The sequence below is a fragment of the Hibiscus syriacus genome, unplaced genomic scaffold (genome assembly GCF_006381635.1).
Source record: "Hibiscus syriacus cultivar Baekdansim isolate YM2019G1 unplaced genomic scaffold, ASM638163v2 tig00116962_pilon, whole genome shotgun sequence".
In the NCBI taxonomy this organism is placed as follows: domain Eukaryota; kingdom Viridiplantae; phylum Streptophyta; class Magnoliopsida; order Malvales; family Malvaceae; genus Hibiscus; species Hibiscus syriacus.
Window position 1 is genome coordinate 6,131,393 of NW_024063488.1, and position 118,999 is coordinate 6,250,391.

The 118,999-nt window shown below is 34.5% G+C and overlaps 15 protein-coding genes, 2 long non-coding RNA genes, 1 other non-coding gene and 1 pseudogene across 20 annotated transcripts in view; 6 read left to right on the plus strand and 13 right to left on the minus strand.

Annotated features, from left to right (window-relative positions):
- The window catches only part of LOC120190543 (transcriptional corepressor LEUNIG_HOMOLOG-like), a 4,532-nt gene extending 3,913 nt beyond the window's left edge, over positions 1 to 619 (minus strand). The window contains exons 1-3 of the mRNA XM_039193609.1: positions 448 to 619; positions 184 to 229; positions 1 to 98 (exon numbers count right to left, since the gene is read on the minus strand). The exon at positions 1 to 98 is cut by the window's left edge and continues 8 nt beyond it. Coding sequence (XP_039049540.1) covers positions 1 to 98; positions 184 to 229; positions 448 to 611 — 308 coding nt within the window. The 5' untranslated portion in view covers positions 612 to 619. The remainder of the gene's footprint in view (positions 99 to 183; positions 230 to 447) is intronic.
- A 119-nt stretch (positions 620 to 738) lies between these two features.
- Positions 739 to 1,641, minus strand: LOC120190182. Its single transcript, XR_005522599.1, has 3 exons — positions 1,523 to 1,641; positions 1,249 to 1,346; positions 739 to 827 (listed from the first exon to the last, which is right to left on the minus strand). It is a non-coding gene; the product is annotated as an uncharacterized LOC120190182 (long non-coding RNA).
- A 9,344-nt stretch (positions 1,642 to 10,985) lies between these two features.
- Positions 10,986 to 12,032, minus strand: LOC120190775 (VQ motif-containing protein 4-like). The gene has a single exon (XM_039193831.1). It carries the CDS (start codon positions 11,949 to 11,951, stop codon positions 11,199 to 11,201), a length of 753 nt encoding a protein of 250 aa, XP_039049762.1. The 5' UTR covers positions 11,952 to 12,032; the 3' UTR covers positions 10,986 to 11,198.
- Positions 12,033 to 25,175: 13,143 nt separating this feature from the next.
- LOC120190399 (non-classical arabinogalactan protein 31-like) lies at positions 25,176 to 26,887 on the minus strand. The gene is made up of 2 exons (XM_039193482.1): positions 26,162 to 26,887; positions 25,176 to 25,651 (listed from the first exon to the last, which is right to left on the minus strand). The coding sequence occupies exons 1-2, from the start codon at positions 26,832 to 26,834 to the stop codon at positions 25,356 to 25,358; spliced, it is 969 nt and encodes a 322-aa protein (XP_039049413.1). The 5' UTR covers positions 26,835 to 26,887; the 3' UTR covers positions 25,176 to 25,355.
- A 3,632-nt stretch (positions 26,888 to 30,519) lies between these two features.
- On the minus strand, positions 30,520 to 42,738 carry LOC120190544 (eukaryotic translation initiation factor 3 subunit D-like). Its single transcript, XM_039193610.1, has 2 exons — positions 41,719 to 42,738; positions 30,520 to 30,581 (listed from the first exon to the last, which is right to left on the minus strand). The coding sequence occupies exons 1-2, from the start codon at positions 42,635 to 42,637 to the stop codon at positions 30,520 to 30,522; spliced, it is 981 nt and encodes a 326-aa protein (XP_039049541.1). The 5' UTR covers positions 42,638 to 42,738.
- Positions 42,739 to 46,356: 3,618 nt separating this feature from the next.
- On the minus strand, positions 46,357 to 47,497 carry LOC120190668 (transcription factor bHLH162-like). Its single transcript, XM_039193722.1, has 3 exons — positions 47,174 to 47,497; positions 46,759 to 47,094; positions 46,357 to 46,677 (listed from the first exon to the last, which is right to left on the minus strand). Exons 1-3 carry the CDS (start codon positions 47,297 to 47,299, stop codon positions 46,588 to 46,590), a joined length of 552 nt encoding a protein of 183 aa, XP_039049653.1. The 5' UTR covers positions 47,300 to 47,497; the 3' UTR covers positions 46,357 to 46,587.
- A 3,732-nt stretch (positions 47,498 to 51,229) lies between these two features.
- Positions 51,230 to 53,878, minus strand: LOC120190667 (serine/threonine/tyrosine-protein kinase HT1-like). Its single transcript, XM_039193721.1, has 3 exons — positions 52,822 to 53,878; positions 52,228 to 52,683; positions 51,230 to 51,672 (listed from the first exon to the last, which is right to left on the minus strand). The coding sequence occupies exons 1-3, from the start codon at positions 53,572 to 53,574 to the stop codon at positions 51,385 to 51,387; spliced, it is 1,497 nt and encodes a 498-aa protein (XP_039049652.1). The 5' UTR covers positions 53,575 to 53,878; the 3' UTR covers positions 51,230 to 51,384.
- Positions 53,879 to 53,996: 118 nt separating this feature from the next.
- On the minus strand, positions 53,997 to 54,638 carry LOC120190671. The gene is made up of 2 exons (XR_005522633.1): positions 54,387 to 54,638; positions 53,997 to 54,041 (listed from the first exon to the last, which is right to left on the minus strand). It is a non-coding gene; the product is annotated as an uncharacterized LOC120190671 (long non-coding RNA).
- A 9,468-nt stretch (positions 54,639 to 64,106) lies between these two features.
- Positions 64,107 to 67,658, plus strand: LOC120190666. Its single transcript, XM_039193720.1, has 9 exons — positions 64,107 to 64,618; positions 65,028 to 65,291; positions 65,415 to 65,628; positions 65,825 to 65,934; positions 66,023 to 66,222; positions 66,400 to 66,503; positions 66,701 to 66,888; positions 66,974 to 67,173; positions 67,275 to 67,658. The coding sequence occupies exons 1-9, from the start codon at positions 64,375 to 64,377 to the stop codon at positions 67,428 to 67,430; spliced, it is 1,680 nt and encodes a 559-aa protein (XP_039049651.1). The 5' UTR covers positions 64,107 to 64,374; the 3' UTR covers positions 67,431 to 67,658.
- Positions 67,659 to 68,014: 356 nt separating this feature from the next.
- On the plus strand, positions 68,015 to 68,773 carry LOC120190670. Its single transcript, XM_039193723.1, has one exon. It carries the CDS (start codon positions 68,165 to 68,167, stop codon positions 68,612 to 68,614), a length of 450 nt encoding a protein of 149 aa, XP_039049654.1. The 5' UTR covers positions 68,015 to 68,164; the 3' UTR covers positions 68,615 to 68,773.
- Positions 68,774 to 70,892: 2,119 nt separating this feature from the next.
- Positions 70,893 to 76,895, minus strand: LOC120190665 (annotated as a pseudogene).
- Positions 74,045 to 74,127, minus strand: LOC120190804. Its single transcript, XR_005522648.1, has one exon. It is a non-coding gene; the product is annotated as a small nucleolar RNA J33 (small nucleolar RNA).
- A 1,470-nt stretch (positions 76,896 to 78,365) lies between the features above and the next one.
- LOC120190196 (CASP-like protein 1C1) lies at positions 78,366 to 78,990 on the minus strand. Its single transcript, XM_039193308.1, has 2 exons — positions 78,821 to 78,990; positions 78,366 to 78,728 (listed from the first exon to the last, which is right to left on the minus strand). Exons 1-2 carry the CDS (start codon positions 78,973 to 78,975, stop codon positions 78,392 to 78,394), a joined length of 492 nt encoding a protein of 163 aa, XP_039049239.1. The 5' UTR covers positions 78,976 to 78,990; the 3' UTR covers positions 78,366 to 78,391.
- An 885-nt stretch (positions 78,991 to 79,875) lies between these two features.
- Positions 79,876 to 81,235, plus strand: LOC120190363 (protein LOL2-like). Its single transcript, XM_039193449.1, has 4 exons — positions 79,876 to 79,997; positions 80,394 to 80,501; positions 80,779 to 80,888; positions 81,041 to 81,235. Exons 1-4 carry the CDS (start codon positions 79,892 to 79,894, stop codon positions 81,143 to 81,145), a joined length of 429 nt encoding a protein of 142 aa, XP_039049380.1. The 5' UTR covers positions 79,876 to 79,891; the 3' UTR covers positions 81,146 to 81,235.
- A 6,355-nt stretch (positions 81,236 to 87,590) lies between these two features.
- Positions 87,591 to 89,013, plus strand: LOC120190219 (dof zinc finger protein 4-like). The gene has a single exon (XM_039193328.1). The coding sequence runs from the start codon at positions 87,807 to 87,809 to the stop codon at positions 88,734 to 88,736; it is 930 nt and encodes a 309-aa protein (XP_039049259.1). The 5' UTR covers positions 87,591 to 87,806; the 3' UTR covers positions 88,737 to 89,013.
- A 705-nt stretch (positions 89,014 to 89,718) lies between these two features.
- On the minus strand, positions 89,719 to 91,438 carry LOC120190220. The gene is made up of 3 exons (XM_039193329.1): positions 91,255 to 91,438; positions 90,204 to 90,403; positions 89,719 to 90,092 (listed from the first exon to the last, which is right to left on the minus strand). Exons 1-3 carry the CDS (start codon positions 91,342 to 91,344, stop codon positions 89,840 to 89,842), a joined length of 543 nt encoding a protein of 180 aa, XP_039049260.1. The 5' UTR covers positions 91,345 to 91,438; the 3' UTR covers positions 89,719 to 89,839.
- A 925-nt stretch (positions 91,439 to 92,363) lies between these two features.
- LOC120190218 (COP1-interacting protein 7-like) lies at positions 92,364 to 96,981 on the minus strand. 3 transcript variants are annotated; one of them, XM_039193326.1, is made up of 9 exons: positions 96,663 to 96,981; positions 96,408 to 96,584; positions 96,070 to 96,197; positions 95,880 to 95,920; positions 95,701 to 95,753; positions 95,443 to 95,595; positions 94,977 to 95,248; positions 92,933 to 94,632; positions 92,364 to 92,835 (listed from the first exon to the last, which is right to left on the minus strand). In XM_039193326.1, the coding sequence occupies exons 1-9, from the start codon at positions 96,719 to 96,721 to the stop codon at positions 92,617 to 92,619; spliced, it is 2,802 nt and encodes a 933-aa protein (XP_039049257.1). In that variant the 5' UTR covers positions 96,722 to 96,981; the 3' UTR covers positions 92,364 to 92,616. The 3 variants fall into 3 exon arrangements, with proteins under 3 accessions (XP_039049257.1, XP_039049258.1, XP_039049255.1); XM_039193327.1 differs by having other exon boundaries at positions 92,366 to 92,835; positions 92,933 to 94,653; positions 95,701 to 95,729; positions 96,663 to 96,979; XM_039193324.1 differs by having other exon boundaries at positions 92,366 to 92,835; positions 92,933 to 94,653; positions 96,663 to 96,979.
- A 6,073-nt stretch (positions 96,982 to 103,054) lies between these two features.
- Positions 103,055 to 103,735, plus strand: LOC120190546 (TIR-only protein-like). The gene is made up of 2 exons (XM_039193611.1): positions 103,055 to 103,545; positions 103,633 to 103,735. Exons 1-2 carry the CDS (start codon positions 103,055 to 103,057, stop codon positions 103,733 to 103,735), a joined length of 594 nt encoding a protein of 197 aa, XP_039049542.1.
- Positions 103,736 to 112,181: 8,446 nt separating this feature from the next.
- On the plus strand, positions 112,182 to 114,226 carry LOC120190381 (NAC transcription factor 25-like). The gene is made up of 4 exons (XM_039193469.1): positions 112,182 to 112,226; positions 113,010 to 113,200; positions 113,276 to 113,586; positions 113,660 to 114,226. Exons 2-4 carry the CDS (start codon positions 113,017 to 113,019, stop codon positions 114,194 to 114,196), a joined length of 1,032 nt encoding a protein of 343 aa, XP_039049400.1. The 5' UTR covers positions 112,182 to 112,226; positions 113,010 to 113,016; the 3' UTR covers positions 114,197 to 114,226.
- Positions 114,227 to 118,999: the final 4,773 nt, after the last annotated feature.

The following is a 118,999-nucleotide window of genomic DNA, read 5'->3' on the forward strand; positions in this document are numbered from 1 at the left end:
TGAGGCCTGGTTACTGGAAGTTTGCCTTTTTCTGCCCCATAAGAGATGACTGAATTAATAGGAAAGGTTCTCCCCAAGTTACTGCCTTGAATTTGTTCCTGTAAATTGAAAAAGTTTCTAACATTTAGAAAAATTAATAACAACCAGCTGGTTTTATTAACAAGTAAATAGTTGAGATTCTACCCTCTTAACTTGATGCTGAGTGAGATTTATCTGTCGTTGCAGAAGGCTGATACATGAAAAAAATGTGAAAGATCTTAAAATATGTATCAAAAGGTTGAAACACTTTATTAATTAAAACGCTGAGCATTCCACGATAAAAATCTCAGTTTACATAATATATTTTGTGTTGGCAGAAAGGAAATAAAGAAGACAAAGAAACTACAACCTGTTTGTCAATTATAAATTTATAGAAGCCTTCATTTCAGTAAAACACATATATATTACCTTGAACTGGCTGCAAATGAGTTCGGGAGGCTCAGTTGATTAGTTTCAAGTAATAGATTACTGGAATCAGAGTATCTGGAAATATGAACCTGTCGAGCCATTCGCCGATTTATCATCAATTGCGGCGAAAACATTGGATCAAGATTCTGTGATTGATCTTCCATTTTTTCAGCCTGAGATAGGGACAATAAGAACGTAAGTTTATGAGGTTTGCAACAACAAAAAAAGCTACCGCACAACATGATCCCAAATTCCACAAACAGTCACCATAATAGGGGTTTCCGCCTCGGAGTGCCCTTGAAGCTTTGTTTGCCTAGTGAAATATATGTCATAAAATAGCGACCACCATTCTTGAAGGAGTCCTTCGGGAGAATCAATCACTGAAAAATAACCCTTCTCTCCAATCAACAAATTACACCATATACATTAAATAATCTCAAAAACATTTAAAACATAAGAGAAGAGGAAACTCCTGATATATTCACGCATTAATGCTAAAATTCATAACAAACCTTACATAAAGATGAAAAAAAAAACACCCCTTTAAAATAATTAGACCAACTGATGATTAATCTTTGTTCTTGCAGAAAGATAACATAAACATAAATGAGCTACGCATGGGTGTGAGTTTAGTCGTATAAGCTTTAAGATATTTCATATGAAATTAAAATGTATACGCCAAGTATTTCAACATCGAGAATTATCTACTGAAAACCATAGAATCAGCCATTAAGAAATAGATTTGTAAGTTAAAGTGAAGGAAATTAAAGAAAATAAGAATGAAAAAGAGAGAGGACATACCAACAGAACGGTGAGGAATACCGGTCTCCTGTCTAAAGAGTTCAGCCGTCTCGTGCATATTCTTCTTCACCAAGTAATCGTGCAAGTAAAGATCCAGCCTATGTCCCCCAAATCCAACAAACACAACTTCAACGAGTGAATGATATAATTGAAATACAATGATCAGAACCATAAAACAAAAAGGCAAGAAGAAAAATCGCGAAGCAAAAAGAAAAACCACGAATGTCAAGAACACCCTTGAGCGAAAACAGGTACAAGAAAAAGAACAACTCACATTTTTTCAGCATCCCAATTATCCTTACCTACCATGATTACTTTCAGAAAGAAAACAAAATTCTTCACTGTCACTATAAAAACCAAGCCAATAATTGATAAAAGAAAAAAAGAAAATCAAAACATGAATGGGCATTACTCTGCGAGTACAGAAATAAAGAAAAGATGAAAACAAGGGTACCCAAATGAGAAATCGGAAGGGGTTGAGAAAATCAAAGAGCAGAAAAAGAAATAAAGAAACGTATGGGAAGGAGAGAGAGGAAGATGGATATTGGATACCCAGAGGTAAGCTAACTAAGCAGCGAGTGACAGTGCCATGCAAAAAGCAAAGGAGAACTAAAATTGAATTAATTAAATTGGCCGCTAACAAACAAATTTGGCTTTTTCTGAAGAATCTGAGAAAGTCCCCCCCTTTTTTGCTCTTATAGTTTTTCTATGTGTAAACTTAGGAGGCCATGCGAGGAACCTCAAGGAAATCGTGTGGTGGACCCCTAAACCCTATTAGTGAAATGGGATAAGACACTCATGCATTAAGTAAAATCAAGATTTTGAAATAAATTCAATAAAAATTATTTTTATTTTTATACTATTTAATTCTAATTAAGTATTGAAAAATAGTTTTTAACTTTATTTTTTTCTACTTTTATCAAATGGAAAAAGTATAGAAATTTTATTTTTAAAAAATGAAAAAAAGCGTATATTTTTCTTATGTAATAAAGAGGATTAAATGGAAGTTTGATTTTTTATTTCTTTAATTTTTAGGTTTTTTTATTAAAAATTGAATATATGGTAAAAGTAGTCTTCTTGGTGGAGAAGAAAGGTTTTGGGGGAAATTATTGTCTAAAGACTATGAATCATTTTAATTAGGTAATAATTCAAAACAAACTATTGGCGATTACTAATAATAACTTTTATTGCCTTTCCTATTTTGCTTTATCGAAAATCTTTATCTATTTTTCATATGAATCTCATAATCATTGTTTAAATTTAATCTTTATTTGTTTTTCTATGAATAATTTATTTTTAAAATTTAATTATTATAATTTTTTTGGATAAATCAATCAATTTTAATATCCAAAAGAGCAAGAAACTGCTTCAAAATTACAGTCTGTTCATACAAAAATACCAATACTTACAAGCTATATACATCAAAAAACAAAACATCAATAATCTATACCCTATTGATTACAAAGTGTACTATTGACATAGTCATTTCTATTAATTTCCCTACCCCTTAGTTGAATAGCAACATAATCTTTAATAGCAAGGAGTAAGTCATTAACATTTCTTGAGCGTCCTAGGTAAATTCTTTTGTTCATCTCCTCCCAAATAGTGTAAGTAAAAGTATTCCAAGCTAGCTTCATGATAGTAGTTAGCAATGATTTTTCTTTCCATGAAGCAAAAGCCCACGAAATGTGAGTACCCCACGAACAAGATCCTCTGCAAATGCCATTTAGATTCAAAAAAGAGCTCCATATCAAATTTGCCAAAGTACAGTGGAGAAACAAGTGATCTCTAGTTTCCATCGAATCATTACAAAGCACACAACTACCATCAATATTGAACCCCATTCGAATCAACCTATCTTTGGTTTGTAATCTGTCAAGGAAAGCCATCCAAGTAATAATATTGTACTTAGGAACATGAAGAGGAAATCATATCAGCTTATGCCAAGTAACCTTGTCCTTTTGTTTCGAATTAGGTGCCATATGTCTTTGATTGATTGTGCTTCAGAAGCAAAAACAAAGGCAGCTTGAGGCCTCATACTTAGCAGTTTTTGAAAGCTCCAGCTTGTATTGATCCCAACCTCCATGATCCAAAAATTAGAATTTTTGATAACATAAGTTTTAATCCATGTAATCCATAACGAACCATCACCCGCAAGGATTTTCCTAATCAAATGCAAAATACAAGATTTATTTCAAGACTTTATGTCTTTAAGACCAAGACACCCTTCAGATTTCGAGAGGCAAAGCTTATCCCAACTAACTCTTGCACTAGTAGCAGCTTTATCAGAATATTTCCATAAAAGCCTTGAACATAATTGCTCGATTCGATTAAGCACATATTGAGGAAAGATTAACTGCATACACCAGAAATTAGTAATACTCTGCAGAACAGTTTTAATTAGCTCAAGTCTACCAGCATAGCTCAAATGTCTTCTAGACCATTTGTGAAGACGGTCTCTAATATTATCAATAAGTGTTACACAGTTTTTTTCCAAAAGTTTCCTAGAAACTAGTGGAACACCCAAGTATCTAACAGGTAAACAACCATGGTTAAAACCTGTAATCTGCTTGATTTCTTCAATTTTCCTATGGGGAATTCCAGCAGTGAAGAATTCACATTTTTGTGCATTAAGCTTAAGGCCAGAGATTTCGTAGAAGTGATCAAGAACACTAATTACCCCCACAACAGATTCAACATTCCCTCGACAAAAAATAAGCAAGTAATCTGCAAAGGTAAGATGAGTTAACCCAATTTTTTACATCTTGGGTGGAAGCCAAAAATACCTCTAATAGCAGCCTTGTTAAGAATACTAGAAATGACATTCATAGAAAGTACAAAAAGAAGTGGAGAGATAGGGTCGCCTTGCCTTAATCCTCTAGCACATTTGAAGAGCCCAACTAGACTTCCATTAGATGATATAGAGTAACGAGCAGTAGTGAAACAAGCTTCAACCCACTTAATGAAAGTGACAGGAAGACCAATAGCAATGAGAGTAGCAAAGATAAAATCCCAATGCAAAGAATCGAAAGCTTTATGGAGATCAATTTTCAGTGAACATCTTGAGGATATTGTCTTCCTTTCATACCCTTTGACAAGCTCCTGTGCAAGAAGAGTGTTGTCTACTATGTTCTTTCCTTTAACAAAAGCAGTTTGGTTAAAAGAAATAATTTCAGGAAACAGAGATGGCAATCGTTTGACCAACATTTTAGAAACAGCTTTATAGACCACCGAACAACAAGAAATGGGCCTAAAATCCTTCACCTTGCTTGGATTTGGAATTTTAGGCACCAAAGTAATACAAGTGGCATTAAAAGCAGTAGGCTGTATATAAGATTTTCTAAAGAAGTGAGTAATAGTTGCCGCCATATCATCTCCAATAATAGGCCATACTTTCTTGAAAAAATATGGAGTGTAGACATCATGACCTGGAGCTTTATCGTTGCCTTGAGAAAAGATAGCATCTTTAATCTCATCTCTTGTGACCTCCTTGACAAGATCATTTGAGATTTCCAAAGGCAAAGAGTATTGGAGCAGTTCTTTTAAAGTGTTCGGATCGCATGCTTTTACCTTAGAATTTTTAGTCCCAATCAGGTTTGTAAAGAACCGTAACACTTCTGCAGCCATATCCTTATAAGATTATGATCTTTTCCCTTGGTTATCACTAAGCACTCGAATAGTGTCCCTCTCGGTTTTAGTAGCAACTACATAGTGGAAAATTTAGTACATTTATCGCCATGATTAAGCCATTGAATCTTCATTTTCTATCTTAAAAACATGTTCTCGACTTCTTCAAGGAGATGAAGCTCATTTTGCAATTGGAGTTCTTTTTGGAAAGAATCTGCAAAATTTAATGATCTGATATGTTGTTCCTCAAGCTCCAGTTTCTTTTGCTTAACATGAGCAGAGATGTTGCTATAATGATTTTGGTTTAGGGCTTTCAAACAGGTTTTAAGGCGTTTAAGTTTGAAGAAAAACTGCTACATAGGATTGCCCTGGGAAGAAGATTGCCAGGATTGACTTACTACGTTTATGAATTCAGAGTGATGGATCCAAAAGTTAAAAAATTTGAAAGGCTTAGGATGATCAACATGAACCTCTTTAGATAGCCAAGCAATTGCTAACAGTGGTCAGAAATTCCAGGAGCAAGGAATTCCACATGGGATTTAGGAAAAGTACTAAACCACAGAGGATTAACTAAGACCATATCAAGATTTTTTGCTAGATATGATTCTTGTTGTTTGTTGCTCCAGGTGAAGGTAGGGTCATAATAAGGGTGATCAAGAAATTCCAAGTCAAACATAGCATCTTGGAACTCCTTCATGTCTGAGGTAAGAAAATGACCCAACATGGCAGAATTAGAGCTTTCATTCGAATTGAGTATAACATTAAAATCTCCTCCCAGAATCCAAGGAAGGTTGACATGCTGACTGCTCACTTCATGAAGATGCTGTCAAAGTTGTCTTCTCAAATCACCATCATTATTGCCATATATAGCAGTGATGATCACAAGAATACTAAGATATTGACCTTTAATAGTGATACACTGATCATACATATGGATAACAGAGAAATCAATGCGTTTCTTCCAGAGGATCCAAATCCTTCTATTCTCAGCAAAGTTGTAGTTATTACAAACATTCCAGTTCTCAAACTTTGTATCAAGAATGAAAGAAACATTACTAGTTTTAACTATAATTTCCAAGAGGCAAAAAACATCAACATTTGTAAGAGTAGCTCTCTTAAGAACACCACTTTGTTTAAGAGGACTATTGAGTCCTCTTATATTCCAAAACCCCACAATCATTGAGAAGGAGAGGAAGTAACATCCACTTTAACTCCCACTTCAACATATTTTACTTTCTCTAAATGATCATTCTTTTTTGCTTTTAGTTCATTCACAAGATTAGCAACAGCTTTAGAAGCTGCTCTTTTCTTAGGTTGAACATCATTAGGAACAGAAGGTGAATCTTCGACTGTTGATAGGATTTCGAACTTGTTTCTTGATCCATCAAGTACATATTTCGAAATGTCTCTTGTAGGCCTTCCTCTTTCCCGTTTTAATAAAAGAGGTTCGGGGTTATTAACCTCCACTAAAGAAATAGTAGGGTCGGGGACTAATGTAGTTTCTTTATCAGCATAATCCATTTGATCAGTGGGAGTATTATTGTTATCAGAGTTAGTACCAACTTCATTTGAGTTCAGCTCCTCACTAGTGTTGTTAGCATAAGGCAAATTTTCTTGTAACATCTCAATTCCTCCTACTGAAGGTTCTATTGTATTTGTGTTGAAAACATTTTGATGTTTCGATATAACAAATTAAGTTTAAATGAATTTTAAGATTTTACAAATGATTTTCTAAGAATATTTGGTTAATTAATCGAATATCAAATTATTACTCCAAGTCTTTCAAGACCAATTTCAAACCTTACTAAATGTGTAAAATTGTGTTTTATACTTAAACTATTTTTGAAACAATTTTCACAAAGTATTTTGAACCAAAATCAAGCCTAAAATCAATTTTTCAAAGTGATGCACCGATGTTCCAATCCATGCATCGATGTACCATGAATTAAATTGAACATCGAATGCATTTTATGCATCGATGCACATACCATGCATCGATACACTCAGTGCATTTGATGCATCGATGCACTAGCCATGTATCGATGCACTCTGGCTATTTTGAAACATCGAATGCATTTTATGCATCGATGCACTCTTAGTGCACCGATGCACTAAGGTTCTAACGGTCAAAATATTTGAATTTTACACTGATGCACCGATGCACCGTGGGTATGCATTGATGCACTAACACTCCCAACTGCTTTAATTAATTGTTTTCACACTTAAACGGCTCTATTGACTCCACTAAGCATTCCCAACATTCAGAATCATTTGAAGGTGTATTTAAACAAGCTTAGAAGCCATTGATCAAAAATAAGAAACAACAAGCAACTAGAATCAAGAGAGAATCAAAGAGAAAGCATCAAACTCATTGTTTGAGCAATTCAAGCCTATTTTTCATTCAATATTCATTTTGCTTTCAAAAACACTTCTTGTACTCAATTGTATTCATTTTTTAGTGTTCTTTTCTTTGTTCTATAATTGTGAAAACACATTTACCTTGTGAGGTTTTTCCTTGTAAGTTTGCGAATTTGTAATCTTCTCTTTGAGAAAGAGTGTTCTCAAGAATTGGGGTATAATCTTGAGGGAGTTGTAAGGTTATCTCTTTGGTCTCAAAAGAAAGAACAAATTAGTGAATTTGTTGGAAAATCCTTAGTGTGGATAGCTAAGGAAGTGGACGTAGACTTTGGTTGAGAAAGTCGAACCACTCTAAATCGCTGTGCAATTATTTTCAATTTTCTGCAAAAACTTCCACCAATTTTTAAATTGCCAATTCACCCCCCTCTTGGCCGATTTCATCGATCGATTAACTCAATAATTTGTACTTTGTGGAGTTTCTTTCCTTTTCCATACTTGTGTAGTAGGTTGGGCATAATGTTTATGATCTTTACAGCTCTTCTCAGTATGCCCAAACACTTTACAGATCCTACAACTTGGTAGTAACCAAGGGATTTCAACAAATACTGAAGTAACAGACCCATCATTTAAGACAACCTCTACATACTCAGGTATTTTATCATTTGGCCCAATTTCTATGCAGATTTTTGCAAATTATAACCCTGTTTTGGCTGCTGTAACAGAGTCCATGGAGAGGGGAACTCCAATGACACTTGCAATATGACTAAGACTAGCTCGAGAGTAGAGTTCTAAAAGCACATTGAATAGGTGAACCCAAACTGGATTTTTGTTAGGTCAAAATTAAGCTTTTTCAGATTAGGTTCCCAACTCCTAAGAATTAAAGGTTTGTTGAAGATATGCCAAGGTCCATGTTCTAACACCCAATCTCTAGCAACATTCGAATTAAAAGAAAAGATGAAAAGGTTGTTACATGCTTTACTGATCTGAACCCGACTACCATTCAAAGCTTTTTTCCACATGGATTCGATAATTCTTTGCATTGAGGCGTAATTCGGAGGTGGCCCGAGGAATTGCCACACTAAGGAAAGCTTCCACTCCGCAATCCCATCTTTAAAAACCTCAGGCGGAGGTTGAATCACCGGAGACCCATCGCGAATCTTCGAAGGATAAAATTATAGGTCGTGCCCTTTTGAAATTTCAAATAGCTTTCTCCAATCCATATACCTTTTCTTTCTTGTCGTAGTCGTAGAAAGAAAATTACCTGTCAACATATTCCTCCTATTTTATGTAATTTTTAAAGTAATAGACACCTCTGAAGTTTGAAATGTATGGTTCTCTTTCTATTCTTAGATCAAATAACAATAACGAAAATGTAGAAGAAAAGAATGGATGAAAGGATTAAAAAACAAAGAATGTAAAGATGGAGGATACATAAGATATGAGAATCCCTTTCTAATGTTATGTCTTAGATAAACACATGACTAGCTTGAAATAATTAATTTTCTAAGGATCATGCACTCAGTAACCTAGACAATGAAGAATCATGCACTCAGTAACCTAGACAATGAAGAAGAATATAAAATACTCATAGTCACACAATTGAACACATGATCTTCAAATCAAGAGCATGATAAACGTCTTGTATTAATCACATATAAAGATTTTTACCCGTGTTGTCTTTACTAAAATGAATATACTTGAGTTTTAGAATGAAGTTATGCTTCATTTCGGTGTTACTATCTCCCTATTTTTTATTAAAAAATATATGAGTAAATATTAAATTAGACCTTCTAATTTTAGTTTATTTTATTTTTTTCCCTTCACATTTTCTTTGATTAATTATACTTTTTCTCCCTTGAACTATTATCTTGACTCCATCCTTGCTTAAGTCCATTAGTTTCTATTGAAACGTTTCAAAATGTGTTGAAAATATAATTAACAATCGATCGATTTCTAAAAAAATATCTCAACTCATAAATGCTCAGATCTCATTTAGAAATCTCTTGTAAGTATGCTAATGATTGAAAAAAAAAATTATTCAAAACGACTTATTTTACCTCAAAGATTTTATCAGTTAAAACGATTTATAAACTAAACAAATAAAACTGTTTTGTGCCGGCTTATTAAGCCTAAGCGTGATTGAAACATCCGAAATAACAGAAATTCAGCGTAATACATTTCTGCAGGTTATGTGAAGTCATACGTATCCTTATCATCTTTAGTGTGTGCTAATTTGGGCCATGATTTCGTCAGTATTGTCTTTCAGGTTTCAAACTTCATTTTTGTAACAAATGTTGAATACATCTTCAACATTCTAATTCTGGACATCTGCTTTGCCACAAACAAATTTGATGACGCTTCAATTTGAACACTAAAATCTATCTTTAATAATACAAGGGAAACTGATTCACTGTGGAATTAATGAATCAAGTGATAACCTGGGGGAAAGGGCTGAGCTTGATCTGATATAATATAACTACGAAAAATGTGTAGGAACAGTGCACATGGAAGATTCAAAATTAGATGACCCACCAACCGCCCCACTGTATGAATAATACTTGTTCAAAGTTGAAACCAATACCAGAGTCACGTAAAACAAACAACCCTAAGACAAAAACAGGTGACTCCCACACCATGTTTTCTGCTTTTTCTTCTGGACTCTTTTTATTTTATTTATCCTTTTAGTCAACAAAGGTAGGGACTTGAAACAATGTTTGAGTGCAAGATTCAAAGAAAGAGGAACTTCCTTTGTATGATTGCTTTTAAAACAATTCAGAGTTTTCTTGTAAATATTAAAAGTACCCTATGACTCAGACAACTCAAAGGAAAATTAAAATGGGGTCATTGCCCTTTCCCTTTCCCTTTCCCTCTCCCTCCACACCTTATCCATGTGGGTCCTTTTGAGTTCATTGTCTTGATAAAATGCCCTTGTGTGGCTGAAATTGGTACCAAATTGGTCAACAAGCCCAATAGATTTATTACCTTTTTTTTCTTTTTGAAAATGTTATACCCCACCACCCACATACATCAACTGACACCCCTTTATGACAAAAAATCACAAGTCCACTATAAGTTGTAACTTTTAAAATTCATTAAAAGTTTTCATGAAATGGCAAAGATCGAATGGAACAGGTTTTATATCCCAACAATTACACATTTTTCCCGTATGACTCATTATAGTGGATCTGCACAAGGTCAGTAGAGCCTAGAAAACAAATATATATTAAAAGACAACAGTATTTAGAAGTAGAAAGTTATAATTAAAGAATAAAAAAAGCACATAGAAATGACTGCCTCTCAAAAGGAAAAGCAAGAAAGAGTCAAGATTCCTTGCCCATTTATATACTCCTTTTAATGCCAGCTAGCCTCAAAGCTGCTTTCGCCATTTGATTTGATTCAAACAAAACTCTTTTTTTTTTCAATTTCAACACTCGCTCTCTCTCGATGATGGCATCTCTATTCTCTGTTATGCACTTGTTACGATGTTTATTAATGTCTTTACAAGCAAAAGGAGCTGATTTTGGATCCAAGACTCGATCACTTTTTTAACTTTTGCATTTATTGATAGGTAAAGAAATTGACAAGAGCTGCTTGAGAAAACCTTTAAAAAAAATCACTGATTCACCCTTTCAGTTGAGTTCACAGTCATCCACCACATACATTAACCACTGAAGTCTCGAATTTTCATTTATGTTTGTTTTCTTTCACTCAAAAGTCTTAAAATTTCCAAGCTTCCAACCACAATAAAAATCAAGTCAAACAAAGCATGCAGTTTTACAATTGAAGCAAAGATTTTTATCTTCATTCCTTTGAAAATATCCGACAACCAACATTACAAATCCTGTCTCGTTTCTTTCCCCTTCCTTTCCAATTCCTAATCTTAAGTGCCCCAACAATATGTAAAACTCTTACAATAATATCAAAAAAAAAGAAGCGAAAACTAAAAGAGGTGGATTTATTTTTGTTTAAGAAGAAGTAGAAGAACCTGAAACTCGAGGTGAAGTAACTGGAAAAAGTGGGAGAAGCCTAAGCTCAGATTCCCGCGGCGTAGATGCCGGTGATGGATGCAAATAAAAACCCTTCTCTTTAATTGCCTTCTCTTCAGCTTCCTTATCTAGTTTCGCATTATTATTGGCACAATTCGGGTAATTTCCAGCTCCAGATCGGTCAAACGGGTCGGATATCAAAGGAGTAACCGGGCTAAGAGCCAAAGAAGGGAAGTCAAGAATGCTAGGAGAGATTATTTCGGGTTTCCGAGGCGAAAACCCGGAATTGTTGGAGTTGAAAGCCGGGTTCAACGGGTTGATTTTGAGGTTCTTGAGAGAGCTCCTTCGTTCGTAAAGCCTAAACCCAGAATTCTGCTTGTTTTTTGGAATGGATTTGATGGGTGGGATATGTGTTTTCGGGTTCGGTTCGGACAGAGGGGAAGGAGTTGGTTTGGTGGAAGAAGCTAGCTTGGCCGCCTCGGAAGATCCGGTGAGCATCTGGACGACTTGCTTGAAAGATGAAGTGTCGGCTTGGACGAAGGTTGTCGGATAGGGGTTAGCGGGTTCAGGTCTGGTGATGGGTCTGGGGTGTTGAGACGGCGGAGTTGGCGGTGGTGGACCGGTGTTGTTGTTGCTGCTGCTGCTTGTGCTGCTAGTGCTGCTGTTGGGGCTGAGGCTTTTGGGAGATGGAAGGAAACTGTGATTGGAGCTCAGCCTCGGAGAGGTTTCCATTTAGATATTTTGTGGGGGTTGGGCGTTTAATCTTAGGAAGGAAAGAGATGAAAGAAAAAATGGAAATTGAGAAGGAAAGAGGTTAAGAACAGACTGAGGGATTGGATGAGAACAGGAAGAGTTTTTGGTACTTTGATCCTAGTTTGGTATGAAATGTTTTGGTGGGGACTTTTGGGTCTTTTTCCTTCCATCTATTACCCGTTCCCTCCATTTATGGTTCTGCTGCTTACGCGCTCCCGTCATTAATATCAACAAACTTATTACCCATGACTAACACTCTCACATGTATGAGTCTTTTATTTTTTATACTTTGGCTTAGTTTGTTTTATTAAAAATATTTTTTTTTTAAAAACGTTTATGTTTAGAATATATTATTTAATTTTTTATTTTATTAATTGATAAATTATTTTAAAAATTATTTATTAGAAATATTAAATATAATAAATAATATTATTTATCATAAAACTTAATATTATTATTTTTAAATATTAAAATAACTTATTTATAATTAAAATACTATTTTTATAATTTTATTAATAAAAAATAATAATATTGGTATATTTTATTAAAATAAAAATATTATAAATTATATTAATTATTTATCAAAGTAATAGTGTTATATTATATTTTAAAAATTTTAATTAGTGTATTTTAAATATCTTTATTAAAATAGTATTATATTAATATTAAATATATAAATAATATTACTCATTATTAATAATTTAATATTATTATTTCTATGAAATTAATAAATAATATAACTTTTATTAATAATTTATTATATATTATTAAAATAAAAATATAATATCTTATATTATATTATTATAATATAAATGATTATTTTATTATAATATTAAAAATATAATAATATATTATTAGAAATATTAATAAATATATTTTAAATATTTTAATAATTAATATTTTGATTAAAATGATAGTAAAATATTTAATTAATATTAAATTCATAAAATAAAATTATTATTTTGAGTATTTATTTTTTGAAGTGAAAAGTTCGGAAAATGACTTACGGAAAATCAGACCTTAAGTCATTTTCTAGAAAACGCATAGGAAATTATGTTGACCAGGAAAATGTTTAACGTTGACCAATCAGTTTTCCTCCAACCAAACACTGGAAAATGAGAAAAATATTTTCCTGAAAACGTTTTACGTGAAACAAACAGACCCTTATATTGCCAAACATATCATTAACAATCATTTTTATCACTGATTTTAAAATTTAAAATATATTTAATATATTTTCGAAACTAATCTATTTCTCACATTTTTATTACTAATATCATCATCGGTTTCTTTACACATTTACCTATGTTTCCCTGTTTTACATTATATTGCCAATAATGTTTTCAAAAATGAAAATGGATTTGATTCGTTTATTTGAATTCGCAGCAATTAAGTGACCGTAATATCGTTTAAAATTAAAAATAAAAACAGCTTTGACCAATATTTGTATTTGCCCAATCATCATATTGAGTCGTCCATCATAATAATTAGTGGTATCTGAAAACACGCTCAAAAAGCGAGAGTGCGGAATCAAAATAGAGTTAAAGGCAGGTGGTAACATGATATTGGTGGTGTTGGAATTTCAGACGAAAGGGCTGGGACCAGAAGAGAGTTTCAATCAAAGTTTTATGAGGGCTTGACTTAAAGTGTCCCTTTGTCTGAACACGTATGTTTTTTTTATAATCTATTCCTTTTAGGGTACTGATTGTTCCGACTGTATTTCGGTTGTATTCGAAATTATGTTTCGATTTAGATTAAATGAATTTAAGTCGTCATCGATCATTTAAAATGAATTTAGGTGGATCGAACACCATCTTATCTGATTTGTGTTGTACCAGAAACGTGTCGGGTCCGAGAGTCGGTTACGGTCAAGGAAGAATTAGCAATTTTGAACCGCCCTTTCGGTACCAATTAATTTATCGATTGCCTTTAATTGTGAAAATTAAAAAATTTCAATTGCAATTTAAAAAATCGATTTGAATTGCTTACCTTTGATTTGATTGAAATTCTTCTAAAAAAATGTCAAAGTGTTACAAAAAAAATAAATAAATATTAAATAAAGCCAAGGAAAAAATAATACTAATAATAAATAAATAAATAGATAAATAAATAAATAATTAAATAAAATAATAAATCAGTGGAGAAAAAGAAAATAGAAAAAAATATCAAAAGGAAAAAGAATTAAAGAAAAGAAAAAAATGAGAAAGTAAAAATAAGAAAAAAAATAAAAAGATAAGCCAAAATAAAAATAAATAAAAATTGAAGAAAAGAGAAAAAAATAAAATATAACAATAATAAAATGAATTAAATAGATAAATAAAATAATAATAATAATAATAATAATGAGAAAAAAATTTAAAAATATAAAAAGGGTTAAAAATAAGAAAATAAATAATAATAAACAAATAAATCAATCAATAGGGATCAAAATGTGAAAATAATAAATTCAAGTCCCGAATTAAAATAATGGAAAATAAATTTAAATGGCAAAAATAAAACACCAGAAGACTTAAAGGGACCGATTGTGGTATTTAACTGCTATTAAATTACTCATAAACCCCCTCTCCGAAACAACGTTATATGGAGAGGGTTATTTAAACCCCAAAACTCAGCCTTCTAAGGCCATTCACTCTCATTTTCCAATATTTGCTTCTCTCTCTAGGAGAGAGAAGCTCTGACTTCTCTCTAGAGTGTCTCCACCGGGGAGACGTCGACCAACGACCGGCAACCGTCAACCGTAGATCTAGGAATTACCTTTCAGAAATAACCCGAAAAATCGATGAACGTTGGTGTTCCCAACGCTTTACACGGCGGTGAGGATCTTTTTACTCTTTCTCTGATGGCTTGGTTATATGTTGTCACGGGTTTGTTTGTGATTTGTTGTGGTTCGGTGTTACTATTTTTTTGTTGTGGTTCGTGTGGTGTTCTGGCCTTGGGTTGTGGCTCGATCTTTGGTTGTGTTTTTGTTTTCTTCGTGGGTTCTCTGTTGGTATCTTGGTTTGATGATGTTTGGTTGATTTTTGTGGCTCTCTCCATTAATCGTCCTCGTTTTCTAGCAATGTTCGATGGTTCTTCGTGTCTCTACTGTTGATCTGTGGTAGGGTATTTGTAACACCCCGACCCGTACCCGATCCGAATACGAGTCCGAGATGTCACATTGCATTTTTAAAACATTTTTCCTTACAAAATAACAAAATATTTGAACTTATTTTAAGAAAGTACTATAATAAATTATTGAATTATGTTTATAATAAAAATTTTAGGCAAAAACGTATTTGTGTACATTAAAATACGCATGAACAACAATCTGCTACATTGCTGTGAATAGTAACTTCTACAGTAACCTGCTACAGTACCGATTACACAAATTTTCTAGAATGCAAATAAGGAATCGGTACCCTGCTACAATACTACTACAGTACTTCCGTAAAACGTACATAAAACTCGTAAAAATTTAAACATTCATTACTATACATTTACATTTACATAAATATGTTCAAAATATTAGAAAAAGTCGATCAGAGCGTTAGTACTAACAACTTATTATATTTCTTACATACCAACATATTATCCACAATCAAAATACATACTTTAGTAATTACTTCTGATCTGATCTTCTAACAGTGTTGTTGTTTTTGCCACTTCTATTTCTGCTAATCTTGGTTATTCGTACCTACGTGTAAATCGCTTACACGCTAAGTCATAGACTTAGTGAGGCACAATAATAATAACAATGATGCTATAATAAAATAAAACGTAACGAAAACATCTATGCAATCAATGTAAGCTACATAACAATGTACCTTACCAATAATCTTCTCAATTTAATCATCATAAATTCATATAATAAATTTCGTAAGTTCAATAGATTCAATAGACCATTATACAATACTAAGAACCCGAGGTATGTGAGTACTGTGAGGTTGTGCACTATGCTGTCACCACAGCTCATATAAATTTGCACCGAAGTGCCACGTAGAATTTGCCCCGAAGGACCGCGTAGAGATGCACCGAAGTGTCACGTAGAATTGCATCGTAGTGCCATATAATATGTCCCTAAGGACCACATAGAAATTCCTTAAGAATCATATACATATACCAAGGATCAAGTACATGTCTCAAAAGACATCATACATGCTCTAAAGAATACATATACGTCCCGAAGGGCCACGTAGAATTTTTGTCCTGAAAGACCGCGTAGACCCTCTACTCTTGGCATGCCAACTATACCTATAGTTCTCATCTACATAACATGGGCTTTTACATTTCACGTAGTTTATATCGCATAGACATGTAACTTCTTACCTTTATCACATAGCGCATATCATCTTTTCATGTAATCATATAACTCCATGTTGCATAATTGTTTTCACATTTTCTTGTAATACATAAATCAGGTAAAACAATGCATATAACACACATAACATATGATCATAGTAATGTACACTTAGAAGTCATATTATTATTCATGTATCAAGATATAAAATCTAGACTTATCACAAGTCTAGACCTGAATGTATTTCTATAATCATGATATGCATATACACTCACCTAAATCTCTTTGCCTTTCCCTCGATCGATCTTACTCGTCCCTTGTTCCGGAACTCGTTTAGGCTCGATATCTACATGAACATAATTTTCGAGACAATTATCAAAATCCTAAACCTTGAAATTAACCCCTAACAGCTTAAACAAATTTAATGAACTAAATCTCAACTCTTCCTTTAGGGGGAATCGGTTCCCTCTGTAAAATCTGTAAATTTTACTGTTCAAGCTCGAAAATCATCAACCTTTCACTAAATTTTCTCATACAAAGTTCATTTCATACTACCAAACTTAACTACAACCATTTTAACTAACTTCTATCATTTCAACACTTTATTATTATTTTCAATATTTCATTCAAATTCTTAAAACCAATAATCATACCCAAATTCCAAACATGTTATTAATCAATTTTAACACTCTATATTCCTTAATTAACCTCTTGACAAGTCAAAAATCTTATTCAAACTTCAAAAAACTCATCCATATCAAAATTTCATCTAAAAACCCATTTTTCAAATCTATCTCTAAAACATTTATCTTGTTGTTTTAATGTCATATAAGCTTTCATTTAGCTTATATAACATCCAAACTTCAATTTTCAAGCTAAAAATCAATGAAACGACCAAAGTTCGAATTCTTACCTTGAGCTTGGGTTTCACGTTGAAGAAGAAGAAGATGAAAAGAAAAGGGGGATGAGTAATCTGGAACTTATCTCTTCAATTCATTCACATGGGTATTATAATACCCACAATTTATTATTTTATTATTTTATTTGCTCAATGACCCTTTTACCCTCTTACTTCTTCTTCACTTATTAATCAATCCTACACCAACATCTTTCAATTAATTCCTTCACTTTTCAATTTATTTAGTTTGGTCATTGAATTAAAAATCTTACACTTAAATCACTGACCCGATATTGAGGATGTTACAAATCTCCCTCCCTTAAGAAAATTAGTCCTCGAATTTTCATTGCACGAACAAATGAGGATACTGATATCGTATATCTTCTTCACGCTCCCACGTTGCTTCCTCTATTTTGTGATTTCTCCATAGAACTTTGACCAAAGGAATAGTCTTATTCCTTAGTTGTTTCACTTCGTGAGCTAATATTTGAATAGGTTCTTCCTCATAAGTCAAGTCAGGTCGAACCTCAATCTTTTCTGGTGTCACGATATGAGAGGGATCAGATCTATATCTTCGAAGCATTGAAACGTGAAAGACGTCATGTATCTTTTCCATCTCAGGGGGTAAAGCTAGCTGATATACCACAGGTCCTACTCTCTTTACAATCTCATAAGGCCCAATAAATCTAAGACTCAATTTTCCTTTCTGACCGAATCGTAATACTTTCTTCCAAGGAGAAACTTTTAAGAAAATTTTTTCTCTAACTTCAAATTCAATTTCTTTTCTTTTGAGATCAGAATAGGACTTTTGTCAATCAAATGCTACTTTGAGATTATGTTGAATTTCTCGAACTTTCTCTTCCATATCTTGAATCAAATTCGGACCAAGAACACTTCGATCTTTGAGTTCATACCAGTTTAATGGCGTACGACATCTTCTTCCATATAAAGCCTCATAGGGTGCCATCTTGATACTGGATTGGTAACTATTGTTGTAAGCAAATTCGGCAAGTGGCAAATATCTTTCCCACGATCCCTTGAATTCAATTACACACCATGAAAGCAGCTGGTGCATTCGTAACTCCAAATGGCATCACGATAAACTCATAGTGACCATATCTCGTTCTAAATGTCGTCTTTGGAATATCCTTGTCTTGAATCTTTAATTGATGATAACCAGAACGTAAATCAATTTTCAAGAACACTGAAGCTCCCTTTAACTGATCAAATAAATCATCAATTCGGGGAAGGGGATACTTATTCTTGATGGTCACTTTATTGAGTTGCCTATAATCAATGCAAAGACGCATTGAACAATCTTTCTTTTTGACAAACAAAACCGGAGCTCCCCATGGTGAGACACTTGGTCTAATAAATCTCTTTTCTAGCAACTCTTGCAATTGCTTCTTTAATTCCTGCAATTCTTTCGGAGCCATACGATAAGGTGCCATTGCAATAGGAGTTGTTCTCGGCATAACTTCAATTTGAAACTCTACCTCTCTATCTGGAGGTAATCCTGGTAACTCAGCAAGGAACACATCAGGAAATTCTTCGACTATCGGAACCTCATCTAACCCTTCCTCTTTAACTCTTGTATTTACTACATTTGCAAGAAAACCTTGACATCCTTGTAGCATCAACTTCTTTGCTGCCATTACCGATATTACATTTGTTAAAGGATTAATTCTTTCACTAATCACATTTACTTATATCCCTTCTGGACTCTTCAGGTTTACCTTTTTTAATCTACAATCAACATTTCCATAATAACGAAACAACCAATCCATTCCCAGAATCACTTCGAATTCCTCAAAAGGTAGTTCCATCAGATTAGTAGAAAATTCAATTCCCTGAATCTTTAGAGGACACCCCTTACAAACCTTGTTTACCCGAGCACTATGCCCTAAAGGTTTAGTTACTATCACCTCATTACTCGTAGCCTCTAATGGAATTCTCAATTTATTTACTAATTTACTGGTAATATAAGAATAATTGGAACCCGGATCAATCAACACCAATACTAATTTATCATACAGCTAGAAACTACCTGCTATAATATCGGGATCATCACGGTCGTCACTTGATTTTAAAAAGTATAGTCGTGCAGTGGAGCGAATTTCAGGTTGTGTAGAGGATTCAGATTGATTCCTTCCTCTACCTTTTCCTCGTCCTCTTTATGAGGCAGAAACATTTCTTTCAGGTGGTGTAGACTCACCAACCATTAATAGGCAATCCCAAATGAAATGTCTGGCTTCACCGCATCGAAAACAGACTCCAGAAGCCATTCGACATATTCCAAAATGATTTTTCACACAATGCTGACACTGTCTTGCTTGACCTAGAGTGGATCTCCCAATACCAGATCCTACTGATTGTGTCTGTCGAGCTCTCATCTGACTTGCTCCTCTAGCAGAAGATGCAATTGCTTCTGATCTAGCTTGAGGTCGGAATCTTGAATCTCTTCCTCTTTTTGGTAGTGATGTGCTTGAAAAAATACCTATCCTCTTAGATGTTTGAACTTTTGGGTCCCCAAATCTCTCATTTTGAGCTCTTTCAAGAGCTTTAGCACGATTAATCACCTCTTGGAATGAGGACAAGTTCAATACTATCAGCATCTCTTTCAATCTAGGGTGCAAGCCCTCCACAAACCATTCACAAGTATCTTTTTCTGTAGCCATAAGCTCTGAAGAAAACCGACTCAGCTTATTAAATTCACATTCATATTCGTATATGGAGCGATTCATTTGCTTCAAATTCATAAACTCCTGCTTCATTTGTCTGATGAATTGATCTCCAATATACTTGTGTTTAAATTCCTCCAAGAACAGAGACCACGTCAACTGGTCACTTGACATTCTCATGGTGACGTTCATCCACCATATCCTCGCTTGACCCCTTAGTAATGACACAACTCCATCCAGCTTCTCTACTTCAGAACAGTGAAGACCATCTAACATGATTTTCAAATCATTCAGCCAAAGATCCGCTGCAATCGGACCTTCCTCGGCTTCTCCCTTAAATTCGGGAGCTCCTAATCCTCTCAACTCCTTTGCTACATTTACTCTGGGAGTTGATGGAATAGGAGGTTGGAAACGCGTCAATATTGCATCTAATGTTCAAAAGAACACATCTTGATCAGCTACAAGCACTCCAGAAGGTGTTTGTTCTTCACTATGCCTGGCCAGGGCAGGTGAATTACTGCTTTCAGCGGGTCTATCATCTCCCGCTTCATTCTTAGAACTACCTTGTCCGGACATCTATAAAAATACAACCATATAATTCTATTAGCAAAACAACATACTTACTATTCCATCAGATCATAAGTTTTCACTATTTGTTGGTATGTATATATTATACGACACTCTAGACTCCGGTTTATGCCGAGAATCGACTAAACCTTAGCTCTGATACCATTAAATGTAACACCCCGACCCGTACCCGATCCGAATACGAGTCTGAGATGTCACATTGCATTTTTAAAACATTTTTCCTTACAAAATAACAAAACATTTAAACTTATTTTAAGAAAGTACTATAATAAATTATTGAATTATGTTTATAATAAAATTTTAGGCAAAAACATATTTGTGTACATTAAAATACGCATGAACAACAATCTGCTACAATACCGTGAATAGTAACTGCTACAGTAACCTGCTATAGTACCGATTACACAAATTTTCCAGAATGCAAATAGGGAATCGGTACCCTGCTACAGGGAATCGATTCCCCTGCTACAGTACTGCTATAGTACTTCCGTAAAACGTACATAAAACTCGTAAAAATTTAACCATTCATTACTATACATTTACATTTACATAAATATGTTCAAAATATTAGAAAAGTCGATCAGAGCGTTAGTACTACAACTTATTATATTTCTTACATACAACATATTATACACAATCAAATACATACTTTAGTAATTACTTCTGATCTGATCTTCTAACAGTGTGTTGTTTTTTTGTCACTTCTATTTCTGCTAATCTTGGTTCTTCGTACTTACCAATAATCTTCTCAATTTAAAATCATCATAAATTCATATAATAAATTCCGTAAGTTCAATAGATTCAATAGCCCATGATACAATACTGAGAACCCGAGGTATGTGAGTACTGTGAGGTTGTGCACTATGCTGTCACCACAACTCATATAAATTTGCACCGAAGTTCCAATTAGAATTTGCCCCGAAGGACCGCGTAGAGATGCACCGAAGTGCCATGTAGAATTGCACCGTAGTGCCATATAATATGTCCCTAAGGACCACATAGAAATTCCTTAAGAATCATATACATATACCAATGATCAAGTACATGTCTCAAAAGACATCATACATGCTCCAAAGAATACATATACGTCCCGAAGGACCACGTAGAATTTTTGTCCTGAAAGACCGTGTAGACCCTCTACTCTTGGCATGCCAACTATACCTATAGTTCTCATCTACATAACATGGGCTTTTACATTTCACGTAGTTTATATCGCGTAGACATGTAACTTCTTACCTTTATCACATAGACATATGATCATAATGTACACTTAGAAGTCATATATTATTCATGTATCAAGATATAAATCTAGACTTATCACAAGTCTAGACCTGAATGTATTTCTAATCATGATATGCATATGCACTCACCTAAATCTCTTTGCCTTTCCCTCGATCGATCTTACTCGTCCCTTGTTCCGGAACTCGTTTAGGCTCGATATCTACATGACATAATTTTCGAGACAATTATCAAAATCCTAAACCTTGCAATTAACCTCTAACAGCTTAAACAATTTAATGAACTAAATCTCAACTTTTCCTTTAGGGGGAATCGATTCCCCCCCAGGGATATCGGTTCCTCTGCAAAATCTGTAAATTTTACTGTTCAAGCCCGAAAATCATCAACCCTTCACTAAATTTTACAAAGTTCATTTCCATACTACCAAACTTAACTACAACCATTTTAACTAACTTCTATCATTTCAACACTTTATTATTTTCAATATTTCATTCAAATTCTTAAAACCAATAATCACCCAAATTCCAAACATGTTATTAATCAATTCTAACACTCTATATTCCTTAATTAACCTCTGACAAGTCAAAATCTATTCAAACTTCAAAAACTCATCCATATCAAAATTTCATCTAAAAACCCATTTTTCAAATCTATCTCTAAAACATTTATCTTGTTGTTTTAATGTCATATAAGCTTTGATTTAGCTTATATAACATCCAAACTTCAATTTCCAAGCTAAAAATCAAAGAAACGACCAAAGTTCGGATTCTTACCTTGAGCTTGGGTTTCACGTTGAAGAGGAAGAAGATGAAGAGAAAAGGGGGATGAGTAATATGGAACTTATCTCTTCAATTCATTCACATGGGTATTGTAATACCCACAATTTATTATTTTATTATTTATTTGCTCAATGACCCTTACCCTCTTACTTTTCTTCACTTATTAATCAATCCTACACCAACATCTTTCAATTAATTCATTCACTTTTCAATTTATTTAGTTTGGTCATTATTAAAAATCTTACACTTAAATCACTGACCCGATATTGAGGATGTTACAGTATTTATATCCCCACCGGTGCTGGTCAGTTCCGATTGCTGTGGTAACAAACTTGTCGTTGGCCGATGATTTCGGGATGGGTCAGTCCCGATTTCCCCGGCCGGAAATCTCGGCGACATTGAACCGCCCCTTGACTAGCTCTGTTGGTTGTTGGCGCATGGTGACCTTTGATATCTTGACTATGCGGCACCTGTGCTTTCTTTTAGGGTTCCCAAACCCTAACATTTACTGGGCTGGTTCAGGCTCAGTTTTGGACCAGGATAATGACTGTATTGGACCAATTGACCTGAAACAAAAAGAAATAAAGATAAGTAAATACATAATAATAATAATAATAATAATAAATATATAAAAAGTATCTCTTTTTTTTAAAACTATATAATTTAAATTTCTAAAAATGTTCTTTTAAAAATCTATATATTATATATAAATTTTCAAAAATATTTTTTTAAAAATATATAATTTTCAAAAAAAAAAATTTAAAAACTATATAATTTTCAAAAATGTTTTTTTAAAAATTATATATTATATAAGTTTTTAAAAAATATTTTCAAAAACAATATTATATAAGTTTTAAAAACTATATATTATATAAGTTTTTCAAAATGATTTTAAAAATTATATATTATATATATTTTCTAAAATGTTTTAAAATCATATATTTAATAACTTTCAAAAGTATTTTAAAAACTATATATTGTATATATTTTCAAAATGTTTTTAGAAATTATATATTATATACGTATTTTCAAAAACCGTTTGCAAACCATATATATATATATATATAATAAAAAAATATGTGGACGAAAATGAGTGTCTACACAAAAAGTTGTGAAATGATCACTTGATTATATGTATGTTCTAATTTGACTCTTTTTGTTAAAAATTAAATTATCGTCTATTTTTAATGTTAATTTGTTGACTAAGATATAATAAAATTTAATCCAAAAATTGTTTTAATTGTATAGTCATTTGAGATTCTAGAATAAGATTTTATCATATCTCAGGTAACAGGTTAACGTCCAATTAAGACGTAGTCATTTTTCTAACAGAAAAGAACGAGCTTTGAACATATGAAAAGTCAAATGATCATTTTATAATTTTTAATAGTCAAAAAATTAAATAAAATAATATTTTAAAATTGAGAGATCATTATTAACTTTTATAGTTGTTTTTATACAAGGCGAGGGCTACAAATTGAAAACTACTCTCTGTGCCGAGCATTTGCTAACAACAAATGTCTCCGATACAGACTCCAGAATGATCATGTAGTAAGTCACCTATGGAAGGGAAATCATTTTGATTTTTGGTCATAACGGTGTTCAAACAATTAATTCAGTTAATAATTAAATTAAATTATTTTAAATTAATGTAACTCAATTGAAATTTGTTATAAGTTATGATTTATGTTTTTTTTTCATTTAGGTATGAGTATTTTTATTTTTGTTAGATAACCTGTGATCTATCTGTATTTTTTTAGTTGGGTTTGGATATATGGATCTTTAAATTTTAATGGGTTTGAGTTTAAAATATATATAATATATTTAATATTTTTTATTAATTATGTTAATTTATTGATTTTACACAATGGTTAGCAAAATCCTTTTAAATAAATAATATATATTCATGTCCTTTATTGTTTGGTTAGTGTTTCAAGGTTTGAGAGAATTAGCAAAACTCTAAACAAACATATCAATCCTAACAAACTTAACAGATTATCGACTGGCCCGATAACGGCCCAACAGCTCATAATGCATCTGTCTAACGCTCATCGTTATCGTTTCTTCACAAAAAAAGGACAAATAACTCAACATATCCGTCTAAGCTTATTCGCTGCATGAAAAAAGGAAAAAGAAAATGCCTATATTATATAGCATGCGCCATGTGGTGATGCCCTTTCTCGCAAAGATATTGAAGCACTGCCATCCTGATATTTGCATGCTAAAAATTATGGCAACTCTTTTTTTTTTTTTTTGTGGTTCATTTTGAATCCACCTGTTCTGTCTGACATAATTTGTTGCTGGCACATATTAATCAAAAGGAAAGCAAAGGGATAGCAGTGCACTTTCGTTTCTAGCCAAATTGCCATTACTAGTTATAGATTCTCAATATTCTTGAACTGGTGTCTTGATGTGAATGATCTTTTGTCGTGAAATCAAACTTGTATGATTGCCATATAAAAACTATCTCTTTGGGTATGTTATCAAGGGTTGTTCCTTTTGGCAACACCAGGAAACGAGTGAGTGCAGCTGGATTTTGAAGAAAAATATACGAATGAGTATAGCTGCAACAGTGTTAAGGGTACCATCTGATGCTTATATGTATGTATCCATAATCTGGAATGAAATTAGAAAGATGGAGAAGGTATTTTGGGATAAACTGTTATGCCACATTCTTCGTATCCCAAATTAGAAATGAGAATGAGTAGTAATAGTTTTTTTTTATAAAAAAAAGCCATTAGCTTTATTCATTAATTCATCTACAGTACTAATCTATTTTCATAAATATCACGATAACTTATTGTCACCCATAGCAACACACACAACAAGATGAAATTACATTAAAACCGAGAGACTTGGAACATATAAACTAACAATTGAAAAAGAGCGAGAGCTCAACAGTGGCATTGTAGATTTATAGTTCTAGTGACATTTGGGCTCGAAAGCGAATGGTCCAACGCTGTAGAGAACATATGGGAGCTTCTTTGAAGTAGATGAATTCTCGGGCTTTAAGGGGGTGCCTTTCAGTCCACCGTTCAGATTAGATGGTGTGCTGCATGATTTCAACGGTGATGATATGAGGGAGACCGAGCAGTTGCGCAGGCTAAAATTGTAGATGGTATTCGGTGCTCTAAGGAAGAAATAGCCATTCTTGTCGGTCGTGAACTGGACGGTTAGATTGTTCTTAGAGTCCTTGCATGCTAGCCTTACAGTGGCACCTGCCAAACACAATCCCAAAGCGCTCAGTTGCGTCAGGTTAATTATTTAGTTTTACACCTGCAATGAAAAGCAAACTGCCAAGGGTATCATAGCAATGCATGCCCGTTATTGACGTTACATACACATAGAAATGCGAACCACATTAAAAAGAGGGGAAAAAAGGGGTAAAGTTAATTTGCTGCCGCTTTTACTCATAAAACGCCAAGCTCGTTATGCCTGGAAGTTGCAGGCAACATAAAATGCATGTTTCCATGAATGCAAAATGCCAAATCACATCAGAAAATCATGATACATCTGGTACGTGCAAAAATAATTATAAATATGCATGAATAGCATTCATTATAACAGGTGGACAAAAGATGTACATGCACGCCTAAATCAAATGATTATAAATACAAGATTATTGCTAACGACTCTGTCAATGCATACGAATGAAGTAATCAGGTACAACATTAAGCTTTCTAGTGGAAGTTTTAGTTTAACGAATAAGAAATAGGTTTTGAACAAACCAAGAACTGGTTTAGCTCCCAAAAGGGTGTCGACTCCAGCGTACTTGCATGACTTGCAATAAACAACGCCCTGCACTGCCACATTACTGATTTGAGGTTTAGGGTAACTCGGTGGCTGGACTGGAGGAGATGGTGGCTTAGTTGGAGGATGAACTGGTGACTTGGGTGCCGGGTAAGTAGGCGGTTTGGTGGTTGGTGGCTTAGTAGGAGGACGAATTGGTGGCTTGGGTGCAGGGTATGTCGGTGGTTTGGTAGTTGGTGGCTTAGTAGGAGGATGAACTGGTGGCTTGGGTGCCGGGTATGTCGGTGTTTTGGTGGATGGTGGCTTGGGTGGTGGGTAAGTGGGTGGTTTAGTGGTCGGTGGCTTTGTTGGAGGATGAACTGGTGGCTTGGGCGTTGGGTGAACTGGTGGCTTCGGTGGTGCAGGAGTCGGGGCTTTAGGAGGATAGGTTGGGGGCTTGGTCGGTGCGGGGCTGGGTGGATGGGGATGGGGGTGATGGTGGTGGTGGTGGTGGTGGCTTGGCGGGGGAGTAGGTTGCTTTACAGGTGAAACTGCATGGTAACTAGGAGGAGAAGCCTGAGGCAAAATTGGATCTGAGACGACGAAGCTGCTCAGTAACAACTGCGTAAGCTGCAGAAGCAGAAGAGCTCTGACTACTAGAGCTAGCCCCATATTGTGCTATGTTATAGAGACGAGTAATAAGATGGTGAAGTCGGGGTGTTGTAAGGATGGGATATATAGGGGTTTAGGCCATCCTTCTCTGCCATTTTTACTGATGAAATGATGCTGTATAATGGGGTGGGGGTTGTAGGCATGGTTTTTAGAACCGGACCGTTAGCGAATCGGTCATGCTATCGGTTTATTGGTTCAATCGATCGAATCGGTTTGATCGGTCGGAAGAACCGGATGACGTCATAATTATTTAAAAAATTAAATAAAAATACCAAAAATATTTAATAAAAAATAATTTTTTATATCACAAGTCATATTCAAAGCAAATCATAACATATATAAGTTAAAAACCATAAAATCAAGTGAAACAAAATGATTTAAATTAACTACAACGTAATATTTAAGGTAAAACATATTAAATAATAAATATAATTATATAATTATAATTAAAAAATAAATTTAGGGTTAAAAAAATCATAACAAAATGATATTGTTTGGTTTAATTTTTTTAAAAAAACAATCTCACATGGCTAAGAAACATAGAAGAGCATCTCAAAAGTCTAAAGAGTAAAAATATGAGAACAAAACAATCTCACATTGCTAAGAAACATAGAAGCGCATCACAACTAACTTCTATAAATAATAGAGGTAATTTGACATTCAAAATCATTGAACTTTTTGGTGAGCATTGAGTGAACTATTCTTTCACTTCAATCAAGCTCGAATTTTAGGCTTCAATCGAGCTTCAATTTTTTTTTTGAATTCAAGTTTCAATATTATATTTCGAGTTTGAGTTGAACTTGATAATTTTTAGCTTGTGAGTTTGAGTTGAGTTGAGTTGAGCTTACTTTTAAAGTTTTCAAGTTCGAGTCGAGCTCAGCAATACTCGAGTTTGACTTGGCTCGTTTAACAAACGACGTTGTTTGGTTTAATTTTTTTTTATTAAAAAAACAAAAATTCAGGTTTTTTCCGATTTTCAGCCGGTCCGGTTCGAACGGTTCAACAGTTTTAATCGATTCACTAATAACGGTTCAACCGGTTTAGATTAAATCGGACTAAATAAGGGTTCACGATTAAACTGGACGGTCCGATCCGATTTTCAAAACAGAGGTTTTAGGCTATTATTCACAAAATATAATAAATGTTTAGTGAAAACTAATGAATTTTGTCCACGCAAATCGCAATGAAATGTAGAAGTTTCCAAGGAGTAGTGAACCATTTTAATTAGAAAATTTGTTGATTTAATTAAACACAGGGCTTTTGGAATGATAAACTTGTAAGCCTTCTGTATTTGAGCAATCATAGCGTACCATAAAAGTGGGATAAAGGTAATGTGAAAGTTGAATGGTAAAATGACGGGGGTGAGAATATCGAGAACTTTACAAATCATTTAATGATTTGGGTCCATCCCTAATCAATATCAATCAACAGCTTGTGACGATAAAAACGGACGGAGGAGAATTGGGGATGTTGCATTGCCCCTTCCCCAAATCTCACTCATTTTTGTTGTTTTCCACCACAATTTGAAAAGAAAGTAGCAAGTCGCTTGGAGAAAAATTAACCACAGAGCGACAGATTAGGGTAGTTTTTTTTTATAAATAAATCACTAATTTTATTTAAAATAAGAAATATCTTAAATTTATAAAAATTTATAATTTAATTTATAAATTAAACACATAATTAAAATAATTTCCTATAATAATAAAAACAATTTTTTGTATACTCGATGACATGTCAAATATTGAATTATGAGATTTGATTGCGTGTATTTCACAATTATACCAACATGTTATGTAAATTATTACAATGTCATTATCAAACGAAAACCATGAGATCATTACATAAATATAAATAATATTACAATTTACGTAATTTTATATTGATATATCATTTTTTAAACAATTAAATGAATAAAATGAAATAAAAATAACATTTAAGAGTATTAAACGTATAATTTATCCTAATTTTAATTACCCAAGTTGCAGCTGTTCGTGGTTTCAGTCGAAGCAGATAATCGTGGAATAAGTTGTCGGTGGAGGATAACCGGTGAAGACCTTTTGTAAGCGGGACCATCCATATATCAAAACAATACGGCCAGACAGCATCACATGACATCAAATCTTACCAGATAACTTGATCATTCGCTATTATGATAATTGAGTTCTTTTTCCCTTTTACAAACCCTGCTATTATTTAATTTTTTTAAATATATATATATATGATGATAAATTAAAATTGTTTAATCAAAGTATCAAGTAATACTGTAAATAACAAATAAATATAAAAGATGACAAAATTCACAATGGTTTATGATTACAACCACGCTCTGCATGGACCACATCTTGAATGGATCGAGGCTCATGGTAATAATTGAACATGTAATAAATTTAGGTAAATTATTTGAATAATTATTTAATTATGTATAAATTTTATTTATATAATTAAATAAAAGATTTTATCAATCTTATTGTTTAATTATTTACATAATATTAATTAAATTATTGATTACTGATTAATAATTAAAATATTAACATAATAATTAAATAATTTATATAATTATGTTAGTTTTAATTTAATTCAACAATTTAAACTATCAATCAAAATAAAATCAATATATTATTTAAATAAATAAATAGATTGATTGATAAAATTAGTAAATTAATAATTTGATTAAACTAATTAAATGATTATTTAAGTAGTTTATCGGGTAATTTTTACCCTTGTTCTCTAATATACCTCAATTGCATATGAATATATGATTATATTTATATACAAATATATATCATAAAATTATTAATTGAGTTTAATAATTTAACTAATTAATTGAAAAATGAAAAATAGTTAAAAAATATTTTTTATGAAATAAAGAACAAAAATAAAAGGTATGAGAACAAAGAAATTTTACATTGATTTTTCAATGTGAAATGTACTAAGAGACTTCTTTGATCTCTATATTTATAGCCATAGATAGTAGAGATAATGTGTAATTCCAATAATAATGAATATTAAAGATTTGATAATAGAATACATTAAAATTTTAGTCTCTATACTACGTTTAAAATTTTCTTTTTGTCTTTTTTTTATAAAAATAAATATTTTAATCCTCGTACGTTTGAAAAGTTAAAACTTTGGTCCAAAACGTTAAAGTTATTGTTAGCTTGCTTAAATATTTTGGTTTAAACACTCTTTAGGTATCTCAATTTTGAACTCAAACAAATTATTCGCTCTAAAAATGTAAATGTAACTCCAAGCTTTGTTGTCTTCACTTACAATAATATTATAATTACGATCTAAAATATGTAAAATATTTAATTAAAAATGTACTTTGAATTTTCGTAAGATTTTTAAATTTATAATGAGACTAATGATTTAATTGTAAGAAATAATGTAAAATTATTTTATAATGACACGTTGATATCATTATTAATTTTTTAATAGCGGGTGACTAAAACGTAACTACATGTATTATTTTGAAAAAAACATAATAATTGGGTGACCAAATGGAACTACGAGAATAATTTGCTGGCTAAATATGTAGTTTACCCTAAATCATATGCCTAAATATGGTGTTTGATCTATTAGTTGGGACCTCTAAAAGATTGGGTTAAGATGTGATGGGGGCCATTGAGCATAATTCCAAAGATGCAACTGTTAGGAGTAATTTGGTGGGATAGTGGGGGTAAAGTCATGGCAGATTTCCCCAGAAGTTGCTGACAGTACAACAAGTTTGTATAGGAGCCGAGTTAGCTGTAATGAATAAATTGGACAGTTGTTTTGGAGAATGATATTGTTAATTAGATAAAGAAAATAGAGACTAAGTGGCAAAGAAGATTCATTTCAAGAGACGAATGAAAAATTTTATGTCAGTCATGTAAACATAAGAAGTTATTAAAGGATTTAAAATTTATGTCAGTCATGCAAAGTTATAGAATTATAAGGATACGGAATTAGATAAATTAAAAAAACATAAAATATAAGGGGTTTAAAATTTTTAAGGAGTACAATCGTATCCCGACACTCCTCGATCCCTCATTGAATTTTGTTCGATGAAGCTTCTTTTATTATTAAAAATGAAACAAGTAGGGAGAGCTGCCTCTACTCATGGCAAGGAATGTGTATTATGACTGGGTACGGCAACCACCACCTTCTATCTTCTTCATTTGGAAGAGATCGATTTATGATAATTTTGGTTTATGCAATATACAATTACAAATTATGAGTACAAAATTATCCCTGTTTTAAAAAATATATATTTTTATAATATTTTTAATTTTAATTTATATAAAACTATAATAAATTCTTATTTTAAATAAATAAGTGTTGATATATGTGTTTCGCGATTATAAATTCTTATTTGGAAGAGATCGATTTAGAAAATCGCAATGCGATTTGTGTTTCGCGTTGCGATTTTGTCGTTGCGATTTCATTTCGCGTTGCGATTTTGTCGTTGCGATTTTCATTTCGCATTGCGATAGCCATTTCCGCGTTGCGATAGTCATTTTCGTGTTGCGATTTTTAAGTTTCGTGTTGCGAAAGTAAACTATTCTTCTTCTGGAATGTTTATATATGTTGTCCTTTTAAATGTTTATATAAGTGCTTACTTCTGGAATGTTATCTGAGCATTTTGTGAACTATGATAGAATAATGACTTAGGTGAATACAATGCTAGTTTGAAATATATTTGTCTTTGTTTAATATCATGTCTGTTTATTTACTGATTTATGCATTAATTTTTTTTAGCGGCCCGATAAGGTGGATGCTTTACGTCGGGTTTTCCTTGCACGACAGAGTTCACGCATCAGACGGCGTGGACGTGCTATTACGTCTCCGTTCACCCTAATGGTGCGAAGACTCCGCAAGAAGAAGCCCGACTCACCGATCATCCCTCAAGAGTCCCCTCCAATCGTTCAAGAGGCCCCTATTCTCCCTCAAGATTCCCCCCCCCCACCGTTCAAGAGGCCACTGTCATCGTTGAAGAGGTCCCTCCCACCATTCCAGAGCCCGATTCACATGGGGTAATATATCGAAGTATTGAGAAACCTCCACCGGTTCCGGACATGATGGATGAGAGTTGGCTCTCGTATGAGTTACCGGCTAGTACCCTTCCGGTATCTGAAGTGGAGAGGAGACAACTACCGGAAACAATTATGGATAATACCCTTTGGGCTAAGACCGCAGTTGATTTTTATCTACATGAGCGGAGCCAAGGGTGTTACACTGACATCAGCAAACTCAACGATGAAATATTTTTGTTGCTTGATCGGTCTTGGTGGGGTGTGCTATTAGGGGTTGAAGACAGTGGCTATTTAGATGGGGAGGTAAGTCTTATATTTGTCTTATATATGATTTGATTAATTTGTTTAAAAATTAATGTAATTCACTAATATGTATTTTTTTGTAAAACAACATATCGATGCGTGGGTGTCACGTCTACTAATAATAAGGAAGCTTAGGAAAAATAAAAAAAATTCGCTATATACAATAATGCCGACGGCTTTTCACGCAGTTCACTTGAAGAATCAACGAGATGAATCATTTTTGTTGGGCAATGGACAAGCTAAACTTTATCCTGCATGGTGGGAGGTCGATAAGGTTAGTATTTATTTTTTTTAAATTTTTTAAAGGTGTTCATAAATAAGTGCGCAAATAAATGAATTATTACTTATGATTGCAGGTGTTTATCCCTGTTTTGGAACGTCGTCACTAGCTTCTCGTCCAACTTCAGCTCCCATCCCTGAAGATAATAGTGTATGACAGCATGATCAATTACATATCACTGTCTGATTTGAGAGATATTTTCAAGGGATGGAGCTCTCATTTGGCTAAATTCTTGGATGGGATTAAGTATTGGAGTCATTCTGGACACAAGAAGCCAAAGAAGTTCAATGTCACAGTTGTCAGAGACGAGACCGCGCCACAGCAATCACCGGGAGCCAGAGGGGATTGTGGTCCTCTCGTATGCCTTTGCTTGGCGCATTTGACGACGGGAAGCACAGAGTTTTTACCTCCCACTGATAGAGATAGAGCTGCAGTAGGCTTGTGGTTTCGGCATTATATGGCTAGAGCAATATATTCGAGACGCTGCCTACCTGCATCCGTATTATGAAAGTGTCCATTGTTAATTGGTAAGTCAAATGCAAGTTTTGTTAACATATATATTCCTTTTGGTTTGAAAATGTTTCGTTAAGTACCTAGAATTCAATAATTTGCTGTTTGTAGGTTTTAGATGTGTAGGAAGTCTTGTTTGAGCAAATGTTTGGTTTCTGCAGGTTAATCCTTAAGTGAGCTGCGTGAAATGGATGTACGGGGTCACAAAGTTGTTAATTCATTGATTCAATAATTGATGAAGAAATAAGAATTATTATTATTTTTTGATTGTTTAATTGATTTGTAAAAGATGATTTGTAAATGTTGATTTGTTTAATTGATGTGTACATAATTTGTGTTGAAATGTAATAGTTGATTTGTTGATTTTCAATCTGCATTATGTTGAAGGCAAAACAGACTATCGCAACGCGAAATGGCTATCGCAACGAGAAAATCGCAATGCGAAATGAAAATCGCAACAAGAAAATCGCAATGCGATTTTCATTTCGCATTGCGATTTTCTCGTTGCGATAGCCATTTTCGCGTTGCGATAGCCATTTTCGCGTTGCGATAGTCAAATGAATGTCTAATAAGTGATAACAACTGAACAGATCATAGCAATGTTCAAACTCAAGTTACTAATACATGCCTAACTGAAAATGTTAAAAGTGCACACATAAACACATAATGCAAGTTTTGTTAATATATTACTCCTTTTGGTTTGAAAATGTTTGGTTAAGTACCTAGAATTCAATAATTGTTAAAAGTTTATGCATGTTAATCCTCGTTGCCTTTTTCATTTCGCATTGCGATTCTATCGTTGCGATTTGCATTTCGCATTGCGATGGTCAAATGATTGCCTTTCGCAACGTAATTCTGACTTTCGCAACGAGATAATACAGAATCGCAATGCAAGTTTCAAAGTTCGCAACAGGTTTTAGTTTCGCAAGCCAAATTTTTTGTGTATATATCTACGCAGCAGCAACAACTCATAACCTAAATCCCTAAATCGCAACTCATTCCATCTCCGTCTATCACTCTCTCCGGCGACATCCGTTCCTATATCCAACGACATCCTTCCCCATCCGGCAACAGGTCTTAGTTTCGCATCTCGTTTGTTTAGTTACAACCATGAAATCATCTAATGTTGATCATGTTTGGATAGATTTGTGTTTTGGAGGGTCATGGGAGAATGTTCATGGTGTTTTACAATATATGCCTTTACCCATGAATCTTCAACTAAAACTGTCATTAAAGAAGTTAACTTATGAAACCCTAATGTTACGTGTTTCAAAGAAATTGAATTTAGAGCCCCTAAGTGGATTTAGGCTATCTTATCAGAGAAATGGTAAAGTTTTTTTGTTAACCGACAATGAAGATGTTGAACGATTCATTGCTTACATTAATGTTTCAAGTGATGATGTTACATTGTATGTTGTTGAACCTAGAAGTATTATTGTTGGGTCAGTAGCGGGTAGTAATCAACTAAGTGGGTCTCAAAACCCACAACCTTTCTCTAATCCAAATCCAAATCAACTTTCAGCACCAAATTCCGGTTTTCGTATTGACCAATTAGACGATGATGAGCCAAGAGACAAAATTGTGAGTACTAGTCAGTATTCGAAATTTGATCTTGGTCAATACCCGGACTTTGATATTGGTCAATACACGGATTTTGATGACGTTTCGGAAGAAGAAACAGACACTGCGTGTAATGATTTTGATATTGGTCAATACCCGAATTTTGATGATGAAACACCCGTTGCCGAGGAAGATGTTGTTGATGATAATGAGGAGGAAGTTACGACTGTGAATGAACATGTTGAACATCCATTCTGTAATTCATATAATCCTGAAGAAGAAAAAGAAGAAAAAGTCCCCGAAGAAAAGAAAATGCCACAGGAGTATAACTGGAATATGCCAGAATTACTTCAGCTACCGGAAGAAGAGTTGGCAAAGAAAGCAGTTGATTGTTACACAAAAGTTATTCGTATCAAGAAAGATGATTGTTTTGATACAAAGGAAGACTTGAAGATAGCTTTGTATACGAAATGTGTGGAAGATGGCTATCAACTAAAAGTTAACAAATCAAGCAAAGATCGTTTCGAAACAAGGTGTACGATTGACAAAAACTGTACGTGGCGTATGATTGCAAAGAGGATAAAAGATTGTGCAATGTTTCAAGTTAGGACTTTTATTGATAAACATACATGTTCAAGAACCCAAGTTTTTCCTCACCATAGACAGGCAAACAAAAAGGTGTTGGGTGGTTTTCTGGCTGAGTTAATGTTTTTGAATGGCAGGGTATATCGGGGACATGAAATTATGACTGACATGAATGCTCGGTTCAAGATTAGTATATCATATTCTCAAGCTTGGAGAGCCAAATGTTATGCCTTGGAATTATTGAGGGGGTCGCCAGAAGCATCGTTTGCCCAACTGCCGGCTTATTGTCACAATTTAAAGCTGAAAAATCCTGGGTCGGTAACTCATATCAAAACAGATACAGATGGATGCTTTGAGTTGCTGTTTATCGCCATTGGTGCTGCGGTTAGTAAATCAATATAATTCTGTTGACTCATTTCTGTTAGTTACATGCATTTCACATTTAAATGATTATATTTCTTGTGTATATTATTTTGTAGATTCGTTCGTTTATTACTTGCATGCGCCCAGTTATTATAGTTGACGGAGCACATTTGAAAGGTCGATACCTTGGAGTAAACTTTAGCAGTAGCCATGGATGCTAACAATGGGATATTGCCAATAGCTTACGGGGTTGGCAAATCTGAAATCTTTGATTCATGGACATGGTTTATGGGGCATCTTAGGGATTGCATAGGTCCTATTAGCAATCTGACAATCATATCCGATAGGGCAAACTCAACTGACAACGCTGTTAGAAGGTGTTTCCCAGATGCTTTTCATGGACTTTGTGGTGTTCATTTGTATAGAAATCTAAAATCAAGGTCTGCTGGTATAAAAAAGCACAAATGGACATACTGGAAGGTTGTAAAGGCTTATCGGGAAGTGGATTTCAATAAGCATATAAACTGTTTAAGACGTGTTTTGCCTCAATGTGCTCAAACACTAGAAGATGTCGGGTTTGAAAGATGGTCAATAGTACATCAACTTGGAGCAAGATATGGTTTCATGACGTCTAATAGTGCAGAATCAATCAACGCTCTAAGTCGTCATTCCCGGAAATTACCCATTACTATGTTAATGGAGTTTTTTCGAGCCTCTATTCAACAGTGGTACTACAAGAAAAGAAACCATGCAGGTATTATTTCTTTGAATTCGTACTTATCATATATTTTACTAAGTATTTTTATTTAAATTTACAGGAACATTGGAACATCGTGTTACACCATGGACTGAAAAAAAGATAACGAAACGTGTTGTGAAGTCAACATCATGGAGAGTTGAACCATGTTCAAACACTTTGTTTAAAGTACTGGATAATAACTTAAATGGGCTTGTCGATCTAAATGCAAGGACGTGTAGTTGTATGAAATGGAAAACATCTGGTTATCCGTGTGGCCATGTTATAAAAGTTGCTCTTCATCTAAACCAAGATGATTCAAGCACATACGCTATGGATTGCTACACTACAGAAGTATATCGACAGACTTATGTCGAGATTGTCTACCCTATTCCACATCCTTCTGAGTGGGACATACCAGATGACTTACAAACAGTTTTTGCCACAGCCATGGACAGAAGGCTACCTGGCCGACCAAAAAGTCACGATCGTATACCGTCTAAGGGTGAAGAAGAAGAGATCGACATGTAGTCGGTGCAAGGAAAGTGGTCATACAAGGTTGACATGTGGATCACCAGTGCCATCACAATCATCTTTTCCTCTACCAAAATATGGATCATCATCAAAATCCAAAGCTCATATGGTGTCAAGAAAAGGCAATCAAAATCGCAATCATCTTTAAAATCCCAATCACAACTGGCTTCACCTTTTGGACTGTTAACTTAGGTGATTTTTAAATGCAAACGTTGTATTATGTAGATTTTATGTGTGAACTTTTAACATTTTCAGTTAGCATGTATTAGTAACTTGAGTTTGAAAATTGCTATGATCTGTTCAGTTGTTATCACTTATAGGCAATCATCTTAATGTCTATCGCAACGCGGAAATTACTATCGCAATGCGAAATAAAAATCGCAACGAGAGAATCGCAATGCGAAATGAAAATCGCAACACTAATTTCGCAATGCGAAATGAAATCGCAACGAGGGAATCGCAATGCGAAATGAAATCGCAACGCGAATTTAATTTCGCGTTGCGATTCTCTCGTTGCGATTTTCATTTCGCGTTGCGATTCTCTCGTTGCGATTTTCATTTTGCATTGCGATAGTACTTTTTGCCTTCAACATAATACAGATTGAAATCAACAAAATCAACCATTACATTTCAATCAATTAAACAAGCACAAATAAGAATTATGTTAACATCAATTAAACAAATCAACTTTTACAAATCACCTTTTACAAATCAATTAAACAATCAAAAAATAAGCAATAATTATTAGAGAAAATAACACTTCTACTATTGAATCAAATTTTGCAGCCATACATCATTTTCACGCAGCTCACTTCTGAGATTAACCTGCATAAACCAAACATTTGCTCAAACAACACTTTCTACACATCTAAAACCTACAAACAACAAATTATTGAATTCTAGGTACTTAACCAAACATTTTCAAACCACAAGCCTATAAACGTACCAATTGTTTATGGACATTTTTATAACGCGGATACAGGTAAGCAGCGTCTCGTATATATCGATCTAGCCATATAATGTCGAAACCACAAGCCTACTGCAGCTCTATCTATATCGGTGGGAGGTAGATACTTTATGCTTCCTGTGATCAAACGGTCCAACGCCAAGCATACGAGAGGACCACAATCCCCTCTGGGTCCTTTCGTTCGTTGTGGTGCGGTCTCGTCTCTTCTAACTGTAATATTGAGCTTCTTTGGCTTCTTGTTTCCAGAACGAGTCCAATAATTTATCGCATCCAAGAATTTAGCCAAATAAGAGCTCTATCCCTTAATAATATCTCTTAAATCAGCCAAGATATGTAATTTATCATGCTGTCATATACTATTGCCTTAAGGGATGGGATCTGAAGCTCGACGAGAAGCCAATGGTTACGTTCCAAAACAGGGATAAACACCTGCAATCATAAGTAATAATTCATTTATTTGCTCACTTATTTATGAATACCTTTAAACTCAATCTAAAATAAACACTAACCTTATCGACCTCCCACCATGCAGGATAAAGTTTAGCTTGTCCATTGCCCAACGCAAATGATTCATCTCGTTGATTCTTCAAGTGAACGGCGTTAAAAGACGTCGGCATAATTGTATATCGTGTATTTCTTTTATTTTCCTTAAGTTTCCTAATTATTAGAAGACGTGACACCCACGTATCGATATGCTATTTTACAAAAAAAGACATATATTAGTAACTTACATAAATTTACAAAAAAATAATCAAATTAAAATATAAGAAAAATATAAGACTTACCCCTCCATCGAAATAGCCATTGTCTTCGACCCCTAATAATACGCCCCACCAAGACCGATCAAGCAACAAATAGATATCATCATTGAGCTTGCATATGTCAGTGAAACCCCCTGGCTTCGCTCATGTAGATAAAAATCACTGCGGTCTTAGCCCAAAGGGTGTATCCAGAATTGTGTCCGGTAGTTGTTTCCTCTCCACTTCAGATACCGGTATGGTACTGGCCGGTAACTCATACGAGAGCCAACTTGAATCCATCATGTCCGGCACGTCAGAGGTTTCTCAGAATCCCACATATGACGCCATGTGAATCGGGCTCTTGAATGGTGGGAGGGACCTCTTCAACGATGACAGTGGCCTCTTGAACGGTGGGAGGTCGAGGAATGATAGGGGCCTCTTCAACGATAGGAGTGGACTCTTGAGGGATGACAGGCGAGTCGGGCTTTTCTTGCGGTGTCTTCGCACTATTGGGGTATACGGACTTAATAGCACGTGCACGCCGTCTGATGCGTGAACTCTGTCGTGCAAGAAAACCCGACGTAAAGCATCCACTTTATCGGTCCGCTAAATAATTAAATACAAAATATCAGTAAATAAACAGACATGATATTTAAACAGTGAAAACAAAGACAAATATATTTCAAACTTTCAACCAAAGACAAAACAAAGACAAATACTAACTTCACAGTGTTAAAGAATACACAGTTTAGCAGAATTGGCAGCAACCGAATAAATTTACTTCAACCAAAAGACAAAACAAAAAGACAAATACTAACTTCACAATGTTAATAAACAGTTTAGCAGTTTTGGCAGCAACCGAATAAATTTACTAAGCAATCTAAGTGAAATGGTTAATTTAAGTGAAATTACGAGTAAATTTATCATCAAGTTAAATATGGAAAATCTTAAACTTACCTCGTTGCGTAGAGTATGAACCTCATTCTGCAACGATACTACCATCTCACGTAGAGCGGCAACCTCACCACGTAAAGTAGACACCTCCACACGCCATGCCCATCGTTATCGAGTAGAGTATCAATCTCCCCACGCAAGGCATTGACCTCTCACGTACTCCCTTGACTCATCCCGTGGAGGTGGAACAGGGAGATAGAAGTCGTGGCATCTTTACCGGTCGCCTATCATGAGGTGATGGTGGAGAAGAGCTCGATGATGTGACGGGATAGGTGATGGCTCTCGTTGTAGAGGTGTATAGTCGGGTCGATCAGGTGATGGCTCTGGGTGAGGTGAGGCTCTCGAAGTGGAGGAAGTGGAGCTGCTCATCATTCGTGCCATCAAGAAAACGCTGACTAGCTTGCCACCAATCAGTGGCAAGCTCAGCCTCCGTGGGTGTCAGTCTAATTAATGGATGTTGGCCTCCTAAAATATAAAAACTCAAACAAAGTTAAACGTCTACTATTAATAACTTGTTTATATATGATAGTATTTGTTAACTTACATTATTTATTGTCGCATATGGTATTAATCTTCCCAATCCAACAGACTTTCCTCTTCCAGGAAATAGCCCTGGGAATATCATTTGAAGTTTTTATTGCATATGTCTTCATGGCGGGAAAGGCCTCGAATATCCAAATCTACAAACAATAATAACAAACATTAGTAATTGTTAAATAATTAATTATAATTTTTGAAAACATTATATAGAAATTCTTACCTTAAAGGCCCAAATAAAGCCTAACAAAGTGTATTTCGACCCATCGCCCCGCAAACTTTTGCGGTCATCAAAGGCAGACGACAACTTGTCCCAGGTAGCTTTCCATATACGAACCCCACGGAAACAGATTCCATGCATTTAGGTCCTCTACCAATAATATTAGCTCCTGAGGAATAGGTTGTCTGCCTCTCTGCCTAAAAAGCCGGCATACAAAAGTAGAAGGCATACTCGGACAACATCGACGTCATTCATCCGAGTAAAACCATCTTTCTTATTAACAATTTCTTCATGTCGTCGACGTGTAAGTTCGACTTCTCTATTGACTCATCAGGAAAAACCCTGGATAACCATGATGGGCGGGTGATATGACGAGTGTACCGGCCTACATCATCGTGTCCGAATCGTAGACCAGTGATTAAGCAGAACTCCTTCCGCCCAAAACAAGTATACGCCGGTGGAAAATGAAACCATATCTTCCTCACCACGTTGTATACTGTCGGGTAGATCTCAGTCATGGTCTGAAGCCACAAATAGGTCAAATTAGCATCTCCACCCCGATGCTGTACTCTCAGCCATGGCCCGAAACAGGTTTCTTCAAACAATTTTCTTTGTGCAGGTGAATGCTTCAAATGAAAATCACAATGCGATTTTGGTTTCGCGTTGCGATAGTTATTTCCGCGTTGCGATTTTCATTCTCGAAACTATTCTTCTTCTGCATTACTTCAACCAAAAGACAAAACAAAGACAAATACTAACTTCACAGGCTAAACAGTTTAGCAGTATTGGCAGCAATCGAATGAATTTAATAAGAAATCTAAGTGAAATGGTTAATCTATTATTGAAATTACCAGTAAACTTATCATCAATCTCAATATGAAAAACCTAAAATAATGCAAAAATTTCAAAATAAAAATAAAAAAAACTAATCGTTGGAGGTTGATTTTCCATTTCTGAATGATTGTGAGGGATTTTTGACTGTGAATGGTTGTGAGGGATTTCGTCGGCGATGGGGACGGAAATCTTCGGAGATGGGGACGGATTTCGCCGTAGAGAGTGAGAGATGGAGATGGGACTGAGTGTTGTGATTTTGGGTTTGAGGTTATGAGTTGCGATTACTGTGGACGGTTCAGTTTCCGATTTATTAAGAAAAAAATCGTGTTTGGAATTTCAAAAAAAAAATACGCGTTAATACAAATGACGCTATGTAAATCGCGTTGCGAAAGTCAGAATCGCGTTGCGAAAGTCAGAATCGCGTTGCGAAAGTCAAAATCGCGTTGCGAAAGTCAGTATCTCGTTGCGATTTTGTATATATCGCATTGCGATAGTCAGTATCGCATTGCGATTTTCCCAATTCGCGTTGCGATTTACTTATTCGCATTGCGAATTGGTAAAATCACAACGACACTGTAGACCATCGCAACGCGATTTCCAACTATCGCATTGCAAAAATGCAACGCGAATTTGCGATAATGGAGATCGCGTTGCGAATTAGCGATCGCATTGCGATTTTGTTGGTCATTTTGGTAAATCCGAAAAAAATTGGTTAAAATCGTATATTATAAGACATTTTTGATCACTTGAGACGATTTTCTCTAAATCTAATTGTGACTCATCTCTTTTATCGAAAAATAGTTTATTCCCAACACGTTGAACAACAATATCCCATGAATAAACAGACCTGGGTGCACACATTAACGTTGCCAGAATCGTATCAGTCGCAAAAACAATGGCTTTATCCTCATTGGCCAATCTCCGGATGACCGGATCATCAGTCGTGGTAACTTTAAAGAAGTTTCTATTTTTGAACCTCTCCAATCTCCGTTCGTTCTTTGGGGTGATTCGATCAAAAGACCTATTGTAATACTCTAATGCACCACAGAAAAGTAAGTCCTCTGGGTCGGCGACGGAAAAGGATAATTTGGAGAATGTTGAGAAGGGAATTTGTTCGAGCATGTTCCATTCCGGTTGTATAACAACGGAGGATTTAAAGATCGCGGCTTCACGACGTTGCTGGTTCTGATTGGACCGGTTGAGATTATAAAGACGGTCGCGGCGGGCTCGCTCCTTCTCAGCCTCTCTTTTCCGGGCCTCGACTTCTTCATCTCGTCGTTGGGGGAGTTGAGGTCGGTGTTGGTTGAAACGCCACTTAGGGCCAAACTTAGGACGAGATGGAGGCTTGGCGTCGACTAAACGGAAGGCGGAACCATCGTCATTGGCGAGAGGGAAGGCGTCGAGGTCGAGAGAAAAATCGAAGGGAGAGTCGGCTGATCCGGGTTTCCCAGAGGAAGGGCGATTCGATGCGTTGGCATTTGAAGAGGGAAAATTGCGGGTGAAGTCGGCGATCCGGCCAAGCCTTTCAGAGCGGGAGAAAGTAGCGAAGGGGACGTGGGGAGGAAGTGTGGTGGTTGTACTTAGTGGGGTGCCGGTGGTTGATTCGGGTGGACCCCATCCGTCGGGATTGAACGCAATTGCTCCAACTTCGAAAACTCCCACCATTGTAACTGATCACTGGATTGGATTTTCCTGATGCAGCGTAAGGGATTAATTGAATTTAAACTCCGCTGGTCCGTGGATTAGGGCGGAAGACTAAGTAAACCCTAAACGTCACGGAAACAAAATTCGACTCTTAAAAATATTTTTATTTTAAATTATTAAATAAAAATTATTCAAGTTAAATTTAATTGGTGATTCGATGTTAAAGTTTCAATAATTCGAGTTTTATCAAATTAAAAAACTGCAAAATAATTTTTTTGATCTTTAACTTAAATATTTAATTATTTTACAATTTAAAATCTTATTTTTTTATTTTTTCAAGGCTTAATACATAAATAAGCTCCAAAACTATATTCTTTTCCTAACGTTACAAACATTACCATTTTAGGTATTCAGGCCGTCAACAACGTTAATTTTTCCCGTTAAGAGACACTTGTTACAATCTAATAATTTTATAAATTTATATAAAATTCAAATATATATATTTAAAAAGAAAACACATAAATTTTGAAAGAACCTCAATACTTTAAAAACCTTCATTTTAACCCCTAAACCCACGTCGACCGCTACCCTTTGCCGTCGATGAAGATCCACCCAACCTCATCTCCCCGACGACCAAAATCCATATAAAATCGTGACCGGTTAACGGTGAATCAAATTTTTTACCCCGCGAACCCTAGGATGAAAATCGCAATCCCACGCGATTCCGACGACCAATCGACGACGTATAACTAGGGTGATGACAGGGAATACGTCGATGGTAGTGTCGTGACTGAAAAGGGCGGCAGCGGCGGGTTAGTTTTAGGATTTAGAGATTTTTTTGTAATTTAGAAGAAATTAGGATTTTTTTTATAAATATAATAATATTTTTATTATATTTTTAAAATAAAATTTAAAATTAACGATTGTGACATGTATCATTTAACGAAAAAAATTAACGGCCGTTACGTCCTGGGCACCTAAAATGGTCACATTTGTAACATTAGGCATCTAGATGGCAAAAAAAGCCCTGTAGGCATAAATTTAGGTAAAAAGAATATAGTTTGAACAATTATTTAGGTATTAAGCCTTTTTTTTCAATTCTTCTTTTGTATTAAGCAGTAAATTTGAACCACACTACTACACCACTTTAAAATACTTACCCAACTTTGATATTTAAAAAAAATAATTTTCTCTTTATTTAATTTAATCCTTCAACCTAGTATGCTTTCTATGTTTCTTTAACTACTCCTTCAATTTAAGTATATTTTTACTAAATGTGAATCATTACTCCTATTAAACTATAGAATATTTATACGGCTTTAATTCTTATTTTAACAACAATTTTATATTTTATTTAATATGGTCATGCGACTAAAACATTTTATAAATTATTTCTTCCTATTAATTTAATGTCTCTTTATACTCTAATCAATTATTTATTCTCAAAATTCATTTTAAAAAAATAACATTATATATATATTTTTTGGTGATATTTAATTTATTATTATAAATATTATTTATATATTTTTTTTTAAAATAAGCTTGTTTCAATTGAAACAAATTTGTATCATATTATTATAAATAATTATAATTAGATTTGAATAAAAACTCAAATTTTTTTATTCAACTCGATAAAAAAGTAAATATATTTTATTTTATAAATTTAAACTCGTTAACTCGATTAACTAAAAATTTTATAATTTGACTTAGCTCGACTTGATCGAATATTCACTTTATTAAATCGTAATGGGTGTTGTTTATTGTTTTTCAGAATGTGGGTTTCTTCAGGTTGAGTTTGCTGGAAATATTTCGGGCCTCATTACAACTAATAATGGGCATTTAATTAATGTATGCATGAATGATACATGCAGTCCAATTCATGAATGATAGAAATCGTCCCCCCCCCCCTTTATAAATGGAAGTGGTAAAGGCTATCTAGATATAAAAGTTGAGGAGGGATTGATATTAATAAAGACATATTTGGATTCATGATTGTGTTGGTGGGACTTAGGCTTTTATTGCCCATAAACCATATTGTTTTGACACCCAATAATGCACGATTAGAGAGGGACAAGACATATTTTAGACACCCCATATTATTACAATCCTTATTCAGTCAATGCAAATGTTTTCAAAGTTGAGCATAGACACACAGATGGGAACATGAAATGATTGTTCTCCACTTTGGTTAATTGTGCTTTTAGCTGTATAAATAATGTTAAGGCCTTTAATATTAACCTTCCATAGTTCCATATGATGGATCATCTTCAACATCATACTAAAGCATGGGAAATGAAATGATAACCTATATAGGATCAACAATTTACTAAATTTGCGAAGTGTTGTTGATTTCTTTATGGAAAATAATATTGTTTATAATTTCTTTAGTAGATTAAGGTAATTTATGCAGTGATTGAAAAAATCATCATCAGTTGATGATGATTGGAATATTCTTTTATAATTTTAGGATCGGGTTATAAAAAAATAAATAATTAAAAATTATTTTTTAAAAAAGAAAAAGAACACTCCCTTAAGTTAAACGAAGAGTTTAAAGAAATCAAATTTTGAGGTTTTAACTATAAATAAAATATAAAACTGTAATTTCATAATTTATACATGATTATCCAATTGGAGTGATTTTTTAGAAAAATTATATAATTTTTTAAGATGTATGTATTGACAAGAGCTAAATGTGCCTTATCTCCATTTTCTTCTAAAAAAAATTATTGTTTTGGCATTTAATTTTGAATTTTTAAAATTTTCTTAATAGTTTTAATTATTTGATTATTTTTCATTTTTAATCTAACGAATTTAAAAAATTAATTATTTTATATCAAAATTTATCATTATTTCCTTGTAGTTATTGTTGCTCGAACCTAAAACCTTTAGAATCAACAATCATCCCGACGGATCGGTGGAAACTCAATGTAGATGGGGATCGACTGGAACAACATCATGTGGGGGTAATACGTAATGAGAAAGGTCGCTGGATAACAGGCTTCTCCAAGTTCATCGGCATGTGTACGGGCAGAGAAGCAGAACTCCTGGGAGTGTTTGAAAGCTTAACCGTTGCATGGAACTTAGGAACACGCAAAGTGATTCTCGAGACGAATAGTTTGAAAGTGAGGAATGTCATCCAAAAGAAGAATAACGAGAACATGGAATCCACCCTACTCCAGCATATTTATGGCCAAAGCAATGGGAGGTAAAGATCGGGCATGTCTTTCGAGAACTTCTACCGGCTCGGACAAGGATAAGCTAAAAATGAACAAATATTATATTTCATATTAAATTAAAAGCACCGTTTCAATTTAACCTTCTTGAAAATTTTTATTTCAAGTCCTGCAAGTTAAAGATTTTTCAAAAATTTACAATATAATTATATTTTAAATAATAATATTATTAATTTTCTCAAACTCACAATTTAGTCAAAAAGATAATTTCTAAAAATGTCCATTTTAATCCATGCATTTTCATTTTCTTATATTTATTGTATCAAAATTGCAAAAAAAAAAAAAGAGCAAAGTTGCCCTCAGCTCCATGCAACTTCACTGGTTATTATACATTCACCTATTTCCCTAAATAAGTTCTTATAATCACTATTCCTTTCAAATTATAAAAAATTAAACAACAATATTTCACTAATTTAACCTATATTATATAACTTCCCCAAAGACTCGAGAGAAAGATCATTTCTTGTCTAACGAAATTACATAAAAACTATAAAATGAGTGAAATAATATATGTCCAAGCTAAAGCAAACAACATATAAAAGTACTTGCTAATGTTTCAATCCTTAATTTAACTAGGTTCTAATGTTGCACATAGAAACTTGGGAATCGAAAACATCATAGTCCATAACACTAGATCTGGTCGTTGCCAAGCAAGAAATAGCTTTAATTACGTGGCAATGGCACCTGCTTGATCTGTCAGAATAGGGTAATTAATTCAGATTGTTTACACAGCAGCTCTCATGCATCATCAGCATCATTGATAAACTCGTTCAGTCTCTCTGATATCTTGGCTGCAGCCCCATAATCCGGTGCCGATTCATGCCCAATCTACACAATTTCTCAAATATATTAAACCATTCCCTCAACTTTAATGGTATCGATGAAAGTGAGAGAAGTTAAAATGGCTACCGTAAGATGTACGGTATGGAAAACAGTATCGTCAACGACAGAGAAACTGGCATTAGTAATCTCGGCTCCCTCTTCATTAAGAATACGAATCGTCTGATTAAAAATGAACCGACAAGTGTTGGTATCGGTTGTTAACCCGATCACCAACGAAGAACCCATTTCATGAATGTGTATTTCAGGCGATTTAGGTTCATTACTCCTGCTGCTTGTTGTATTTTTCCACCTTTCAACTCCCATCAGGCTGTCTTTCTTTTCCTTCATTCTCTCCAAATCTGTCTGCAACTTTTTTATATACTTTGCAGCTTCATGAAGCTGATCAGGCAGTGATGTTGGTTCCTTTCCAAAAAAAACATTTCATACATCATGCAATGCAAAGAAAGAAAGAAATTGCATGAAAAGAGAGGAAGAGAAAAACCCTAGAGTTGTGATGGGGTAAGAGAGCATGGAGCTCGGAACAGAGAGCTTTCATCTTAGTTCTCCTGTTTCTCTCGATGAGTTTTCTATCTGGTCTTGAAGAATCATTAGGGTTGTTGTTCTCCATTGATATTATTGATATTTGGGAAACAAATAGTTAAAAAGCAGCTAACAGATAAAATAGTTGATGTGTTTACCGATCTCTTTGTCGTGAGAAAGCCTTGAAATAAAGCTTCCCCCAGCAGAAACTGATAGCCAAAGCCAATTAAAAAGCAAAATATATATCATGAGATAGAAGCTGACAAGAATTAGTATAAACCTAATAGGGTTTGAATATCCTGTGGATTTGCACACAAAATGCTAAAATATATAATAGATCTGAAGCCTGGACTGTAACTCAGGAAAGAAGACCGACGAGTCTTACGTCACACCTGCACCTCTACGGACTAAAATGGACCACGCCACTTACTTTTGAGTTTTGTGGTCCTGAATCCAACGTACACATTCTTAATCTTTTCCCCAACTTTAATATTCTGGTAGTAACAATATTATCGAAAATCCATAAATTTGTGGTGTTTATGTTTAAAAAATATATTTTATAATTATATCACCAACTGGACAGAAAATTATTATTATTATAACAATATTGCATTATACATGATTTTTTTATTTTAAAAGATCATAAGTATAAAATGCATACTCTTCTCAACAGACAATAAGTAGTCGTTGTATTCATGAGAGCCTGTCTCATCCAAGGTGATGGTGGTCTCGTTGGAACTAGAAGATTACATACCTCACCGAATTCGATCAGATTCACATAAATTTTACGTTCATGTACCTTCATGGATATTGTTACGCTACTTAGACTTCAATCAGTTCAATGTAAAGTCTTTTCAAATGTTATATGTATTTAAAATGTCCTCAAAATAGTATCAATCTCCAGAACAGTTAATTAAAAAATTTCATTTAACATTTTTTCCATTCCTTAAATTGTAAGTTCGATATTCATTAAGAGTAAAATTATTTTTCCCTCTCCTCGTATGTAAGAATTGTTCATATTAGTTTACAATTTTCTAAAAAGACATAGAAACTACGTCATCCATTAGTGATTTAAAAATTTAATACTAAGAAAAATTAATTCGAAAATTTAGTATAAAAATTATATTTATATATATATTTATAATTTTATGACCAAAACAAGACAATATAAAATTCAATAATAACCAATAGTGTAGTTTATTAAAATGTATGTTACTAAGCCCAAACTATCAGAGATAGATGTGCTTCATTGACATCGATATTTGGTAGGGATAACCGACCGTCCAATTTTTTTTAATATTTAATGTAGACCACGTTTGTTACACTGTACCTATACAAGATTGGGACATGGCCTCCTAATTCAAAGAATATGTTTTGCTTTTTACTTTTTAACTTTTTTAATAAATAAAATTGACACCTAATTGAATCTCTCTTATTTTTTTCACTGTCATTGCCTCTAAAAATAAGAGAGATACAATTAGAGTTCTAGTGAATGATCAAGGCAGCAGACTTGAAGATTTTGATGACATGACCTTTGAAATTATCAAATTTTTTTTTAAAACAGTTAGGTCATGTTGATCAGAATGTTAGAGGCAATGACCCTCAAGCTCTTAAAAATCTGCTTAATGTTAATCTGCCCTTTGAAGCTTTAGCAGATTTGGATAGAAACATCACTGATGAGGAGATTAAAGAAACTTTCTTCAGTCAAGGAAATGATAAGGCACATGGCCCTGATGGTTATACTCCTTTTTTCTTTAAATCAACCTGGTCAGTGGTTTGTGAGGATATGATAAAAGCTGTAAAATACTTATTTCATAACTCTTTCATTTTACCAGTTTTTAACTATACTATTATTGCCTTGGTTCCTAAGATCACTAACCCTAGCAAAGTAACAGATTATAGACCCATTTCCTGTTGCTTTGTGGTTTATAAGGAAATAACTAAAATTCTTGTCAAGAGGCTCACAAACTTGCTTCTTGACATAATTACCCTAAATCAAACAGCCTTTGTTAAGGGTAGAAACATTATTGACAATACTCTCCCAACCCAAGACCTAGTTAGAGGCTATGGAAGAAAGTCTATTTCTCCAAGGTGTGCTATCAAGATAAACCTTCAAAAAGCATTTGACTCTCTTGACTGGGGATTTATTTCTTCTATCCTTAAAGCCATTGAATTGCCTCAAAAATTCATTGCTTGGATTGAAGCTTGTTATTCTGAAGCAAGATATTTAATTTCTCTCAATGGTTCTTTAATTGGCTATTTCAAAGGGCAAAGAGGTCTAAGGCAAGGTGACTCATCATCTCCCATTCTTTTTGCTCTAGCAATGAACATTGGGTATCACCTAAAATGCAAAAAACTTGGTCTCACCCATCTTACTTTTGCAGATGACCTTCTAATTTTTTGCAAAGGAAATTTAGAATCTATTGCTTGTGTTATTTATGTTCTCAACAAATTCTATGATATCTCTGGACTTCAACTCAATGTGGTCAAATCTGAAATTTTTGAAGCAAGAATTTCTCCTAGGAATCTTGAAATCATTAACATCTCTACTGGTTTCAAATTTGGTTTTCTACCAGTGAGATAACTTGGAGTCCCTCTTGTCTCTCAGAAACTTACTGCTAAGGATTGTTATTCTCTTATTGACAATATCAGATTAAGGATTCACCAATGGTCTGGAAAGCATTTAAGCTATGCAGGTCGGTTAGAACTTGTTAAAATAGTTTTACTAAACATTGCTAACTTTTGGTGTAGACAATTCATGCTTCCCCAATCTGTTATTAACAGAGTTAATCAGCTTTGTTCAAGATACCTATGGAAAGGCTCTGACACTTCAGCCTCTGGAGCAAGAGTTAGTTGGAATATAATATGCAGATCCAAATATGAAGAAGGATTAGGCTTAAAAGACTTAAAAACATGGAACAAGGTCTGCATGATGCAACTCATTCGAAACCTCATTGCTGGTCAAGGTTCCTTATGGATTGCATGAACTTATACCTATGTGATCAAGTCTAATGATTTTAATCACATGTCTTTTTTTTCTTCCTCAAGTTACACCTTCAACACACTTTTGAAGCTGAAAAATGAGGCCATCCCCATTCTTAATGCAGGAGTTACGAATACTAAAGTAATCTGGGAAGAGACTCGAATCAAGCATGACAAAGTTCCTTGGCATAAGCTTATTTGGTTTCCACTCTATATTCCTAAATTCAGTATTAGTACTTGGTTAGCAATCCTCGATCGACTCCCTACTAGGGAGAGACTTTTACGAATGGGAATCACCAATTTTGGTTATTGTATCCTTTGCAATGATGCCCTTGAAACGAGAAACCATTTATTTGTTGAATGTAATATGGTTATTGCTCTTTGGACTGGTATTTTAAATCTATCTCACCTGTCCTTACCTTATATGTCATGGGAAAACAAGCTTGCTTGAGCTTCTTCAACTTGGAAAGGTAAATCTCTTTTAACCTCCATCATGAAGATTGTTTGGTGTACTTTCATTTACAAGGTTTGGGAGGAGAGAAACAAACGTATTTTTCAAGGAAAGTCTCGAACTGTTGAAGATTTGCTTGGTTCTATTAAAGAGATACTTGGTTCTATTAAAGAGATACTGGGTGCTCAACTTAGGAATAGAGAACTCAATAGACTTGACAATTTTAATATGCTTCTTTGTCACAATTGGAGTATAGACTAATCATTTTTGTTGTATATAGTTTTCTTTGATCCTTGGGATTATTGTATTGAACTCTTATTTGGATAATAAAATTTTTACTTATCCAAAAGAAAAAATTGACACCTAAAATAACATCTTAGTTTGATTGACACAAAAATCATGAAATAACTAGTAACTTTTATTTTTATTTTATAAAATAATATCTTAATTAACATCATTATTATTTTCATAAATAAAAATCATGAATTCAGTCGCTAAAACGATTATCTACCTCCAACTAAAGGGTTGTGTTATTATGCCTAACTCAGAAACTGTATAAAAATAAATAAATAGAACATGAAACCCTGTCATTGCCTACCAATCTATTTCATTCACTCCCACAAGAACGTGACATATGAGGTACATAAAAAGTACATATAAAGAAAGCAGCAGCTTAGAAAACGAAGCTTCTAATTACAATCGACCCGGTGACACTACAAAAGCCAGGTCCAAATAAATATTCATGAGAACTTAGGTTTAAGCATAGGTGGAGCATAGACATTAGAGTGAGGGTTGTGTGCAGGACCAAGCTTTTGAATCCAATGAAGCAGCCGTTTTTTATGATCCTGGCAACTTGAGTTTGCCATCAAATTCAGGGTGCCATCACGATTGAGTGACAGCTCGAATTGCTCCAACACCTTCACTATCTGCCAAAACTCTGGCCTCTTCTCCGGGTTTAATGACCAACATTGCTCGATTAAAGCTCGCATGGTGGGTGGACAGTCTTTGGGGATAACAGGCCTCAAATTCTAGGAAAAACACAAGTTCTGATATCAGAATTACAGATATAATCATATAAAACCAAGTCAACACATCACTCAGAAAGATGCCACAATTATAATTCAGTTCCCCCATGTAATGCAAGTAAAAATTCAAGCAGAATAATCTCTGCTAATAGCCATGTGCCCAACTTCCCAAATATCATCCAAACAATGTACAGTCAAAGATTGGAGAACTGTGATGCTGCCTTCATATTAAGTATCTATTGTTGTTCCGAACGGTGTTAGATTAGCCACATGTTGATATGATTGTGATCTTCTGTTTTATATTATATTCCGAATGCAGTCTAAAATCTGACTGTAAAGATTTTCAATGCAGTCTTATACCATATTTTGTGCACCAAGATTTCAATCTTCGGTTGACTGTAAGATGATCAAGGAGATGAAAAACCATCTAAAAAATATCAACAGTCGGACTGTAAGTTCATTCTCAAGGACAGTTTTTATGAGCAACGGCCTGAATGAACTTAGGACAGTCATATCATGCATATATATTACCTAGGAGGATGATATTTAGGGACATACCTTGTTCACAACCGCAAAAGCAGCTTGCATAGGATTCATATCCTCGTATGGGATAGTTCCCGCAATCATTTCCCACAAGATCAGTCCGAAGCTATACACGTCCACCTTCCTTCCATACGATTTCTTTTTTATCATCTCCGGTGCCATCCAACGATAAGTCCCAGGGTCATCAGCCAGTAGATCACAATAGGCCTCCTCACAAGCTATACCAAAATCAGCAATTTTCATGTGGAATTCCTGATCAATAAGGATGTTCTCCGGTTTAAGATCGCGATGAATGACTCCTTGAGAATGAATGTATTCCATTCCACGGGCGATTTCGAGAGCAATAACAAGTAACTTCTTCAATGGAAGAGACTTGTCATCAAGCTTGTGCAAGTATGCCCTTAATGAACCCTCTGATAAATATTCTGTTATAACACAATAAACCGGTGGCTTTCTACATGTTGCTATAAACTGGTTAACAGATCACGAGTAAAAGTGAGAATTGTAACACATTATGACATGAAAATTCTCAAATCATGATTTATTCAAAGCAATATAAATCTGATTCCTAAACAAGATATAATCATACAAATGAAAAAGCAATTTTACCTTTATAACATTCTGATGGTGGAGTCTAGATAAAAGATTAACCTCTCTATTGAACTGTTTCTCTAATCTATCAGCCAAGTCTCCATTGTCATCATCAGGTACCCTAATAATCTTAACTGCAACAGCTTCCTCCTTATATATGCCATGATAAAGCCGGCTATGCGCACCGTGTGCAAATCTAAGACCGAGAAATAGCTGGGAAAGATCAACAGTGTGCTCATCAGCTGCTTCTACAGCGTTAACCCTCACACCAGCATGGTCAAAATACTTGGTCCAAGCAGATTCCTTCCTGCCCTTTGTCCTATCTGAAATCTTCAAGGAACCCAAGTGCCTAAGGGGGCTTGAATTTGATAGTGCAGGTGAACTGGACCCTTTCTTGTCATGAGATTCTTTATGGAAAAACTTTTCTAGACGTCGCTTGCCGGATCCTTTCCTTCGAGGGTGTGGGGTTGAGAATCTCCTACTATCGGACCTTGCTTCCTTGAATGTATCCGACAGAACAGTCTGAGGGACAGGGGATAAAGATCTTTGCTTGTTCATGATCCGATTTGGCTGAATCTGAGGATCATTGCGAACTTGTTTGGGATTAGGGGAAGACACAGTTGACCTTGGCTTAGATCCTAAGCTCAGCTCTTGCTTCCTGTCTGATTGTAGATTCAAAGGAAAATAACCCAATCCAGATGAGTCTAACCTATGATAAACAGTGTGAGAAAACTTGGTTCTCCTAATCCATGAACTTGCCTCTCCTGACATTTCTTATGATCTCTGTAATTCACTCCAAATACTTACAAACTTTAAACACTACAAAATCATAAACCCAAAGCTTCCCTTTTTTAATCTTCCCTTGTATGTTTTCCTCCTTTGAAGAAGGGACACAATCAAGAGATTGTTCCTGAAATAATTACTCTTGAAACTAAGATTCTTCAAGCTCATCAACAATTGACCGCCAAAATATCAAACTTTGGTTTCATTGAAAATCAAGAAACCAATCAAAGCCTAGAAGAAGAACAATCAAGAATGAGACTCTGCCAAGCCTAGATCTCCGCTCCATTTTCTTTTTCTTTTTTTGAAAAGCTAATCATTTGAAACCCATCTAATCTATACAGGCTGAAATACCCTTTTCTTTTTTCTTTTCCCAGTCTATCAAAAAATGATTTTTTATATAAAAAAATGTTCTCTCTTTAGGCTTTAAAAGTCAAAACACCACCTTCCGTGAATGCCTGGAAATCCCACAAACCAAATAAACAAGTTATCCAACCAATAAAATGAAATTTAAAAGTAAAATAAAAAAAAAACAAAACCCCAACGAAACAAAAACATCATTTATTTATTGAAAATGAAGAAAAAAAACATGATTATAATACCCATTATGCTAAGAAAAAATAATCATCTGTTGAAAAAAAAACAAATACACACCCCGTTGTAATTAAAAAAAAAACAGATCCAAATATGATCATATATGCACAAAAAAGGAAAATTTAAAAAGGGGAAGATCTCAAAGTACAACGACTATTACGTATGATAGCTTAAAACAAAAAAAAAGCATCCAGAGACAAGATCTTTACCGTGAAGCTAAGAAGTAAATGGCAAATACACAGAAGGTGGCATCTCTTCTTTGAGGTTTTTATTCTCTCGCTCAATATTTCTTTCAAGTTCCAACCTTTTCTCCAAACAAACCAAAGGATCTTTTTGTGGGAAGATGGGAGAGTAAAAATGGGTCGGAAGTAAAACCTAAAAAACAGATAAATAAAACTCCATGAATTTACCTCCACTGCAAAAGGAAGATTGGGAAGGTATACGTAGTGTATACGGAGAGGTTTTGAGACCGTAGATTCCGTGAACCCGATATTTTCGGTTGAATACTGGAAAAAGGTGGAGCCCAATTGAGCGACGCGGTGCTCCAGTGTGTGTGAGGACCACCAAAACAGAAAAGTCCATGTTTAAATGGGGAGCCTCTTGTTTTTTCACACACCCAAAAAAAAACTATTTTATTGATTTTCCCTCTTAAAAAATAAAGTTGAATTTTTGGGGTAAACTAACATATTTGTCACTAAATATGGAGTGAGTTATGTTTTGACTACTGAACAATAAATTTTATCAATTAGATAATTACATTTTTATTTTATTCATATCCTTTGTTGTTTATTTCCTTCCTTCATTATCAGATCATATCGAAATATAATTAATTCATAATTGGGATAATAAAAAACAATCATCAGTCGTCAAAAATTATCATGTAAAAAATATGAACACTTATTTTTTTCCTCTCATTTGTTCTCTATTTTTAGGGGCTTTGTAAAATTTATTTTTGTTATTTCTTTTGTTTTGTAAAATTTTATATTCAATTAAGATTTTGAAGTATGATGACTTGATTAAACTAAAACGAAAGATTAATGATGTAATGAATTTTTTTTTTGCTTAATGATCAGAATAAATTTGACCCATATAATTCAGTGGTTATTAAAGTTACAAATGTTTAAATTCCTTGTATTTAATGTCCATCCCGTATTTGTCAGGACACAGAAGAAAAGGTAAGGTGGAGAAAAATCGGACAAAAAAGTGTCGTTTTCATGAAGAATGAGCGTTAAAGTACTTTTATATAATAATTATTACAGAGGCACCGACAAAAGTAACAGCTACGGATGGATGTTCGATGGTACGGTTCGCACGGATTTCTTGTAGTAAGTTTTTCGTGGCCAGCGACCGTCTTGTTGGTATTTGGTAGGTATATTTGCTTCTACACGTAAATATTATCCGAGTTTAATTAGATAATTGTTTTATGTTAAAGTTGGTGTTTTAATAAATTTTGTGATATCAAAGTTGTGTTAAATATATGTAAATTATACGAGTTATTTTAAATTTATTTTGTTTAAAATTTCGTTATATATGATTTTTATTCATACCTATGAAGAATTCATGTGTTAATTTTTAATCCAATAATATATCATAATTATTTATTTATATTATATATATTCATATATAAAATTAGTATATATAAAATAAAATATATTTAAATAACAATAAAATTGTATATGTCCATTTTTAATTTCTATGTATAAAATATCAATATTGATGGAATATAAATTCTGGGGGTTTTAATATATATATATATATATATATATATATATATATATTTGTGGAAGTTATTTGGTTGGACTTGGAATTGGAGTTTTGCTATTTGTTTTGGAAGATTCATTTCTCTTTGCATGTGATGAAGTCAGGTCTACAAACAAAAAGAACTATAGGTAAGGTAGCTAAAAGTTTGGAAGTAAATTACTAGTTTCATGTATAATTGGAATTAAAAAAAATAAAAGTATTATCAACTAAATTTAATTCTATAAAATTCACCTATAATTACAATATTATAATTTAAAATTGCATAAAGTCCATATTATAAAAAAAAATAAGTGATGGATTCACGTATAATATGAGTGATTTATGAAAGCATTATTCAATTTAGATAAACGATTTTAAAATTGGATAAGAAGATGTAACACCTTTAATAAAAATGGAATAATAAACATCATGGCGTACTTCTGAAAATGGGTTAGGAAGAATAAACTTAATAGTAAAAGAGTGAATCCGAATAAAATAGCTTTCACCATTTGTCTGGCTAAATCAGAAATGCACTAAAAAGAAATGCAATGAGATCTGAGAAAATGTTTTAAAAATGGTAGAAAACCTTAATGGTGCATTTGGTTCACGGAATGGAAGATTATCAGTGGGAATGTAATGTTACCAGGAAATATAATTACTGGGAATGTTGTATTTTGTGTTTTGGTTGGCTTAACAGGAATGTAAGATTACCGTGTTTGGTTAAAAGAATAAAAGATTATAGGAATGTATATTTGACCAAATTGTCCTTATTATATATTTACTTTTTTTAACAAGTTAGAAAATATTTATATATTTTCTTTAAAAAAAATTTAAATTCATAAAATTTATATAATTTGTTTTTACAAAATTGAAAATATAAAAAGGTTTAATGAAAGGGTAAAATTTTATTTTAACCTCTGAACTTCATATAAAATTTTAATTATAGATTTTTTTTGTAAATCTAAAATAGTTTAAGGATAAATTTATAATTTAACATTCGTATAATTTTTATTATTCAATGACAGAAAAATGATATTTTAAAAAAATTTAAGGGCATTTTAGTCCAAAACGCCGGGAATCAAACAATACCTAAGGAAATGGAGATAATGACATTCCAGGTAATATACCCCAAAAAATTCACTATTGGTAATCTTACATTACCGGGAATGAGATTTCCGGACTAACCAAACAGGGGAATGTAGATTCCATTCCCATGGGAATATGGGATTACCGGGGAATGGAATGTCATTCTCCCGTTTGGTTGGTCAGTAATTATATTTTCCGATAATCTTTTATTCCAACAGTGGTATTTTGGGAGTATATTACCCGGGAATGTGATTATCTCATTCTCTTAGGTATTGTTGGATTACTGGCGTTTTGGACTAAAATGCCCTTAATTTTTTTTTTCCAAAAATATCATTCTTATGTCATTGAATAATAAAAATTCTATGAAGGTTATATTAAAAATTTATCCTTATACTATTTTAGATTTACAAAAAAATCCATAATTAAAATTTTATACGAAGTTAGGGGTTAAAATAAAATTTTACCCTTTCATTAAACCTTTTTATCTTTTCAAATTTGTAAAAAAATATATAAATTTTATGAATTTAAAATTTTTAAAGAAAATTTATAAATTAATTATAGTAATATTATAGTAGAATTTAACTTGTTAAAAAATAAATATATACTAAGGGTAATTTGGTAAAATATATATTATAATAATATTTTATTCCTTTAATCAAACACTGTAATCTTACATTCCTGCTAAACGAACCAAACACAAAATATAACATTAAATATAATATTTCCAATAATCTTATTCCTACCGATAATCCTATTCTCACTGATAATCTTACATTCCGTAAACTAAACGCACTAGTGCATGTTTTCTTGATGCTGTTTTGGTTTGTTTTCTCTTGGAATGGACATGGCCGGCTTGAATTTTAGGCCAACCAATACCTAGTGGATCTAAATCCATGTAGGCCTAAGTTTATTTATGGCGTTATTATATTAGTATGATCCTACAAATACTAAAAATCAACAGATAAAATGTCCTGCAAAATTTGTACTGTATTTTCGATACCAAATTGTACCAAAACCAAAACCAACGGATAAAATTAGGTTGAAATCATCTGTTACAACATGTGTGGAAATTAAACGTGGCTTGACAGTGGGTTGGGATGTTGAATTCACAATCACGGTATTAATTGGCATTTATTTAATCACAATAAATTCATGGATGGAATGGTAACCATTACGTATCCATGATTTTTTTTTTTTAGATTTTCATATCGTTAGTTATTTCTTTAAGTCTCAGCACTGAGCGCCACGTCATTTAATCAAATACATTTTTATAAATGTTTCAAAGCCCTTAAATAATTTGCTTCTTGACATTGATATAAAATTTAATTTAATCATAATTAAAAAGTGGAAATATCGTTATTTGACGAGATGCTGATAACCAGGCTTTAGTGCCTTATCATGAAAACCTTACCTTGAGCAAACTATTTAAATAAAAAATTATTTTTATAATATTTTGATTATTATTAATAACAATAAACGGATAATCATTTGTTGAAAAACAAATGCATCGAAAGTGCATTGGATTATTAGGCATCGAAAGTGGTATAGTTTTTGTTGATTTTTAGGTATGGGTAAAACCTCAAATTTAGTCATTATAATTTAAAGTATTTACAAATTAGTCCTTAAGCTTCAACTATAAATACCGTAGCTCATTTAGCTTCAAAAATCATTCCAAAGCATTCTAGTTTTCTTCCAATACTAGAGAGAATTTAGAGAGTTTCTTGAGAGTTATTTTCTCATTTTTATCAAGAGAGAATTATCATTGTTTTCTCCTTTGTAGATCGAGAGAGGTTGTAATTCCTATTTTCTCATAGTGAAATTCTTCTACTGTTGCCCGTGGTTTTTACCCTAATAATTTTAGGGGTTTTCCACGTAAATTTTGTGTCTCTTTTATCTTCATTTTTTATTTTCTCAAATTATCAGTTGCGATTTTGTTCTATCTGATAGCCATCTTTTGCAACAATTGGTATCAGAGCCAGATTTGAGTGTGTAATATCTGCTTATTGTCTTTGTGGTTACCACCAAAAGGTGGATCCTCCAACATAAGAAAATAAGAAGGTATTACCCATTCTTTGAGGTTCTAGAGAACTATTCACGATAGTGAAATAGTGGGAGCTATCAATAATAGAAGCTATGACAACGAAATTTGATATTGAAAAATTCAATGAGAGAAATTTCTCATTGTGGAAATTAAAGATGAAGGCCATCATGAGGAAAGACGGTTGTCTAACAACTATCAGTGAAAGGCCAATGGATTTCACAGATGACAACAAATGGATCGAAATGGATGAGAATACTATGACAAACTTTCATCTAGCATTAGCAGATGAAGTATTGTCAAGCATCGAGGAGAATAAGATAGCTAAGGAGATATGAGACCATCTCACCAAATTGTACGAGACCACATCGTTGCACAATAAAATTTTCCTTAAGAGAAAATTGTACACTCTCCGTATGCCAGAATCTACTTCAGTGACTGAGCACTTAAATACACTGAATACTTTATTTTCTCAGCTTACATCCTTAAGCTGTAAAATAGGAGAACAAGAACGTGCTGAACTTCTACTTCAAAGTCTACCGGATTCGTATGATCAACTCATCATCAACTTGACAAACAGTAATGTCACTAGTCTAGTCTTTGATGATGTTGCAGCTACTGTTCTACAAGAAGAAAATCGGCGCAAGAACAAGGAAGACAGACAAGTAAATCTACAACAAGCAGAAGCGTTGACAACGATGACAACGATGAGAGGGAAATCAATAGGACGTGGCCAAAGCAGTAGTCACAAAAATGGTAGATCGAAGTCGATGAGCAAGAAGAATTTAAAGTGTTACAACTGTGGAAAGAAGGGTCATTTGAAGAAGGATTGTTGGAGTCTAAATAAAAACTCCAATCCACAAGGCAATACCGCAAACACTTCAGATGATGGAGATGCTCTATGCTGTGAAGTGTCAACCACCGTGGAAGGAAGAAAACGATTTACAAATATATGGCTCATTGATTCGGGAGCAACATATCACATGACCTCAAGAAGAGAATTGTTCCATCATTATGAACCTGTCTCAGGAGGATTTGTGTATAGTTGCAATGATCATGCCTTAGAAATCATTGGCGTGGGAACCATCAAATTGAAGATGTATAATGGAACAATTAAAGTTGTTCGAGATGTGCGGCACGTGAAAGGTCTGAAGAAAAATTTATTATCCTACGGATTGTTGGATAATAATGCAAGCAAGATTGAAACACGGAAAGGAATCATGAAGGTGTTCCGTGGAGCGCTTGTGGTGCTGAAAGGTGAAAAGATAACTGCAAACTTGTACATGCTGAAGGGAGAGACTTTGGTAGAAGCAGAAGCCTCTATTGCCTCATGTAGTTCAGATTCGGCAATGCTATGGCATCAGAAACTTGGACACATGTCAGAACAAGGAATGAAAGTCCTTGTGGAGCAAAAGTTACTTCCAGGCTTAACAAAGGTATTACTTCCTTTGTGTGAGCATTGCATAACAAGTAAGCAGCACCGGTTGAAATTCAACACATCAAATTCTAGAGGCAAAAGTGTTCTAGAATTGGTTCACTCTGACGTATGGCAAGCACCAGTTACATCCCTAAGCGGAGCAAAATACTGTCTCATTTATTGATGACTACTCCAGGAGATGTTGGGTGTACCCTATTAAGAAGAAGTCAGATGTGTTTTCCACTTTCAAAAACTTCAAAGCGCGGGTGGAACTTGATTCTGGAAATAAGATCAAGTGTTTCAGAAAAGATAATGGAGGAGAATACACAAGTGAAGAATTTGATGACATTTGCAAGAAAGAAGGCATCAAAAGACAGTTCACAGTGGCAAACACTCCTCAACAAAATGGAGTGGCAGAGCGGATGAACAGAACCTTGTTAGAAAGAACAAGAGCAATGTTGAGGGATGCAGGCCTAGAAAAATCATTCTGGGCAGAAGCAGTCAATATCGCCTGTTATTTGGTGAATCGAGCTCCATCAACTGCAATAGAGCTGAAGACACCAATGGAGATATGGACTGGTAAACCAGCTGATTATTCAAACCTCTATGTATTTGGAAGTATTGTGTATGTGATGTACAACGCCCAAGAAATTTCAAAGTTGGATCCAAAATCCAGGAAATGCAAATTCTTGGGGTATGCTGATGGAGTCAAGGGGTATCGCTTGTGGGATCCCGTTGCTCGCAAAATGATCATCATCATGGATGTTATCTTTGTAGAGGATAAACTACAAAGAAAAGAAGACGATGATAGCACTAAAAAGTCGGAGACTACTCAGATACATGTGGAAAATGAGGTTGAACAAGGAGATTCTTCTGAAGCAGAACCAGCACATGATGAACAAGAACCAGAGAGTTCTGAAGCTCCAACAACTCGTCAATCAGATCGTGTGAGAAGATGTCTCAATTGGCACTCAGATTATGTTATAGAAGGTAATATTGCATACTGTCTTTTAACAGAGGACAGTGAGCCATCAACATACCAGGAGGCAATAAACAGCTCAGATGCTTTACTGTGGATGATGGCGATGCAAGAAGAAATCGAATCCCTTCATAAAAATAATACATGGGACCTTGTGCCACTACCACAAGGAAGGAAGCCAATTGGTAACAAATGGGTCTTCAAAATTAAGCGAAATGGTGATGATCAAGTTGAGAGGTATCGTGCAAGACTGGTGGTCAAAGGATATGCTCAAAAGGAATGTATTGATTTCAATGAAATATTTTCTCCCGTGTTTCGACTAACAACAGTTCGAGTAGTTTTGGCAATGTGTGCTACATTGAACTTACATTTAGAGCAACTAGATGTTAAAACAGCTTTTCTTCATGGAAATCTTGAAGAAGAGATTTATATGCTCCAGCCTGAAGGTTTTGAAGAAGACAAAAAGAAGAACTTGGTTTGCAGGTTGAACAAATCTCTGTACGGTCTAAAGCAGGCGTCGAGATGTTGGTATAAGAGATTTGATTCCTTCATTATGTGCCTTGGATACAACAGACTTAATGCTGACCCTTGTGCTTATTTCAAGAGGTCTGGTGATAACGATTTTGTTATATTGCTGTTGTATGTGGATGACATGTTGCTTGCAGGACCCAACAAAGATCATATTGAAGAATTGAAGGCATAACTGGCTAGGGAATTTGAAATGAAGGACTTGGGATCAGCTAACAAGATTCTAGGGATGCAAATTCACCGAGACAGAAGTAATAGGAAGATTTGGTTTTCACAAAAGAATTACTTGAAGAAGATCTTGTCACGATTCAGCATACAAGATTGTAAGCCAATTTCTACCCCTCTTCCTATTAACTTCAAATTATCCTCCAGTATGAGTCCTAGCAGTGAAGAAGAGAGGATGGAGATGTCTTGAGTACTGTATGCATCAGCAGTGGGAAGTTTAATATTCGCTATGATATGCACAAGACCAGACATTGCACAAGCAGTGGGAGTGGTTAGTCGGTACATGGCGAATCCAGGCAAAGAGCATTGGAATACAGTAAAGAGGATCCTGAGATACATCAAAGGGACCTCAAATGTTGCATTATGTTACGGAGGATCAAACTTACTAATCAATGGGTATGTAGATTCTGACTATGCAGGGGATTTTGGATAAAAGCAAATCTATAACATGATATGTGTTCAAAGTTGCTGATGGAGCTGTAAGCTGTGTTTCTAAGTTGCAGTCAGTTGTGGCTACATCCACAACAGAGGCAGAATATGTAGCAGCTACACAAGCCAGTAAAGAAGCAATTTGGTTGAAGATGCTATTGGAGGAGCTTGGGCACAATCAAGAGTATGTCTCTCTGTTTTGTGACAGTCAAAGCGCCTTGCATCTAGCAAGGAATCCAACATTTCATTCAAGGACAAAATACATACGAGTTCAATACCATTTCATTCGTGAAAAGGTGGAAGAAGTGACGATAGATGTGCAGAAGATCCATACCAAAGACAATATAGCAGATTTCATGACGAAGGCGATCAATGCTGATAAATTTACCTTATGTCGATCCTCTTGTGGCCTGTCAGAAACGTAAGCAACATGAAGGTACAAGGTAGAAAGAATGGTGTGAAGATATGATTGTTCCAATCAAATCTTCAAGTGGGAGATTGTTGAAAAAACAAATGCACCGAAAGTGCATTGGATTATTAGGCACCGAAAGTGGTGCAGTTTTTGTTGATTTTTAGGTATGGGTAAAACCTCAAATTTAGTCATTATAATTTAAGGTATTTACAAATTAATCCTTAAGCTTCATCTATAAATACCCTAGATCATTTAGCTTCAAAAATCATCCCAAAGCATTCTAGCTTTCTTCCAATACTATAGAGAATTTAGAGAGTTTCTTGAGAGTTATTTTATCCTTTTTATCAAGAGAGAATTATCATTGTTTTCTCTTTGGTAGATCGAGAGAGGTTGTAATTCCTATTTTCTCATAGTGAAATTCTTCTACTGTTGCCCGTGGTTTTTACCCTAATAATTTTAGGGGTTTTCCACGTAAATTTTGTGTCTCTTTTATCTTCATTTTTTTATTTTCTCAAATTATCAATTACGATTTTGCTCTATCCGATAGTCGACTTTCGCAACATCATTTGTATAATGCACTTTTTTTTTATATAAATTAACGGCAACACAATAAAAGAAAAGAAAAACTAGGGTTTGTTGTTTCATTTCCAATAATTCTGGATTAATTTATTGTTAGGTAAGTGGCTTGATAATTGTTTTTTTATTAAATTTAACATCTTATAATTATTAATAAAGTTCTGATAGAGGTAAAGATCGATACCTTGGACTTTGAAAATTTAGATTTAACGTCAATTTTATATAAATTGTTTTTACATTTTGTTCTAATTTAATGTTGTCTTAAGTTTTTTTACTTCAACCAATAATATTTCACTTTGATTTATTTCATTACAAAGCCAGAAGTAAAGCATCAGCGTCGGATTATTTGACATCATACGCACATGGGACAGAACAACCTATCTGGATTTAATTACATGTCACATTCATCTGATCATTTTATAAATATAGTATTTCGATCTAAAAAACTTGTAATAGAGATATATTATTAACTCGAACATGATCTGAGATTTGATCAACAAAGCCCATTTCCCTTGTTTTCGCAAAACTCTTCATCAACCAATCCAAGAACTGATAAACCCAGATTCCGTTTTCTTCTTTTTAAGAACCTTATTTGGCTTCAATTTGGTGGCGCCCCAACAGTTGTTGTATGCTTTAGCATTTTGAAGTGGGATTTTCTTTTTGTTGAGTTATTATCCATTGACGAGGTTTAAGTTTAATACTATTTTGTAGAGTTAAGTGAAGTTTGCAGTGAGGACTGAATTGGTGGCGGTGTTAAGAAAGACACCATGATCGGAGGGTCACCGGGGATTCGATCAGGCATTAACGGGTCTTTGGACAAACAACTGGAAGATGGTGTTTTGCCAATTCACGTGTTGTCATCAACAAGAACTAAGCCTTCTAAATTGCTGAAGGAAAAGGACACGTTGGTTCATTGGGTCAGTAAATTTGCTGGCCGGACAAAGGTTGGACTGCTACTCCTTTGTGCCATATCTGTCGCCGTTTTTGTATGGGTCTTATACATCGGTAAAGGTTGGTCCCCCCCCCTTTCTCTTCATCACTGGATTGTTCATGGTGAATTTTAGAAATGAACTGATGGTGAATTGTGATTCTTAGGCATGTTGTTCTGAATTCTGATATTTTGATGAAAGAAGTGGGCAAAACTATGTTTAGTTTGTGTAGATATATTGCTTAGAGCTTAATTGTAAAGCTATTATCTTTGGTGTTTTGGTTCTTGTTAGAGTGTTAGAATAACGAAATGTGCATCTAGAGCTTTCAAACTCGAGGATAATTTTGTTTCCTCCACTCCTTGTTTTGGATTATTGGTCTATAGCCCTAGCTGCTTTCATTTTATTCTTGTTTTGGACTTCTAGCTGCCGGTTGGCTTCAATTTGTGAGGGTATGACCATGCAAAATTGAATGTAATGTGCCTTGTTTACAGATGAAGTTCAGGAAAGTTACAATGTCCCCAAGGTAAATGATAGCTTGGCTCTAAATAATTCTGGATCTCCTCTGATAAATGGAGAGCAAAATATCCGAATACACAATTTGACATCTTTACCGGTTGTTGCGGAAGGATCTGAAGTTAGGGTACCACCCCCTCCTCCGTTGTATTTTCTGGGCTACAATCTTCCACCCGGACATCCATGCAATAATTTCAGTTTACCCCCTCCACCAGCGGACCCTAAAAAATCGGGACCTCGCCGTACGTTCCTCCTCATTCTGTCATTATTTTTCTTTATACATATAGTTTGGATTTGATAATCTGACAATGCTGTTTCAGGTTTCATCCCATTCACATATTGTTTCTTACTTGTTTATGATGCAGCTTGTCCTGTATGTTACCTTTCTGTGGAGGAAGCTGTTGCTTTGATGCCAAAAGTCCCATCATTTTCTCCAGTTCTTAAGAATCTAACATATATTTATGAGGAAAACTTAAATACGGTGACAGAATTTGGAGGTTCTGACTTTGGTGGGTATCCTACACTGAAACAGCGTGATGATTCATATGACATACGAGAGTCTATGAATGTGCATTGTGGGTATGGTTCACCTCTCTTTTGTTTTTCATTGGGGGGAGGTGTGAGGGTTAAAATTTAGAAGTGAACATGTTTTGGCATCCTAAATGTCTTGATTCATATATTAATCTTTTCTTTTTTGCTCAGCTAAGGCGGATTCATATATTAATGTAGTTTGCCAATTTAGTATTTTGACTGATGTATGTCGTGAATTTGCTAGATTTGTTAAAGGAAGCAAACCTGGCCACGGGACAGGATTTGACATCAATGATGATGATCTTCTTAAGATGGAGCAATGTCATGGAGTGGTGGTTGCATCTGCAATATTTGGTATTCAACCATACTATATATATATCTTAGGGTTCAACTCAAATGTTGGATCCAACAAATTTTAATTGAATAACCAATTCTCATCCAGGAGCTTTTGATATCATACAAGAACCTAGGCATATTAGTGAATATTCCAAGCAAACTGTCTGCTTCTATATGTTTGTCGATGAAGAAACAGAAGCTGACTTGAAAACTAACGGCGGTCTAAATGAGAGTAATAAGTCTGGATTATGGAGAATAGTTGTTGTGCATAATCTTCCTTACACTGATGGAAGGCGCAATGGGAAGGTAAGTGTTTAAAATGTGGATGATGGTATGATACTGTGTCCTTTTGTTTCCATCAGGTTAGATAATCCCGAGTTTAGTAGATTACAAATGATATGCATGCTGCTTGATGCTGCATATCTTTCCTTATAATGTTAACAGAAGTCGTATGCCTTTTGACTCATGTTATGCCTGTAACAGATCCCAAAGCTTCTACTCCATAGGCTATTTCCAAACGCTCGTTTTTCTTTGTGGATTGATGGGAAGCTCCAGCTTCTTGTTGATCCGTATCAAATTCTTGAGAGGTACTTCCAAATTTATAAGATTCTTAGGTCTTAGGTGATCAAATGATACTGGATGTGAGTTTATCATAGCTTTTTGATCACTACCATGACTATTGCAATGTTCCATTGTTTTATGCCATAGCATTTTATTGCGTCTGTGTTTTTTTGCCTGCTTAATTAATGTTTGTTTATTCTAACTTTTCCAAGCTTTCTTTCAGGTTCATGTGGAGAAAAAATGCTACTTTTGCAATTTCTCGGCATTATAAACGCTTTGACGTATTTGTTGAAGCTGAGGCGAATAAAGCTGGTGGCAAATATGATAATGCATCCATTGACTTTCAGATTGAATTTTATAAAATGGAGGGTTTGACCCCATATTCTGAGGCTAAACTTCCTATTACTAGCGGTAGAGTTGAAGATACTTGATCTTGTGTTATTTATTTATTCTACCATGCCTTGAATATGGTTTGCTGTAATGGCTGTGTCTGCAGATGTTCCTGAAGGATGTGTAATAATAAGGGAGCATGTTCCTATTAGCAACCTCTTTACTTGTCTTTGGTTCAATGAAGTGGACCGTTTTACTTCCAGAGACCAAATTAGCTTTTCGACAGTAAGGGATAAGGTTGCGGCAAAGACAAATTGGACACTGAATATGTTCTGGGATTGTGAAAGACGCAACTTTGTCTTTCAGGTATTTATGCTCAAGCAATTTTCTTAAAATTATTTCAGCTAATAATCATTCATTCATTTGTTAAAATTAACAAATGATTTGTCTCTCTGCGTTGCTTGCAGCAATACCATAAGGAAATTTTAGAGCGTCGGGCTCATATGGCTCCTCCACCGTCACCGCTATCTTTGGCCAATGATCCGCCTACGATATCTTCGCCTGAAACTTCAGGTGTCTTGCCAAGACATGGAAGAGATGGCAACAAAATCGTTTCAAGGTAGAAGTTTTCTCGATGTTAACTGTCATTCTCTTTTTCCTCCACATTCGGAAACTTTCATCGCCAACTGATTGGAAGAGAGTGTTGTAGTTATGTTCCATAAAAAACTAAATACAGTTCATCCAAAATCTTCCTTTTAAACCTTTTAACAATACCTATTATCATTCATTTTTTATGTATATAAAACTATGATCCCAAATGGTTATTAAGATCCATGTGATACCAATACCACCAAAAAACTCTTGCGGTAATGAATAGAAAAATATCTTTTATATATATAAATATTGTTATTCAAACATATTTAAATATACAATTTTTGAAAGTATTGCAATCGATAAATTCAATAAAAAGATTAAAATTATTTGAAACGAAACGTAGTTAACAACTCAAAATTGGGAATTACTCTCTGGAATTGATGGGGATGAGTATTTTCAGCCGAACAAATTAAAAGCAGTACAAAATGTACACACTCTTTCTTACCTGTCGGCTCTACTTAGAATATGCCACGTGTCTATAAAAGGACGGGCATATTATTTTTCATGTGTCGGAGTGAGTCCCACCAGATCCTTATCTTGGGTAAAAAGACCCAGCTCCCCTGAATCTTCAAAAAATAAGTCGACGGAAAAAAATTTCTTCTTGAAATGAGCTTAGGGTTGGGGTTTTAATTTACTACAACCATGCCTGTTTTGCCAATCACTTCATAATCGAATTTAGAAAGGTAAAGAAAACCCCACAAAAATGTCGACAACAACATCATCATCGTCAGCTTTCATGCTGATCTGTCTTCTCCACTTCGCGATCGCCTTGTCGAGCGGCGCACTCATGATGTTCAAGATGAAGGAAATCTACACCTTCACCCACGGGATCGAGACCGCCACGAAGCTCCTGGGCTCTACCCCGCATGATCAGCTCTTGATCCGGACATCCGATTCTTTCTCGGGTTTGCTCCTATTCGCGATCGGGTTCTTGCTCTTCATGGTCTCTTTTGTCAAAGACAGAAGCTTTCAATCCTTCTTTTCCAAAGGCTGCACTGTCTTGCATGTTATGGTGGCGATATGGAGGTTCTGGTTCGAGAGAAAGGTGGAGGATTTAGCTTGGGATTGGCTTAGGCAAACAGTTGGCGACATTTTTTTGGCTCTCTCTTGGGTCTTCTTTTTGGTTTACTCTTGGAGAGAAAAGTATGATTAGATTTGCGTCTCAATTTTTTTCTGCAAAAAATTTACATTGTTTGTTGTTGATGCTTCTGTGTGTTTTTTTTTTAATATTTTGATATCTTGTAATTCGGAAGTACATATTTTTTGAAGTTGGGTCTTTGAACTGATTGAAAAGAGAGTAAGAAGGTAGCAAGCAGCCTTGTGTCTGTAAAGAAAATTTCTTAGCCTTGTCTCCTTCTTAACTATATTTCTCGAATCTGATAGGTAACTTTTGTGTTAGATTAATTTTGAGCTTAAAAACCATTGTTTTGTAGTGTTAGTTTTCTTAGTGAGAATGGAGGAATGAATGTCAGTGCTTAGTTGGGTGAAACTTCGGTGCACTTTAGAAGCTGAACAAAACCACCCCTCAGAGTTGCAGTGGCAGAAACATCAGTGCTTAGCGAGCGGGTTAAATCTACGAGATAATGTATTTGAATTATTTATTTCACGAGATAACGTTCTCCTAAGATTAATTGCTGAAGTAGGGCGAATTACACAGTGTTGGTCGTAGGTCATCTTGCCTTTTGGGCGACCTAAAACGTGGCAGCTTCAGACGTCCCATGCACAACCCAACCCATAGGTCGTCATGCACTCCGGTCGTCCAAGGAGGTCGCCATGCACGCCCGGCGACCTTGTCTCCTTGCATGGCCATGTGATATTTCTGCACGTCCCGCTTTATGGATGCAACGCATGCATGAAGGAGCAGAGGGTTAAAGCTTGGTCGTCGGACAGGAATCTCCCAGCAATGACATGCAGGGCGTGCAGAGGGTTAAAAGCTTGGTCGTCGGGCGTGCATGGCGACCTCCTTGATCGCCCGGAGTGCATGGCGACCTAGGAAGTCACTGGGTGTGCATGGCGTTTTATGGGTTGGGTTGTGCATGGGACATGCACAACGATCATTCCTTCGTCGGAAGCTGCCACGTCGTAGGTCGTCCGGAAGGTATGGCGACCTACGGTCAATACTGTGCAATTCCCCTTACTTCAACAATTAATCTTGAGAGAACGTTATCTCGTGAAATAAATAATTCCAACACATTATCTCGTGAAATAAATAATTCCAAACAGAGCCGAGGACCTGAAAAAACAAACCAATTATGGCTGTCCACATTACAGATCTCAAGTAGCAATAAGTTTCTGGTTCGCCATACCTATCTATCTCCGTCGTCAAGGATAACGATGCTCAAGAGTAACTTGTACGCATTCTCGAACACCAGCCAAAACTATTCTAAATTCATTAGTGTCGTTAAAATTTAAATTTATGCAGAAGCTGGACAATTTGGAAGAGTCGTAACCTCTGGCTCTTCGTTCAAGTATAGAATAAGCCTAGGAAAAGCTTCCATGATTTCCCGACATCAAAAGAAGCTGCGAGTCATCCTTCAAATGAACCGTGAGCCACCCAAACATGGAACCTCTCCTGGATTTGTTCAAATTCAACGTTGACGGCACCTTCGATTCCAACCACAAAACTATAGGTTCCATGTTGACGGGAGCAAACGCACTAGTCTTTCCTCATTCGTCACTAGTGACAGAATCTCTTGCTGTGCAGCTAGGTTCCATGTTGGTTAAATCACAGCAATTGCAGAATGTTATCATGGAATCGAATAACCAAAGAATCATGAATAGCTTGAAAGGAAACGGCAATGTACATTGAGAGTTCAATGCTGCCACTGATGATATATTTTCTTTGTTGCCTAGTTGCTTGAATGTACGTTTTTCTCATGTTCTGTGAACTTGTAACAAAGCTGCTGACTCGGTAGCAAAATTAACTAAAAGTGGAATTTGTTCACTTGATTGGTTCAGGCGGCTCCCTGTGGTGCTTTAGTCATTGCTGCAATGCTTACTGTTTTAATGGCAGTCCAATAATTCAAAAAAAAAAAAGGCATATAACAACTCGGAACTTTAATCACTTGTAAGATGTTAACATTACTACTTGATAAGCGTAGGGTTAGTATCCTAAGTAAAATGGTAAGCAAAATTGTTAGGATATTGACCTTTGAACTTGTTAGAATATTGCTGTTCATGCTGTCGTTGAGGAGCATGTAAGCTTCACTCTGATCTTCACCTTTATGGCATTGAAGTTATTCCCCTGCTGATATTATTTTTTTGTATCAAAGTAGCACAGTTCACACTAATTTAACTGAGTTTTTTAATCCTTGAATTCAATCGAGACTAAGATATCAAACTCTGTGCAATTACCTCTTTACTTTTAACTGTAATGGAGAAACCTTGAATTTGCATGTTAAATGTGAAAAACTTGAGGAATCTTTATGAACTCATTCAAACTATTTATAGGAGATGAACGAAACTCGAAAGACTACATTTTTTTACCCTGAATTACAGATGAATAAGGTGAACAGGGAAGAGAGATTAGATTATGGCATCGTAGTCCTCAGCTGCAAGGATACCTTCATTTGATATCGAAGCAGAGCACTATCATTGCATTGTTTGTCAATTTTCTTTACTTTTCATTTAGTTCAGCTTTCAAGCTTCAGGCTCTGCTCTTTTCTCAAATAATGCCAAGAGTTTCATCATTTGAAGCTCTGAATAACAAAAGGAGATATAATCAGATAACAAAGTGATATCAAGACCTTAATCAGACCCCCATTTTGTTTCCCTACATAGACAAGACCAACAAAGGAAAAAACCCTAAACTCCTTTCCACCTGAAGAAATGACCCTGATTCCTTAACCTTGTATTTTTTTGATACACTAGCACTATTTATGCAGACCATGCCCAATGATTTACATGGTTACTCCAAAGTGGAAAATGAGCATCTCGTAGCTGCCTGGTTTGGGAACCCTACAATGTATAGCTTATAGAAGCCGGCATTGAAATATAGATACGCATAAGAACAAGTTTGGTTTTTGCAAGTTCAAACTGTCTATACTTAAGACTTGAACTTCAATAATATGAAGCATGTTGCCAACTGGTTTTCAGATAGGAATATATGTTTATGGTTATGGCTTGTGAAAACCTAAACATAGGACTAGAAAAGAAAATCAGTTGGCATGGTGATATAACGTAATATTGTTAAAAGTATCAGCTTGCAGTTGAATATTAGAATAAATTAAAACAGACAAACATGTTTGTCAAACATATAGCACGCAAAAGTTGCTAAAAAACTTCACCAAATCCAACTATACATGCACAGCCGGAATGAATATCGTTGAACAAAAAATTGCAAATGCTTAAACCCAAGTATGATTAAACAAAGTTACCTCAACATCATTCAGTTGACTTTTTACCGGAAATAAGCCTAGAAATCTGCAGACCTCTGCTAAATGCCTCATTAAATAAGATTCTTGTCTGCATTACCTGGAATCCGGGCAACCACGACACTAATGCCACAGGAGCTATGACAATCACTCCAAACAACAGATCATACAGCCGTGCCAAGGAAACTACAGTCTCCACGCCACAGTGGATTGTAAAAAAGGTCTAACCACTTGGGCAATGGATATCATACCCCATCCCGTAGGAATGAATGCTATAAGACTTGTCACAAGATCAATAAACTTAAATGAAGTGAACTCCAGCAATAAGACAATCACAAGTATCACAAGTATAACGACTACAAGCTGAACTACCCGATAGTAGATGTGCTGTTTTGCAGCATATTTGTCTTGGGCGTATACTATAATCACATAGATCCCAACAGCCACAATCATATACATCCAAGATAACAGGTACACACCAACACTGGTTCTATGATTTGCAATGCTCAACTGATACACGATACCATACTGGAAGAAGAAGAAACGAAGGTCCAAAATTATCTCTAGTAGCTTTCCCCAAAGACCTGTTGTTCTCAAATGGTCTTGTTCCTCGTACCACCATTCCCAGATCTTATTAGCTTCTGCAAGTGCGCCAACTCTACAGCATACCCAATTCATAAAATCATCAAAATCATTCACCGTCTTCAGCCAGTCAAAGCCAGACGGGTTGAGCACAAAAGGGGACATCATCCATGACACCACAAGGAACCAACTTGAAATGGTCATAGCTATGTTAACAAATGAATCCTTAGCGAGGGGGTTATATGAAGCATACACAGCTAAGATAACACCAAGTTCAATTGCCTTCACAAAATGGCTTCGAGCATAAAGTCGATAATTTTCTACACAGGACTTATGCTCAACCACAAAACCACGTCCAGTGGCTCTGTATTTGGCACCCCCATGAAGGATGGTCCAAAGAAATGGGTCCGTGTTCCCATAGAGAAGGTGAAAAAAAATGAAGCTAGCTGCAATTGCATTTTCAAGAAATCCCAAACTACCTGAAGAAATCCATGTTCAAGAGTGTTCTCAACAACCACTGGAAGGGCAGTGAACAGACCAAGCTGTATTATGAATTGCTGATTCAAGATTGTTCCAAGAGCCTCATTGCTGATACTTTGATTCTTGGCGTGACGCTCAACTCCAATGAGCGAGATATAGAGGCGGCCCCACAAAAAAGTGTAAACAGTCAGTACCACCATCATCGTGTTGAAATAGTGTCGAACAAATGAGTAGTAAAAGGAAAGCATCCGAAAGAAATCCAACCTGTGACCCAATCGGTAGACATCTCTGCTCAATACCTGTTCACCGTTGCCACTGGCAACCTTGGCCTCAAACATAGATATCTGATTCAATCCCACATCCCTTCCTTTACCCACCTGTTACATTGCCGCCTCTGAAGTGCAGTTGAAGCCTGCAAATATGTCCTCGCTGACATTAATCACTCTAGAAGCCTTGCTAACCAAAATCGATCAAACACATCTGGGTGACCGTTGTGCATTCTCACCTTCAAAGGGTTGGCCAGAACACGCTGCCCAAGGGTCACAAAACTTGTTTCCTCAGCAGACATAAACAACGTGAGGGACGAAACTGAACCTGTGAAGACATTCTCACGAGCTCCAAGAATGGTTGGCTTCCTAATACCATGATTCATCTTGAACTCCTCCAACAAATTTCGCATCTTCTGTGTTTCCTCAAAATAATTGTCTTGGTTCATGTCAATGGTCTGAACAGCATCACCTCGAGTGAAAATTATGGCATGATTCTGGTTTTCTGGTTTTCCTTCCCCAAGTTTCAAGGGCCCAGGCAATCTAATGCGATAAATCTCTACCTCTCTGCAATTTTTGGTCATACTTCACAAGAACAGAGTAATACTCAACCTCGTCTACATAGGCAACTCGAAGAGCTTCATTGTTTTTCATCAAAAATAGAATTTCCTCAGCGTGGCTCCCTCCCTTTGCCTTTTGCCGTCCATAAACTTAGCAGGTGACTACATAGGTAAATTTCATCAAAGCATATCCATACTCATGTCCCTTGAGCAACAGGCTTACACCACTAACCACTTCGGTTTTTGCAGTTGGTGGATTAGTACCATCAATAGCTCCACGGTTTCGGTTTAATGAATGATGAGAAGCAATTTCTTGTGTTCCCATTCGTATGTCCATTTCAGATGCAGAATCAACATAGCAAAGTGTCTTAAGGGCCCTGTAGTAGTACATCATTCCCCTAACTGTGTGGGATAACGTCTGCCCTCTGTATGATGCCCAAAGGCGAAGATCCCTCAGCTTTTCCCTCCAAATATCATCATCATCATCCATCCCTTCTCTGCGCATCTGTTCCATAAAATTTCTCCAATCATCCTCGTAGATCTTTTGGAGATAACACAATGTAGAAATGCCATCTTCGTTTTCATCTTGAAGCATCTCCTTCTTATACAACACATCTTCATCGTAGTATGGAGTTAGAACACTAAAAGCCATCATTTTCTCAACATTGGGAGCACGAGGCATGATCATAAAGATCGAGTTACTAAAGAAAGCGATGCGCCTCCTATCCTCAGCACCAGGAATGTTGATAGCATTCTCAAAAAGCAGCCCTTCATCAGCTGTCTTATTTTTAGGTGCCAAACCTTCTTCCATCAACTTATGAATGGACTTCTTTGTCTTAGGAAATTCTCGAACACAAAGTCATAGAGGGCTTGCAATAGATTTACTGCCCGACTCGGATCATTTTTCTGTTTCACTAGAAGATCAACAAGTAATACTATCTTGGCATGAATTTTCTGTAGCACAGTCATCTTGAATGTGGCAGTTAACTTCCCATTCTGCACATAGAAATCTTTCTGTTCAAACAATTTTGAGACTATGGAATACTCTTCTGTGCCATATTTAATGATTATAAGAAGCACATGCTTGACTTTGTCATAAGCTTCAATAACAGAACACCTCCCGTACTCATTCTTGAGTATCTTCACCCAAAGCCACATGTCAGGTGCATCTGCCAGCTCATTTGCCTGACTGAGAGCAAGAAGCAACTCATTGCATAGGAGAAAACACGGCCATCAAATTACCCTAATATTCCAACAATTAGGTGGCAGTTCCATGAGCTCAACTTCTCTATCACTAATGAGAGCTTCCTCCCTCAAAGTAGTAATTATTTCATTCCATATCATAGTAAACCTTCTTGCCTCCACTTGGCTTGATTCCATCTTGTACGGCTGACCAAGTCCATATCTAAGCTGCAGTCGATGAATTGCTTCCCTAAGTTTCTTCACCAGAGTTGCCTTGGGAGTCAGCAGCTGATCCTCTGGCATGAGATTAAATTGCATAGCACTTGCAAAGAACTGAAACCTAAGCCTAAGTTGCTCCATATTCCTGATTTCACCCAAATGGGAAAACAACCCATTTGTCGCACCGACAAAGGATGAAAAAACTGAATACCAAATTTGCAAATCTATGAAATAGATAAGAACAACAGGCATCCACAGCAACACAACAGCAATTCTATTACTGCTTCCAAAAAACTCATGCCAGTTATACTTTACATTTGAAAGACTCAAAAGAGCCTTTGTTGGAGCAACCAGGGGCTTTATCTGAAGAAAATAACTGAATCAAAACTTACACGGTAATGCCACAATACAAAACAAACTATATCTGATATTATCAACTAAACCTTCCCTCAGTCCACGACCAACGAAAATCCGTGAATGAAACCACCATGTCAACCAAGAGATAATCATCCAATCCAACCCTTCAATCCAATTCCTAACCCAAGGAATCACAAAAAACAGCAATGACAACAACTCCGGAATAACATACACAAAGATGGCCTCGAGAAATGTAACAATCCTTTGGTTTGCTGCCGGAGACCACCACCTATCACCATTCTTCTGACTCCAAATCCTGGCATAAAAAACTGCAAACACAACAATTCAAGTCAAAGCAACCATACTCTTCAACACCATCCGTATTCCAAGCCACACTGTCTGCTTGGAAACCAGACTATACTGATTCCCGGCATCAAGCACAGATTGCCAAAACCGAAGATCAGCCCAGGTAATGAAAACCGTTAACAGCACGACCTGAATATCCCTTTCCCCCAAAGCTTCCCAGGGATACTTCTTCCCTGACCAAGCAACAATAATGGCTTGTAAAAATAGAATTAACAGAATCCATTGCCTCAAAACTCCTAAACACATTCCAAAACGATCGTTGCTCGACAAACCCAGTTTTCCCAACTCTTTCAAACTTCGGTACAGTATCAAAGAAATTACACCCAGAATTAATCGGCCATTTCAAAGTCTTAAAACACCTTCTACTCCATAAATACTCGTTTATATCATCGTAATTTCTCCAAGCCGAATGCAGCGCGGTTCCATTCCTACTGCTCTCTACTTCTGTTTTAATCGTTTGGTAAAATGGCATAACGATGCATTTCAAGAAAGCACAATCACCTGAAATCGATGGCACAAACGGCCTCCCGGTAAATTCATCGATGTGTTGATCAAAAAATTTGGTTAATTCCATTGCCATGTGATGGTAAATGTAACAGAGGAGTTCTGGACAGAAACGGAGATTAGCGGCTTCTCCCCAGTTTAGGAGATACAGAGAAACGTAGAGGAGCTCCCGGGTTGGGTCGTAGTTGTTTACCCGGCGCGCGGGGGTGGACGTGGGATTTGACGCGAAGAAAAGAGCACCACGAAGTGTAGTTATCGAGTAACTTCTTGCGGAAACTTTGGAGGACGCCGCGGTCGAGTTCGTCGGGGTTCGCTGGAGGCGCATTTGGCAGTTGGCTAAGAGAAGGACGAGCTTTTCCCTTTGGTTCCGAACGTTATCGTTTTGGAAGCCGAAAGAGACGCCTAACCAGCCCATCAGGTCCATGTTTGGCGCCAACGTTACGAACGGCGGTTTTGGGAGGTTTAGAATCGGACGCAATAGGGCCGCAGCGACGGCGCATACTTCCGGGTATAGAAGCGAAGGATGGTCATCTAGAAGGTCGTGGACTGGGATATGTTGTAGACTTCTTGCATAGACGGCGGAGGCTGCTGCGCGCGTGGGGACCGGGCGTTGCCGTAAAGCACTCATAATTCACTTCCCCTTTTCCTTATTCCACTTCAAAGCATCCCCTTTTCCATTATAGGCGTTCATGCAAACTCCGAAAGCCTGAAGCTGTAGTCCTGTTTCCTGAGAAGAGCGCGACAGAGGGAAGCTACGAGTAAAAAAGAGAATAAAAAAGGCAGCCCAAGTAAAAGTTTTTTTATTTTTGGTGTTGCGTTATAATATATAACTGACAAAAGATCTTTGGATAGTACACGAAAGCGAGAGATGACTCCCCGTAGTAATATTTGCTTTGTTGTTAGCTTTTTAGCCCACATGTCAGGGCGGCGATTGAGAAACACGGCGACAGACCCACGTATCTATTGATTGAAAAAGGGAGTTTTCTAGTATTAAAAACACATCAATAGTTGCAAATTTTAATGATAAGGAGTTTGATTAAAACCGGCTCCGGATTCACCTGACCACTCACTCAAGTCTCTAAAAATATTAGATGAAAAAAATTGAAGAATTTTGGGCATTGATGCCAAACAGTACCTTGAGAGATTCAATAACTGCACCAAAATCTTCCATCTGTTCCTTTTCCTTCATTAAAAAATGGATGAACAAAGCGTTTAATTGCGTCCATAAATGCCAATTAAATTTATTTAATACATGTACGTGTTTCATATAATAAGGGAGAAATTTATTCAATGACAGAAGAATAATATTTTTGAAAAAAATAAAATTTTAAGAGTATTTTAGTCTAAAACACCGGTAATGTTACAATAACTAAGGGAAGGGAGGTAATGACATTTCCGGTAATATACTCAAAAAAATCTACTATTGATAATAAAATACTATCGAGAATGAGATTCTCGGCCAACTAAATATGAGAATGTTAATATAAAAGGGGATGGAATGTGTATCATGTGATCATTCTTGCATCAAACTTTTCCAACAAAACAATGTGCTTTTTTAGTACGTAATTTGTTGTCCATGGCTTTTTGCAATATGCTGCTCTGCCCTCCGTGTGCTGAGTCTATGAGTCAAATATATGAATTATCAAATCAATCTTAATGAATACATTTTTTTTCCAAAGAAATACTCTATCTGTTGAAATAAATACATATACATTGAATATATTAAATCTGTGATAACTTCAAATATATGGTTCTATTTGTCTAAAAATCATTATTTATATATAAATAAAAAATACTTATGGTGCAATAAATATAGGCAGCCCATCTCAATATAGACTCACAAAGGCCTAAGCCCATAAACTTTGCCAGATAAAGTTTAGAGCTGGGTTGGGACCTGGGATCTAATGTTTAGCACAGCACATTCGTTTTACAGAAAGCTAGACGAGACTATTTAAAAAGAAACAAAACCAAACAAACAAACAAGGGAGCATAGCTGGAACGCCATACCAGCATGCATGCATGAATGATGAATCTATCTGGTTCAGGGTTTCACTGGAAAAAGGGGAGCCAGGACTACAAGAAGAGAGTACAGGTTGAGCACCAAGTAAACTATTGCCGCGGAAAAACCGGCTATAAGGGAGCCAGTGACATGGTCGCAGAATTTTGGAACTTGGTCGCAAATGGGAAGCCAACCCGCATGACTGTTCCCTTTCTTGCCTATTTCTGCTACTGCCAAAGCAGCCGAGGTACTCGATGTTAGTAGCATTGCTATAGGCACGTCCATGATCACAATCAAGCGATCCACCGAACTCTTCCAAGATAAAAAGAGAGCTACAAGGCCGTAGCCGCTTGCAATTGCCTCTGCAATCACATAAAACCTATGCACAAATTTGACAAATATACATATTTTAGGAAACTAGACGTGTATGGGGTTTGTCCCCTAAAGAAAAACATTGTAAAGGATTCTTACTTGAATGAAGGGGAGTTGTTATATTTTGCCGTGAATTTTATGTTCAAAACCTCACGAGAGTCATGGCTAGTAACCATGACAACTGTTGCAGAAAGAGTTGCACCCAAAGCTAGAAGCCTTAGGAGAATGGTGATGATTCTCTTGGTTTTGGCCATAAAGGCTTTTCTTCAATGACTAATGAATGATATAGAATGAATAATAGTGGGGTTTAAACTACATATATATGTAGAGATATATAGATGCAGGTCACATATTTGAATAATATGATGCTTGACACTCGTTTCCTCCTCGACAAGTGTTTGAAGATGAAAAGAATGATTTGGTAACCTGCCAAAGCTAGAGATTTCAATATTTGTGGTGAATCAACAAGAGAGGGCTCTTGAATCAAAACTATCGGGTAATTTTGCAGGTTTTTTTCTTTTTCTTTTTTGAATATATATAAATGTAAAAGCTTTGAAGGTTGATTGTAGTGAGAAGCTTTGGGGGGACATTTGATGATAGCTGAATCAGTTCAACTAACATTGTTAAAGATGTACGGCGGTTGCCAATATTCAGTCCAGGTGGGGTTTTGGCCTTGTGCTAGCGCTGGCCTACTTTATTTATGTTCCGCTGGAAGTTCCAATTTCCAAAATTGGGGTAGCTTCGGCTAAATGTCCTAGCGGGTGCTGGTAGGTGCTACTGTCTGCTGCTATGTCAACCATGAAGTTTACTTTATTAAGAATTGTGAGTTATCCTTTTCATCATAAATAGAAACTATTTCGTCGAGACACAAATTCAAAGTTCTAAGTTTTAACATTGAAAAGATTATAATATTGAACCTGCTAATGTCCTTTTGGGGCATCAAACGAGCTAATCTAGGCCCAAAAGAGTGCGGGTACAATTGATGAGCCGGTCAGCCTAAGCTGTACGTAATAAAATCATTGTTATTGGGCTTCTATTATAGTATAACTACTCAAAATCCCCTAGTGGACTACAGTGTCTTCCCACAAAAACGATGTCGTATTGACTTTTGCATCTTTTTACTTGACACCTACACGTTGACGGCGGATCGAAACACACAGTAAAATAGCAATGGAGGGCAAAGAAACTAGGAGATTACAACGGCAAGAAGAAGGACCGCCGCCAGGATGGCAACCTATCCCTCCACAACCTCCTCTTCAACCGCAGCCTTCATCCGGTATGTCTCCTATATTAATGTATTTGTGAATAATTTATAATTATTTCCATCACATCGAATCGATTACTTATATTAATCATCTTGTTTTTCCTTATAAACCTTCTTCCATCTGTATTTTATCGCATGCCGTGAACAAAGCCAGATACCCTTTTTCTATAATGATAAAAGATTTAGAATTTAATTGGGATTTTTAACCGTTAGCTTCTTTCCCAACTCACCCACATTGCCTGTATCTTAGTTTCATGTCATATTTGGCCTTAGCATTTGGGTTTTTTCTCCAATTATATCACAATCATAAGGGTTACAAGTAAACTCTTCGGTGGACCGGCCTTCACCTAGAGTTATATTTTTCTTAGTATTTTCTTCATTTATTTGCTTTCGATATTTTGAATGCAGAAATGGCTCAAATGGTTTGTGGCTCTTGTCGACAATTGCTTTCATATCCACGAGGAACCCAGCAAGCTAAATGTTCATGTTGCGAAACAATCAATTTTATACTTGAAGGTTCCTTTCTTCTTTTCTGATGTTCAATATCAAACATATCATTGCTTTCACCCAAGAGCTGTAATGAAGCTATGCATATAATTGGTTTGAAAATATCTTAGCATGTTCTTCCTCCAATTATTGATATTACCATGAATCATAGTTTTTAAAAGCTTGATCTTTTCACTTGGACAAGAGAATGCAGTCTGGTTTTTATTTCATTCGTCACTTTCATGATTTATTGGTAGAAAATAGAATGTGGTTTCTGACATTTGATTAATCTTCTCTTCTCATTCAGCTCATCAGGTTGGACTGGTTAAGTGTGGCAGTTGTGCAGTGTTGTTGATGTACCCTTATGGAGCTCCATCAGTCAAATGCTCCTCTTGCCTTTGCGTGACGGAAATTGGGGTAATGTGAATTTTCGCTCTTTTTTTCTGGTAGTTTTCATGTTGGCTTGCTTCCGTCAACATATTTTGCTCACATCAGATTGTGTTGTTAGTGCTATCATTTAATAGGAAGTTGAGATCAGTAGATTCATTATGTTAATGCTTCATGTGTAGGCACACAACAGACGCCCTCCGTGGTCTGTACAACTGGGGCAACCGACACCTCCCGATGCTGTGCATTTAACAGCCCCAATGCCCTTCGAATCTATTGAGCCTTGACTATCTTTGATATCTTGATGTTTAGTTGAATTATCCATGTACAGGAATTAGTGCTGATATCTTCCTAATGAAACTTGTAACCTTTTTCGATGTGCTAACCAAAATTTAAGAGTCCTGAATTATGTTTCAGACCAGCTCTCTTGTCATGAAGGTTTAATCTTTTATGCTTCATTTGATAGAAGTATATTTTTTTTCAACATGTCTTAATACGTAAGTTAACAATAAACATCTTCGACCAGTTTCAATGTCTAACCCTGTAATGGGATGAGTGGGTGGCAATCGTTATAGAATCTTCCTGTTATTTTCATTCCCCGGGCCTTGTTAGTCGTAGGATTTGACCTAATTTTAAACCTCATATCAGAGACGACCATTTTTAAAACTTCAATCTCTCATTTTGTTCACTCCATTCAACTTTGGGACACCCCATTGGTCACTCCATCATGTTATTCGGTGCTGCGAAATTAAACCCAATAGTCGCCCCCTGTTTCTGTTTCTAGACCATGGAGCCACAAAGTAAAAACCAAATGTAAATGGAAAAAAGCACATCCCATTGCCGTATAAAAAATTGTAGTAATGAAACGAGATTAGACAAATTGTGTAAGAAGGGCAAGGAAGACAGAATTATGAAGTAGAAAAATGTGTTGCTGCCCAGGATCAAACTGGGGACCTTCGGTGTGTAAGACTGTCGTAATAACCACTACATCACAGCAACTTGTTGAAAAGAAGCTGCACTTAAATTTATATAAATTAAAAAAGAGTTTTTTCTTTTGGGAATAAAGATGACTAACGATTAAGCAGGAGGTAAACCAAGCTAAATAGCTAATAAAGATTACTAAAAATATATCCATATAATCAAGTAGGATATGCATACTTTATGGTTCTATTAAAAGGAAACAGATACTAATGAATGGAAAAGCAAATTAGACAAATCAAGGAGAAGTTATTTATTTGATTGTCATAGTCGAAAGTCTATAGGACAGGTAGATTTTCACCTGTATTTAGCGCTTGGCAGTCAAATAAAAATCTCCACAGAACCCTGGAATTGGGACTGTGATATTCTATTATCACGTCTTTCCTTCGTTTTACAACACTATTTTTGGGAGGTTTTACGCACCAGCAAGCTAAGTAGTAGTTTAAGCTTTGTCTGCTAAAGGCCATGCTCCTTTGTTGTCCAATAATTAGGGTTTTGGTACATGAAGGTGCGGAGATAGCAGATGATAGCAAAAATATTACTCATAAGAAAACTGGATGATAGAAAAATTTACCTTTTCCATTGCCGGGACTTGAATTCGGGTCTCTCGGGTGAGAGCGGGTGAGAGCCGAGTAACCTAACCCACTAGACTACAACAGATTGATAACATTAGTTCTATCATGATTTAAATTGCGTGTACTAAAAAAAAATTGAGTTTGGTAATTTCCTTTTGGACGTTTGATTGGTAACACCTTAATTTTGAAGCAAAGGTATACGGAAACATAGTGTTGGGGAGTTTTGAAGATAAATCAAAACCAGGAAAAAGCCTTTACGTGGTAATGTAAATTGTCCTTCGTTTAACTTGTATGATTTAAGAATCTGTAATTGAAGTCAAAGTTTTAATTTTAAAAAGCCTAAACCACCCTCCTAGATTGTGTGCCTTTCAACCAACGTCAATTGCTTACCGTACTTTATCTGCCGGCTCTATTCAAACATATCCAGCCAGGCCATCTGCTGCCTTATCTATTTTATGGTCCAAACAATTCGTACGGATGTTTAAATTCCATTTAATTAATTAATAAGAATGTTTTTCAATTTATTTATTCGATTCTTTTTAATTTAAAATCTATACATTTTGTTTTCTTCTAATGTTAATGGTACTTGTCTAATTTTTCGGTTGATAACACGTAAGAATTTTGTTTGTAGTTATTTTTTTCTTTTTGCTTTCATCATCAGCCATCACTTGACCTACCTAGTCTTGCCTCTACAATATGGGGCAAGAACTTCCCTATAACCCGATAAAGAAAAATTATAAAACAAAAATCTCCAAATGCATGATTACGACAAATACAAACCCTATATTTTTGACAGTATATGGAATAATATTTAGTTGCTATCATAAAAATAAGTCCATCGTTGAAATTGAAACTAGAATCTTATCTAGAGAAATTGCAAAGGCCGGGGCCGACCAGTGCCAAAAACTAGGCAGATAGCCGATGCTTTATGTCCAAGCCTATGTCCAAGCCTACTTTGAGGTTTATTCGTTCTCTGTTTTCTGTTGACATGGCCGAATCCACGTTGGCAAACTATAATTATTTATACTACTTAGCCGACACCTACCATTAATCCTTCATTGACCAACCCCCGCCAGCCCACTGTCATCTCCAAAGCAATGACTGGCTGCTTGCTTTATTTTCTTACATGAAACCAATTCTTGATTTACAGCTTCCCTTTTGCTTTCAAGTTTCATCAGCTGTCAGAATTTTCATTTTGAATTGAGAAAAAAAAACCAAGGCGGTTTAACCATGACAAACGTTGTCCTAACTGTTATGGAGTCCAAAAATTAACCTTTAATTCATGCAAGCAATCTGCAATAATGGTCCTCAGAGGTCATCTCAAATGTCTGTTTCTCGAAACGTTATCTTTACCGAGTAGTGCGTGTGTGTGTGAAGTCTGAACCATGCTGTTCGGTTTTGAGTCGCTAATCAAACTCGTTACATATGCTAAATTATTGAGCTAAACATCATTAATTAGACGGCTTGGGTTTTGATTTTGGCCCTTTCTGCCGTCCAAAGCTTGAATTTTTTTTATCCTTTTGGATTCCATCAGTTAACAAATCAAATCAATCGTTTATTAATCATGATATGATGCTGGTCAGCTTTTAATCTCAAGATAAATTCTAGGCTAAACCGTATTGCTACTTATAGTCAAAAGCGATTTGTCTAAATCTGAACAATATTGTCATCTCCATTTGACTAATATTGTTCCCAACAAGTCTTATCCTTTGCCAAATTTAGCCACCAATATGATTATAAATACAAAAATGATCCATTCTGGCGATTATCTTGATGATTCTCGCGATCCTAAATCACTTTCCAACCATTTCTTGATATTAGACAACACTACTTCTCGATTGAAAACCGCAAGATAACCATAGGGATCTGGCCCTAAACTTGTGTTTCTCATAATTAACATGGGTGGCTGCTGATGGGTCACTGTTCCCGGGGAATATTCTAAATGAATTCAATTATAAACAAATTTGCACCAACCTTTGAACATTCATGTTTTCAACAATCAATTGCTTAAGTGGTCCGGCAAGGACTAGGAGGACCCCATCATCCATGATGTTCACCTCAGATACGTGCCCGTCAACGTCCCCACCCTTATATCCTAAATCTCACATTTAAGCATTAACGGCTTCATTTATTTTGATTAGCTTGGGAAAATATTTTTAATACCAAACTTGGTTGAATGTTGAACTGTTAACGTCTTAGGCGGACAAGTTAGACTCCGTGTTATTTATATTAATTGATAATTTTAAAGCTTAATCATGAAGCTAAAACTTGCTTAGTCGCTTTCTCTAACATGACATTCCGTGTGTTGTCGTTTGGAAAAAATGTTGAAAGTGCCCACACGAATCAACTTTACCTAACCAAACCGACCAAAAGTTCCATTTCCCATTCACGTTCTCACTCGAACCTTAATTTGTATTTAAAAAAATGCCTTATGCCTCACTCGCGGCTTAATTATTTGCACGTGGCTTTCCATGGCCCAAATTTAAGCGACGGCCAACTTGCAGGAATAATAATAATGGTAATTGTTTCATTTTCATATTCTGATGGATGCTAGCCCTGAAATTTGGACAGAATAAGATCTTGTACACATAGTGATTTTCTCAAGTGGGAGATGCTTCTTTGTATTAACTCAGAGTTTGGGTATTGGAACAAGTAGACATGATTTATCCCTAATTTTTCTCACTGCGTATATCATGATTTATCTTTCCACTAGGTGTGTTCAGTGTATGAGGAACATAAATGAAATGAGTGAGTGAGTGAGTGAGTGAGTGATTGATTAATTTTAATTTTTCTTTGCTTCTTTGTACAATATATCACATATTTTTTGAGAAACCAACCATATCCAATATTTCATGGCCGGTGACCGCTAATTTGACATCAGATGGACCCTACCAAACCATATCTGTTGCTACAGTATAAATTTTGGGAATGGGATAATAATATTTTTAATGTAATATTTATATTATTTAAAAATTTTCATTCATAAATAAGATAATAATGAATATTTAAGTATATTTAATATTATATTAACAAGGTGTGAACAATGACATTGAAGTGTAAATGTGTAATCCAAAATATTCAAACTACTTGTTTCATTGAGTTATTGATAATAAAATATTTTTATATCTGAATTTCATATAATATTTGTGCTGTGGTGTATTGAAAAATAATAATGATTTTATTTTATTTAATATTAATTTTTAGATTTAATCTCCTATAATTCTTTTTATTCATCTTGGCATAAAAAAGAAATTTAAAAATAATAAAAATAAGCATAAATATACATTTTGGTACTTGAATTTAGTTTCTTGATTCAAATTGATACTTGAACTTAGTTTCTTAATTCAAATTGACACTTGAACTTAGTTTCTTAATTCAAATTGACACTTGAACTTAGTTTCTTAATTCAAATTGATACTTGAACTAGTTTCTTAATTCAAATTGATACTTGAGCTTAGTTTCTTGTTGACACTTGAACTTAGTTTCTTGATCCAAATTGATACTAGAGCTTATCTTCTTGATCCAAATTGATACTTGAACTTATCTTCTTGATCCAAATTGTTACTTAAAGTAAATGACTTATTTGAGTCAATTTGAACCATAAAGTCAAGTTCAGTTATCAATCTAAACCAAAAAGTTAAGTTCGAGTATCTAATTGGATAAAAAAATTAAATGATAAAATCATATTCAAGTATCAAACATATATCTAATTTATAAATAATAAGGAGATTAAGGGATTTTTTCTTATTATTTTATAACTAGAAAACACATATGAGTGAAGGAGGTTAGAGGAGCAAGAAGGATCCTCAAGTGATGAATAATGTTTGGATTTTAACATTTATGTATAAATAACATAATTAAATATAAAATATTCTAGATTAACGATTACTTTATTTATTTCATAATTTAGTGCTTTATATTATAAAGTGTTTGTTGAACTGTAAAATCGAATGATACTTTAACGCTGGCTGTAGCAGCCAGCAATAATATAGGGGGAATTGTGGACAGCTTGGAGCCGATCACACACACATATATGTCATAGGTGATCCCACAAGTTTTGCAATCACATGTATATGGCTCTTAGAAGATAGGGTCATCACAGACCTCTAGAGCTGCATCACCTACCACTCCACTCATCACGTGCTGCCAACTAGTTTTAACTCCATACTTATTGGTCCCACAGCAGTACCCCATTGTCATTGGCCTCTCTTCATTTTTTTTATCATATATATATATATATATATATATATATATATAGTTAAATGCTTGATTCATTTGTGTGTACTTATTAAAATATATGAATTTAAATCATTTTTAAAACATAGATTTCTTAAAATATCAGCAAAAGAATAATTTGTAAATCCTTAAATTGAATCATGGTCATTGAAAATCTTTATGCCGTTGATACGTAAGACGATTGAATTTAAAGCCATTAATTAACTAATCCCACTTAATTAGTGAAAATAGATTGTGAAGCACTGATCGATCGAGGGGGTGTTGGGGTGTAATTGTACCTAATTTTAAATTTCTTTATATTATATATATATATATATATTAATTATCTAATTTTATAATTCTTATACTTTTATAATTTCAAAATGTTTAATATAACTTCTTAAATTCATATATTTTAATATAATTTTTTACATTCATGCGTGTAGTATGAAGCATGAACTCTTGTAATCCCTATATATTATATTCTTTGAAATGCATGCATGAGTCATGACCGCTCTTTTATTATTTAATTATCTATTCTTTTGGATGTGTTGATTTTAGGGTTACAACTAGGATGTTATATATGTATACATTCATTAGGAAGAAATTCTGTAAAACTTCAATAATTTAGTTTACTGTTTCTTAGAAGCTATACGTATAAGCATGAGGCTCTATCTACATTCACTTTACAGCCTTGATCCCATAGATACAGTCACTCCACTATCAAGGGTCCAGGCAATCCCACGTGTCATCAACCCACCTTCACCTTCAGAACCAAGGAATTCTCATTTTGCACTATAAAAATTATTTGGAGAGGCCAAGAGGACGAATGCTTGTACATTTATAAATTAGATTTATACAATTATATTTTATCATTATTTTCCCTTTAGATTAGATATAATAGTTAGTATAGGGTGGCATATATTGAAGAGATAGCTTGGATTAAATATGTATATAGAGAGAGAGGGGCTCAAAGAATGCACACTTCTCATCACCATCCAGGGAATTTCCTTCCATATCCAGTTTCTTCAAACCATAACCCTGTTTGGCTTATAAGGAACAATTTCATCATCCTGCTCTTCTTCACCTTCATCCCTCTTCGATCCAAAGGCTAGATTTTCATTTACTTTTTTTTTTCAGTTTTCACCTCATCAATCATCATTTCTTCTGTTGTAGATATATGGGGCTGAGTTCTAAAGAGGTTTCCAGTGATGGTGTAGGGTGGAGCCAATCTTTGTTGCAGGCTCAAACTCTGGAGTTGCCCAAAGCAATGAAGAGGCAAAATCCACAAAACCAGCAGCAATCTGAGTCACTCAAGTGCCCGAGATGTGATTCTACCAACACAAAGTTCTGTTATTACAACAACTACAACAAGTCTCAGCCTAGGCATTTCTGCAAGGATTGTAAACGATACTGGACTAAAGGTGGCACCCTCCGCAATGTTCCTGTCGGTGGTGGCAGCAAAAACAAGAGGCTTAAGACATCAAATAGCACCGCAGCTTCTGCTGCCACCACTGCTACCACTAGCACAACTAAAATTGCCATCAAAAGCTCAACTGCTTCTGGTGTTAACAATAGGCTCAATAACTTCATGGCTATTCAACGATCACAGCAACAAAGGCAGGATCTTCAGCTTCCACTTGCTGATCAAAAGAACACATCGAGTACGCAATTTCAGGTGATGGGTCGTCCAGTCCCACCATCTTCATCGTTGCTGCAGAATCCCATCAATGGCAGCAACTTGGACAGCAAAAGTTTAAATTGTGTGTTTCTGGGTTCAACTTCAACGGGCCCGTCGTTGCCTCAAACTCAAGGCTTACAGTTTCCATTTTCAAGCTCAAATTCATGTTCTTTTGAGACAACCCCATCTTCAATATCAACCTCATTTCAATCTCCAAGTGTCTATAACTACACAGGTGAAACAATGGAGGATCCAACAATCACCAGCATCACCATGCCAACCCCAAGTGCCACTGTTTCACTCACATGGGAAGTACCTATCACAAGCAGCGACATGGACATAGCAAACTACTGGAATTTGGATGACATCGATGCACTTGTCTCTACTGATCTCAACATGCCATGGGATGATTCTGAGATCAAACCATGAAGGTCTTTTAACCATATATCCATTCTCTACATCTTTTTTTTCTCTTCTTGATTTGGTTTTCTTATTTGATGAAGAACGTTATTTCCCCCCTTCTTTGGGTGTCTATTTTCCCTTTCATATTGATCATTAATCATGTATAGTCTCCCCTTTCAACTTGTAACTGATAAAAAATGAGGAAGCTGCCATTTTTCAAATTCAGCTTCAGGGTGATGGTGTACATTTAGTACTCTACCTCATATATATATATATGTGTGTTTGTGTTTTATGTTAGGGTTGTTCTTGAATATGTTATGAAAGGAATAAGAGAGAGATGGGATAGGATGGGGTCTCTTCCAGCTATGCTGAGTAAACTGGATGCGATTGAAGATTCTTTTGAATATGCATATTTCTGGATATCTGAGTACAAGTAATATTTACATGGATTCATTTCTTCATAGTTTATGACCACTTGTTCTGAATCATTCTATTTTCTTTGTCCTGACACTGTTCTAGTTGTAAAGCTGTTTCATTCATTAGTTTTTCTGTTCACTTCTGGCATGTCGAAAACTATGTGCTTGTGTATTTTATTAATGTTTATTAGTATTTTATTAGGCACCAAAATCTTTGTTTCAATACGATATGACGTTTCATTGCTTGTGCAGCTGCACAAGTAGTCCCAATTATTCTTTCACCAAATAAAAGAATTTTAGGTTGGCTTTTTAATATGTTTTCCATGACTAAATCAAGAAATTTCTACTTGTAACATAACAGAGAATATGGGTGTCTTCATCAAATATGAGAGGAGTTTGTTTCACGTCGGTTTCATGATTGGTCGGCTTCGCGTCATCTTTTTTAAATTCTAAAAACAAGTCATTTTCATATTTCCTCGTACTGAAATATTATTTATGGACGGTATCCAGTTTACACTGGCTCTCTCTTCCGCTTTTTCTTAAGTATCCATGAAGATTACTATATATTACTGAATATTACAGAAACCTGTAAAGTGGGAAACACACATCAATCACACATATTGTCACCCAACTTGTCTACTACAAAAACGTTAAGGTCAATTAACAACGGATACAAAATTTAGATTCCTTACGACGGTCTCCGAGCACATCCATCTATAGGTTTCCCATCCTCACTCCAGTGTCTTTGCCGTTGTTTATTGTTGCATCATCAGCCTTGGAATAACTCACATAGTAAAGCTCAGAGACAATGGCTGTTAGGAAAACAAATGCAGCCCCAGCGCCAAAGACGCCCTTTCTCAGTGTCGCGCATGAAGGGGGATCGTTTAAGAGGTTCTTGTACTTGGTGTGATAAGCATTCCGCACTGACCCCGCCAGCAAGCAAGCTTCTGCAATGAAAAAGAACACCCTGAAATAGTGATGCAGCACATAGTTTAGATGATAGGAAACTAACAGAAAGCATTAAAATGCATTCATTGACAAGGTTGTTCAAGCCCTCTTCTTGACCATGAAAACATACCAACAAGTGATAAATAGGACAACCGCCCATGCCCTAGATCCACTTGGTCTCATGGCCTTCCCACAACATAAGCATCGACTAGCCACCATTATTATCATTTGACTAAGCAGAAGGAATAGGAATGAACCCACACCCAAACCAGTTGCAATATCCTCATCATAAACACAATAACTTTCTTTTCCATCTTTACCAACAGTCGCCTGCAGAAAGCAAATGACAGGACGCCCTGTTATTATAAACCAGGTTTTATCCGATATAGAGTGGGAAATCGTTACACTCAAGCTTAACAGAGATAAAACATCACACTGATCTCAGAATCTATTCCTTGAAACAAACAAATTTGCAACATTGATACCTTTTACGAACTCATATTTTGCTTGTCACCATGAAGCTAGAATAGTGAAACAAAGCATGCAAAATTAACTGTAAGATGCACTAATTTATCAAGATATAAATGATAATACAATATGTATACAATAATATCTTTATAAGTTACACCATTTGTCACTTCATTAAAACTTTCATCTGCTCTTGAAAGAAGCATATAGTCTATGATCATAAAACCAAACAACCACCCTGTCCAAATCCCATCCATAAAGAGAAGCAACAATGAGAATTCTTCAATGCAATGACCTATCTGCAAGACCATAATTGAAAACAACCGTACTAAAGCACTAAACTTGGGTTCAAAATGTACAGTAATATAGCATCTTAAATGATATTAAAGACAAACAAAGTTCTCAGCATTTTTTCCTCTAGTCTTTTCCTACATATTATCTGAACAACAGGTTAAAGCAAATTCATTCCGGATCTAACCAAAAGATATAACTTTCTGCATACAATAAGAAAAAAAGGCTTATTCTTTTCTTTTCTATATCAAATCAAAATCCCAAATTCGCAAATCTTAAACCAAATAAACTAACCAAATTTCTGGGAATTAGCGGGGTTTAAAACAGGGATATCCCAGAAAAAGGAAACGAAACTGAAACAGGGAAGAGTTGCTACAAAAGGCAGTTTACTAAATATAAAGTGAGGAATTAGAAAAACTCACAGTACTTCTCCTTTGCTCAGAAGCAACAGCAAGTGCGAAAGCAATCAGATCAATCACAAAAACCAGAGCTAGTAACAACCTTGAAGCCATAGTTCAAACAAATAAATAAAACCCAGAAAGCAAAAGCAAAAATCTCGAGAAAATGTGACGCAGGGAAGCAAAAAGACGATAGAAAAAAGTTAAGAAAGAAGCGCAAGTGGTAGCTATGATGAAAAAATAATGCAGAGATATGGATGAAGTAATTTGGCCGCTTTTTATTTGGAATAAATTTGCTAATTAATTAGCAAGTTCTTAAGAAAAGGCCAAAGTGATAACAATAATACAAGGCTCCTGGATTCGCTCTTTTCCTACAATAACATGATAAATAAAGGAACATAGAATTATTATTTTTAAAAAAAAAAACTAAAATAATGCATTATTTAAATATAAAAATCAGTTAATCTAACCTTTCTAATGCGTGGAAAATCATTTTGCTGACTTTCTCTTTGTCCTATGCGGCAATACCGAGAATTCAATACAATCAGACCCAATTTAAAATATAATATTTTAAATTTAAATATAGTTTGAATTTTAAAACAACTACTTTTAATTTTTTAAATATTTTTTTTAAAAAATTCAAACTCACATGCTGGATCTTGAGCAGCCAAACCGAAATGAACCATTTTATTTATGAACAGCTTGCATATGAAGGATTCAAATATTTCTCAGTTAGATTAATTGAATGGACTGAATATTGAATATATATATATATATATATATATATATATATATATTGATTTAGTGTGTAATTTAATATTTATATTTAATGATGTCAAATCAATGATAATAGTAGTTGTTTGTGTAAATATCAAATTAAAATATAATATATAAAATCAAAGTTTATATATCATTTTACATATTGTAAGATTTATTTTTAATTGCTTTACACATTAAAAAGTCGATTTAGGTCATACATTTTGAATGCTTTAACTGTAAGTATTATTATAAAAAAACTGTGTATCACAATAAGAAGTATACAAATTACAAACGAAAGCAACTTTGTTTTGCAAGACAAAGATGACTGACATCGACAGTAGAAAAATAATATGGGGGTAAAAATTGAGTTTTTTTAGAATTTTTATAACTTATTGAAACAAACAATGGTGAAATGAATTGCGAGTGTAACTTAGAAATATTGACAATGTATACAGTCACGTGCATGAGGATCTAACGTCTCGATTATATGATCTGCAGTGCATGTTCCAAGCGAATTCACTTGGCTCGAGAGATTTCGAGCTTGAATCCAATCCTCCTCAAAATGTGAAGGGCCGGATGCCATATCTCAACCATTCATAAGATCAAGGATCTATTGAGGCTTCTTTCTTAAGTTGCTCTGAGTTTGATAGAATTCACGCTGTTGGTTGCTTGAGCAGTGGAGACATTTTTGTTCTTGTCACTCTTTATGGAACCTTTTGCTGCTTTACTTTCTAATGGTGATTTCTTGGATACAGCCGAAGCATAACCGGAGGCCGCAGTTCTCTCCGCAATTCTTTTCTGTCGTTCAATCAGTAGTTGTTCCATCTTCCTCCGCATTTCTTCTTCCTGGTGATAAGCATAATTAGCATTAGAAGTTATAAAGAAATTAATAAAGGGAAAGGTTTATATTTGGTTGGTACTTGGAAGTCATATTAACCATTACCTTCTCCAACTTGCTCTTTTGAGTAATGGACCTACTAACAAGAGATGGTTTCTTGCTCTTGGACACATTTTCAGCTTTGCCCCTCCCTATGGGTCCATTTAAAACTCTAGACCTTGTTTCTTTGGTTGGCTTTTTTGTTCCATGGACTTCATCACGCTTGGCAATGGTGTTCTTATGATTGGAAAAAGCTTTCTCATCATCATCACATTTGGTTGCTGCACTTTTATTTGTTTCAGTAAATGATAAATCAATTTGATAATCCACTGTCCAGGAGTCTCTGGAGGATTCGTATCCAGGGTTTCGTTCAAGCACCATGCAAAGGTCAATCGGCTTAGCATCAAGTATCTTATGCTCATCTTGTGAAACATCATTTGTACCATCTGGTTTGCTAGGTGAAGTTAGATCTGCAACCATACTTATATCTGTTTTCCAATGGGAATCATTCTGATCATCACCTGTCAGCCGAGCTGCAACCATGAAAGAATCGTCGACAAGAACATCTTTCTTACTCTTCTGAGAATATAGAGGATCACTCTCAACTGATAAAATACGAGAGCCATTAAAAAGCATCTTATTATTGGATGAGTGGTGATTTTCGGGATTCATGGGATGATTTCCAAGAAACCAATCTTCTTCCTTTCCACACCTGATTATGGCTGATTTATTTGCAGAAGCAGTTATGGGATCACCAAGCTTCTTTCCAGATTCAACCGATCTCTCTGGAGGTAACAAATCCACTTCTACACTGTCCCCTTTCTTCATTATTGGACGATAATTCTCTCCATTAACAAAATCATCCAACTTCACCCTAGTTTCATTAATCTCATCCCTCTCAGTCACGACAAAAGAATCAACCAAACCTGAACGTTTAACTGGAGTTTTCTGAGATTCGAAGTTCAAAGGAGTAGTTGCAGAAATTTCACCATTGAGATTTCTAGCCATGAAATGGTCCTGATCATCCTCAGCTTGCTTCCATTCTACTTCATTCACACTTACCCTTTCTTCACCCCTCATTAGAAGTTTTTGGAGAGCACCCCAGTTTCCATTTCTTTTTCCTCCCTCTGATGCGTTTAGGTCATGATCATCAGTTGATTTTTCTGCAATGTGGTGGCTCTTGTCTGTGCCTCTTCTTTTGTTGTTACTTGAGTTTGATTTGCCTGATTCCTTCAGTGACTTGACTGCATCATCCACTTTCTGTTTTAAGGAATCTGCATCAATTATATCATCCTCACCAGAATAAGATCCATCTGAAGCTTGATCTTTCTCTCCACTTCTCCTCTTTGGAGTGATGTAGTTAATATTATGAATGACAACTGTTCTGGACGACTTCTTAAGGTTTTTCTTCCTATATGGAGGATCTGGTGATGAATGCCTTCTATCTTCCTGATCCACGTCTGAACCTGACTCACTTTCAGTTACAGAGTCAGAGCCACTGGATTCTGTTTCCCTTTCTTCTCCCAAATAATCAAGTTTTTTCCCATTCGACGATTTCTTCTTTAGCTTGGAGGATGATTTCTGATTCGAATTAGGAGGCCACTGCATATTCATTGGATATGGAAGTGGCACAGGCTGCATAGGATGGAAGGGATATCCTTGATATTGAGGTAGCTGGCCTTGAAAATTATACATATGCTGAGGCATCTGATTTAGCCATTGAATTGGAACTTGATATTTTGGGGTAGTTGATGATGGTGTATGATCTGATGCAGGCAAATCCTCATCTGTATTTACATCGGAGGAACCAAATATTATCTTTCGGAGTATAAACAAATTTCATATTTAGTGCAAATAAGAGATTCTAATCCGAAAGTATAATTTTAAATTCAGTGAAGTTTGAGAGGACTTATGGATGCCTTGCCGATATGTCAAGTAAGAAGTAAGACTGTATCCAATGTGTGAATCAGGCAAATGCTTTGCGTTTATACAGACAAGTGCAGTTGAGTCAACAGGAATGATGATGATGATAATGAGATGTATTCTATAAGCATGGTTGTTGTTAAGCACTGATGGAAAGGAAAGAAAAAGCTATAAGCCTCTGAGATACCTTTCTTGCTGTCCACAGCTCCAGCACATGTTGTGTCTGATTTTGATGCTTCCGAAGATTCATTTGAAGTGTGATAATCTTTAGATGCACCATTAATACTCGACATGAGATTCGGATTAGGGATGCTAATTCCATTTGCAAGCACAATGCCCGATGCTCCCAACGATGGCGGTTCTGATGGTGAGCATGCCTCAACTGCAGCTAATTCTTCCATCCAAAGACGGTCTGCATGTTTTTTCTTGCATAATTCCTTGAAATTAATGCAAGCTTCCCTATAAATAAACAATGCTTGATTATAAGACCCTAAGTGGGCTTATATGGAACTAATTTAACACAGGTTCAGTGCATCTGAAGCTACTTCAAAGAAACTTTCAGGTACAGAAAAAGGGTTTGTCATGAACAGATAAATATGTATGTGTTTCAACTGTAAAACTATCCTATAATGCTTGTAGTTAATGTTTCATACCTTAACCTGGATGCTCCAAATGCATCTGCAAAGGAAATGAGATGTTCCATATTTTCCATTGCAAACCCAGCAACCAGCCCACGAGCATAAGTCATTGCTTGCTCTTTCCATAGCAAGGCTTTTCGAGTTTCCAGTAGCCATTGAAGTTGAACCCTACTCACGAAAATGATCAAATTAATCAAATCAAGGGTATCCGATGCACTGGGAGTTTGAATTAGTATCACCAAAATTAGGCCATTCAAGGATAAAATAAGTTACTTGGAGTTCTCTTCCTGTTTAATCTCATCTTTTGTCTTGAGTTCACCCAGCACCCAGTGACAAACAAACATAAAAGAATAATATCAGACACTTGAAATAACAGAAGATGTGAATTTCTGGGGTGAGGGAAGATCACATTTAGTTTATGAATTATTCAAAAAAAGAAGTAAAAGAAATACCTTTGTCAAATCAGTTGACTTCTTTGTATGACCATTTGCATCTGACCCATATGACAAAAACAAATCAATTGAGTTGCATTGCAGATATTTTAAATTAAACTAATATGCATCAGTTCTTATTTTGAACCAACAAAGAGATTTGGGCAAAATGGAAAACTTTGGTAGCAAAAATTGAAGTCATTGAGCATACCTTCCTCCTGTCTTCCTTTGGCATTAGCTAATTCATTATCTTGAATTGATCTCTCAATTTGCAGGATTTCTGTTTCTATGGTAACAAACCTTTCAAGAACTGCTGGTGCACTAACAAAGCGCACAAATCTGCAGAACAAGAGAAACAAATATTAGTCTAAAAGGGCATTTCAGACTTTTCTCTTTTAAAGCTTTCACCCCCTCCTCTCCTATTGAACTAGCTTAATTAGAATCCATCATCAGATTGCTGTGCTGGGTAAATTTATCAGAATCCTACAAATGCAAGGACCAAATGCTTGAATTCCAACTCGAAAGAATCAAGAGTGAGTAGCGAATCACCTCTCAAAAGTAGCTTTGGTGAACCAGCGTGTACCAGGAGCAGGTGGCTGCAAAGTAATCGAATACCCACCTTTTGAAATCTGATCTCTTGCAAATTTGAGATGACACATGAAGGGTTCAAAAATCCCAGAAGCAAGTTTCTCATTCTTCCCTTTGTAGAAGAGCACCAGATCAAATCTTCAACAACAACAAAAGAAACACAGTTCAGTTCACTCATTTCATTATAAGAGAGTGCAAACATCAATCGTAACTGACCTAGTTCGAGTTGGAGTGAGTTGAAATAAAGCACGATCAAGGATAGTAGTTGAGTCCATCGACTGAGAAATTCAAACAAAAAGCATATCAATGATATTCTTGAAGTAAAGTCCAAGCATTGGGTTTGGTTTTGGTGTTTATTGGGAAAGTACTGGACAAAGTGCAAAGCTTAAAGTGAAGAGTTAATGAAACTGCTGGTCACAATCGTCGAAGAAGTAGATTTTGCTTGAAAAGATGATGAACAACTGTAAATGAACGTGAATGAAAGAGAAAGGTGGATAGAAAGCCAGCCGAAGATGATGAAGTTTTGCACATCCAAAGATTGATTCCACAAATAATTCATCGATATTTTTCTTTTAATCCCTAGAAAATAACTTTTTAAGGTTATTATTCTATGATCTATTACAATCAACAACTTAAGTAAACTGTCAAGATGATCGCTTAACTTTTAGAATACTTTCATTTTGGTCACAAAAGAAATTTTCTCTCAATCTAATCACCGTCGTTATAGAAATTGTCCATTTTATTCCCCTAAGCGTTAAAATCTTAACCATATTAATAGTAAACTATCCAATTGGTCACCTAAATTTTAGAAATTTTAGGATACTTTCTTTGGGTAACTTAGTAATTGTCTTCTATGTAGATCAATATTTTCTACATTATTTTATTTTATACTATTCTAAAAAGCTTTAAATATTATTATTTTATTAAGAGTTGTTGGTATTTTATTTATTTTTTAACTATAATATTGGTCTCATTTAGTCATAAAAATTCCCTCTTTGATCTACCAATGGGGCAATATCGGTAGCTACGGTTTGATTGGAGCCCACTATGAGACAGACACATATGAAAGCTTAGCCGGAACCTGTAACATTTTGGTGTTAATTAAGATTTAAGACCCACTCCCTCTCCCTATTATATTATTGATTTATGGTACGTGATGTGTGACCAATCAAACATCATATAGTTTATAAAGAAGCAGATAAATATATCTTTTCCAATTTCAGCTTATTGCAAACAATAATGAGATTCCTCGACAGTACCATAAACAATGGGCCTTTAGCAAGTTCCAATCGAGGAAGGTTTGTGGTTAACATTTGTGAATTAAAGAGGTCAATTTTAGGCACGTGGATGGCCGAAGGCAAAGATTATGTGGAACGAATACTGATTTCAACATTTTGGACTTCATACGAAAAGTTGGGCTAAACCGCTAATACTAAGTCAGGCCATCAATTCATGTAGGTTATATTATGTTTAAATTTTGCAAAATGAATCATAAAAATAATTTTATTTAAAAAAAACAGTTAGATAACATTATAATTATAAGTAGTCCAAACAAAAAATATTACGTTTTTGGTAATTGAATTCCAAGTCTAAATTATTCAACATGTTTTGGGTTATCCCACTTTGGAGGTAATTTTCTTTCGGCTTCAGAGGAGACTAGAGAGTACCCGTCCCAAATTAAGGGCCATGCACTTTGATTGCGTCGCTGTTTCACCTTTGTGGTGGAAGATCTTAATTGTGGTCTTATTTGAATTAAAAAACTGGCCATAAATACTTTCAATTCAACACTCTGCACCTAATTACAAACCTACAACCAAATCTTAATTAGATTTATGTCAACAATTAATATTGAATTTGAAAAAAAACAAAACAAAAAAATAGATCAATATTTTTAAATAAAAAAGTTAAAGACTCAATTTTATATAAATAAAGTATAGAGATTAAATTTTAAATTAGTAAAAAAATTTCTGAAATATTTACATAAATTTTTGATACAACGACTATTTTTTAATCAATCTAAGAGTGATTATAAAGTAGTATTTGTTTGAAAAACTCTCAACTTTTTGATAATGAATATTTAAAAACTCGACATACGATGTATTCAAACCCGAGATCTCTAAGTATAATAATCATCTCTTTAACCACTAAGATAATTTGATTCATTCACAATACAATAAATATTTTGAACTATAATGATTACTCTTCATTCATAAACCAAAAGATAATATATATTTACATGCACTCAAATTTACACTATTTTATATATTACAGTAACAATAATAATAATCTAAACTCATTCCACATCAATATCACTTTTATTAGATTCAGGCACACACACAAATATAGTTTGCTCTTATTAGGTGAAAATTTAAATTTCATATAAGGCTTACTACACTTTTAAGTGTATAAATTAATTTTCGGTATCTAAAGATTTTTTCATTAAAAATGTTAAAAATAGGTGTTTAACATTTTTAACGTTATACTTTTAGGTGTATGTATCATAATGACCGTTAAGTTTGGCTGTTATCTGACACGTAACATCCATATAAATTTTATTTTTTAAAAAAAACTTAAAATTTCTATTTTTATAAGAAAACCCATTTTTTTAAATTATAAAAAACCCAAAATCTCATAAAACCCTAATTTCAATCCCTTCACCATCACTGGCCGTCATAACCACCACCAATCGGTCAAAATCTCGATGGCGTCTAATCGCCTAAATACCCAATGACTGAACCTCCATTATTCAAGCTACGATTGTCGCAAAAAATGGACGATTGCAACGTTTGGAGATGGAGAGGAATACACGACTTCTAATGATTTTCTATTGAACGACGATCGACGTGGGTGAAAAATGATGATCAGGGTTTGGTCGAGGAACAATGGTGACCTTGGGGGTGACGACGGTATAGGCCACGAACGATTGGTGAAGGGTCGCCGACAAACAACGGCGGGGGAGGGAGATCACAACGTGGGGGTTTATTTTTAAAAAAATTTCTTTTTAAAAAACTATATCTTTATTCTTTAAAAATAACAAAAATTAAAAAAAATTATAATGGCAGTCACCTAAAAGTGTACACAGAAAACGTTAGACATCTATTTTTAGCAAAAAAAAATCTTTAGGCACAAAAAATCAATTTGGAGTATAGTTTAGGCACTTAAAAATGTATTAATATTTTCATTAAAATATTCAAGTGTGTTATGAATATATTATGTGGATGTCATTATTACTCATATTAGTTAATATGACTTTTAGCATTCTTGAATGAATTGAGAAGAAAAAATGCCAAAGGACTTGACTCTTCACATGTATTATATTTATTAGAGAACATATAGATATGTAGATACATCTATCTCTATTTTCTCTTAGATATCTCTATTTTATTTTAAAAGGTGTTATTCGCACGATTCGAAAATATTGTTGGGCAAGGCTGAACAAAAGTGAATATGTAAAAACATATCCACTTTATGAGACAATTTATTGAGAAGTTGTAGAAGAATGATGGACAAATTCTAGTTGCAAATGGGTCTAATGCACGCTTGAATCATGGTGGACCAATTGGTTCCAAAGATAAGAATCCTTAAAAAAGAAAAGAAGTAAAGAATAATGATGGTCAAATCGAGGAAACAATGGTTTTACCAAGATCTCCAGAAAAGAATTTAGACATGATTGGGAAAATAGTTGCAGAAGAAACTCAAGTACCTAAAAATGAAGAGATCTCTATTGATCATGTCATGTCCGGTATTAATTGGAACCGAAATCAAATCGACGTCGATTATGTTTTTGAATGCAATGTAGCACTAGATGTTATGAATGACAAAGAGGATCATGAACCAAAATCAATTGAGGAATGTAAACAAAGAGATGATTGGCCAAAATGGAAAGAAACAATTAAAGCTAAATTGAAATCGCTAGCGAAAAGAAAAATGTTTAGACCAATAATTCGTACACCTGTAGGTGTGAAACCGGTGAGATACAAATGAGTCTTTAGGCGTAAAAGAAATGAAAAAGGAGAAATTGTGAGATATAAAGCACATTTAGTTACACAAGGATTCTAACAAAGACATGAAATTGATTATGAAGAGACATATTCTCCTGTGGTGGATGCAACTACAATTAGATTTTTGATAAGTTTGGCTATCAGAGAACGCCTAATGGATATAATAACAGTTTATTTATATGGCCCACTAGATACTAACATTTATATGAAACTCACTGAGGAATTTAAACTGCCAGAAGCAGTGAATTCAGGTTCTCGAGAACATTATTCAATCAAATTGAAAAGATCCCTCTATGGACTGAAATAATCTGGATGCATGTGGTATAATTGCCTAAGCAAGTTTTTGTTAAAAAAGGGTTATAAGAATGATCCAGTTTGCCCATGCATTTTTATTAAGAAGTCTGGAATTGGATACGTTATTATTGCAGTATATGTAGATGATTTAAATATCATTGGAACCCTTGAAGAGATTCAAAGTGCAATTGATTTTTTGAAGAAAGAATTCGAGATGAAAGACCTTGGAAAAAATGAAATTTTGTTTGGGGTTACAAATTGAGCACCTAAAAGATGGAATCCTTGTGCATCAATCAACATATATAGAAAAAGTGCTAAAGCGATTTTTATATAGATAAGGCACATCCAGTGACTACCCCAATGGTTGTAAGAGCACTTGAACCGAGTAAAGATCATTTCCATCCTCGAGAAGATGATGAAGTTTTTCTTGGTTCTGAAGTATCATACCTTAGTGCAATTGGGACATTGATGTATCTTACTAGTTATACCCGACCTGATATATCATTTTATGTAAATTTGCTGGCAAGATTTAGCTCATGCCCAACTCGAAGACATTGGACTGGAGTTAAGCAAGTATTCATTATCTCTGAGGCACAAAAGATATAGGTCTGTTTTTCCATTATAAATCCAAAACAAAGTTGATTGGTTTTGCATATCGGAATTTATGTCAGATTCTCATAATGATAAATCATATATTGGATATGTTTTTACATATGGTGGTACAACAATCTCTTGGCGCTCCATGAAGTAAACGATTACAACAACTTCTTCTAATCATACAGAAATCTTAACAATCCATGAAGCTAGTTGTGAATGTGTATGGCTAAGATCTATGATTCAACACATACATAATAATTGTGGTTTATCATTTGGAAAAGAAGTTGCTAATGTGTAGTTTGAAGATAATACAACATGCATTGAACAACTCAAAAGTGGGTACATCAAAGGTGATAGAACGAAACATGTTGCACCTAAATTTTTCTTCACTCATGACCTTCAGAAGCTTAAAGAGATAAAAGTTAATCAAATCAGTTCAAGTGAGAATTTGGCAGATTTATTCACTAAACATCTGTGTTTCAAAAGTTAATACACCACATTGGAATGCATCACCATAGAGATCTCAAGTGATGCAGCCATTAGGGGGAGTAAATTTTAATCAAAGGTTAAAAGGTTTGATTTCTTATGTTTTTATAATGGTCAAGTTTCAGTTTACCATCATTATATGAATTTATACATTGTATCAGATACAAATCCTAATTTATTTTTGTCAGAAAATGTGATTTTAATGTAAGAACTATTGTATGGCATGAGTTTAAACATTTGCAGTTGATAAATTTGGACGTTTCATGGAAAAGTGATGTAAATTATTCTTCATTTGTAACTTAGAGTTCCAATGTCTTCGCAAAATGGCAATGGCGGTGGTTGGCCGGCTGAAATAAATTCACTGAAAACTTAAACACCGCCCCTATTTTTTTTAATAAAAGAATGTGAAAGTGCTTAGAAATGCCAAAGTTGCTTTTTTGTAATGAAAAATATGAATGTGCTGTTTTTTTCTCAAACGCCGCCCTTTGATTTTGTTGAGTGTCCAATCCGTCGGTTTCACGGTTTTCTATATCCCTTCATTGCATAACCTGTTAGACAACGTACGATAACTTAGGTCTTGTACAACTTATGAATGTGTGGTGTGATAAGCTTAATCATTATTATCTTATTTCAAATTTCTATCCCATGAGATCCATATTTAAAAGTTTTGTGAAACATTTTCTTGTGCGATGTATCGTTATCATCGTTGTTTTGTTATCTTTGTCATTCTAGAAAATTGGGTTTACCTAAAAAGAAAAAAGTGAAACACTTATCTTACGTATCTAATTTTATTTACCTCATTACGATGGGCATAAAAATTAGGTATATATTTAACGTTTTTAAAAATAAATAAATAAATAAGAACCTGTGAAAACAAATCAGTAATTGGAAGAGCGAAAACTAAATAAAAGATTAATATTAAATAGACGTGTTTGAAGGGTTAAGCTCGGGTGAAGCGATCAAGGCTTTTGTTTTTCCTCCTATCATTTTCCTTTTTGTTTGCATTCTGTCAAACATAAACCCAAGAATTCTTCGATTGAAAATCAAATCTGAGCCGTTAAACAAATCCCATCACAACTTTTTTTAATCTATAAATACATCTTCCAGCGTCTTTATCCCGCTCAAGCTCTCTCCCATACAACTTTCAAACAGAAAAAACAAAAATCGGATACATTTGGAATTAATTTCTGTAGCTTTGAATAAATATTTTTTTAGCTTCTCCAAGGAGCCATGCAGCTGCGTGGTGCTTCATCTGCCAAGAGCTTGTACCGTAAAATCCTTGAACCCAAAACCCGAGTCAATGCAACCACTAAAACCCCATGCGATATCTTTATTAACCATCGAGGAATCGATACGAAGAAAAAAATTGCAGGCTTGCTTGATGATCATTTTTACAGGATGGGGTTAAGGCCCTTCCTGGATAACAGAAACATGCAGCCCGGTGACAGATTATACGATGAAATCAATCCTGCGATTCGTAATTGTAAAATCGGCGTGGCAGTCTTTTCTCCCAATTATTGCGATTCACACTTTTGCCTCCACGAGCTCGCCCTTCTTATAGAGAATAAGAAAAGGGTTATACCGATATTTTGCGATGTGAAACCATCTCAGCTTCGGGTTATGGATTACGGGATGAGTTCGGCCAAGGAGCTGGAAAGGTTTAGCTGGGCTCTCGAGGAAGCAAAGCACACTGTTGGACTCACATTTGACACTTTGACAGGGTACGAATTACCATCTTTTTTGTTTGCTTTAATTGATATAATGATCACGACGATTCTAATTTTTTTCCTCGTTTTTTGGATACGTAGGGACTGGTCGCATTTCTTGAATACTGCAACCGATGCCGTCATTAAGAATTTGGCGAAGTTGGAAGCTGGAAATTCAAGCAAGAGTTGTGCAGCGTCGTCGTGAATGAAAATGAAGATCATTTATCAAAGTATTATAGGTGTTTTGCCTTTAACCCTAAGGTTTTTTTAATAATATATTCCTCAAATGAATCATTTTTTGTGTATATGGAAAGAACTGAAACCAAAAATTTACTTCCTAAACACTTGGTGGGAAGATCTCCATATAAAAGTTGTAGGATTTTATATATTTTTCTTACTATCTCCCTACATTGACAATAAGTGTAGATATAGATGCAAAATTCAAAACATGTAATATATCGCACAGAAATTAGATCCATGGGGTTAATATTCTTTTGTAATAAGTTGCAGATTCAATAGATTTGCTTTCTTTTGTGTATATAATATATGTTCACCATTGGAGCTAGGTCTTGTGTTGAAAGAAGAGAATCTGCACAATCTTCGTTTATATCCAACAATTTAATCTCCTTAGCATTAATTATTTATTTTCATGTACAGAAACTTCAGCGACATTGCATCAGTTGATGATTATTTATTTTCATGTACAGGAACTTCCGCGACATTGCATCAGTTGATGAGCACTGTACGATAGAGTGAAGTTTTCATGAATCTCTTAGGAAGTACAATATTTTAGGAGGGTACAATTTATCTAAAATGTTTTTCTTCGATTTATATTTAAATATGAAAATAGAGGAAATTATTTTTTATGCAAATAGAAGTAGTTAATTTTATTAAAGAATAAAAATATAAAATTACAACGAAAGTTTAAACTATAAATGTACACTAACACAAGAAATTAAGAGAAAGAGCAAAGACCGATAAAAAGGACAAAAAAACATGTCAAAAGGGAAAGGAAAATATACCATAAAAATAAAGTTATTGAAAACTAAAAGATAAAGAAAAAACAAAGATGTGATATAAGAAAATAAATAAAAAACAATAAATACTGATAGTCGACGATAAATACTAAAACTAATATCACTACCGATCAATAAAAAATGAAGAAAAAAAGTAAACTACTAGGGCAAAGAAAAAGGAAAAACGAAATGTTTTCCAAACAGCTGATTTGCAATTGTTATTAAATTCTTTTTCCAAAAATTATTTTTTATATCATAAAAATCTCAAAAAATTAAATATATCATCATATTGTTTGAAGTTACAAATAAAAGATATGATTACATTTATAAGTAGGATAAATTAGAAATTATAACAGTCAATTTTTTTAAAAAATAATTTATACGTTAATGTACTCATATTTTGATTATTCGAACGTTAAATAAAAAAAATTAAAATGATGACATAATATTCACATGTTGGATTGATTTTATTAATATGACATTTATATATTATTTAGGTCATTTTCTTTCTATTTTTCTTTTTTAATTTTATTTTTTTCTTCTAGAATGAATAAAAGATATTGTAAATTATAAAATTGAAAATATTTATATTATTGATGTATCAGCGTCGACAATTATTTTTTAATGTTAACTGGAGAAGATCTATTAGCATTGACTTTGAGGGTGGAAAACGTTGGTGATTTAGATGTATCACATGCTTCTCAAATTGTTTGATGGCAATTTTATTGCTAATAAATTATAGGGGATATTTCCCTGAGATTTTTTACGATGGCTTCTAGAATCCATTGATAATTGCAAAATAAATCGAAGCTCCTTATTATTTTTTTACTTTTAATTATTTTATATTGCATGAACTACTTCTAATAATTGTGAAGGGTATTTAATTTTTTTAAAATAAACTAAAATGATTATATAATATTTATTCATATTTTTTAAAATATTAATAATATAAATAGAGAAAATAACCTCAGTGACCAAAAATCCTAGATAATATACGATTTTGACCAACTTTTTTTGGATTTGCGAAAATGACCAACAAAATCGCAATGCGATCTCCACTATCGCAAATTCGCATTGCGATAGTCTACAGTTGTCGTTGCGATTTTCCAAATTCGTTGCGAAAATTCGTTGTGATAGTTAAAAAAAAAGATTTTGTTTCTTAAGAATTTTCTCTAAAAAGATAGTATCCGCGCGGACGTGTCGAAGACACGTATTACCACGACCACGACCACGACCACGACCACGACCACGACCACGACCCGACCCGACCCGACCCGACCCGAGACGATACGGACGGCGGCGGCGGCGCGCGAGAGTCCCCCTTGTTCTCTATCACTCAACAAGGAAGTGGGAAAGCCAAGCCTTAAATACCATTCCCAATAGTGTTTCCAATACTATGTGGGATTTGAGCATTACCAACAATTGTTCCCACCTAAAGAAAATCTACCACGTCAGATGCATTTGGATGACATTATTCACAAAAGGTACCAGTTTCTCAAAATGGTATATCACTTTGTAAATGACAAGCAATTTATAATGTAGAGCAAGTCAGATTCATCATGCTTGGTTTTAGTTAAAGCACTCCATTTTTCTATTATAGGCAATTAACTTTCAAGTTGTTAATTTTATTAATAACAATTAACAATGGTAGCACACTCCTTCCTTTCAATGTGTATTATTGTGCAGAGGGCTTATGCCTATACCACTAACAGGAATATTTACTCATGGTTAGATGCTAGTGCCAGTAATCGCAAACTCAAGGCCCTGTATAATGATATAACAGGAGATTAACCAATGATTTATTTGTGCAGTTATCAGATGAAATAGGACATAAGTAGTTGAGATTTTAACATCAAGCAATCCCAAGGAATTTCAGCTAAATGAGAAGCTTAAATGCCTACCTGCAAGCCATAAACCATAATTTGATTTCCTTCATGACGAACACCACTAACCAACACTGTATCAATAGTATTGGGAACAAGTGTTGGTAATGCTCAAATCCCACATAGTATTGGAAACACTATTGGGAATGGAAAATCGCAACGAAAATCGTAGACTATCGCAACGAATTTGGAAAATCGCAACGAAAATCGTAGACTATCGCAACGCGAAATGGAAAATCACAACGCAATTTTCAACTATCGCAACGCGAAATGGAAAATCGTAACGCGATTTTCAACTCTCGCAACGCGAAATGCAACGCGAATTTGCGATAGTGGAGATCGCAATACGAAATAGAGATCGCATTGCGATTTTGTTGGTCATTTTCGCAAATCCAAAAAAAGTTGGTCAAAATCGTATATTATCTAGGCTTTTTGGTCACTGAGGTTATTTTCTCATATAAATATATCTACTCAAATTTATAACATTAAAGAAAATAGCAAGACGACCATCATTTCGTACCTTTTGTAGCGCTTCTCAGCCTATGGATCATCCGCACGGTGGCTAGCTCATTTCAGCCATGGACATCATGCAACTCTCTGGGATGTCTAAGGAAATTTAATAAGATATTTAACAAAGTCGGTTAAGCGCTACTGGAAATGTTGTCATAATAATAATATTATAGGTGGAAAACATGAAGAAATATTAAAAAAAATTGGTAACTGGAAAACTTTGGTTATCGATAGGTATATATATATATATAAGTATCAATACATAAGTTCATGAGTAGACAAGAGGTTGGAACTTAAACAACCCGGTTGAGCGCAATCGGAAATGTTGAATTACACATAATATATTATATTTAGATATTGATACTTTTTTCGATTAATGTATACAAGTATCGATACATGAGAAGAAAACATGTTGGTGCTTAAACAAACCCGTGAAAATTTAACATTTGAGGTAGGTTAGGCCGGGAAAAAATATGAGATTGTAAGTATCGGTACTGATGTACAAGTATCGATACGTGTAATAACATATAAGAAACTTAAGAAAACTAGTATTGCTCGACCGGAAATCTTGATTTACACATAATATTATTATAGTTTGGTATCGATACCTTTTTTCAATACATTATAGTATATGTTTAAAAGTATTGTTACTTTAGTAATTTAAAAGAATTACAATAAAAGTGGCTCGAAAGTATCAATACCTTACACACATATATCAATACATGACAATATAATAGCTTGCAATTTGACAAAAACCGGTTGCAAATAGACAAAACCGATTGAAATGGACAAAACATGTAGAAATTGGACAAAATCGCATAGCGTGACCGATTAGAAATTGACAAAACCGGTTGAAATTTTATAATACCGGTTTTAATTTGACAAAATCGGTTAAGCGCTACCGGAATTGTTGATGTTAACATAATATGTTATAGTTTGGTATCGATACTTTTGTAAGTATATGTACAAAAGTATCGGTATTTTTGTAATTTAAAAGAATTGCAAAAAAGAAAAACGTCTCAAAAGTATCGATACCTTACACAAATGTATCAATACTTGGGGAATAGTATTGATTAAATATAATTAACATAACTTGTTAAAATATTTTGAAGGCATAACAGAGAATTTGAAGGGGCATACGTTTATGCGAAATAGAAGGCATTACATAAACGCTCGTATTTTCTGAAATTGTAGCATTTTAATTGTTGCGAAATAAAAGCAAGGTTTTTTTGAAATCGTAGTTTTTTGTTGTTGCGAAACGAAATCAAAATCGAATCAAAAGGTATGTTGTTGAAACCCTAGATTTTAGCATTGTAGTATTTATAAATAAGGGTTAGGGTTTGGTATTTTAAAAGTAAAAAAGGATTTGAGACCGATTATAGGTAGAAGTTGATATTCTAGGTGAAAAATAAAGATTGATACTTTTATAGAACATTATAGGTAGAAATTGATATTATATGTTGTATATGTTATAGGTACCGATACTTGTATTAGAAAATGATCCCATTCCTTTGAACGCAAGCGGTTACTATAGGATTAGTTATCGATACTTGTATATTGGATAAACTGTATGTAACTTATATTTGATTTAATTTAATGCTTGAATGTTCATAAACTGATATATTATGGATAAATAAAGTCAATTGATCTCTCAATTGTTCTTCGCGAATATGACTTTGAAATGAAACCGGAGAGTATCAAGACTGAAGAAAATTAAAAACAACCACTGGATAGATATATGTACTTCTAGTAAGTATCAATGTATCAATGTATTTGTGTAATTGTTGTTGAAATGGTAATTGGATTAAAGTATTTAAGAACTTGAAATTGATTACAAATTTCAAATCTTGGCAGTATGATTGAATGCCAAATGATGAAGGAAGCTGGTAATTACAATATTGGTTCGGTATGTAAACTGAATTTAGAATGAGTATTATTTAGCGTTAATTTATTGATTAAGAAATGTTTATGCTTAATTTCAGGTGAAACAAGAGGTGTATATTGTTGAAATATCGATACTAGTTATTAAAGTATTGATACACCTACTCCAAGTATCGACATTATTAATTTTGAAACATAAATTGCATAGTTTTTGTATCCATACTTACTCTAAAAGTATATATAATGTTTCGGCAGTAAACTATGTCCAACGATTGTCCTGAAAAAGTATCCATATATATATTGTATGTATCGTTAACTATACTTTTGATCTTTTTTCTTATGTTAACCGGTTTAGTTAAACTAGCTACGTAATAGGTGCTACCTATTACGTTAAACTAGCTATCAGATTGTTTAAATGTATAATATTAAAGTAAACGATAAAATATTTAAAACTTAACCGGTTAAAATAAAATAGGAGCTACCTATTACGTTAAACTACCTATCGATTTGTTTAAAGGTGTAATATTAATGTAAACAATAAAATATTTACAAATTAACCTGTTAAAAAAAAGATGTTGCTACCTATTACGTTAAACTACCTACCAATTTGTTTAAATGTATAATATTAATGTAAACGATAAACTATTTACAACTTAACCGGTTAAAATAAAATAGACGCTACTTATTACGTTAAGTTACCTACCGATTAAAATAAAATATGTGCTACCTAATATGTTGATAATATTAATAAAAAAATTAAGTAATTAACCTATTTTATTATCGTCGGATTTCTAAGGGCCCATCAACTTAAACTTTGGTAACATTTTAGGCGTTACCTAATATGTTAATAATATTAATAACAAAATAAGTAATTAATCTATTTTGTTATTGTCGGATTTGTAAAGTTCCATCAGCTTAAAATTTGATAACATTTTAGGCACTACCTAATATATTGATAATATTAATAACAAATTAAGTAATTAACCTATTTTGTTATCGTCGGATTTCTAAGGCCCCATCAGCTTTAAACAGGTGCAACCTATTACATTAAATAGGCGCTACCTGTTATATTATTAAAGTTGATAATATTTCCAGTAATTAACCTAAATTATTAAAGTCAATATTTTTTAGCCCATTTTACATATATTGATAACATTTCCGGTTATTACCATTATTATTATCAACACAAATAACATTTCTGGTGAAAACATATAACATTTTCGGTATGACTTTTAATTAGTCACCTATTTAACCAGCCATACATTTTTCTAACTGTATTTTAACCGCATCACATCATAATCTTCCCAACTCTCGGTTCCTGACGATGGGGTTTCCGGAACCCTCCATTGGGTTATTATTACCTTTTCTTTTATGATTCAACTTTTAAAAATATATTTTTTAAATGAATCTATATTTGTTATCCGAAGCTGATCTTTGTTGATTAATTTGTTTTTAAATATTTTTTTAATAGTACGAAATAATAAGATGATTAAAAGTTAGTATTAATTTATATTTTTTTAGTTATTGACAATACACACATGTCTTACAGATGTAACTGTTTAAATTTAAAATTTATTGAGATAATAATATTTTTTAACCACTAAAATTATTATACGAGTTCTTTTAAATACAAATTTATCATTATGTTTGGAAAAATATTAAAACTAAAAATATATATATACCATGAACTTTATTGACCACCAACCACTACGAGAGTATTAAAATTAACATTAACCTCTATTAAATATTAAAGCAAAATCTAATCCATTATTTTATATTGATTACTATCTAGTACATCGATCGTTATTATATAAATGTATGGAATTCATCTATAGGGTATATAGATCATGTTTATGAACAATGATGATTAAATTTATATTGAATAATAATAAATGAAAAATAGTAAATGAGATCTTGACATGAACTACAGTAAAAAAAATAGTTAATTACTCTAAATAATATAAACACTAAAAGACTGCAGCTTAAAAGGGTTTCACTGTAAAAAAAATTAAAAGTCAAATAAAGAAGTTAAAGACAGATTTGTTATTAGGGTAAATTACAAATGTACGCACTAAATTTTACTCTCTCGCCTATTTAAGAGTTAATGATAGATTTATAATGCATTAAAATAATATAAAATATAATGGATTAGAAATTAGAGAATTTTTTTAACAAAACAAACTTAATTATCATTTATAATCATGATTTATACATTATTCTTTGATTTGAAGATTTGAAAAGATCTTAATCTAAACACTTTATATAACATTATAAAAATTAGTTCAATGACGTGATCAAAATAATTAATTTATAAATTAATTCATATCGATTTTAAAATTTATATACGATTAAAATAAAAAAAATTAAATCATTACTTTCGGTTAATTTTATATATTTAAAGATTATCAAGCATTTTTCTTACAATTTTTCTTATTTTTAATGATATATTTTGAAACATATTATTCATATATCCACAAATCAATTTAATGTTAGTACTTATTTTAAACGAGATTTTTTTTTTCCTTTTTAACTTTTAATAAACATAAAAAGATATTAGTCTTGAAATTGACTACACAGTCGACGGTTCTGAATAGGTCCAAGCCTGGAATTCTTGGAATTAAACTCTATATATCTTTTCTTTCCTTTAATAAACCAAATCTTGAGGACATTGACCCTAAGTTTGAAAACCTCACTGGAAACTTCTTCATTTAAGGTTAGTTTTGACATAAATCAAGATTGGTTTGAAATTGCTGAATTAGAAATCTGGATTTAATTAGAGGTTTATTTATAAAATTTAAATTATGATGTTATAATTTTAAAAAATGATATACACTATTTTGTTTACTTGATGTTAATATTATTTTATAAAAATATAACTTTTTTTATATTTTTATATAGAAAATAAAAAATGAATGTCAATTCTTGAACGTGGCTCCGCCCGTGGGTTCATGTTAGGATTTTATCTGTAAATAAATAAACTGGTTACTGCTTGGAAGAATGACTATTTTTGGTCCCCATAATTTCACCACATAGTAATTTTAATCTTTAAATTTTTATTGTATTCATTTTGGTCATTAACTGTTTTTTTATAGATATGTGGTAAATACAATGTAGCATATGTTCAAATACTTTCAACCATGTGACAACGAACGCTCATACCCTTGACATATGCGGTGCTCGAACTCATGACCTCAAAAAATAACAACAAATCCTTTAATTACCGAGATTATTTGATTCGTAGTCATTAATTTTTTACTTGTTATAAATGAACCCAATTGTAATATAATACTAGTAATGATGCTTTTAAACTGAAGAAGATTAACTGGCGTTAATATTTCAATAAGAAAAAATAACATTAATATTTAATCACGTTTAAATTAATTTAATAAAAAAGTAAAAGTTTGAAGTTAAAAAATGACAAAAAGGTTAAAAAACTGAAATGACTAAACGGATAGAGTATTCGAAAGTAGTGGCAGATCCATCCTTCCTTAGTCAAGTAAGAATATATTAGTTGTTTATTTTATTAATCGTGTTCATCTTCCACTCATCCTATACAAAATTACATATGGGATTATGTACAAGGAAAATGACAAATCTTCCAGGTCAAGAACGTCCCTTCCCCCCATGGGTTTATGCCTATTCTCCCAGTTCAATACAATAGCATATTCTTATTCTAAATAAACGAGTTTAATTTACATGGAAAATAATTTTTTAAAAAAAATCTTAATACGAACTTGTTGGATTTAATTAGATTGGATAAAATAAATTTCCAAAAACAGACATGGTTGCACACTTTACACTCTCCCTTTTTCTCTTGAAATTAGTTTCTGGGACAGAAGCGAAACCATCACATGAGAAAAGCATGACATGGAAAGCGTAACGGGCAGTTCCAATTATGCGACCCTACAAACCTGCCAATTTTCTTGCCTTTTGCCCGCTTGCGGTGGTCCCTACCTCCCATCCCACCACGTGTCATCACTCCCTTTCAATCTCTCTTGACACGTCATCGATCACCGTTGTCCACTTGGCTCCTTAGGAACCTTAACAACCTGCCACTCCCCTCCCCCTTATGACATGAAGTCATCAACTTATAGCTTTAACTTCTCCATTTATATTCATCTTCCTTTAAGCTTTCTTCTACCTCCATTTGTTTCATGAAAAAACTAGTTTCTGAACCACAGGTGATAAGCAAATAAATGGAGAGTACAGATTCATTGTCGGTTTTGCCACACCCGCAGCTCCCACCAGGGTTCCGATTCCACCCGACCGACGAAGAGCTAGTGGTTCACTACCTTAAAAAGAAGGCTGCATCTGCTCCTCTGCCTGTTACAATCATAGCCGAAGTTGATCTTTATAAGTTTGATCCATGGGAGCTGCCAAGTATACATACGTACACAAAAATTTATATTTGACCATGTTTTCATTGATCAACTAAACCGTGAAATTAATTTGTAGGTAAGGCAACTTTTGGAGAGCAAGAGTGGTATTTTTTCAGTCCTCGAGACAGGAAATATCCGAATGGAGCAAGGCCTAATAGAGCTGCAACTTCTGGTTATTGGAAAGCCACTGGGACCGATAAGCCGATTGTAACTTCGAATGGAAACCAGAAGGTTGGTGTTAAAAAAGCTCTAGTGTTCTATGGAGGTAAGCCTCCCAAAGGGATCAAAACCAATTGGATCATGCATGAATATCGCCTCATCGACAATATTATCTCTACTTCAAAGCCTCTAATTGCTGATGTACCCAACAGGAAAGCTTCTTTACGGGTATGTGTTATAGTCCCCCGTAAAACTAGAAGATTCGTATCCATATCATCTTACTAAAATCATTGTATTTCAGCTCGATGATTGGGTTTTATGCCGGATTTACAAGAAGAATAATGTCCAACGACCGATGGAAAGGGACAAAGACTACACTATGGAGGGAATGGGCATGCGTGCCACACTGACAACTCCTAACAATCAAAATCCAAGCGCTCTTACATCCAAAGCTACGAGTTACGGTTCGTTGCTGCAACATGAAGATAATTTCTTTGAAGGGATATTATCAGATCAGGGGATGCGAAGCAGTTCCAATATTTCACAACCAGCAGTACCGTCAAACTCAAAGCAAAATTTCCCCATGGCGTTTACCGTTAAACGTACACTTCCACCACAGTACTGGAATGAACCGGATTCAACAGGTTCAGAATCAGGGAAAAGATTACAGCAAGATGATCTAAATGGTAATAGCAGAGCTGGGAATATTGATGATACCAATTCGTTCGTTTCTCTGCTGAACCAGCTACCTCAAAACACTCCGTTTTACCCGGGCACTATAGTTGAATCAATTGGCGATGGGGTTTCCCTGCAACAGTTTATACTTCCTAGTTCCTAGCATGATTAGAAGTAGATTTACTTATAATTAATTACTGTGTGAAATGAGGTGTGCGAAAATGTATTATTTTGATATAGGCATTATATATAATAGAGAGAAAAATTAATACTTTCATCGACCGCTTAGTATCATCTGAAAATTTTGACGCTAAGCCAAGTGATTAAAAAATTTAGGGTAAATTACACTTAAGGTCACTTTTATTTTTTTGTCTATATTTTTTTTATTATTTTTTTTTAAAATTATGTTTCGATCTCTTTTATTATTAATTTATTATGTTTTGAACTGTTAATGAGAAAATATAAATTTGTTTTCACCCATTTATGTACGCTTTTTAGCACAAGAAAAGGAAACAAAAAATAAACAAAATCAAAATTCCAAATAATCATATAAATATGCGCTACTTGAAATGAATTATACTATTAAATGAAAAATATTATAATTTAAAAAAAATTATATAGAGAACATTGAAAAATTCGAATTCAAACTCTTACAAGAAAATAATCAACTTAAATGATTGTAGGGTAGATTAGCTATTTGCTTTCTTACATTAATCATATAATTTTGCCCAATTTGTAATCCTCGTCTTCCTATTTTAATTCATCGTCACTTATAGACATGCATAGAAGCCGGATTTCAATCAGATTTGGATCGGTTTTTATCCGATTCGGTTTTTTTTCATAGACAAAAAACCGGTTTATAAAATAACTGGTTCAAATTCTAACCGGTTTGGAGGGCCGGATATCCTAACCGGTGTAACCGGTTTCGGTTTGAAAAAAACCGATTTTTTAAAAAACCGGTTATAAAAAACCGATTATAATATTATTAAAATTACATCGTCATCAATTGCAACAAAGTTTACGCTAAGTGAAATACTTAAATACTTCCAAGTTCGATAAATTTAAATACTTAAAAACTTCCAAGTTCGATAAATTCAAATACTTAAAAACTTCCAAGTTCGATAATTGAAACAAAGTTTACGATAATTGAAATAAAGTTTAAAAATAAACTACACTGCCATCTCTTCTTCATCATCTTCGTCTTCTTCGTTTGGAGGGGGTATTCCAAGTTCGACTTCTTCAATGTGTAAGTTTGCTTCCAAATCGGCATCAATTGCATCTTCTAGGGTGGTGATATGTTACTTCCGAGCCGCTCCATCCAAATAATCCTTCAAACAAATGCATATTTCCACCGACTCGGGACTTAGTCTTGATCTCCGTTGCGATATAAGCCTGCCACTAACAGAAAAGCGGATTCCGAAGCTACCGTAGAAGCTTGGACGGTTAGTAAATCACGGGCCATGGCAGCTAGAATCGGAAATTATGCTTCCTTTTCTTTCCACCAAACCAAAATATCCAAACTTTCAAACTCTTCAAATGTCATTTTTTATAGAAAATCGCATGACATGTAATTTTTCAACTCGCTACTTGGGGTGGTAGTACGTGATCGTTTGGATTGAGAATTTACAAGTGTTAAAAAGATTCAAATTTATGTTACTTGGACGTCTACTAGATGATTCTGCATTCATTCTCATTTGATCGTGTATTACACTACTTGATCCGTATTTAGTTAAATAAATTTTAAACATGTCTCGAAAACATTTGTTAAAATAATTTATTTGGTTTTGGACAAAGTTGGGTTCATCATCGGTTAGATTAAAAGCAAACGCAATTTGTTCAATTAGTGTTTCAACCCCGCCAACATTTAACGTTGGGTTTAAAGCGGCGGCACAAGTAAAAATAGAGGGAATCTCCTTAAAATATTTTAAAAGTTTTTCCTTCATTGCAAAGCCAATTTCTTGAAAAACTTCGGTTTCAAATTCAAAGTCATTTAGTCGGGTAGCCAACAAAAATATTTAATTAAGAACCAACGGGCTAGTAGGGTAATAAACACCGGATAAAAAAGTTGTTGTATTTTTAAAAACCCCAAGCAAATCGGTTATTTTGGCTATAGTTTCCCAACTCGAATCCGGATAAATGTTTGGGACATGGCCCCTCTCGAAAAGCCGATCGTGAAATGTTTGCAATGTTTCCCTTTGCCTTAAGGCGGTATGCATCATCATCCAAGTTGAGTTCCAACGAGTTGGACAATCCAAATTAGGACCCAAAGCTTTTTTATTAACCGACTTACAAAATCGTTTATAATCATTTAGTCTTTTGTTGTTGTTACAAAAAACCGATTTTATCATTGTTTTAAATTCTAATCTAATCGGCTCAATAACCTCCAAACTGGCTTGCACGGATAAATTAATTATGTGTGCAACGCAACGGTATGAAAAAACGCACCGTCTAAAATCGGTGAAAGTAATATTTTCAATCTTGGAACCGCGTTTGTATTATTCGATGCATTATCAAAGGATATAGAAAAAACTTTATTTTCTAATTTATAAAGACAAATTACCCTTTTTAAAAGTGTAAATAAATTAGCACCGGTATGCGGCTCACCGAATAATTCAAATGCGATTGTTTTTTCATCATTTGCCAATTATCTTGACCTAACCAATGTTCCGTAACAGCTAAAAAAAGAATTTCCGGTATTATGAGGGAAACTCCAAACGTCACATGTAAGCGACACACCATAACGGTGTTCTTGGAATCCTAAAATCATTTTTTCCCTCGCCGTACGCCACATTTTTATAGCATATCTTCTAAGGGTAGTACGACTTACTTGAGTATAACGTGGTTGCATTAGTTGTTGAATTGTTGCCGTGAAATCTTCATCATCAAAGTGGTCGAACGGCAATGCTTTTGTAATCACGAACTTTGTAAACGCTTCTCGTAATTTTTCGTTGTCGTAAACAAAAACACCACCTTGCGGTGTAAGATTCAATTGACTTGAATCCGATCTTGAGCGAAATGCCTTGCATGATTTTGTCAAATGGTTCTTCAACGTTGTGTTTTCTTCCGGTGCAAGCAACTTTAGACAAAGTTTACAACACGCCCTCCTTGAGCCATTTGACATCTCACATAAATCGTAGTGATTCTAAATATCTTTGTTTCGAGTGTGTTCGATCACTCTCACGACTTCAAGGTTTCCCCCGACGGAAGATTCAGCTGTGTTACTCATGATGAACAAAAAATTACAAAAATAAGATTTGAGAGATGTTTAGGTGTTGTGTAATAAGATTTGAGAAAGTTGTAATCAATCAAATACATCCCCAACCTATTTATACATGTTTAGGGTGGTAAAATGGTAATTTTTTAAGAAAAAACGGTCAAAAACGGTCACAAACCCCCCCAACGACTATATTAACGGCTAGTTTTTTAAACCCAGACCGGTTTTTTTCAAACCGGTTTTTTATCCGGTAAAAAAATCGGTCTAGGTTTTTTTCTCCAAACCGATTAAAATAACCGGTTAAAAAAATCCGATCCGGTTAAAAAAAATAGTTTTTCCCAAATCCGATTTCGGATATTTTTTACACAATCATATATTCAGATTTTTTGTGCACATCTAGTCACTTATCAGCATGTTCCAAGAAGGCGTTTACAATGGCTAATTGCTGTGAACTATTCTACAATTTCAGATAAAGAAATAGAGGTAATAGAGACAGAAACATAAGTAGAAGAAATAATAGGAGTATTTTGATAACAATTTTCTACATCCCAATGTAATTGGCTCCTTAACACGTGCTCTCTTGCACAACTGTAATAGTTTTAATTATTGGCTTGGTTGCTCCTTTGATCCCTTGTTCATAACTCTAATCTTCTGATATAGATATACAGAGCTGCACAAGCAACAACAATGTTTCTCCGCACTACAAAGGAATATTGCGCCATCCTCTTCAAAATTGGAGAAAAGCTTTTAAAGAGCCAGAACACCGTCCAATAACATTTCTTAATTTGACATGTGCGAGCAACAATACGAAAATCTTCGGATTCCCAGGGAATGGCCGTATGTCTACGGCAATGAGATGAGATGTGGGCTTCCAGTCCACAACGATCTTTGTCTTCCTTGCTCACAAGTAGAGGTGCACAAAAAATCCGAATATATGATTTTGTGCAAAAAATATGCGAAATCGGATTTGGGAAAAACTTGTTTTTTTTAAACCGGATCGGATATTTTAAAACCGAATAGTATAACCGGTTTGGGAAAAAATTGGACGACCGGATTTTTTACCAAATTAAAAACCGGTTTGAAAAAAACCAAATAAAAAACTGGTTTTTTATCCCGAAAAAAATCCGGTCTGGGTTTAAAAAATTGGATGACCGGATTTTTTACCGGATTAAAAACCGGTTTTTCTAAAAAAATCGATTTTTTTCAAACCGAAATCGGTTACATCATCCGGCCCTCTAAACCGGTTATGATCCGAACCGATTTTTTTATAAACCGATTTTTTAGCTTAGTGAAAAAACCGGATCAGTTTTTATCCGATCCGGATCGGATTTAAATCCGGCTATGTACATCTCTACTCACAAGTGCTCGTAAACTTCAATGCTATGGGAGATTTCATGGCCGGAAATGTTATGACCCGAATGTTCATTTAGTTTGCAATGAGATCCCAACTTTGAAGTGTCGTCTTTATGGAGAACCACTTGGGGTTCCCTGTTGCTTCATTTTGCTGATCCGAATGGAAGTTTCAAGGAGCAGTTTGGTATTATTATAGGAAACAAGTTAAGACCCAGATAGCAACCCACCTCAAGTGTGTCACTTTAATCTCAAAATTCTTGCTCAGTTTGCCAATTGTACCACATGTAGAAAAAATTATAATTGTAGTAAACAAGAGAAGTTCAAAATACAGAGGAAAGCCGAGATGGGTTACAGTTGAGGGTAACCGAGTACATGCCAATTATGGATGAAAAACAAGAT

What these genes read in the sequence shown, in the direction of transcription:
- LOC120190775 (XM_039193831.1), bottom strand. Translation starts at nt 11,951, where the DNA reads ATGGAAACCTCTCCGAGGCTGAGCTCCAATCACAGTTTCCTTCCATCT.
- LOC120190399 (XM_039193482.1), bottom strand. Translation starts at nt 26,834, where the DNA reads ATGGGGCTAGCTCTAGTAGTCAGAGCTCTTCTGCTTCTGCAGCTTACG. An exon ending in GGGAGCTAAACCAGTTCTTG is followed by an intron (nt 25,652 to 26,161) that starts GTTTGTTCAAAA and finishes TGTGTTTGGCAG; the next exon opens with GTGCCACTGTAAGGCTAGCA.
- LOC120190544 (XM_039193610.1), bottom strand. Translation starts at nt 42,637, where the DNA reads ATGGTGGGAGTTTTCGAAGTTGGAGCAATTGCGTTCAATCCCGACGGA. An exon ending in TTTAGAGAAAATCGTCTCAA is followed by an intron (nt 30,582 to 41,718) that starts GTGATCAAAAAT and finishes TATTCATTACAG; the next exon opens with CTAACTCGGCTCCTATACAA.
- LOC120190668 (XM_039193722.1), bottom strand. Translation starts at nt 47,299, where the DNA reads ATGGAGAACAACAACCCTAATGATTCTTCAAGACCAGATAGAAAACTC. An exon ending in TACCCCATCACAACTCTAGG is followed by an intron (nt 47,095 to 47,173) that starts GTTTTTCTCTTC and finishes TTTTTTGGAAAG; the next exon opens with GAACCAACATCACTGCCTGA. An exon ending in TCCATACCGTACATCTTACG is followed by an intron (nt 46,678 to 46,758) that starts GTAGCCATTTTA and finishes GAAATTGTGTAG; the next exon opens with ATTGGGCATGAATCGGCACC.
- LOC120190667 (XM_039193721.1), bottom strand. Translation starts at nt 53,574, where the DNA reads ATGTCAGGAGAGGCAAGTTCATGGATTAGGAGAACCAAGTTTTCTCAC. An exon ending in ACCATCAGAATGTTATAAAG is followed by an intron (nt 52,684 to 52,821) that starts GTAAAATTGCTT and finishes TCTGTTAACCAG; the next exon opens with TTTATAGCAACATGTAGAAA. An exon ending in CTTTTGCGGTTGTGAACAAG is followed by an intron (nt 51,673 to 52,227) that starts GTATGTCCCTAA and finishes TGTTTTTCCTAG; the next exon opens with AATTTGAGGCCTGTTATCCC.
- LOC120190666 (XM_039193720.1), top strand. Translation starts at nt 64,375, where the DNA reads ATGATCGGAGGGTCACCGGGGATTCGATCAGGCATTAACGGGTCTTTG. An exon ending in ATGGAAGGCGCAATGGGAAG is followed by an intron (nt 66,223 to 66,399) that starts GTAAGTGTTTAA and finishes TGCCTGTAACAG; the next exon opens with ATCCCAAAGCTTCTACTCCA. An exon ending in GACGCAACTTTGTCTTTCAG is followed by an intron (nt 67,174 to 67,274) that starts GTATTTATGCTC and finishes CGTTGCTTGCAG; the next exon opens with CAATACCATAAGGAAATTTT.
- LOC120190670 (XM_039193723.1), top strand. Translation starts at nt 68,165, where the DNA reads ATGTCGACAACAACATCATCATCGTCAGCTTTCATGCTGATCTGTCTT.
- LOC120190196 (XM_039193308.1), bottom strand. Translation starts at nt 78,975, where the DNA reads ATGGCCAAAACCAAGAGAATCATCACCATTCTCCTAAGGCTTCTAGCT. An exon ending in AACAACTCCCCTTCATTCAA is followed by an intron (nt 78,729 to 78,820) that starts GTAAGAATCCTT and finishes ATTTGTGCATAG; the next exon opens with GTTTTATGTGATTGCAGAGG.
- LOC120190363 (XM_039193449.1), top strand. Translation starts at nt 79,892, where the DNA reads ATGGAGGGCAAAGAAACTAGGAGATTACAACGGCAAGAAGAAGGACCG. An exon ending in TCAACCGCAGCCTTCATCCG is followed by an intron (nt 79,998 to 80,393) that starts GTATGTCTCCTA and finishes TTTTGAATGCAG; the next exon opens with AAATGGCTCAAATGGTTTGT. An exon ending in TTTGCGTGACGGAAATTGGG is followed by an intron (nt 80,889 to 81,040) that starts GTAATGTGAATT and finishes CTTCATGTGTAG; the next exon opens with GCACACAACAGACGCCCTCC.
- LOC120190219 (XM_039193328.1), top strand. Translation starts at nt 87,807, where the DNA reads ATGGGGCTGAGTTCTAAAGAGGTTTCCAGTGATGGTGTAGGGTGGAGC.
- LOC120190220 (XM_039193329.1), bottom strand. Translation starts at nt 91,344, where the DNA reads ATGGCTTCAAGGTTGTTACTAGCTCTGGTTTTTGTGATTGATCTGATT. An exon ending in CTGAGCAAAGGAGAAGTACT is followed by an intron (nt 90,404 to 91,254) that starts GTGAGTTTTTCT and finishes TGCTTTCTGCAG; the next exon opens with GCGACTGTTGGTAAAGATGG. An exon ending in GTCCTATTTATCACTTGTTG is followed by an intron (nt 90,093 to 90,203) that starts GTATGTTTTCAT and finishes TCACTATTTCAG; the next exon opens with GGTGTTCTTTTTCATTGCAG.
- LOC120190218 (XM_039193324.1), bottom strand. Translation starts at nt 96,721, where the DNA reads ATGGACTCAACTACTATCCTTGATCGTGCTTTATTTCAACTCACTCCA. An exon ending in ACCAAAGCTACTTTTGAGAG is followed by an intron (nt 96,198 to 96,407) that starts GTGATTCGCTAC and finishes CTTGTTCTGCAG; the next exon opens with ATTTGTGCGCTTTGTTAGTG. An exon ending in AGCTGTGGACAGCAAGAAAG is followed by an intron (nt 94,654 to 94,976) that starts GTATCTCAGAGG and finishes ATGTAAATACAG; the next exon opens with ATGAGGATTTGCCTGCATCA.
- LOC120190546 (XM_039193611.1), top strand. Translation starts at nt 103,055, where the DNA reads ATGCAGCTGCGTGGTGCTTCATCTGCCAAGAGCTTGTACCGTAAAATC. An exon ending in ACATTTGACACTTTGACAGG is followed by an intron (nt 103,546 to 103,632) that starts GTACGAATTACC and finishes TTGGATACGTAG; the next exon opens with GGACTGGTCGCATTTCTTGA.
- LOC120190381 (XM_039193469.1), top strand. Translation starts at nt 113,017, where the DNA reads ATGGAGAGTACAGATTCATTGTCGGTTTTGCCACACCCGCAGCTCCCA. An exon ending in TGATCCATGGGAGCTGCCAA is followed by an intron (nt 113,201 to 113,275) that starts GTATACATACGT and finishes ATTAATTTGTAG; the next exon opens with GTAAGGCAACTTTTGGAGAG. An exon ending in ACAGGAAAGCTTCTTTACGG is followed by an intron (nt 113,587 to 113,659) that starts GTATGTGTTATA and finishes ATTGTATTTCAG; the next exon opens with CTCGATGATTGGGTTTTATG.